Raw genomic sequence first — 144,179 nt, forward strand, 5'->3', positions numbered from 1 at the left:
ATCTCTCATGTCTAGTATATGTTCCCTCTCTTTTGTCCAACTATTTATGTTCTACATTAGATTTTAGGTTTATTAAAATCTTTCATGTGGAACCGTGTCAGAAGCTTTAAAAATCCAATTAAATATACCATCAGGAGTTTGCTTTATTTGCAAATATATTCAAAGTCAAGGTTTAGCAAGCAGGATCTTCTCCTTGCAAATCCATGTTGGCATTTTTTAAATTAAACTATTAATGTATCCAGCTTACATATGTCTCCACCTAATTCCTTAAAATGGCTTCCATTATATCAATTATTAATGTTAGGCTAATTGCCTGGATCAGATTTGTTCCCCACTTTTTAAATGTAAGTACTATATCTACTTTCTTTCAATCCATTGGAACTCTACCAGTACCAAATGATTCTTCCACGATTTTTGAAGTATATGAAAATGTTCCTCCATGGTCTCCTTCAGTATGCTAGGAGGTGTGTTATTTGGTCCAGGGATTTAGTAGTCGTTTATTGCAGAGTTAATAGGATCCTGCTCCGCATATTCTGCATCACTGAACAAACTGATTTTGCAAGAATACTGAATTTTGACACATCAGTAAGTCATAGTCATGAATATTCATTTTGTTGCTGCTAGAATTTGAAATATTATTGGTGTATAATATCTCACATAAGCTTTTGATTTAAAACATGTCCGCAACAATAATCAAGAAATAGATAGGACAAGAAAATTAGATTTGTAAAGTATAATATTTATGAAAAAATATATAGTTTTTTAAAATATGACCAACAATCCGCACATTAGTTTGGTATGACCTGACCACCAAGTAATTCCAAAATTGGATTTAAAATAATCACAGCCTAAAAATAAGAAGTGTCAGTCAGTTCCATCATTCTTTCTGTGCAATCATGACAGTTGTCTGTTAAAACATCATAATCTTCACCGCATGCATGAATAAATTCAAGCATTTTTCTTTTATATGCTGGTCTTTCTTCCTCCACCTACAACAGAAAATAAAAATAAAAGGTTACCAAAAATTTGATTGAAGTTTTCATGATGTTTCATGATATCGAATTTCAGGCACACTTATTTTTAGGTGCGCGGTGAGGGAGGTCTAGCATATAATCTCTGAATGGTAAGGCACATGGTGTCCCTGCTTTTAAGCCTCATTCCTCATTTCCATGGAGCTGGCATGCTGTGCAGAGCTTCTGAAGGCTGAACCACTGCTAGCATTGTAGCAGCTCTTATGTAAGCAAGAAAGGGTTTCTGATAGGGCCTGGAAGTGATGTTGGCTGGAGAGGTGGGGAACTGCAGAATGGTGCAATAGCAGGGTGGCCCATATTCATTTAGTATGGGGTCAGCAGGAGCTGCTCCTTCCAGCTCCACATTTGTATAAGGGCCTTTCTGCCAGTTAGAGAAACATTGCAAGTTAAACCAATGATAGGAGAAGCCCTGGAAAATTTGAAAATCGAAAATGGGTCCTGCCAAGATATACAAGATTCCAAATTGGCTAAGTTATTCTGGTCTTTACATGTTCTTGACATGCAGTCCTGCCACCAGTGCAGCGACCTCATCCAATATGGCAGGAGGTGCGCTTCTGGCTGGAAGTCAATGGCTTGTGCACTTCCAGCATGCTATATTAGGAAATAACTAACCAGTTAGTGCCCAAAAAAACAGGTGCTGTGTGACTCAATTTTTAGCCCGTGGGCCTGAATTTTACTCTTGGGGGGCACGTGGGAACGGCGGGCCCACAACTGGTTGGGAAATGGGCCCTCGCCTGTTTGTTCAGTGATTAGCCCCCGACCGCAATTTAAGCTGGCTGGATAATTAAGGCTCGCCCAGCGTGAAACTCGTTTTCCCTATGGTCGGGAGGGGCCGGGCGGGGGCCTGTTGGCCACCAGGCCCAATGGCGACCTGGCAGGCAGTTTAAAAATGGCACAGGCAGCTCCTTGAAGGCTGCCAGGGAGGAACGTATCTTCTGCATGCTGAAGACCGAAGCTATATGCTCAAGTACGGCTTGAGATGCCAGGTGGTAGGGCAAGTCGGGTGACCCTCAGCCAGATGGAAGGAGGAGGCCACCGCACCTGACAAAAAGAGCTTGGGAGGAGGTGACAGCCCAGGTCAGCAGCCACGATGTGTGGCATATCTGGGTCCGTTGCCGCAAGAGGTTTAACGACCTGCTGAGCTCGGGAAGGGTAAGTACCGCGTTGGCATGGATCAGTGTGGAGAAGTGTTAAGGTTTGGCCAACTCCCGTTGAGCTCAGGGATGTTAAGAGTCTGAGCGCCAAATGTCAATGATGCCGGAGCTAACCAAGGGGGTGAACCTTGGCTGCTTGGACTGAGTGCCTTGCCACTCGAGAGCCACAACTCGGATGTGCCCTGCAAGGTGTTCCTCAGGTGGGGTTGGCCAGGCTGCAACAGCACTACAGGTAGAGAGTGGACTAATCAATGCTCCTTTGTCTTTTCAGGGGAAGATGAGACATAACAATATTGAGAGGTTGCAGGCAGGCAGAGGCCCCCGCAAACCTTTTAATATTGACCAGATCTGAGCGAGACACCTTGGAGCTAGAGAGGTGGCACCCACTCCAGTCAGCTGGTCACGGAGAGGCTGGGGTGTCAGATGAAGGTAAGAGTGCAGTGCACTGAGGATGGAGTTTCGGATGGTGCAAACATTCTTATGTAATCTCTTAATTGATGGGAGCCTCAAAACTGGATTCTCCATTGATCATTGAAAGACGAGGGCATCATGATGCAGATCTCTATTGTCTCACTGGAGTGCCTGGCATGCATAGTGAAAGGGTGATGATTTAAACTAATGACATGTTGTTGTTCTCCCTTAGATTCGCCAGCATGCACTCAATCGCAGGACCCCGAAGATCCACTCCTGATGCCAGTGGGCCACCAGGCTTCAGCTGCACCTGTGTCACACCCGCTCTCTGAACTAGGCACCAATGCAGATACCAGCACCCCAGTGGACGTTAGATCTTCAGCTAGAATGTCAGTGCACAGCGGTGAGGGCACTTCACACTTGCCTGAGGTGCAGGCAGAGGCAGAGAGTGCCCAGGGCGACGGCAGTTGGATGACTGCTGGAGACTAGGACGATGCTCAGTTGAAGGCAGATGATGAGCCTCTGGAACCGTCCATTAGGCAGCACATGCTGGATGTTCAGCAGGATGTGTGGGAGGATCTGGCAGAGATCCATGAGGGTATGCATGCTGAGGTCTCTGTTGTGAAGGAGTCCCTGCAGAGCATGAGCACTGCGTTGACCGTCATGGCCGAGTGCACTGCCTCCTCCATTGAGAGAATGGTGACTCTCATGGAGAGGCAGCTCCAGGGACAGAATCAGGGGTTCCTGGGGTTGCACTCGGACCTGCGAGCTCTCACACAGGCAATGATCTCAGGTGGTCAATGCCAGTGTGGGAGATGGATGAGGCACCCAGTATCACAGCTAGGTGTCAGTCCATCAATGGTGAGCAGGGAAGTCCAGAGTGATGACCTGCCTGTCGTCTCTGTGGGCTCCTCTTAGGGTGCTCTGGATGACGGCAGCAGCTCCTCCACCCCTCTGCCAGTGACTGTGACTGAGGCCGCGGCGAATGGGGAGATGCCAGCCGTGGCACTGGCCGCTCCCTCCCTGGCGGGGCCAGCACAGGCTCCACTGGTCAGAGGACGACCGCCAAAGCCATCAAGGCTAACAAGACAGCAGAGACAACAGGCTGCCTCCAATACCGGTGTCAGGGAGGCGGGGGCACCACGACGTAGCACTAGCAAACCTAAGCTTAAGGCACCATGAGCACAAGAGGGACAAGGCATGGGTGACCCTTCTGTTCTCTCATATTTTGTTTATGCCTACTGGTCTAGGAACGAAGGCCAGGGAAGGTTGTGTTAATTTGTTTGGATTTTTTTGTCGTAATGACCTGAGTATCTTTCACCTTCTTATTTTTTTGGTGCAGGGTACGCCAGTATGTAACGCTGGACATTAGTGGCTCTAAACTTTATTGCATAGGCACTCAGTGGACTTTGGGCGCAAATGAAAGGGACATTTCAGACATCCGGGATGGAGGTGGCAGCCCTGGCATGTGGTGGAAGTAGATCCTTGGCAGCCTAGCTGAACGAGCGTTGGATCAAGGTCCCTGGTGTCCCTGCCTCCCTGAAGGGTACAGAGATCTGCCTCCACACCCTCAGCATTTTCCTCACCATGTTCCTCTTCTGACACACTGCTGGACTCATCCTCTGTGGCCTGTGGAGCTGCATCAAGATCCTCTTCCTCCAGTGGGTCTCCCGTTGCCAGTGCCAGATTGTGGAGAGTGCAGCAAGCAACCACTATCAGTGACACCCGCTCTAGAGGGTATTGTAGTGCTCCTCCTGAACAGTCCAGGCATCAGAAGCGCATCTTCAGAAGACCTATGGTCCTCTCTCTCACAGCCCTTGTAGAGGCATGACTCCTATTATAATGCAGCTTTGCCTCTGTTCTTAGATGGCAGAGAGGCATCATAAGCTACCTCTTCAACGGATAGCCCTTGTCACCCAGCAGCCAACCATCCAGTCAGGCTGGAGCACTGAAGAGCTTCGGCAACTGGGAGTGTCTCAGGATATAAGCGTCATGGGAGCTGCCAGGGTGCCTTGCACAGAATTGCAGAATCTGGGTCTTCTGGTCACACACTATCTGCATGTTCATCGAGTTAAATCCCTTCCTGTTGACGAAAGCACTCAGCTGACCTGCTGGCGCCTTGATGGCCACATGGGTGCAATCAATTGCACCCTGGATGCAGGGAACCCAGCAATTGCTGCAAACCCTCCAGCCTACTCAGCCTGTCTGGCCTTATCCGGAAATGAATAAATGTCATTACCCATCTGAACAGAGCTTCTGTCACCAGCTTGACACAACTCTGAACAGCTGATTGGGAGACTGCACACAGATCCCCCACTGAGCCCTGGAAAGAGCCGGAGGCAGAGAAGTTGAGGGCCACTGTGACAAGCAAAAACAAGGAACAAAGAAAAGTACAGCACAGGAACAGGCCCTTCGGCCCTCCAAGCCTGCGCCGATCATATTGCCTGTCAAACTAAAACATTTTGCACTTCCGGGGTCCACATCCTTCTATTCCCATCCTATTCATGTATTTGTCAAGCTGCCTCTTAAACACCACTATTGTACCTGCTTCCACCACTTCATTCAGAGCCGTTGGCATGGGGTGTCCACCCACACTGTTGGAGATGATCTCAGGCACAATCATCTGACAAATAGAGGTCACGGCCTCCTTGGAGAGGCGGAGTCTCCTGTGGCATTGCACCTTGGACATACTGAGGTAGCTGCGTTGCTGCCTGTAAACCCTGGCAGCAGCATAGTGGTGTCTTCTGCGGCCTTTCCACCTTGGACTTCCTGCTGACCCTGTGCCCCTTGTACCTCTGCTTCTCCTCCCACAGGTCGCTCCTTTGGAAGCTGCATTGGGACACCTGGCCCCCTCTCTCTTCTGCCCTTCTGTCCCGCCTCAGAGCAGGTGCCACCAGCGGAGACCACAATCCCCATTACCAGGGTAACAGGAGGCTGTCTGATACCTGAAAGGGTCCACATGATCAAAATCCTCCAGGGGTCCTGGAGACACTGAGTCCTGAAGTGAAGCCTGGAAACGCTAAGAATGAAGCTCAGAACGGAGATGAAGCTGTCACATTCAACTAAGCAACCAGCAGCAAACTATCTCCTAAACTCCTCACTAATCACACTGGCAATATTGCTGACCTTTTTTATCCTGCCCTTGGATGAGGTTTTGCAAAACGTGGGCTGCCTGCCTGTCCACGTGACGACGTGAAAACCGTACGGGCAACGTAAAATCATTAAATTGGGCTTTTAATGGCCTTAAGTGGCTTTTTAAGTTATGGTGGGCCCGGCTCCAACACCCGCGTGTGCCAGCCGACCTGAAGATTGTGCACGTGCGGGATGACGACAGGTTGCTCGCTGATGTCTTCTTGCGCTATATTATACCTGACTGGGTCGGGCGTGCATCCACCCGCAAGGCATAAAATTCTGCCCATGGTGTTTAGTATCTTATAAGAGATCAAGAAGAGGGATCATTCATACCTTCCAGGCATTTGCCAAGTGTTTGGCATCCTCAACAACGGTCTTAGATTTCCCAATCCTGGCAAGTATTTCCACTCCCTTGTGAATAAGACATTTTTGTCCACCTGCTACTGTGACCCTAAAAACAGAAACAACTTTAGTTTGCTATATATAAAAGATAATGGCATTTTTACATTAAAGAAAATCTGTGAATGTTAAGGTTATTCTGATCATTAACACGAGTGGCATTTAACAGCTCACTTCAGTTTCTTGTTCATCTGTTAGAATCAGATTTTCAAGATAACTGATCCTAGCGGAGCAGCGAAGGGATTACTACTATTGAATCATAAGTCCTATCTTAGGGAAGGAATAATCAGTCGGCATTCTCCCTGTGGTCACTCTCTAGTTAAATCAGGTAAGTCCGGATTCAGATGTGCCTGTGATTTCAAACCCTTTGGTTAAATATTCTGTCAATTCATGTCAAGCCCGCAACCCCCTTTTTTTTTATCCTTAAGTACTTGTTGTTCTTCCCATTAAAATTGTAATTGTTGAAGAACATAGAAAGTTCTTAATTTTAAGAGACACAGTTCAAGTCATTTAACCTTGGTTTTGTATCAACTTTGCAGTACAGATAGACAGACAAATATTAAATAAAGTATCACTAACAGGACATGCTGTTATGTCTTCTCATGCTATTAATGGAGTTTCAACATACAGCCAATTGTGCATTTGAGCTGTGACCAAAATTATTTCTTCAGCAAGACAGGGAAACACCTATGCAAAGATTTCATTTATATGTATCATTTGCCAGGCAGTAAGGCATTTCAGACAAGTACTCAATTGTTAGTGGACACACAGTGCTCAAGGTCTGAAAGCCCTATATTTTTGGAAATAGCACCTGACGTTGACCTCCAATAGACTGTGAGTTGACATAACTTTCATTTTCTGCCTCAGTGAGAGGAAACTGACCTGTGTAAATAAATGAGACAGGGTACAGTGGTGACAGTAAGTGGCATGGAATGGGAACCAAAGCCAAAGTGCAAATTCCACCATAACACAGCTTGCCTACCAGGAGTGCAAATTGGGAAATCATGAGGAACATGCATCTGATTTCCCAATATGTGCTCCTGGTATAGGAGGCTTCATCCACATTCATGAAACCATCCATTATGCTTCATTTTGGTATTAGCTCTCTGGAATTCTTCTAAGGTTGGGAAAACACATTTCTTATCACCTTTGTGTTTGACAATATTTAGAAAACATGGTGAATCTGTTCAGAACCCTTGGACAAATTATTCTCAGCTAATTAAAGGGCACTGGAGTTTAAAAGCTCAGTGGCGGTTGATGGGATGGGTGCTTCATCTCTAGTATAGCCTACAGTCAATATAAGAGTTTCACCCAACAGTGTCGAACAAGCACTCTGTAAAGAGCTCAATTGTTCTATCATTGAGTTACCTTCAGCTTAGCTGGTGTGCTAATTCATTTCTGGTCTGCTAAACCATTTGGACCATTAGCCTTGAAGGTGAGAAGACTGTTAAAAAGCTTGTGGGATCTGTGGCTGAACAATTTAGTTTGCGTAGCACCTGTATTCTTAGTGGGACAAGTGCCATTTTTGTCATAAAATGACATGCGGCGCACACACACACACACACACACGCACACACACACACACACACACACAAAATATGGAGAGTTGGGAGATTGTGATGTCAGTCAACAATAACACTGATTTGACAGCAGTGCTGCCATTTTAGAGCTCAGCACTCAAGATAATCTCGACACATAAAAACACAAACAAAACAAAAAAAAAAACACGTGTTCAACAGCAGGAAGGCCACCTTCAACTCCCACAAACAGTGCTATTTAGAGTGATCATAACTACTTTCAGGTTGGCTGCTGATTGATTTCTATTGCTTGTTGCTGAGTTTGTAGAAGCGTTTGGTGGTTTGTAATGTTACTTAAAGTTGCTACATCTACAGGAAGTGGAGTGGACTGTGCTACAGGGCTTGGTTCCGACTGCACAGATATTGCATGGACCAGCTGCTCCCAGACATTGGTGCAATAGCTTCTATTATCTTTGGCCTGCAGCATGGCAGGGTGAATGAGGAAAAGTGAATGAGAAAAAGGACAAGCTGCTTGAAGAGAGAGGAGGAGGGGGAGAAGACCTCATAGTAGGTGTTCATAAGCACTCAGGGTCTCCAGAGGACAATTCTCCTACCTCAACCTCAATGAAGAAAAGTGTCTCACATGTCTCCGCTTCAGTAAGGGTGGGCTCACTGAAATCTGTCAGTTGTTGCAAACAGACTTGCAGCTTCAGATAAGGGCGAGGATGGCATTGTCAGTGGCTGTGAAGGTAACCGTAAGCATGAACTTGTATGTGTCTGGCTCCTTCCAGGCTGGAACAGATAATGGGCGGTATTTAAAGAGGCGACAGGGGTCACCAGCTGGAGAGGCAGCGAGAGCCCTGCATCATCTGCTTTAGGAAAGGCCGCCATATTAAATGCCACTCAGGCACTCAACTGGGCAGCATTGGGCCTTTCCCCAGGATCAATTCTGGTGGTGGAAGTCTGCCCACTGAGAGCTACCGGCCAACCAGACGGCTGCAGTTCTATTGAATGGCAGCGCCATTAGGAAGGCGGTCACCTCTGCCGGTAGGACACCCACCTGAGGCCTAGCATTGTCGCTGGATCCCAGGCCACAGGTGGGAGGGGGTGTAATGGGGTGGGGGGGGAATGGGATTGTCAGCAAGAGAGGATGAGTGGCTCTCAATGGTCCTCCCCATTCCTGATGTTGGGTCCCTCGACCAGGCATTGATCCCGCCCCCCCCTCGCCGCCCCCCAGCTGCAAACAACACCGCACAAGTTTGCTTGTCATGCTCTGGTGTGGAGAGCTGCCCACCCGCTGCTGGGCTAATATGATGGGCCTTCCCAAATACAGGTTGTTGTTATTGTCATTTAATCAGTGCACTGACCTCCAGTCTTACACTGGGTCCCTTATGGTCCAGAGAAGCAGCAGTGTAGGGAGATCCATGTAAGAGGTCTGGTAAGGGGTATACAAAAGCTTTTAACAAGAAGGAGTAGGATCTCCCAAATGTAGACAAAATCCAATATACCGGCTCATGATCTCTTTCTAAACTGAATCTCATTGGAAGTCCAAAAGGACAAGTGACGTGGTTTAACCCTATACATTATGATTTTGTTTTGGCACAGCCAATGGTAAATGCTGAGCTGCTCAAATCCCAAAGGGAAACTTGAAACAACTGCCAAAACTGTTTTGCATTTTGTATAAATTTTGAGATGCATGCCTTGAATTCAGTAGTCTTATAGGTTTCTTACAAAAATAAATTTAACCTTTATTAAAAGAAGAAATTATTTTAAATACATACATAGATCTACAAATTACTACTATGATTAACTATCCCGTAGTTAATCTAACTCCCAGATACACTTTTGTTAAGGCAACAGTAACACACATAAATTTTAAAAGACCCAGGCAAAGAAAACGATACTCTGAACAATCCAATTCAAGGTGAGAACTTCAGTTCTTTGTAGACAGCAGCTTGAGGCTTAATGCTGATGGCTTTTCATACCTGTTTAGATCTTAGAATGCCTGTTCTTATACATAACCTTCACTCCTTTTTACATATTTTCCCCTTTGAATGCAAATTCCCATTGTTTCATTATCTTTGGATTTTACCACTCTGATAATAAAAATCTCTTATAGTACTAATATTACCAGTACTGTTTGGGAAAAGTAAACACACTGTTTCTGAACTTCACCTGGCTAGGTGACACATTTCATCACTCCTTTGAAACAATCTAGTCTGGTTTATTTAAAACTACAAATGTTCCCTTCATACCTATGTCTACCAACTTAACATTTCAAACCTGACTTATCTTCTAATACATCAAAACCTTCAGAACAGCTGCCTTTAATTCAATTAAGTCACACACACACTCACACACATACACACACACAAACACACACACACACACACACACACTATTGCTCTACTTTACAATAAATTCCAATAATGTTAGGGGCAGAAATTTTTGTTTGGTGGGCGCATGCCCAACCCCCTCAGATGTGAAATGACGCATGTTGACGTCAGCCGAGCATGCTGACATCAACATGTAGTCGCGTCATGGTTCAGTCGGCAGGCGGATATCAGCTCTGGTGTGTGCCCAACGACAATTAAAAGGCCTGTTAAGGCCATTAAGTAATCAATTAAATAAAAATTTTCCCTGCCCTTCCAACCTAACAGTAGGTGGGCAGGCGAAAAGGCCAAGTGACCTTTGCACTTTTTTGGATACCTCATCCATGGGCGGGTTGAAGTTTCCAAAAGCAAATAAAAATAAAATAAAAGGTTTGCTATTGAATTAATAACATGTCCCTGCTCATGTGACAGAGTCACATGTGGGGACATGTTTTATTAGCTTTTTATTTTCTTTATTATTTTTTGTTATATCTCTTCATTTTCCTTAGGCAGCTCCGTACCTCAGGGAGATTATGCAGCGCTCACTTGCACGCATGCGTGAAGTTCATGCTTGGCCCGCTCGCCCTCCTCCCCCTATCCCCTCCACACAGACAGCGCTCAGTGCTGCCATTCGCGTTTCACGCTGGGCAGGCCTTAATTGACCCGCCAGAGTGAAATCGCGGTGCGGTGCCAATTGCTGGCGGCTTCCTGACCTCCCCCATCCGCCCCACTGACCTGCCCGCCAAGGGCAAAATTCTTCCCTATGAGAATTATTACATCTTCCTGACAGATTCCGTTTACAATTAGTGAATAATAATTATAAATATTTAGTTTACCTTACTCCTGAATGTTTCAAAGGTCCCATCATTATCCAAGGAAGATACTTCAAAGGCCGCACAACCTTTTCTGCTTTTACCACATATTGATTGTACATCATGCTGCATTGAGGTACTGATTGGTAGTAACTGGGGAGATGATGATCTGTACAATTACAATTAATTATTGGAACAAATTAATTGTCTTCTTTGTCCATAAAGTGGCAGAAACAACTAATCATGGAGCAAGTAAGCAACAGAATTACTAGCTCTGGAAAGCTTTATTCATTCGAATCATGTTTTACCAGATTGCACTGCATGGTTTAAATTAAATCTTAATTAATGAAGAGTCAGAAATGTAATCTCCTTTACAAAGCACAGTGAGTTTACAATATAATGATTGCTTGCAAGCTTGTAAAATTTTAGGAATATCTTTAACATAATGGGTTGGATTTTGCCGTTTCCAACGGGATGAGGGGGGTGCGGAATGGGAAGCGTATGGCCCACTCTCCCCTGCCCCCATCATTTCAGCATAGTGATTCAAGCATCAACTGGCCAATTCATGGCCACCCAGCATGGAGGCCAGCCATTTCGCACTGGGAAGGGGGCTCTGCCCAATCGAACATGCAAAGCAGGACATTTGGCAGTATTGGGATTAGGTCATGAACTGGAAGTCGGTCACAGCCACCCACTTAAAGGCACACTGGCTTTGGGCTGGTGGCAGCTTCACGAAAAATCAACATTTGATGTCAGCACTCTGAAAACACCATCCATAGTGGACACTGAAACAGTGGAGCAGCAGCAGGTTTTTCATTCTGTGGACTATTGTGCCAGCAGTATCACATTCAAGATGCTTGCCAGGAAGGAAATAACATCTGACCACACCTGTTTTAACTCTGTCTCTCCACAGAGGCTGAAAAACCACCTACTTCCAGTACTTTCTGCTTTCAATCCTCATCACCTCTTGCAGCAGCTAGGCCAAATGGTGGGGCTCAGACCATTGATAGCCCCATAGATTGAAGATGACTTCCTGCTCATCCTCAGATCCATCCTAAGACTCATTGTCAGAGGATGCAGCTCGCTCCATTAGATCCAGGGCCTCCTCTCTCTGGAGCATCAGGTTGTGTAAGGCATATCAAACCACAATGATCAGTGAGAAATGAGCTGGAGAATATTATGGAAAGCCACATGCATGGTCCAAGCATCAAAACCGCATTTTGAGCAGACCAGCGGTAGATGCGTGGCTCTCATTTATCACATCTCAGCTTATGTTTGTGGATTTCTCCATGGGGTCATGAGCCATCTCTTCAGTGGGTGTCCTTTGTCTCCAAGAAGCCAACCCTCCAATAGCTCTGGTGGAAAATCCATGGCAGCTGGGATGTAAAGGTCATGACTACTCCTAGGACAGTGGGCACACACCTGCATCATCCTTTGGCGATGGTCCCCCACAAGTTGGACATTGATGGAATGCAAACCTTAATGATTGACAAATATCCCCGACTGACCTAATGGAGCTTTGATGGCCACATGTGATGTCATCACATCACACCTTTAATTTTGAAGGATCCAGAAATACAGGGGAAACCTCTGGCTCTTTCGGCCTGACTAACATCATTGGTGATGAAGGAAATGAAGTCATTTGCTCGCTTAAACCTTGCAGCTATAGCTATCTTTATACAATGGTGAAGCTTGAGGTATGCCCCAAAGGTCTCTGGCTGGTTCGTGGAATGACCCTAACACATAAAACTCAAGGCCAGAAACATCTTGAGAGTAACAGGCATAGGGTGGCCGCCAATGCAATTTGAACTGATCTCCCCAGCCAGCAATTCACAAAGGGAGGTCACTGTCTCCCAGGAGAGATGCAGTCTGCAAAGACACTGGCTCTCTGAGAGCTGAGGATAATTCATCCTTTGCCTGTAGACTCTCAACACAGGATATTGTCTTCTACCATGGACTGGCTGTTGTTGTTGTCTGTTTTGTTTTGGCCCTTGCATAGCAGCAGGTCCCTCACCAGCTTGGGCAGCATGGTGCACCTGTCTCTGGACAGCTGGCCTGCTCTGTCACTTTTCCACATTTTCTCCTCAGTGGAAGAGCCTCCTCCAGAGTGCACAATCCCCATGGAGACAGCGATCTCTGGTGCCTCTGATGGGGTCCTCACTCTCCGGGATGGCCCTGTCTCCAGGCTCCCTTGCCTCTCAGTCTCTCCTTATTTGCAATGCCAGCCTATAAAAACTGAAGAAGTCTACTAACAGCCAAACACTGCCCACCTTCAGCAGCAGACTCTGCTGCTACAAGCAGCCATGGTCCCACTTGCAGACCTTGTCATCGGCCCTTGTGCCATCTCCTCATAACTGACGGAAATCACTCCCAATGTTTTACCCATGCGACTATCGAAAAATGGAGGGGGCAATGTAAAATTGCAGTCAAGTGCCTCTTTAACAAGGTCAATAGTTTTTGCTAACTGTTTTTTTTTCAAAATGGCGGATGTGTTTCCAATTTTGGTGCCTGCTCGCCTTCCGTATTATGGGAAATTGGCTGGATGATGACAGGTTGCCAACCCAATGTCATCACATCATATCTAACGTAAGCGCGGGAGCCCGATTTTTGGCCATAAAATCCAGCCCAATATGACCTTTGGGGCAAATTTCCAGAAAATCTTTAATTGCAGCCAGATTAACAAAATTAAGTTAGGACAGAAACTTGACTTCGTCGTCAAATTAAATTTGATCATTCACTGCAAACGATACAAACTTTATGATGGCCAAAATTCTGGTAAGGTGGCACAGCAGAAAAGGTACGGATCTCTTTTGATTTTTGGAAATTACCTCATGTCTGCTCTTTTGAGATTGCTTCTTCAGACAATTGATATTTATATTTACAGATTCATCACTAGTTATTTGCATAAGAAAAGACACTTTTCTGCGGACCGTTGTGCACCTGATTCATGCACCCTGTCAGGAGGACCAACGGACTGCCTTTGGTGTGCCTCCTATCATTTGCCCTAGTGACCTACCAGATGTTGTACCCACTGTTAGAGTAACTCTCAGGGTCAGAGGAGCCACAAGCATTCCCATCACATAAGAATGCAGTTGTCTAGCTAATTAATATAGAAGCATTGCCATTTACTTCAAGGCCCTCTAGATTCTTTTAAATGTTCTATTTCAGCTAACCAGTTCAATTGCTGATTCAGGTTTATTATTTTACCTAACTCAGTAAATTAATTTTTACTTGCCTAGCTCATGTGAAGTTTGTACCAAATGAACTTTGCTGAGCGAGCCAGCTGTTGACATCAGAATATTTCAGTCAGTGTTGGATTGATAACTAATGCAGCCAAAGCAAAGCCTAAGGTTGCAATGCACTGAAAAGATCACTTGAAATGGTCATGCTGCCTAGGTATAAACAGGCTAAAAACTTCTGATTATTTCAGTTAAGTGCACATCTGCTTCAATACTCACTATTTACTTCCCTGTTACCACGCCGGTGTTTACGGATACTCCGTGTAGTGACACCGTCAGAACAAAACATGACCAGGAACACGAGGAACATGGAGCTGCAAAAACCTGGTAAGAAACAAAATGACGTAAAAGGTAAAGATGAAAATTTTAAGAATTTACTGTTATCAATTCCTAATGACCATCAAGAATTGTCTGTTTAAAAATGAAAGTGTAACGTGCCCTGGTTATTTGTAATATGTAACAATATAATTATTTGGACATAAACATTCATTATTGAGGATATATGAAGCAATTTAACAAAACAATCTGCTATGGATGGTACTTGTGCAAATATTTCCACTTAATCTGTTGATTGCTGTTGTATGAAAAATACTCTCCTTCATGTATAGAATTTCCATCCTCCATTCATATGATTTGTTTTATTGAAAATGCATGTTACATTTTTCCATTTATATAATGGCTGTGCACTCTTTGGCAGTGTGATACCTCCAGTATCTCTGGGCTAGGTTTAAGGATATTAGCATGCCAAATAATTTATGGCAATCCCACAATAAACTCCACACTTACTGTGTGTGGCATAATTTATCTCCTGTGTTAATTCTGGATTAAAAGTCTTGGAGGCAGAGAAAATGCGGCTTTGTGAGCAGATTTGAGTGACAACAAAATAAATCATTTACCCTAATTATAAGTTCATGACAGTGCCAATTAAAACTTCACTATGAAAGAATCCCTCTATAATTGAACCAATCTAAATTATTTTCAAAAACATTGATGGAGAAATATTAACAACTGAATATTAAGAGCAAATTGTTTGAAACACAATTGTTTCAATCATCAATAAAGACATCTCTGATCACTTTCTCATATGACTTTCCTTTCACATTCCCCTTTATATCACTAGCCCTACCCCTTCTCTGACCCTGGAAAAAAATCTATCCTCCAATTCACTTATAGCTGCACTTGCAAAATCCCAACCATCTATCCTTTAGTCCTCCATTCACCAAAACATTTCTACAGGTATTGATTCGCTCAACCGTACCCTTAGTTTCAGCTTTGAAGCCATTGTCCACACTAAAGCCATTACTCCCTCTCATCCTGGCCATTCTCCTGGTACGGCCTTTATCTCTGCTATCTTAAGTCCAAAGGATGCAGACTTGACCAGATATGGCAGATAACTGGTTTAACTACTCATCTCTAGATGCGGCTGAAGAACTATAAGATCCTGCTCTCACTTCCTAAAACTGCTCTATGTTCCAGAATCTTCCTGGAAGGCAAAGATAACCATTGGCTTTTTTTCTGCACTGCCAAATGATCTTTTTCCCTGTCTCCTCCATCATTATCTCCAACAATAAGTGTAAGGAGCTAATGAACTTCTTTGTCATTAAGATTGAGACCATCCAATCAACTGCCTCTGTTACTTTCCTTCAACTAGTCCACTGAGCCAAACATCCTCTGTAGTTCTTCCCTGCCCCAGCCCTGAACTTTCATATTTCTCTAATTTCTCTCGTAATTTGCCTCATGACCTTTCCGTACTCAGCTTGTCCAGGAGACCCACTTCTTGCTCTCTTGGCCTTCTACTTATGAAAGTGCTGATCACTCAACTTCCCTTCTTGGTCCCCATGTTATCTAATATTATTAATGGTTTCCTCCCTTCAGGTGCTGTCAATCTCTCCTTTAAACATACCACCAGAAACCCTCGCCTCAAAAAATCAACACTTGACCTCACCACCCTTGCAAACTACCATCCCATTACCAACATCCCATTCCTCTCCAAGCTCTTGAATGTGTTATTGCCTCCAAAATCCACGCCCATCTTTAGAATCTTAGAAAGTTGACGGTACAGAAAGAGGCCACTTGGCCCATTGTGTCTGCGCTGATTTGAAGATTCCAGAGATCCTTGTTTGAATCCCTCCAATTGGGTTTCCACCCCTGCCCACAGCATCAAAATGGCTCTTAGCTAAGTTGCAAATGACATCCTCTGTGATTGTGGCAAAGGCAAATTTACTCTCCTCATCCTACTTGACCTATTTGCAGCTTTTGGTATGGTTGACAACACCATCCTCCTCCAATGCCTCTCCACTGTTTTCCAGCTGCATGGGACTGCACTTGCCATTCTTCTCTATCCAATCATATCCAGACTATCACTTGTAATGGATTCTCTTCCCACTCTGGCATCTTTACCTCTGGTGGACTCCAAGGATTTAATCTTGATCCAGCACCCATTTTTCACTGACATATTTCCCCTTGGCAACATCATCTAAAAACACATCAATTTCCTCTTTTATGAAGATGACATCCAGCTCTAACTAACCACCACCTCTCTTGAGTCTTCCAGTGTCCCTGAATTATTAGATTGCTTGTCCAACATCCAGTACTGGATGAAGAGACATTTTCTCCCATTAAATATTGGTAGGACCAAAGTCATTGGGTGTAACTTTCCACTCCTGCCTGCAGTGAGTTTCGTGGAAAATTTGGAGAAAGGCCAAAAATCAATTTCCGCTGGTGGGGAGTTTGGAATTTCCCACCACCCATTTCATGGCGGGCTGGGTATCCCGCTGATCAGTGTCGGAAATGCCATTTGCATGCATTAGCATCTCATGAATGCTCATTAAATATGTTACTCGCCGGAATCATGTTCCACCTTCCAATCTTGTGTCTCACCAGTGGGAATTCAGACTGGTCTGAAACACATTTGAAAATGAGTGGCGTGCATTTGTCTGCCCTCTCTTTACTCATAGCTTTGAGGTGAGTGCAACATTCAAAGCCGACCTGCAACAGCACTGCTCCATTTTTTAGTGGTGGCTGTGGAATGCCACACTGTTAGAGTTGTAGGGTTGGCCTGCTCATGGTGGGTGCCTCTGTACTCCAGGAGGACACCACTGTGCAGTGGCTCTCAGACAGGACTGCACCCTCAAACAGAGTCAGTCATTGCGACAGGGGTGGGGGCAGGGAGGGGGTGGGGGAGGATACCGGAGAGGCAAGTGTTGGAAGGGGGGTGGGAGAGGGAATGATGGCAGGCAGAGGGGAGACCAAGGATGGGGAAGCTGGAGCTTGACATGGAAGACCAGAATGCTGACACCCAAGGGAGTGGATGGGAGTCAAACTGTATGAATGTGAGGGGATGTACGCAGACTCCGGAACAGGAAGCAGGGGTGTGTGTTAGCGTGGCACGAGGGATGGGTTGCACAGTGATTCATGAAGGATGGGGGCGGTTTGGGGCATGGGGGGAAAGGGAGACTGTGTTGTGATCAGTCATGAGGGAATGGGGGAGTCCACTGAAAGACAGTCAAATTTCCTGATCTGGGCCAACAAGTCAGAGTAGAGATTAAAGGTAGTCCTGAGGCTTTGCGGACCATGCTACAGGGCTATACATGGCTCACAAATTGCATTCTTGCTCCAGGGAGGGGCAAGGCTTGTGTGCTCAATTAGAATAATGCTTGGCTTAGTTTGCGGGGCATGTTCATAGTCAGTGGCGATGGGCTTGTCTGGCTCAGTACTGGGCTACAGATGGGATGGTCATGGTTAGGGGAGGTATCTGCAGCCTGTAAATGGGGAAGGGGTAATAGAGTGGGTTGGGGGTACTTGAAACTTTCCTGGGTGGGATCTTCTCTGTAGGTGACCATGCACACAGCCTCAAGATGGGGAGGGGTGAGGTCCACGTGAGGCATCATCATCCATCAACATTGATGGATTCAGGGAGAAGGGCTGGAACATTCACTACAATGACAATGGGATCCAGGGTTACTGGGGGAGGCTGGAAAACAATCGGTGGGAGATCTACCTGTACTTCGTGAGGTTCCCAGGAAGATTGGAGGGATCCAAACACTGACAGGGGGAGGGTCAAAGCTGGTCTCAAAATAAAAATGGTGAACCACCATCTTGAATCCATGAAGCAATCATGCAGTTTGAAATCAAAACTGGAAAATAATCTGCATGGGAGGGGTTAGAGACAGTGTGGGAGTCCGTGGCTGGACTAAGGGGTCCTTTCAGGGGGCACCTTCAAACTTCTTAGCAGTCACTGCATTGAAATGGAGTCAGAACTGACTCATTAGGTAACAGCAGAGCGGGTGAATTCGATCCCAACCCGCCATGTGATTCTGAGAGCTATTCACCTATGCATAATTAATTAGCTTCCGAGTGTGAAATCGGGCACAAATTGTCTCCACTCCGACCAGCGGGATACATGCCTTTAGTTTCAAAAATGGAAAATTCCACCCATTGCCTTTAGTCGCCGCTACAAACTCCATTCCCTATCCACTGACTCCATCCCCCTCCCTGCAACTGCCTGAGGTTTAACCAGTCTGTTCACTGCCTTGCTGTCATATTTGACCCTGAGATGTGTTTTCGACCACCTATTCATGCCATAACTAAAATCATCTAATTCCACCTCTGTAACATCACTTGACTCCACACCTGACAATGCTTATCTGCTGCAGGGACCTTCAACCTGCCTGTTAGCTCTAGACCTAACACACACTCCTGGCTGGCGTCCCACATTCTACCTTCCATAAACTCAAGGTCATTCAAAACTTTGCTTTTCGTGTCCTTACTTACAGCGAGTTCCGTTCACTATCATCTCTGTGTCCGCTGCCCTACCTTGGTACCCAGTCAAGCAATGTCTCTGTTTTAAAATTCTTATCAAATGCCTCAATGGCCTTGCCCCTCCCTATCCTTGTAATCGTCTCCAGCCCTACAACCCTCCAAGATAGCCACACTTAACTAAGCCTGTTGATTATCCACAATTTTGGTGGTCGCATTTGACGGCCTTGCCTTCAGGTGCCTATTCCTAAGCTCTAGAATTTCATCAATAAATCTCTCCATCTATCTTCCTTCCTTTCTGCCTTTAAGACGCTCCTTAAAACTTACCTCTTTGACCAAGCTTTTGGTCATCTACTCCAACATTGTCTTATGTTTCAGATTTTCTTTATAATGCTCCTGTGAAGCACCTTGGAATGGTTCATGACTTTAATACATTGTTGTTATTATTGATGAGAGTACAGGCTGATTTGATCATAAGTCGTACACCAAAAATTCTCTACACTCACACAGAATGACACTTTCAAGAATGACCTTCTATAAGAAAGTAAATTCACTTCCTGTAGCTTTGATATTCACATTCAAGTAATCACCATACATACGCAATGTAAGTTTACTTGTATTCTATATCTTAAGTATGGTCTTAAGTGACATTTCAGTATGATACAACATTCATATGAGTGAGATCTCAAAATTTATGTTACGAGTTTGAGTGTTATAGTGTAGTTTCTTCTATTCCTAAAAACGCTAAGATGTTCAAGTATAGATTATTTGAAGAAAAACCCAAAAAACCTCAGAAATGCAAGAATTTGTCCATTTCTCAGTTTAGAAAAGAAAACAAAGAGCTAAAATATCATTGTATTGCTCTGTGAATCAACATTCACATCAGTCCACTCCTGGTTGGAGCCCCCTCAGTTGCCTTAGTCCTATTGTGATAACCTTTGACCCAGAAGCATACATAGAAACATAGAAATTAGGAGCAGGAGTAGGCCAATCGGCCCTTCGAGGCTGCTCCGCCATTCATTATGATTATGGCTGATTATCCAACTCAATAGCCTGTTCCCACTTTCTCCCCATACCCTTTGATCCCTTTCGCCCCAAGAGCTATATTTGACTCCGTCTTGAAAACATACAATGTTTTGGCCTCAACTACTTTCTGTGGTAACGAATTCCACAGGCTCACCACTCTCTGTGTGAAGAAATTTCTTCTCATTTCAGTCCTAAACGGTCTACCCCGTAACCTCAGACTGTGACCCCTGGTTCTGGACTCCCCCACCATCGGGAACATCTTTCCTGCATCTACCCTGTCTAGTTCTGTTAGAATTTTATAGGTTTCTATGAGATACCCTCTCATTCTTCTGAACTCCAGCAAATATAATCCTATCTGACTCAATTTCTCCTCATTTGTCAGTCCTGCCATCCCAAGAATCAGTCGGGTAAACCTTCACTGCACTCCCTCAATAGCAAGTACATCCTTCCTCAGATAAGGAGACCAAAACTGCACACAATATTCCAGGTGTGGTCTCACCAAGGCCCTGTATAATTGCAGCAAGACATCCCTGCTCCTGTACGTAAATCGTCTGGCTATGAAGGCCAACATACTATTTGCCTTCTTTACCGCCTATACAGTAAGGAAAATTTGTAATTTCTTTAAAATGTCAATGGAATCTGTAATTAGTTTTAAGAATGTGTGAGTTTGTATCAATTCTAAAGGGATCAATTGTAACTTGTTTAAACAATGAGAAATACTAATCTGTGACCAGGCGACCCTTGACTTAGGGGAGAATTTTCTTGCTGTCAGGCAAGCCGGTCGGGACCGGGCACGGGCAAGTGGGCGTGGAGCCAATCGCCACCCATGATCGGCTGCATGCCGTCATTTTATGTGGGTGGGCCAATTAAGGCCCACCCTGCATGGTGCGCACCCAGTAGTGCGTAAAATGACGCACGGTGACGTAAGGCGTGTGTCTCGACGTTGCTGCATGTCATTCAGATCTTCCGTTCGCCGGATGTGTGTCCACCGATCTGTCAAATTAATAAACAAGTTAAACTCATTCTCAAAACTGCTCATCCAACCTTAAGGTTGGCGGGCAGGCGAAGAGCCCAGGCGGCCTTCATATTTTTCATGAAACCTCATCCACGGGCAGGATGAGGTTTCATGAAGGTTTTATTAAATTAATAAATAAATTTTGCTCCTTTCACAAACATATCCCAGCTCATGTGACATTGTCACATGAGGGGACATGTGTAAATGATTTTTAACTTTCTTCATTAAAAATTCTCAATATGAACTTAATCTCCCTGAGGCATGGAGTTGCCTCAGGGAGACTTCTGCCCTCTTTCGCAGAAGTCCACCCCCGCACGCTGACATAGAAATTCTCCCTCTAGAAGCAGTGCAAACAAGAAGGATGTTGGGAAGGAAGCCGTGTGACTGAACACAAAGCACAGCTGCAGACAAAAGAAAGCTGTGGCAGAAACGAGAACAGAGAAGGCACAGTTACAAGGAGCTGTGTGTAATACACTTAAACGTGACAGAAGGCCGAAGAAAGGGTTAGAGCAGGGCCTGTGAATTAGACAAGTTTACTGCTTCAGTTTTGCCAGAGCCAACCAGACCATTTAACAGAGTTTATTAAAGAGGTTAGATAAAGGAATCTCGAGGGAAACTGTGCCATCTAGACTGTAGTGAACCTAGGAGATTCTGCAGGAGTATGCTGTTCCAGTAACAACTGTCTCCCAGGACCTCAGATAGAATGTGGCTGCAGTGAATGTGACTCAAGGGCCAAATCGATTGAGTGGGAAAGTGAGAGATCCTACATACCAGAGGCTGACTTAGAGAACTTTAGAACTTCAAGTGGTGCCACATGTCTATGGGAAGTGATGCAGCGCTTGTGGTCATGTAAGATGTATCTTTGTTATATTGACTATTTAAAGTGAAATTTACCTTTTTATTTGAAGTGTCATTTGACTGTTAATTCATACTTAAATTGTGTTGATTCTGATTTGTGTTAAAGTTCTTATAAAATTACAAAAATTGAAATTGTTGGTAATTTCCTCATTTCAGGGTCATTTGGTAAATTTGGTTATTTTGGTTTATGGTTCTCCCAAGGAGACCGTAACACACCGTTCTTTGCAACTTCCTTCCTAAAACACTCTGCTTCTGTACTCCTCTCTCTACCTTTAAAAGCCTCTATAAAATTCATCTCTTCAGTCTAGTTATTGGCTACCCTTCCTAATTTCTTCAAATTTTCTTTATGCTGCTAACTTAAGATATGACTCAGCCATTGGAAATTCTTTACATTATCGTCATTGTTGCCAGCTGTCCCTCGATTCGAGGATGACGTCTACTCCGGGTTGTGAGTTTCTGCCAAGAGTCTTCATGTGACTGAACAGGCTGATTCTCGACCCACAGATCTTTTGGCAGATGGGGCAGGACATTCCATTAGGTAGTGGGATCTGGAGTGCAGAATTTGCTTCCTTTTCTTTCCTTCTCTGCCATCACTCAGCCTCAACATTAAGACATTGGGCAGAATTTTGCTGCCCGTGATAGGGGCCCAACCACAATTTCATGCTGGCGGGCCAATTACGGTCCGCCCAACGAGAAACGTGGCTCATCACTGGCCAGGAGGGGCCGAGTGGGGGTGGCGGCCTGTTTAAAAACGGCCCAGGCAGCCCCTGGAAGGCTACCAAGTAAGGGCATCGGTCTGCTGCTGCAAGGATGGAGTTCAGTGTGTCAACAAACACCAGGTGGAAGGGTAGGTCGGGGATGAGAGGGGGCATCCAGCCCTCCATTTTTCCAACGAGTGCCTCGCTGCCCTGCTGGAGGTGGCTGCCAGAAGGGATGCCCTTATCCTCAGAGATGGCAGGAGGAGGCCACCGCACCTCACCAAGAAGGCATGGGAGGAGGTGGCAGCCCAGGTGAGCAGCCATGGAGTGGTGCGGTGCACGTGGGTGCAGTGCTGGAAGCGCTTCAATGACCTGCTGCCTGGATGGCTCAATGTATTCAATTGCTTTGGGCTGGCCGTCCCCCTGTGGAGCTCAGGGGTGTTAGAGTGTGAGTGCCAACTGTCAATCATTCTGGAGATAGCCAAGGGGGTGAGTGCTGGCTGCTTTGACTGAGTGCCTTGTGCCTTGAGGGCCAGAACCCGGATCTGCCCTATGAGGTGCTTCTCAGCTGGGGTTGGCCAGGCTGCAATGGTGCTGCAGGTATAGACCGGGCTAATCAATGCTCCTCTGTCCTTTCAGGAGAAGACATCCCATAACAATATTGAGAGGTCACTCACCATGTTCCCCCATTTTGTCACTTCCTCATCCTCTCCCACTGTGAGCAAGAGGCCTTGGAGCTCAAGAGGCGCCATGCACCTCGGTCAAGCGGCCGTGGTGAAGCTGGGGTGTCAGTGCACTGAGGTGAGAATTTCAGCTAATGCAACCATTCTAGAGTAGTCTCTTCACTGATGTGAGCCTCGAACCTGGAATCCCCATTGATCATTGAAAGACGAGGGCACCATGCTGCAGATTTCCATTGTCTCACCAGGGTGCCTGGCATGCACATTGATAGTGTGATGACTTTAACTAATGACATGTCCTTCTTCTCCCTTTTAGGTTTGCCAGTAGGCGTGCGCTCTCCAGACCCTGAAGGGCCACGCCTGACCCCGGAGGACCGGCAATCTCCCCAAGCACCTGCACCATACCTGCTCTCTGAACCAGGCACCAGCGCAGATATCAGCACTTCGGTGGGCATAAGTTCAGCTGCCAGTATCTTGGTGCACATTGATGAGGGCACCTCACACTTGCTTGAGGAGCAGGCAGAGACAGAGAGGGCCCAGGGCACCGGCAGTTGGAGGACTGCTGGGGATCAGGACGATGCTCAGCTGAAGGCTAATGATGAGCCCTGGAGTCATCCATTAGGCAGCAACTGCTGGATATCCAGCAGGGTGTGCAGGAGGATCTGGCGGAGATCCAAAAGGGTATGCATGCCATGGTCTCTGTTTTGGAGGAGTCCCTGTGGAGCATGGGCACTGCGTTGGCCCTCATGGCCGAGCGCAATGCCTCCTCCATGGACAGAGTGGTGGCTCTCATGGAGAGGCTCTTCCAGGAGCTGAATCAGGGGCTCCTGGGGCTGTGCTCGGACCTGCAAGACCTCACACAGGCACTGACCTCAACTGGTCAGTGTCCGTGTGTGAGATGGATGGGGCACCTAGTATCCCAGCTGGATGCCCATCCATCAATGGTGAGCAGGGAGGTTCAGAGTGACCTCATGTTGGAGCACGAGCTGCCTGTCGTCTCTGCAGGCTCCTCTCCAGGCGCTCTGGATGATGGTAGCAGCTCCTCCACCTCTCTGCCAGTGACCGAGGCATCTGATGAGGCTGCGGCGACTGAGGGCACTGGCCGCTCCCTCCCAAATGGGGCCAGCATTGGCTTCACTGGCCAGAGGATGACTGGCAATGTCAACAAAGCCAACAGGACAGCAGAGCCAGTAGGCTGTCTCCAATGCCGGTGCCAGTGAGGGGGGAGAACCTAGACATAGCACCCATAAATGTAAGCTTAAAGCACCTTAAGCACAAGAGGGACTGGTCACTGGTGATCTTTTGTTCCCCCATTTTATCTTTTTTTTTAATAGCGTGACTATCAACACTGGGTTTTTTTCTGTTCAAGACTATGTGAGTTCCAACATAAAATTACATTTGTTTTCATGTTATTGGCCTAAGTATGCTTCATTTATTTTGTAGGTGCAGGGTAGGCCGGTATATAACGCCGAATGTGGGTGTTTCGAAACTTTATTGCAGAGGCACTGAGTGTATCTTGGGGACCAAGGAAAGGGTCATTTCTGTGATCCACGATGGAGGCGGCAGCCTTGGCCTGAGGTGGTAGTTCTTATTTGGCAGCCCAGCTGAGGTAGCATTGGATCAAGGCATCCCTGGTGTCCCAGCCTCCCTGGAGGTTACCGAAGTCTGGCTCCACACCCTCGGCGTTCTCCTCACCAAGCTTCTCTTCTGGCTCACTATTGAATGAATCCTCTGTGGCCAGTGCAGCTGCGTCAAAATCTTCTTCCTCCAGTGGGACCCCCTTGCCAGTACCAGATTTTGGAGAGCGCAGCATGCAATCACTATCAGTGACAGCCACTCTGGGAGGATATTGTAGTGTTCCCCCTGAACAGTCCAGGCATCGAAAGAGCATCTTGAGAAGACCTATAGTTTTCTCTGCCATCTCCCTTGTGGATCCATGGCTCCTGTTGTACCGCTGCTCCGTTTCTGTTCACGGGTGGTGGAGAGGCGTCATGAGCCACCTTTTCGTGGGATAGCCCTTGTCACCCAGAAGCCATCCATCTAGTCAGGCTGGAGCATTGGAGAGCCTCGACATCAGGGAGTGTCTGAGGATGTAGGCACCATGGGCGCTGCCAGGATGCCTTGCACAGACTTGAAGAATCAGCAGCCTGTGATCACACACTATCTGCACATTCATGAAGTGGAAGCCCTTCCTGTTGACAAAGGCACTGGACTCATCTGCTGGTGCCTTGATGACCACATGTGTGCAGTCTATTGCACCCTGGACGCGGGAGAAGCCAGCAATTGCCGCAAAGCCTCTGGCTCACTGTGCCTGGCTGGCCTCGTCCGCATGAAAATGAAGGAAAGTTAATACCTGCCTGAACAGAGCTTCTGTCACCAGCTTGACACAACTGTGGACAGCTGGTTGGGAGACTCCACACAGATCCCTCACTGACCCCTGGAAAGAGCTGGAGGCATAGAAGTTGAGGGCCACTGTGACATTCAGAGTCACTGGCATGGTGTACCCACCCACACAGTCGGAGCTGATCTGAGGCATGATCATCTGACAAATGGAGGTCACTGTCTCCCTTGAGAGGCGGAGCCTCCTTCGGCATTGCACCTCAGACATATTGAGGTAGCTGCATCGCCACCTGTAAACCCTAGCAGCAAGATAGTGGCATCTTCTGCAGCCCCTTCTGCCTTGGACTTCCTGCTGGCCCTGTGCCTGCACCTTTCCTCCCAGGTCCTTCCCCTGGAAGCTGGATTGGGACTTCTGGCCTCCTCTCCCTTCTGCCCATCTTTTCCTCCTGTGAGGAGGTGCCTCCAGCAGAGACCACAGTTCCCATTACCAGGATAACAAAAGGCTGTCTGATACTTGGAAGGGTCCACACGGTCTGAATCCTCAGGGGGCCTGGAAGACACCAATGAGTCCAGAAATGAAGCCTGGAAATGCTAAGAATGACGCCCCGATCAGAGAGTAAGCTGCCAGGTACCAATAAGACACCAGCAGCAAGTTATCTCCTAACTCCTCACTACTCACATTGACAATGGTGCTGACCCTTCTTATCCTGCCCATGGATGAGGTTTTGCAAATTGTGGCCTGCCTGCCTGCCCGTTTTGCCCATGCGATGAGCGAAAACTCGCACGAGCAATGTTAAATCGTCACCAGTTGGGTTGTCAAAGGGCTTAACTGGCCTGTTAATTAATGGCGGGCATGGCTCCGACACCCACACGTTCCTGCCAAGCAAAATATCACGTGAGTCCACGATGAAATTGGGATGCTCGCTTGACGTCATCACGCGTCATTTTATGCTTGAGCTGGTCAGCCCGTCCGCTCAGCGAAAAATTCTGCCTGTTGTGACTCAAAGCATGATGCAGCTTGATGGATAAGCTGTCACCATTTTGAATGATTGGTAGCAAGCTCCTCCCGCTCATTAGTGTCAATGCTGCCAGGCTTCAGTGTCTTTGAAGAGTTTTTGTTGTCCTTCTCAGGAACGCTGGCCATTTGAGAGTTCAGAAAACAGACCTGGCAGGGAGACGGTTTTCAGCCAACCTCAGTTGATTTTGCAGCAGTTTTTGCCTGAATTCTTGTGGAGCTGGCTTCAAGAAGGAAATGCTATATAAAAGCAAGTTGTTAAAATTGTTAACTGAGCATTAATTTCAATTGTGTTTTTGGGACTGTGCTGGGTATTAATTGACGGTCAAATTTTTACATACAACAGTCACTGCATTTCAATGAAATTCATGCATTTAGAATCATTTTGAGATGTTTCTGTGATACATTGCAAACTGATTGTTACCTTTTTGTGTGCTTTACTACTGATTATTTCAATCTCCTATTTTAAATCACACTCATCAGCAATGTTCCCTGTAAAATTTAATTGTGTGCAGCCAGTTTTTTTTAATATGTCGTACCTTTGAATTGTTTTGCACAGCTGCACAGTATTTAACTTGGATCAAGACCTGCACAGTACCTTCTGTGCTGTGGGGAGCATTGCTCATGAGCAAATCCTGATTTCCATGTCAGCAATAATATTTGTCCTTGCCTTGAGATCTTGGTAAACTTTGGAAATGTGTGCAAGAGGTGAACAGATAAACCAGTTTGGTCATTGCTTTTAGCAATATGACTTGTCCTATGTCTCCACAGGCTCTCTCACCAGTCTTTGAAAGTAGTATAGGATCACATCAGACCTTGTTTTAAATTAAAAATATCAATTAAATGAATTTCCCAGGAAAATTGAACAAGCAGATAAGTAACAGTCGTCATTATATATTTGTAGTTGACCTATTTCCACTTATTCTGTCAAGTAAACAAAATAATAAGACCATCTAGGGTAAAGAAGATGAGGTAAGCATTTAAATAATATGCAGTATTCATTTTCCTAATTTATTTTGTAATGATGGAAGCCTAATTATTCTAAGCTGTTTCTTGGCGATTCAAGTTAATTTTAGGCTTTCAGGAACTTCAATTTGATTGGTTCCTTAGAGCTACAGAGTTTTACAGTTCATGAAAGGATCATTTGACCCACCATGTCTGTGCTAACTGTTTGCCAGAGCATTTCAAAATCCATCTCACTGCCCTGCTTTCTTCCCATAGCTTTGCATTCTTTTATTTGAATATTCATCCATTATTTTCCCTTAACAGATACAATGCATCATTCACTCCTTGTCACGTAGTATTCCATGCCTCAACAGCCTGCTATATAAAGAAATATCTCTCTTCATGCTATTATTCGGGCTTTGAAATTGTTTAAGTCATCATTACTGACTCCTCAGCCAATAGAAATAGTCTTTCATTATTCACTTAAATCATAACTGTTCATAATTTTAAAATTCGCTAAAAAAATCTCCTTTGTGCCTTCTCTGCTCCAATGGGAATAGTTCCAGTACTTCAAGTCTTTCCTCATTACTGTAGTTTCCCATCTCTGCCGTCTTTGTTGTAGATTCTTCATGGCTTTAATGTACCTTCTGTAACTGGGTCCCTAAAAGTGTATGCAATGCTCCAGCTGTGGCCTATGTATTCTTTGTACAGATTTATTATTATATCTTTACTGTTGTTCTCTATGCACATATTGATAAAATGAAGAAGCTGTTGACCTGTTACATGGCTTTACCTACACTCATGCTTTTGGCAAATTTTATATTTGAATCTTTCGGTTTCTTATTCATTCATGTCTTTTTATTGTGTGTTTACGCCCATTCCCTTCTTTTATTTCCTCTCATCATATATTACCTCATATTTAGTCACGTAAATTGCATTTTCCACTTGTCTGCCTATTCCACTAACCTAACTACCTGAAGTCTTCACTGTCCCCTATTTTTATGTCATCAGCCAACTTTGAATTTATGCTCCTTTGTGTGCAAATCTAAATCATCGAAGTATCTTAAGAACAAAAGCATTCAACAGCTTTTTTTCTAATTGAGCAAAACCAATTAATTCTTACTCTTTGTTTCCTGCCTATAAACGATGTTTCTATCCATAGGACTGCATTTCATCCAATATTAGACACTGGGATTTTTCTAACATATCTCTTGAGAGACACCTTTTCAAACTTCTGAAAATCAATAAACACTACACAAACTGAATCACTCATATCTCTCCAATCAGTTATCTCTTCTAAAGTTTTATTAAATTTGTCAAGCCAATCTAGTTAGAAAATCCATGCTGACTGTCCTTAATTAGCACATATGTTTTTCAAATGGGCCACTAATTCATCCCCAATTATGGCCTCGATATTTGCAAGGAGGGAGTATGGGGGGAGGGGAGAATAAAGTACAAATTTCCTGGAGTTTACATTTTTTCACCAGGTTCCTGCCTGACAGGCTGCCTGCAAAATGCCCCAGCCAAGCTGCAGTGAGTAGGTACGGAAGGAGGGAGAAATCAAGGGGCAAGTATGATCGTTTTTGGGGGCAGATTATGGTTAGAGGGAATAATGGTTGGGGAGGAAGACATGGTAGAGGGGGCAGATTGTGGTCATGAAGATCATAGTGAGGACAGAGGGGTTTTGGTTGGCAGGGCGCAGATCATGGGCAGAGAAAGAGATCTTGGTTTGACAGGAGATTGTAGTTGGAAGGGATTGTTGTCAGCAGGGATCAGATCACGGTGGGGAGATTGTGGCTAGTGGGTACAGATCGTGATCAGGGGATCATGATCAGTAGGGAGGGATTGTGGGGGGGGTAGCTTGTGGCTAGCAGAGAAATGAAGAGTTGCGCGGCAGCTTGTGTGAGCACTGGCCAGGGTGGAGGGGTGGAGGGGCGGGGGGTGGGGTGATGAAGATTGCAGGAAAGATCAGGAGTATAGAAGTAGGTAAACTTGTTAGACTTGATAGATAGGAACACTGCTGCTCATTCTAGTCCACAGGCAGTGCAGTAAATTCACTGACCTTATGAATATAACCCTTCTTGCCTTCTTTTGTCTGTAGGGTTGCCCTAAAACTCTTGCCAAAATGGGTTATATATAAAAAGCATGTAAATTTGGAGGAGGGTTTACCAATTGATGCCCTTCCTGAGTGATTGGTCACCCAATAAAACCAGAAGTGGGTGGATTGGGATTAGGTTTGGAAGTTTTCAAATTATAACTACCCAAACCTCTGGGGTTGAAGTCACCCACTAAAAGTTTGCCTGTAATTGACATTTGGTTAACTGCATAGAGATAACTGCTTTCATTCCTCTCTCCTTCATTGATCAATGGTGTTACAAAGGCCACTCTGATGGCATAATTTTCATTACGTCTGCAATCTCCTTCCTGGATTCTTCCAACAGCTTTGTGCACATGCAATTAAACAAAATCTGTGATATTAAACAAAATTGGTCTTTTTACATCCCAGAGGGTTGTATGAGGAAAGATTGAGCAGAAAAGGCCTATATTTTCCAGGGTGATGGTGGGTTTCGGGCTTTTAACATTTTAAAATCTCCGTTTTGGGGCATTAACATTAGGAAAATAAATGGTAAATTAGCTTTTGTTACAAAGGAATTGGAATATAAGAGTAAATAATTCTTATAACTGTATAGGGGATTAGTGAGGCTACATACAGTTTGGAGAACTATAAACAATATAGCAACAAGCTCACAAATATTATCAGAGTTTTGAAAAAACTATTTTTCAAATAAATTAGAAAATTCCCAAGATAACATGTTTGAATCACAGTGAATTCTGAACGATCTACTGAGAGTCAAAATCGGTTCAATTACAACAAAAATACATATATATAGTTTTTGACAAGCCTAAGGAAATTGCTAATGGTTTTATTAGCTATTTCATAAATATTGGATGTGAACAAGCTTCCAAAATGCCATAGAGTACGAAATATTTTAAGGAGTTCCTCGCTGATTCTTGTACTGATTCATTCTTTTATAACTCCCACTGTCTGAGGTGAAATACTGAAAGTTGTTAATTCGCTCAGGACAAGAATTTCTGCTGGTCATGATGAAATAAGCAATGATCTATTGAAAGAGATTATCTTAAATATTGTCGACCCCCTTACTCATATCTGCTACCTCTCATTGCCACCTAGCAATTTTCATCATAAATGAAAACTTCAAAAGTGATGCCAATTCGTAGAAAAAGACATGTCCTTACTCAGTAACTATCGCCCGATTTCCATAACACCGAGCTCTTCAAAAGGGCGGGATTTTCCGCCCCCGCGCCCCACGCCGGTCCGGGGATGGTCCAGTCCTGCCGGAAGTCAATGGACTTCTGGCTGGGCCGCCGAATCGTAGACTGTTTCTTTTCCTTATGTCACAATCTGTCGAACTCAAGTCAGCATAGTTTCAGACAGCATTATTCCACTGACGTCACATTTGCTGACAGGTTTTGACAGAAGGTCGAACTCCTTAGCACAGAAAGAACAGGTAGTAAGGGTTTTCATGGATCTCAGTAAAGCCTTTGATACTCTGGATCATTCTATTCTACTTTCTAAGTTACGATATTATGGGGTTAGAAGAATTGTTCTTTCATGGTCCGCTTCTATTTCTTATATACATTAATGACCTAGTAAATGCTTCTTCTGTCCACCGCTATGTTCTCATCACTGATGATACCGGCGCATTATATGCACATTGCAGTAGAGAGTAACTTTTCTTCAGTTCAAAATGTGAACTGCCAACATTACCCAAATGTTTTTCCAGCATCATTGTCCCTAAATTTAGAAAAGAGAAATTTTATTCACTTGAAATCTAAAAGGTCACCACTGAATGATTTTCAAATTAGAATTAAGATGGATGAAGTACATATTGAGGGATAAAAGAGTCCAACATTCCTAGCTCTTGTCATTGAGGAGTTTTTAAATTGGAATTAAATAGCAAAAGTGTCAAAATGTTTCTTTGTTGCGTAGGAATATTGTGTAAATGGAGATATCATTTGGCGGTTCAAAGATTAATTACTTAGAAACATAGAAAATAGGAGCAGGAGTAGGTCATTTGGCCCTTCGAACCTGCTGCGCCATTCAATATGATCATGGTTGATCCTCTATCTTGACGCCATATTCCCACTCTCTCCCCATACCCCTCGATGCCTTTAGAGTCCAGAAATCTATTTCCTTCTTAAATATATTCAGTGACTTGGCCTCCACAGCCTTCTGTGGTAGAGAATTCGACAGGTTCACCACCCTCTGAGCGCAGTAGTTCCTCCTCATCTTAGTCCTAAATGGCCTATCCTGTATCCTGAGATTGAGTCCCCTTACTTTAGGCCCCTCAGCCAGATGAAACATCATCCCTGCATCCAGTCTGTCCATCCCTTTCAGAATTTTATACGTTTCAATGAGATCCTCTCTCATTCTTCTAAATTCCAGTGAATACAGGCCTAATCAGCCCAATTTCTCCACGTACGACAATCCTGCCATCTCAGGAATCAGTCTGGTGAACCTTCGCTGCACTCCCTCTATGGCATGTATATCCTTTCTTAGGTAAGGAGACCAAAACTGCACACACTATTCCTGGTGTGGTCTCACCAAGGCCCTGAACAACTGCAGTAAGGCATCCTTGATCCTGTACTCAAGTCCTCTCGCAATGAAGGCCAACATACCATTGGCCAACATACCATTGCCTCCTTAACTGCTTCCTGTACCTGCATGCTTGCTTTCAGTGATTGGTGTACAAGGACACCCAGGTACAACAATATTTCCCAATCTATCACCAATTAAATAATATAAAAGCAAAATACTGCAATTGCTGGAAATCTGAAATAAAAACAGAAAATGCTGGAAAAACTCAGCAGGTCCGACAGCATCTGTGGAGAGAGAAACAGAATTAATGTTTCAAGTCTAAATGACCCTTCTTCAGAGCGAAAAGATTTAATATAAAAAAAAACTCTTCCCTTCTGTTTTTCCTACCAAAGTGGATAATTTCACATTTCTCCACATCATACTGCATCTGCCATGTATTTGCCCACTCACTCAACCTGTCTAAATCACCTTGAAGCCTCTTAAAACCCTCCTCACCACTTACATCGTTTTACGTCATTAGAAAACTTGGAAATATTACATTTGGTTCCCTCATCCAAATCATTGAAATTTTTTTTTTAATTCATTCACAAGATGTTGGCTTCACTGGCTGAGCCATCCCTAGTTGCCCTTGAAAAGGTGGTGGTGAGCTGCCTTCCTGAACCACTGCAGTCCATGTGGTGTGAGTACACCCGCAGTGCTGTTAGGGAGGGAGTTCCAGGATTTTGACCCAGTGACAGTGAAGGAACAACAATAAATTTCCCAAGTCGGATGTGAGTGACTTGGAGGGGAACTTCCAGGTGGTGGTGTTCCCATCTTGTCCTTCTAGGTGGTAGTGGTCGTAGGTTTGGAAGGTGCTGTTGAAGGAGCCTTGGTGAATTCCTGCAGTGCATCTTGTAAGTGGTACTCCCTGCTGCTACTGTGCGTCGGTGGCGGAGGGAGTGAATCTTTGTGGATGTGCCAATCAAATGGGCTGCTTTGTCCTGGACAGTGTCAAGCTTTTTCAGTGTTGTGGGAGCTGCACTCATCCAGGCAAGTGGGGAGTATTCCATCACACTCTTGACTTGTGCCTTGTAGAAGGTGGACAGGCTTTTGGGTAGTCAGGAGGTGAGTTACTTGTTGCAGGATTCCTAGTCTCTGACCTGCTCTTGTAGCCACAGTATTTATATGGCTAGTCCAGTTCAGTTTCTGATCAATGGTAACTCCCACGATGTTGATAGTGGGGGACTCAGTGATGGTAATGCCATTGAATGTCAAGGGGTGATGGTTAGATTCTGTCCTGTTGGAGATGGTCATTGCCTGGCACTTGTGTGGCGCGAATGTTACTTGCCACTTGTCAGGCCAAACCTGGATATTGTCCAGGTCTTGCTGTGAATAACTAGGGCCCAAGCTGGAGCCCAAGCACTGATCCTTGTGATACCCTGATAGTCATCGCCTGCAGCTCCAAAAAAGACTCATTTATTCCTACTCTCTGTTTCCTGTCTGCTAACCAATTCTTCATCCTTGCCAATATATTACCCCCAATCCCATCCAAAAGTTTTCTGAAAATCCAAATACACCACATCCATTAGTTCTCCCTTATCTATTCTGCTAGTTACATCCTCAGAAACACCAGTAGGTTTGTCAAACATGATTTCCCTTTCATGATCCATGTTGACTTTGTTTAATCTCGTTGATATTTTCTGAGTGTCCTGCTATCACATCCTAGCATTTTCCCCACTACTGTTGTTAGGCTCACCAATCTGTAATTTGCTGTTTTCTCCCTTCTTTTTTTAAATAGTGAGGTTATATTTGCTACCCTCCAATCTGCCGGGACTGTTCCAGAATTGACAGAATTTTGGAAGCTGACAACCAACGTATCCACTATTTCCATGGCCACCTCCTTTAGTACCCTGGGATGTAGATTATCAGGCTCCGGGGATTTATCAACTTTCAATGCTATTAATTTCTCCAGCACTATTTTTTTAGTAGTACTTATTTCCTTCAATTCTTCCTTCTAGACAGAAGGTTCCCTAGTATTTCTAGGAAGTTATTTGTGTCTTCCTCTGTGAAGACAGAGGTAAAGTAGTTTTTAATTGCTCTTCCATTTCGTTGTTCTCTATTATAAATTCCTCTATTTTAGACTGTAAGGGACCTATATTTATCTTCATTAATCTTTTTCTTTTTACATATTTATAGAAGCTTTTACAGTCATTTTTATGTTCCATACAAGTTTAATCTCATACTTTATTTTTCCCCTTTTAATCAATTTCTTGGTCCCCCTTTGTTGAATTCTAACTATTCCCAATCCTCAGGCTTGTTACTTTTTCTAGCAACTTTATATGACTCCTCTTTGGATCTACTACTATCCTTAATTTCTTTTGTTAACTATAGTTGGGCCACTTTTCCTGTTGTGTTTTTGCAGCAGAAAGGAATGTATAACTGTTACAGTACATACATTCGTTCCTTAAATGTTAGCCATTGCCTATCCATCGTAATGCTTTTTAAGGAAGTTCCCCAATCTATCTCAGCCAACTCATACCTCATACCTTCGTAATTTCCTTTGTTTAGATTTAGGACCCTTTGTTTCAGATCGGACTACTTCACTTTCTATCCTAATGGAGGATTCTATCAAGTTATGGTCATTAAAGGAGCCCGCACAACAAGATTATTAATTAACCTCTTCTCATTGCACAATACCAAATCTAGGATAGCCTGTTCCCTAGTCAGCTCCTCAACATGCTGGTCTTAAAAAAACCATCTCGTACACACCAGGAATTAATCTGCCACAGTATTATTGCTAATTTGGTTCACCCAGTCTATAAGTAGATTAAAGTCATCCATGATTACTGTAGCACCCTTGTTACATGCGCCTCTAGTTTCCTGCTTAATGCCGTCCCCTACCTTATCACTACTATTTGGAGGCCTATAGACAACTCTCACTTAGGTTTTCTGCCCCTTGTTTCTTCTTAGCTCCACCCAGTCTGATTCTACATCTAGATTTTCTGAGCCAATATTTTCTTTCACTATCACACTGATTTCATCCTTAACTAACAATACCATTCCACCTCTTTTTCCTTTTGCTTGTCCTTCCTAAGTATACTTGGATATTCAGTTCCCAGCCTTGTCACCCTGCAGCCATGACTCCATAATTGCAATCATATTGTGCCCGTTTACATCCATCTGCATTGTTAATTTGTCTACCTTATTGCGAATGCTCTATGCATTCAGATACAGGGCCTTTAGACTTGTCTTTTTAAAATTTTTACACATCATTTCTGCACTGTGGCCCTGTTTACTGCTAGCCCTTGTTTCCTCTGTCTTCTACTTTTGCTTTCTACTTCTCTGTCTTCCATTCCTATCTTTGTTTCCCTCTCTTGTGTCTCCCCACTCAGGTTCCCATCCCCCTGCCACTCTAGTTGAAACCCTCCCCCACAGTACTAGCAAATGCTCATGTGACGATATTGGTCCCAGTCCTGCTAGGGAACAACTTGTCCAACTTGTACAGGTCCCATCTTCCCCAGAATCGGTCCCAAAGTCTCAGGAATCTAAATCCCTCCCTCTTACACCATCTCTCCAGCCATGTATTCATCTGGTCTATTCTTCTATTCCTGATCTCGCTAGTCCATGGCACTGGGATTAATCCTGAGATTACTACCTTTGAGGTTCTGCTTTTTAATTTATTTCCTAACTCCCTATATTCTGCTTTCAGACCCTCATCCCTCTTTTTACTTAGAGCATTGGAACCAATATGGACCATGACCTCTGGCTGTTCACCCTCCCCCTTCAGAATGTTCTGCAGCCATTCAGTGACATCCTTGACCCTGGCACCAGGGAGGCAACATATCATCCTGCTGTCATGTCTGCGGCCACAGAAACGCCTATCTGTTCCCCTTACTATAGAATCCCCTACCACGATTTCTCTACCACTCTTCTTTCTCCTCTGCTGTGTAGCTGAACCACTCGTAGTGCCGAGCCACTCGTGGTGCCACAGACCTGGTTCATGCTGCATTCCCCTGAGAAACCATTTACCCCAGGAGTATCCAAAACGGAAAATCTCTTAGACAGGGAAATGGTCCCAGGGGACTCCTGCACTACCTGCCTAGTGCTTTTATTCAGTCTGGCAGTCACCCATTCCCTTTCTACCTGTGCACTCTTTACCTGTGGTGTGACCACCTCACTCTACGTGCTATCCACAAAGATCGCATCCTTGCGGATTTTCCACAGTGACTCTAACTGCAGCTCCAGCTCCGAAACATGGATTTTGAGTAGCTGCAGCTGGAGGCACTTCCTGCATGCGTGGTCGCCCTGGGCACTGGATGCGTCCCTGACTTCCCACATCACGCAGGAGGAGCATTCCACTTGGCCAAGCTGCCCTGCCATGACATACCCTTAAATTACTCCCTTTACTTTTACTTCCTCTAGTTTAGAGAATATTAAGGACAGAAGGAATACTCGCTAGGTCCTACTTACAACAGCTGCTCTTCTTAGTGAGGAAAGGTAGAAACTGAAATGGCCCCTCCTTCCCTCTTCAGCGAACTCCCTCTCTCACTAAACTCCAAATGAAGCACTCTAATGCAGCCCGAAGCAGCACTCCAGTGCAGACAAATGCAATACTGTAGATGGTTTGCTTTTATACTGTCTAAATCTAGCTTCTGAAAACCTGTTTAAGCCAGTTAACTAATTAACTAGCTGCAACTGTAAACAGAACCTGTATTTTGGGTTGCAACCATAGTTGTCTTTAGAGCCTTGTTGAATGCCCACTTATAGATGGTACACACTACTGCTACTGTGCGTCGGTGGTGGAGGGAGTGAATGTTTGTGGATGTGGTGCCAATCAAGTGGACTGCTTTGTCCTGAATGGTGTCCAGCTTCTCCAGTGTTGTGGGAGCTGCACTCATCCAGGCAAGAGTGGAGTATTCCATCACACTCCTTACTTGTGCCTTGGAGATGGTGGACAGGCTTTGGGGAGTCAGGAGATGAGTTACTCATCACACAATTCCTACCCTCTGACCTGCTCTTGTAGCCGCAATATATATATGGCTGGCCTAGTTCAGTTTCTGGTCAATGGTAACCCCAGGATGTTGGTAGTGGGGGATTCAGTGATGGTAATGCCATTGAACATCAAGGGATGATGGCTGGATTCTCTCTTGTTGGAGATGGTCATTGCCTGACACTTGTGTGGTGCGAATGTTACTTGCCATTTGTCAGCCCAAGCCTGGATATTGTCAGGTCTTTCTGCATTTGGACATGGACTCCTTCAGTATGTGAGGAGTCACGAATGATGCTGAACATTGTGCAATCATCAGTGAACATCCCCACTTCTGACTTTATGATGGAAGGAAGGTCATTGATGAAGCAGCTGAAGATGGCTGTGCTGAGGACATTACCCTGAGGATCCCTTGCAGTGATGTCCTGGAGCTGAGGTGACTGACCTCCAACAACCACAACCATCCTGATTTATGTTAGGTATGACTCCAGCCAGTGGAGAGTTTCCCCCCGATTCCCATTGACTTCAATTTTGCTAGGGCTCCTTGATGCCATGCTTGGTCAAATGCTGCCTTGATGTCAAGGGTAGTGACTCTTACCTCACCTCAGGAGCTCAGCTCTTTTTTCCATGTTCGAACTAAGGCTGTACTGGAACAGCTTGGCTAGGGGTGCGGCAAGTTCTGGAGCACAAGCCTTCAGTGCTATTGCCAGAATGTTGTCAGAGCCCATAGCCTTTGCAGTATCCAGTGCCTTCAGCCATTTCTTGATATCACGTGGAGTGAATCAAATTGACATCTGTGATGTGGGATGGATCATCCACTCGGCACTTCTGGCTGAAGATTGTGGCAAATGCTTCAGCCTTATCTTTTGCACTGCTGTGCTGGGCTCCTCCATCATTGAGGATGGGGATATTTTCTTAACCACCTCCTCCAATGGGTAGTTTAACTGTCCACCATCATTCATGATTGGATGTGGCAGGAATGCAGAGCTTAGATCTGATCCGTTGGTTGTGGGATAGCTTAGCTCTGTCTATCACTTGCTGCTTATTCTGTCTGGCGTGCAAGTAGTCCTGTGTTATAGCTTCACTAGATTGACACCTCATTTACAAGTGTGCCTGGTGCTGCTCCTGGCATGCCCTCCTGCACTCTTCATTGAACCAGGGTTGATTCCCTGTCTTGATTCTAATGGTAGAGTGGGATATATGCTTGGCCATGAGGTTACAGATTTTGTTCGAGTACAATTCTGCTGCGGCTGATGGCCCACAGCATCTCATGGATGCCCAGTCTTGAGTTGGTAGATCTGTTCTAAATCTATCCCATTTAGTACGTTGGTAATGCCACCCAACACGATGGAGGGTATCCTCAATGTGAAGGTGGGACTTCGTCTCCACAAAAACTGTGTGGTGGTCACTCCTACTGATACTATCATGGACAGATGCATCTGCAGCAGGCAGTTGGGGAGGATGAGGTCAAGTATGTTTTTCCCTCTTGTTGGTTTCCACACCATCTGCCGCAGACCCAGTCTAGCAGCTATGTCATTTAGGACTCGGCCTAGCTCGGTCAGTAATGGTGCTACCAAGCCACTCTTGGTGATGGAAATTGATGTCCCCAACCCAGAGTACATTCTGCACCCTTGCCTCCCTCAGTACTTCCTGCAAGTGATGTTCAATGTGGAGTATCACTGATACATCAGCTGAGGGAGGGTGGTAAGTCGTAATCAGCAGGAGCTTTCCTTGCCCATGTTTGACCTGATGCCATGAGACTTCATGGGGTCCAGAGTCGATGTTGAGGACTCCCAGGGCAACTCCCTCCTAACTGTATACCACTGTGCCGCCACCTCTGCTAGGCCTGTCCTGCCGGTGAGACAGGACATAACCAGGGATGGTGATGGTGGAGTCTGGGACATTATCCGTAAGATATGATTTTGTGAGGATGACTATGTCAGGCTGTTGCTTGACTAGTCTGTGACACAGCTCTCCCAATTTTGGCACTAACCCTCAGATGTTAGTAAGGGGGACTTTGCAGGGTCGACAGGGCTGCAGTGCCTAGGTCGATGCCAGGTGGTCTGTCTGGTTTCATTCCTTTTTGGTGACTTTGTAACGGTTTTTTACAACTGAGTGGTTTGCCAGGCCATTTCAGAGGGCATTTAAGAGTCAACCACATTGCTGTGGGTCTAGAGTCACATGTAGGCCAGGCCAGGTGAGAATGACAGATTTCCTTCTCTAAAGGGCATTAGTGACCAGATGGGTTTTTACAACAATTGACAATTGTTTCATGGCCATCATTGGGCTTTTAATTCCAGATTTTTTTTTTATTGAATTCAAATTCCACCATCTGTATTATCCCGGGTCTCTGGATCACTCGTCCAGCGACAATACCACTACAACATCATGTACCCCTGTGCATAACATAACCCTGTTTTAAAACTGGAGTAACACTCACCTTCTATGAAACCAAAGACCAACTTTTAGTTAGTTGCTAAATTAAAGAAAGATTAGACTTTAAATAGAAATTAACCCTTAGAAGTCCCTCTTAGAACTCCAACTGAAGCTCTCTAATGTAGCCCAAAGCAGCACTCCAGTTCAGAATGTATATAATTCCATCCCCTTGCTGCAAATAGTCTACTGTGGGCATACAAAAGATCAAAAACCCATCCTGTCCTTCTTTTGCAGAAGGAAGCTATATGAATTTGTGCATGCACAGGCTATTTTGACAATACTGACCCTTCTTAGTTTTTCCTGACCTTCCTCCTTTCACTGGCTTAAAAACTCTTACATTTCTATCTTTCTTCAGTTTTGATGAAAGGTCATTGACCTGAAATGCTAACCCTGTTTCCCTGCACAGATGCTGCCTGATTTGCTGAGCATTTCCAGCATGTTGTTTTTTAGTTCAGATTTCTTGCCTCCGTAGTATTTTGCTTCTGTATCACTGGCCCATTGTTTATTTGCTGTAAGTTAAGACTTTGAAAATTGAAGATAAATCTTTTTTACAAAATACCCTCCTCAGTTCCATTTCATTCCAATCAATTGCCATCTTTGTTCATTAAATGTTCCAACTGAATTCTGCCATTACCAAAAATTCACCTAATGTTCAATCCAAAAACTGATTTAGTGCATAAGTCAAAAAGACAACCAGGAGAAATTGGGTAGACTAGGTCTATCTTCCCTGGACTTTAGAAGAATGAGAGGTGGTCTCCAAAAAATTCATAAAGGGTTTGATAGGGTAGATGCTGGAAAGACGTTTCCCCTATCTGGGGAATCTCAGATTAGGGAAAACAATCTCAAAGTAAGAAGTCGACTGCTTCGCACTGGGATGAGGAGAAATTTCTTCACTCAGATAGTTGTGAATCTTTAGAATTCCCGACCCAGAGGGCTGTATATGCTTGGTTGTTGAACATGTTTAAGACAGAGATGGATAGATTTTTGGATAAGGGGATGAAGGGATATAGGAATAGGTCAGGAAAATGAGGTGGAGGCAGAAGTTCGGCCATGACTTGGTTAAATGGTACAACAGGCTCGAGGGACTATAAGGCCTATTCCTGCTCTTACTTTTTATGCCTTCATAGGAGAGAGTTACTGGAACTTTCTGGGTTTTGACTATCTCTCCCCATGGGTTTAAAAATGAGCTGTCAGTCATACGAACTTTACTAATTATACGGGGGTGGGGCGGGGAGGTAAACCTTATCTTCAAGCAATGCTGTGCAGACTACGTCAATTCTGCAGGGGCAGCAAGTACCTCGAGCTACTAACTGCACAGCCTACATAACGTTGTTCATTGATATCATTAAAAAAAGCCATGCAGACCATGCCTGTAGCAGCCTGTGGTGGTCTGCCCCCTGCTGCTGGTGAATCGATGTAAGTCAAACAACCATTTCTTCCTATGTCCCCTAAACACCACTAGCTGCTAGGACTAAATTCTGATAGAGTGGGATCCACCATTTCTTTATAAGTTAATTCCCCTGTATCAATCAATCACATGTCAAATCGAAATGTGCATGCCTACTGCATGGTCTGTTCATTACAACAAATATGATTGGCCAGAATGTTTGGAATTGGAGAGTTATTTGCTCTGAGCTGAAAGAGGCAAAAAATTGGTTAAAAAAATTCATTTGCACCTTTCATGACCTCAGGATGTTGCAAATTACTTAACAGACAATGAAGTAGTGTCAAGTGTAGTCACTGCTGTAGAGCAGGAAACACAGCCAATAACCATACAGCTGGTTTCCCCAAACAGCATATGAGAATGACAGAGTTAAGGTTTCAAGGTCGTATGACTCTTCTTCAGAGCTAAAGAGAAGTAGAAATGTGGTGAAATATATGCTGTTTAAGCGGGGTGGAACAGGTGAAGCTGGATAGAAGGCCAGTGATAGGGGAGGCAAAGGAGAGATTGCAAAAGGTGTCATAAACAAAAGGTCGAAGGGTTGTTAATAGCGGTGGTACAGGCTAAAGGAGGTGTTAATGGTGACATTAAGAGTGGAAAGCTGAATATGATAATGGCCGGACCTGGGTAAGCACTCTGGAAAGTGACAGATGGCCCTAGTGGGGGTAGGGTGAGGGGAAGGGACAGTGGTGAGAAAAAAGATTGAAAATAGGCTAAAAGCTGGGGACAAAACAATGAATAAAAATGGAAATAAATTTTTAAAAATAATAATAATGAAATAAAGGATGGAGGAGAGAGTTCATGGTCTGAAGTTGTTGAACTCAATGTTAAATCGTGGAAATGGTGGAGGATGACCTTTGAATGTGGAGGCTGGTGGGGTGAAAAGTGAGGACAAGGGGGACCCTATCGTGGTTCTGGGAGGGAGAGGAAGGCATGAGGGCAGAGGCGCGGGAGATGGGTCGGACATGGTTGAGGGCCCTGTCAACCACTGTGGGTGGGAAACCTCGGTTAAAGAAGAAGGAACGCATGTCAAAAAAACTGTTTTGGAAAGTGGCATCATTGGAACAGATGCGATGGAAGCAAAGGACCTGTTCAAGGAAGAAGCAGAGAGCCCTCAGACCATCCTGGTGGGGGATGGAGGTGTCGAGGGATTGGATGTCCAATCCTTGAACGGAGACCCGAACAACCCTTTGGCCTTTTGTTTATGACATCCTTTACGATCTCTCTTTTGCCTCAACCTATCACTGGCCTCCTACCCAGCTTCACCTGTTCCACCCCCCTTAAATAGTATATATTTCACCACATTTCTACTTCTCTTTAGCTCTGAAGTCGTTAACATACTCTGCCACCTACTCTGTTTTTCTCTCCACAGATGCTGTCAGACCTGCTGAATTTTTTCAGCATTTTCTGTTTTTGTTTCAGATTTCCAGCATCCGCAGTATTTGGCCTTTAGCGTATGAGAATGACAAGATAATTTGTTCTTTCAATGATCTTGGTTGAGAGATAACTATTGATCAGGAACGTCTGGAAGCTCTGCCATGCTTTTCTTCAAAATAATGCCATTGGCTCATTTTACATCCAACTGAGAAGGCAAATGGAATGTCTCATTTGAAAGACACCATCCCTGACAGTGCAGCACTCCCTCACTGCCACACTGGAGTGTCAACCTAGATTTTTTGCTCAAGTGTCTTCACCCTGCTGGTTCAGTGGTGAGAGCTCTACCAACTGAGCCATAGCTGATACCTTACTTGGAAAATAGGCTGGAATTTTTCAGAGCTGGCAGGGGTCCCACTGCAGGGCAGGGGCCAAAAGCTGTGGGTAAACCCAAGACCCCTGAAGAGTTGCCAGCCCAATCAGAGGGCCAGCAGCTCAGCAGCATCTGCAGCGCCACCTGGAGCTCTGGCCATTGCTGAGGCATGCAGGAGGCCTGGGGCCTACAGCAGTTGTGGGAAGAATAACCTTTAAATGATCACAGGCCTGAGTGTTGGAGGGGAAATTTCTTCAGGGAAAACCACTGGAGTTGGCTTCCCTGACAGTCTCCCTGCTTTGTTTCATAAAACCTTCACTCTGGCCAGCCACCAGGAGACTGCCCCGATTTAGTTGGTGACCTCTTCATGCGATGGGGGAACCAATCTGCTGTCGGCGAGCTGTCAACAGCAACCTAAAATGGTCCCTAATGGAGTCTTTAAGAATGGAAATTGACTGCTTTTCTCCTTGGGCTGGGCATCTGTCTGTTTCCAGTCTCACCTGCATTAAAATCCGATCCGATGATCTGATGCAACTCCCTGTGATTTTATCACCACCTCCCACCCATCCTCCTGTGGGCCAGTAAAACTCAGCCCATAGACTGACAACCACGGTGCCAATGACAGGATTACACTGGGAAGTGTTCCAGGTGGCAGATGGCAACACTGGATTCATTACCAGTTTTTAATAGCATGAGGTATGAATTAAATTGAATGTTCTGTCCCGACTAAGGTGGGGTTAGAACTGTAGTAAATTACCTTCCAGAGACAGGACAAAAGCCCAATTATGGGGGGATGCTGAGAGCATTCTCACCAACACCCAAAATCCACATCACAACAGCATGTATTTTAGGAATAAAGAATAGCTTTAAAAACATAGGTCTTGGTTTAATTTCTTTACAGCTAGAGCAGACAGTCTGTAAATGATTATGTTGTAACATTGCTCCTCTCTCTTTTTCAGACGCACAGGGCTCCAACTGCAACTGCAGGAACCCTCTGGAGAAACACCAAAAGACCTATGAAGTATGTACCATGATTGCTAATCTGCATTCAGAATCCTGTGTAATTTAGCGAGTTTCTCCTTGTAAGTAGGCAATTTCTCAGAAAATCATTAGGCTGTGAAACTGAATATTGGAGGTTTTCCTAATGGGAGACACAAGCTTGAATATCTCCCAACAGTTTGCAATGAAGCCAATTTAGTGAAGAGAGAAAACACAACCACAGCAATTCACACATGTAATCATCCAAAAAAACTTCAAAACAAGTAGGTACAGAATTCATTTTAAAATAAACCCGCAGAGACCAAGGGCATACAATTTTCTTCCAGATTCGTGTTTACTTCGGATGAAGGTTCATCTATGCAGTAATTAGTCTCCATAAGGCTGGAATATTGTTTCTGTCTGTCAAAATGAACACTATAATTAACAGCAAAGCTTAGTTATGTTTTAATGTAACTCACCTAGGTCTTTTTAATAATCGATGTTTTGAATAAAAGGAATCGTTTCTGCTCTCCGATGCCTCAACTTCACCTCTGCATGTTCCCGGCAAAGCCTCTGATGTTTGTTGCCTTCCATGTGAACCTTCTCCATTTTGGTTGGTCATAGGCCAGGGACTCCCATGAGTTAGCAGGAATTTTTGACCTTTTAAGGACATCCTTAAAACATTTCTGCTGTCCTCCTGGGAATCTCCTGCCACAACTGAAATCCAAACAGAACATGCGCTTTGGGGGTCTGGTGTCAGGCATATGAAAGACATTTCCCATCGAGCGGAGTTGATTTTGAGTGATTTGTGCCTCGATGTTAGGCATGTGGGCTTAGGGGAAGATGCTGCCGTTGAATTGCTTTTCTTGTCACTGGATTTGGAGGATCTTGCAAAAGCATTGCCGGTGGTACTTCTCCAGTGCTTTGAGGTGACTGCTGTTGATTGTTCAATTCTCCAAAGCATACGGAACACCTGGATCACTTCAGCCCAGTAAACCATGACCTTAGTCTTGGATTTGAGATCTTGGTGCTCAAAAACTCTTTTCCTCAGTTGATTGAAGGCTGAGCTGGCACTTTGGAGGCGATGATGAATCCCCCACGATCAACATCCTGGGTGGGGGAGGGGGTTCCATTGACCAGAAACTGAATTGGACTAGCCAAACAAATACTGTGGCCACAAAAGCAAGTACTGTGGCAAGTAACTCACCTCCTGACTCCCCAAAGGCTGTCCACCAGTTACAAGGCACAAGGCAGGAATGTGATGGAATACTCTTCATTTGCCTGGATGAGTGCAGCTCAAACAACTAGACACCATCCAGGACAAAGCAGCCCATTTGATTGTCATCCCTTCCACAAACATCCACTCCCTCCACCGCCGACCCACAGTGCAGTAATGTGTATCATCTACAAGATGCACTGCAGGAATTCATCAAGCCTCCTTCGACAGCTCTTTCCAAACTTACAACCGCTATCATCAAGGAGTACAAGATCAGCAGATACATGGGAACACCACCACCTGTAAGTTCCCCTCCAAGCTGCTCACCATTCTGACTTGGAAATATATTGCCATTCCCTCACTGTCGCTGGGTCAAATCCAGGAAATCCCTCCCTAACAGTGCTATGGGTGTACCTATACCACATGGACTGCAGCAGTTCAAGAAGGCAGCTCACCCACCAACTTCTCAAGGGCAATTAGGGATGGGCAATAAATGTTGGCCTAGCCAGCAATGCCCACATCCCATAAATGAATTTTTAAAAGAATGTTGTCAAATTTGTCTGCCTTCATTGAGAGGAGGCTCCCAAGCTACAGAAAATAGTCTGTATTTTCCAGGATCTCGTCATTGATCTGAATCAACGGCGGGAGGTGTTGTGCTGTGGGAGCTGGTTTGAAGAGGACCTTAGTTTTCCATGTGTTTAGTGAAAGGCCCATTTTCTCATATTCTTCAGAAAAAGAGTCAACAATAACCTGGAGCTCAGTTTCTGAGTGAGCGAATGCATGGCATCATCAGCACATTAGAGCCCAGTGATGAGATTGGAGTGGTTTTAGTTTTGGATTGAAGGTGATGTAGGTTGAACAGTTTCCTGTCTGCACTGTAGATTATCTCTACACCTGTGGGTAATTTGCTGGAGGTGAGGTGCACCATTGCAGCAAAGAAGATGGAGAACAGAGGGGGTGCAATGACTTCTTCGATGAGATAACATGCGTGGTAGTTCAGTTGGTGAGCATCATGGCTTGCATATCATCGTGGAGCATGCTGTGAATTGTGACAAATTTCTGAGGGCAGTCACAGTTAAGAAGGATGCTCCATTAGCCTTCAGCTGACAGAGTCAAAGAATTTTGTACGGTTGAGAAAGGCCATGGACCGCTAGCGGTTGGTGCTGTTCCTTACATTTTTGTTGAATTTGCTGCACAGTGAATGTCATGCCTATGGGGCTTCTCGATGGGAAAAAAAAACACATTGCTTTCCGGAAAGAGCTCTTCGGCCAATGGGAGGAGGCAGTGAGAATGTTCCTTGCACTGATCTTTCCTGAGGCAGTCAGCAGGAAGAATCCTCTCCAGTTACCGCAATCAGACTTGTCTCCCTTCTTGAATCTAGGTGCGATCACAATCATGATCATCGACATTACAGCCCGAAGTGACAGATGAAATGCAGGTGAAGGCCAACTGAAGGAGCAAGCCAGCGGATATACCTTTTTCTGGAAAGGCCTTCCTGAAGAGAAATGACGCCCCCATGTGGTAGGTATATCAGTGACTCCCACTGTGGGATAAGCAAGTGCCTTATGACTGCCTGGCTCACCCGAATGAGGAATTGGCATGCCACTGTTATCAGCACATTCACTCCTACATTTGAGGCAACATATGAAACCAGGGAGGGATTCTACACTGACTTTGAGCAATCCCTAACCTGAGTCCCAGCAGGCAACAAACTGATCCTCCTCAGAGATTTCAATGTCAGAGTTGGGAAGGACCTGAATCTCTGGAAGGGTATTTGAGGCAATGCCAAAGTAGGGAAAGCAAACTCCAACTGAGTCTTCCTCCTGACGAAATGTCTAAAACATGGCTTTGTCATAATCAACACCAGCAAGCCAAGCACAAGACCTCATGGCAACACCCATGGCCCAAACACTGGCACTTATTTGGCAACGTCATTGTTTGAGCAAGGGACTGCAGAGATGCCCACATCATCGTCAACATGACAGGCATCAATGATTGTTGGAGATTAGGAAATGGGGTAGACTGATTCATAACATATTAAACACACTAATTGCTTCTTTACAGTAAAAACAGAAAATGCCGCAAAACACAACAGAATAGTGAGCAGGAGTAAAGAGAAAAGACAGGCTAATGTTTTGTGATGTATTTCTGCTAAATAATGTCAGGTAAAGCGGTTCAGATACCTTCTACTTTGCAATTCCATGCTAAGTATTAACCTTTTTGTTTCTCCTCAGAGATGCCAATAGAACTGCCATATACTTCCAGCCATTTTCTGTTTTGAGTCATATTAGCTGCTGGACCATTGACTTAGAAAGAAGACTGAGCACTGGAGTGAGCAACAGCACTGACCCATCAGTGATTGCCTACTTCCCTAATTTTTCACCTCTCTCTGCACGATCCCGATCAAGCTCAGTACTGACAGAATGCAACTATTTCATCTTTCTTTCTACCACCAGCAGAACAGTGTGCAAAAGAAAATAACCCTGGATGGAATCACTCCGTATCACCCTGTTCATAAAAATTCTGAATGCTCCTGGGTATAATTTGGGAAATATAGTATTTGATGATATGGGTTCCGGGTGGAGAATTTCCTGGAATGGCCCAATTGGCAGGTCTCTTATCCTGTTTTGGGCAGTGATTTTGCCAATGAAAACATACTCCATAATTACCTGCAATGATAACTTGAACAGGTGTATTAAAAACTCAGGACGGATGCCATAAATAGTTCCTTGCACCTTGGAGAAGCCGGCAAACCTGGAGAAATTAATGGTCCTGAATTTCTGCTCCAGAGAGGCCTGTCATATTTAGTTAAGTATCATGCCCTGTGAAAGAGGGTATCTGTCATCTCTCGAATGCAGGTTCTCACAGCTCTCTGGATAATGCTGCTGAGGTCTCCAGTGGTTGACTAGGAATACCCAGGTATGTAGAAATTGAGACTCTTGGCCACCTGCATATTGAGTGATTTGGCATGACAGGAAGTAAGCCCTTCAGGTCTTCCTGCAGCATTTCACAGAAGTGACCAATTGCTTCTTTGGTAAATGACAAATGTTGGTATGACATCTGTTCCTTGTAATCTCTGGGGGTACTTGACATGCTGCACCTCCTGCTTCTGCTTCTCCTCCTCATTCATGATAATGCAGAATATGGGGATATCCCGAGGGAAATCACAGCAATACTTGGATCTTCTGAATGTTCAGAGAGGGGTGGGTTTCCTAAAATACTTGTTGTTTTCAGACACACTCAGGGCTCTGGTTGACAGAACTGGCAGAACTGAATTTTTCAATAACAGATAAAAAATAAATCCTAAGAGATCAATTCCAGACTGCGAAGCTCCAAAACTTTAATGGTACTCCCAGGCCACAGGTGATGTGAGAGCCATAAATCACATTGGTATTAGCTGACCAAGGGCACACTATGCCATGACTTTTCAGTCTAAGTGGATGTGGAAAGAAAACTAGTGGAAATCCAGGAATTTTTTCATTTCATTGTCATATCTTAGAGTTTGATATAGACAGTAAATTGGTGACCACGTTTCCTTCAAAACGGCAGTGCCTTCATTTCAAAAGTATTTAATTGGCTGCAAATTACTTTGGGATGTCCTGAGTTCATGAACGATGCTGTTGCATAAGTGTAAATTATTTTTTTCTTTTAACTTTCTTGGTTCTTTTACCAAGTTAATGCACCCAGTATCTCCATTTTAGCTTCCTTCAACATTTGTGTCTCTGTTCACTCAAGGTCTAATGCCAATCTCACCACATCACTTGGATGAGGTGACTCATTTACTGAATCTCTTAGTCTCTATACACACTTCAACATTTCTTCCTGTCTGCCCACCTTCATATATTTTTGTACCTCACCTTCTAAAGCTATAGCTTTCTTTAAGCTCACCTCACTCAGGCGTTCTCCTTTGAGGGGTGGGGATTTTGATGGAGACACTAGGGCAGCATCCAGGGGAGAGGCAGACATTGTGTGAGTGACGGTGGGTGTGGTGGTCACCCGATGTGGAAACGGGGCCCTTGATAGAGGTGGGCCCCTTTTTCTGCCCCAAAGGCTGAGCATGGTAATCTGCCTTCCCTCCCACCTCTGACATCCTCTTGCCAGCTTCAAAGGTTGAAGCTGGGTGGGATGTTGCCCATTAATTGGCCCTTAAGATGTAGTTTGCATGGATTTTAGCAAGGTTTTTGACAGGGTACACAGCAGACTGGACAGAAAATTAAAAGCTCATGGGATCCAAGGGAAAATGGCCAGTAAAATTGGCTCAGTGGCATGAAGGGTAATGGTGGACGGGTATCTTATGATTAAAAGTCAGCTTCCAGTGATGTGTTGCAGCGATTATTATTGGGTCCCTGGTGGTCTATGGTATATATCAATGATTTAGACTTGATGTTTAAGAAGTTTTCAGATGGTATATAAATCGACCGTATGGTTGGTGATGAAGAGGAAAGTAGAAATCAAAAAGATATCAGCGGGCTGGTTAGGTGAGTGGAATAGTGGCTAATGGAATTCAGTCTGGAAAAGTGTGAGGCGATTTAGGGAGGCCAGATAAGGTGAGGGAATGCACAATAAATGGTAGGATAATGAAAAGAGTAGAGGAACAGAGAACATTGGAATGTATGCCCTCAGATCCCTGAAGGTAGCAAGATAGGCAGATAAGGTGGTTAAAAATGCATACAGAGTACTTCTTGTTTTTTGGCCAAGCCATAGGGTGGAATTTTCCGTTCTGGAGACTAAGTGCGGTGGTGATTCCTGCTGGGTGGCGGGGAGGATTTTCGCACCAGATCTTCTGATTTTCAGCTCATTAATTATGCATGAGCGAGGGGCAGGTCGAATCTCATGGCAGAGCAGGCAGGGATTTGTCCATGCCACCATTACCTCATGGAGTCGAAGGTCCTGGCAGCATATTTAAAAGGCACCCGCACACACATTCACTCACTGCAGGCTAGGAGTGGGCTGAAGGTCTAAATTAGCATGGTGCTCAAAAGAAATAGACCCTCTGCTCCACGGTTCAGCAAGGCCTCCATGGAGAAACTCCTCCAGGCCATCCAGGAAAGGGGGGAGGTCCTCTTTCCGAGGGATGGGAGTAGGCAGTTGCCAGAGAGATCAGCACCTCTGGGCCTCCGAAAAGAACCACGCTGCAGTGCTGAAAAAAATGAATGATCTGATCCTTTCCGCCAGGGTAAGTGAACCTCCTCCTCACTCCAAATTAATACTCTCATAAGGGCATCAGACAATCCAAGGGTTAGAGTCCACAGGGATATTACATATGACCAGCATATGGGTCATCAGCGCTGATCATCTGTCAGTCACTTTAAGATCCTTATTTCATGCAAGATCCTGCACAAACGGCATCTTCATTCCTTACAGGGGAGGGGTCAGCACACACAGGCCTTCATGCTTCTGAATTGCTCTTTCATCTGTACTGCTCATAGTCATTCCATCTGTCCTTATGCAGGAAAAGATTTCCCACAACAAAAGGGAGAGACCAAAGTCCAGAAGTGGGACCCGGGATTTGAGGGCGCTTTCCTAGTATGGGGAACAGGCCGCAGAGGTTGCTGGAGAGGATGGAGATCGCGTGATCAGCCTCCCCCAGCAAGTCAGTGAGGGCCCATCCAGTATACATTGGCCACACGCAGACAATGACTATTAGTGACCTATAGGGTAGAAGTCTTCCGAGTCAATCATTAATTATCTATTTTGTATATTCCAGCCATCAGCAAGAAAAGGCAAAGGACGTCAGTCAGATGAATTAGCCCCAGCCCCCAGGCCACCTCAGATGGGGAAGCAGAACAGCCATCTGATAAAGACCCGTCACTGCGTTCACCTGCACTCTCCACAAGCACAGGTACGCACACTCATTGGGACGTACTTCTAGAGTTGCCTTGGGTAATCTGGTAAGCACCTCACAGACATTGTCCACAGCAGGTGGAGAGTTACAGCTGAGATCTCTGACATTCAGAGGACTGCTGGAGACAGGCCCCTGCAGAGTCTGAGTCTGATGAAAAGCCTTTGGACTTGGCCGTGAGAGACATGTTGGAGATGCAGTTGTCAGAGGCTGTCTGCAGACTGGACTGAAGGATGGAGGTGTCCATCCATGTTCTGTCTACTGTCCTGGCTCTGGCATGCGAGCGCATTGAAGTCTCCATGGGAAAGGTAGTGGCAGCCTCGGAGACCCAGGTCAAGCATTTCTGCCAGATCTGTGCTTGGATCTGTACACTATCGCTCTAGTCATGGGTGTGTTCCAGCAGTGGCAAGGTGAGAGAGGGGTGAGACATCTTGAGCTCCCTCCAGGCACCCCTTCTCCTCAAGAAGTCAGGGAGGAGCCATTGGGCACCACAGGGAAGAGGAGTGCCAGCCAGGCACCCTGGGGGCATCCACCCAAGTGACTCCAATGGTGTCCTGCCTCACCAGATCCCCTGTGACCCAATCAACTCCAGAAGGTTAGGCCGAGGAGGGTGCACCTGCCTGGAGCAGGAGACCATTAGCAGGCCGGGGCCCTCCAGGCCTTGGTTCTCCAGAGGACACCTGCCAAGTTATCTCAGGGTGTGGCAGTCAGCAGGCTCCGCTCTGCTACAGATGTTGGGGCTGCAACCATAGTGGTATAGTAAGGAAAATTAAGGAGTTGTGAATGCACAATAATGGAATGGGTGTTCAAGTACTGGATATACTTTTCACTTTTGTAAATATATTTTGCTTTTATCCCTCTCCAAGCCTCTGTTGTTGAATGATTCATCGATGTGATGCAATGAACCACGTTCATTCAAGAGCGCCAAATACCACCCTTCACAATTAACTCCCATCTCGTCCTCAGTTCCACAAAGTCTCACTCAATCTCATATCAGTCAATCACCTTTGGTTCCACATCAGCGACATGAGCAAAGGCACTTCCTATATGAAAATGATGGTTGGATAATATACATGTAACCTTTGTGTCTGAGGTTCATATTAACTGACCTCATTGTTCATGGAAAGTTAGTGATTATCCTGTTGCTGCTGTGCTGAAGTTTGTTCTTGTGGATGTTATAAGCATTTATTGTGACTCATGTTGGAGTCTTTTCACCCAAGTGTACTTTGCAATGGCCTTTATTTTATGACTGTAAGGTTTTGGTAGAAGTATTATTTATCATCAAGTACCATAGCCTTTCATGCCTTCCTTCAGCGTTATTTTGTATCTGCTTTTAAGGCTGAACATTATTCCTTTATTAGTTCCCACTGTCTGCATGCATGACACTGAACAATGGAAGTTGGTTCCACTCAGTGACATTTGAAAGGTCTGCTAGATGGGAATGAGAATGTGATGTCAGAGGTGTGTGCTCACCGTGAAGAAGCTATCCCATTACCTGTGAGGTGTTACTTTACTCCTGAACAGCTACCTAGTGTTGCTTGATGGAATCCCTCTGTGAAGTCACAGAATGCCTGCCGATTTGGAATTCATTACATGACTTTGCAATCAGTGTCTTAGGGTTCATAGTAAGGGTTGACCTTTGTGAGATGGACCGTGTGGAGGACTCTAATGGTATGAAAGCGATGTTCTGACACATATCCTGAGCGCCCATCAGTATCTATGAAGGTGCTAAGTTATCATTGAACATTGTGTCAAAACTGACCGGGCCATGTCTCTCCCAGATACCAAGGCAATAAACTTGGCAGGCTTCCAATGAATCAGGGTAATGAATGTTTGTGAGTAATCACAAGGTGATCTTGCTGAACCACTCTGTGTAAGTACAATGCTAACATAACTCACAGGTTTGCATCCAAGCAGTCATGTGACAGACCAATGCATCTTAATGGCATCCTGGGCACAGTATCAAGATGTGGCCTCTGCGTTAACCATGCATGAGAGCTGGCATTTGGAGGGATGGTACTGTCCAGATGTAGCTCCATCTTCAGAGGGTCAAGCAATAATCATTCTCCTCTTGGAGCCGCCTTGCTAAGTTGCTGTCACACTGACATGGTGCATCTATGTATGCAATAGCATCTCTGCCCCTTGCAGGCTGCCAAGGCTACTGAATTTTTCATGCCATGGTTGAAAGGATTGCACTATGTGTAGTTGCTTAAGAATGAGCGCTCTTGGAGTGTTTATCACATTATACAGCAGCCACATGCTGCACAGACTAATGAGCCTTCCAAGGATGACCCCATCGTTAGGGTTGAAGTGACTTATGCTTCCTCTGTAACCATTTGATGACCTTTTGTGAGATGTTGAAGATGACAATGAAGGTCTTGTTGTCTCCCCTGCATTGAAGCCTGAAGAGAACTGCACTTGTATCAGCTTGTCTTCACCTTATTCCTCCTAGAATCTTATAGCTACAAGGTTGTCACGGGTACATCTTCCACATCATGCTCATGCAATGGCATCCTCATGTAGTTCGTCTGAATCCTCGCCCTGTTCAAATTTACCCTCTTTAATGTCCTCCTTGTCTAAGGAGACATTTACCTCCTCTATGTCTCCCTGTGGCAAAACATCCCTGCTTTGCAGTGCTAGATTGTGCAGGGCGCAGCATACAACAATGATGCAAGGCACCCTCTGTGGTGAGTATTGGAGAGCCCCGTCTGATTGGTCCAAACAGCTGAAATGTATCCTTAGGAGGCCAACAGTCTGCTCTATTAAGGACCTTGTGGTGGAATGTGCAGCAATGTATCCCTCCTCAGATTCACTATGTGGGTGACAACAGACATCACTAGTCACCTTTTTTGGGGATATCTCTTATCACTGAGGAGTCAACTCTTCAAATGCCACAGGCTGAGCCAAGATCTGTGGCACCTGCAAGTGACTCAGGATGTAAGAATCATGAGAGTTCCCTGGGCACCTAGCACAAACATGCATGATCTGCTTTCTGTGATCACAGATTACCTGGACATTAGAAAGTTTCTATTAATGAATCTCACAGGCTGCTGCCAGGGAGCGCTCAAGCCCACAGATACAAGGAAGAGTGGAAAGTGCAGGCTGCAGGCAATGGTGCCTTGTTGCTAGCTCTAATTTGAATGAGGAGAAGACGGGCACATCACCGATTGGCACAGCTCAGGGAAGACCATTGCTCTGAGGACCAAGAGCCAGCAGACCCCAAGAAGGATTGGATGCTGATGAGGAGGGGCCAAGTCCATGAAGATGTTTGGTGCGACCAAGAAGACGCAACTCATACATGGAGATGAGCAAAAGACAGTCCCGCAAATGCCTTCACTTGTCTAGGGCTGTCATAAGTCACATTTGCCACATTCTCCATGAGGATCTCACGTCACCTGGGCTGGGAGGGCATCCAATGCTAGTTGCTCTTAAGGTTATCGTCACACCAACTTTATTGCCAGCAGATCTTTCCAGGGCTCCAATGGGGACCTCTGCAGAATCTCACATTTGGCAACACATAAGTGCATAAGGGAGGTGACCGATGCCCTTTTCAATAAAGCTCATCATTAGGTCCAGTTCAGCATGGATGAAGCAAACCAGGCTGCCAGAGCTGTGGGATTTGTTGTGATCTCAGGCTTTCCACAAGTGCAGGGTGCAATCAACTGGCATGCGTGAAACAGAGCACTCCCGGCTCAGAGAATGCCCCCCCCCCACCCCACCCCCCCTATCCCCCCAATTCTACCCTTGGTAGCTTGGAAGTGCTGTAACCTACAGGGCTACGGACAAGGGGATGGAACTAGGATTAGGCTGGCTCACTGTTTCTCGTGACACAGACATGATGGACCAAATTCCCTTCCTTTTGTGCCATGAATTTTCTTTGTTTTCCATTTTTAAATAAGTGGTAAACCCTGTGAGACTACCCAAAAGATTATGGTTTCTAAAACATACAAGCAGGTTTATCCAAGTACAAGCATCCATGCTCACTGAATATTAACAAAGATATACCAAGCACTGCCCAACATTGCAAAAGGAAAGGAGCTCTCAGAAGAGAAAGCGGTTAGAAAACTGGAGTGGCCACCATGGACAAAGACACAGATTGCAGGCCACACAGTGATTTTAATTGTAGGGGATTAACAACTGAATAAACAGCATTCAGCATTGAGTTATACATAAAAATTTGTCTAACAGCCTCCATGACTTCGACAAAGCAACAACACAGGTGGATTGTGTTAAACTCTATGATGTACCTTGACTTTAATATGCTTTTGATAAATTTTCATATGAAAGATTAGTGCTTTAATTGGGCTGTGGGTATTCAGGGAAACCATGTGAATGAATAAAAAACTGGCTAAACGATGAGAAACAATGGGGTCAATTTAACGATTTTTAGTCGTTTGGTAGTACAGAACTTGAGTATTGCTGAAAAAAAGAGACTTGTCGAAGATTTTCATCTTGCATTCTTCAGGACACTTCACAAGAATATCAATATAAGGGGAAGACAACAATTTATACTGTATGTGAAGAGAGTGCTGATTGGTTGGTTAGTGGACTCTGGTAGAGGTGTTGCCATGGAAAATGTACCAGTGATGGTGACTGACAGTTAACTGCCAAGCATTGTTTGAAGTTTAAACCAGATATCTTGACCCTGATTAGTCAAGGCATTCCCTGAGGAATGAGTCAGTGAAAGGCTGTACCTTATTTTGTTTAGCTGAAACAGGCACAATGTGTACATGCTCTTTCTGTCTGCAAAGAACAGGGTCCTGTGTATTAATATACGTAGATTCCAGTACATGCAAATGCACCACATTGCAAGCCCAACTGACAATCTTAAATTGGTTGTCAGCGTAATTCTTAGCACATTGAGGATTAATTAGCAATTGTTGTCCAATCGCAGAATCACATCTAATGTTGAGTTTTGCAAGCATGGGCTGATTGGGTAAGGTCTGTACCTTGCCCGTTGCAAACTGTGGTGGGACACACTGTTTGATGTGATCTGCCAGTCTTTGGGATGAATGGCCTACATGCCTAGTGTCAGACTGAAATACATATACCATATTACTCATTTGTGTGATGGGCAGAACATATTTTTGGCTTAACAGCAGCATCCTGTTAGTGGTGAATACCACTCGTGTTGCTACTGAATAGTAGCAGCTTGAAACAGCTAGCTTCACCTGTTGCTCAAATTTTTGAGATACCTTGCCCTTTCAGGATAGTCTGAGGGAAACTGGGCACTTTTCGTTGCCAAATGTGGTGGCCTTAGGCCCATTTGTGAGTTTATGTAATACACAGTACGAAATGATCAGATTAGGGTAACAATTATCCTGCAGGATGCCTTTGATGCACCCTATTTCAGTATCAATCTTGCAAATAGCTTGGGCGCTATTTATAAGATTGCCGATAAGACCATCTTATAGTATGTGGAATTGTAAGGATCCCAATGCATAGCAGATTTCTCAACCAAGGAAAGGGAGTTCATTTGACTGTTCCATTTCAAAGGTGAATTTGAGCGCAGGATGGAGCTCATTAAGACACGCAAGGAAATTGTTACACGCAGCTGCAGATTTAAATATAGCAAATGCATCATTCACATATCAGAAATATGTGAGGGAAAGGAAGTTGGGTGTCATTCCATCGAAGACATGTTTCTCGTGGAACCCAACAAAGATGTTGGCAAAAGCTGGGCTTAGAGCAGATCCCATGATAACACCATCTATTTGGGCATACATGGTGTCATTAAAACTGAACTCTGTGTGAGTTGTCGAGTTCATAAATTCAATGAATACTGATTTACGCAATGGTGGTGGGTCCAGCTCGCCATGATAAAGTGCTGCAGTGCAAATATCTATGGCTTCCTTAAGTGGAACATTGGTGAATAGGCTAGTCGTGTCAAGTGAGCATATGGACACAGCATTGCTATCAATATACAAGCCCTGTATATCCTTCACAAATGTGAAGGAATCCTTCACTGTGTATGTGGCAAACTTGGTCAAAACTGGTGGTAACAATTCCCCCAAATATTTGGCCAATTCATTTTGTGCAGAACCGGTCATAGATAAGGTAGGGCGTAGAGGGACATCAGTTTTGTGTGTCTTGCGCAGCCCATACAAACACGGATGTAACGAACTGTGAGGATGAACCCTGTCATATATATCACATGGTAGATCATCGCCCTTGCACAAGTCCAGCAAGTGTTTTTTTAGCTTAATTTCAAGTCCAGTCATGTTGAGTGGCAGATCCAATGGATATGAATTTGGATCTGTCATTAAGAATGGGATGCATTTTGTAGATATAGTCATGCTTGTTAAGGACGACTATTTCCGTCCCTTTGTCGGGTTTACTAATGTGTACGTCCAGGTTGGTCTTAAGGCCTCGCAACACTGTAAGCATTTGCGTTGCATGTGGAAGTCAGATGGGTTGTTCTGAATCCCACAATATGCATGCGCTAGATCAGCTAGGCATACTTTCAAGGAATCAGCATCTTCAGTGGATGCTGGTTTGTGGTGGGATAGTTGGGAGTAGAGGATTTCGAACTCAGCAAATACCTCTTCCTGTTTGATTTGGGATGAAGGCACACCAAAATTGTGCAAGAACAAACTCCTCGCTTTTTGAGAGTACATGGTCAGAGAGACTTGTTACGTGTTTAGTGACATCATTAATTGTGTGTGCCAAACCACTTCTGCTTAAGTGAGATTATGGTGTGAAAATGATTCAAACAGATACTGTTTAAGGTGCGGTCATCTATTGAAGCAATACAGCGGCATAAACAGATCAAATTGAAGAATGAAAAAAATTTGCACAGCTCAGGCCAAGAGCCACATGGGGCATGGAGTAAATTAATAACCCCATTACCAAACTGTTCAATCTCATCTCGCATAAACACTCGCTCGATCGTGGGACTGTGTCTCAATTTAGCATTATTGATACGTTTGGAAGTGAAACTGGCACAACCTTGGGTTTAATACATGCTTAGAGAAATTCAAGATAGCTTACCTGTTCTTAATTTACCTGTAAGTTGAACTATGGTGTTGATATCCCGAATTTGGTCTTTGTTATACCTCTGTCTCAGGTATTCAAATAGTAATTTGGTAGTACAGAACTTGAGTATTGCTAAAAAAAGAGACATATCAAAGCTTTTCGTCTTTCACTCTTCAGGACACTTTGAAAGAATATCAATCTAAAGGGAAACAGCAATTTATAATATATGTGATGTGCGCACTCTCTTCACTTACAGTATAAATTGTTGTCTTCCCCTTATATTGATATTCTTGTGAAGTGTTCTGAAGAGTACAAGACAAAAAGCTTTGATATGTCTCTTTTTTCAGCAATGCTTAACTATTTTTGCCTACTTTGCATGCATCAGCCAATTCCGTGGGTGATGGAACCAAAGAAACCCACCAATGAAAGTGTTGAATTATTTTTGTAAGCCTCAGAAGAGCAGGTAGATCATGACCCCACACCACCATCCCCTGCCCCACCACCACGCCACTCCTTACCTTGACGGCAGCCTTCCCAGCTCAACTTTGAGGCCTCAATGCTGTGATCTACATCAGAACCTTGTTGGTACCTCACAGCTCATCCAGCAGATTTAAATGAGACTGGAGCCTCAAAATTGCAAGAGCCTTTTTACTTCCAGAATGTGTGCCTAACCAGCATACCCCAAAACTACAAAAGTCAAAATAGAATACTCATTAGAGAAGTCATGTCAGAGAGAGGAGTGTACTGAATAGGGTAAATCAGGGCTTTGTATTGGGACCACTGCTTTTTCTAATTCACATAAATGAACTGAACCCAGAAACTCAGTGCAAAAAGGTCAAATTTACACATAGTACCAAACTAGGAGGGACAGCAGAATTAAAAGAAGCAGCTCACAAATTATGGAATGGGCTGGACAAGAGGAGGTAAAACTTCCACCTTCATTTCAGGCTGTTAGCCTAGAGTGGAAGGATCTTGAGGTGATCTTAGAGAGGTATATCTTGATCCCTATGGATATTAAAAATATTAACCCCCAAGATTACTTAAAGGTAAACTGTGAGAGTAGAACCGGGGAGTACAAATTCAAACTAGTGAAATATAAGTTTACAACTGGTAGGGAACTTCAATTCTGATTTTAATTGTTGAAGATTAAAAATAAGTAAATATATTTTTATCTTTTCCTTTCTGTCTCTTTTCATTCCATTTTTCTTTACTTCACATTCTGTACATGATTTGATATTGAAATAAAATTTAAACCATTATTTCCTGTTTTAGCCCCTGTGTCCCTCTGTAAAGATTCTTCAGTCTGATTGGCCGGCAGCTCTCGAGTCCCAGCAGCGCCAGAAACAGCAGCAGACAGGACTGGGACTGCAAGCAGACCCCAGGGTCTAAGTCTTGGGAGTCCAGAACCAGGTTAAGTGATGAGATAGGGTGGTGAGGGGGGATGGGCAGAGGGGGCTGGGGCTGGGTGTGTTGGCAGAGAGGCCAAGGAGAAAGGGGGCACCTGCAGGGGCCATATCTTTTGATGGAGGTGCCCCTCCCCTCACCACACCCGAGGCTTGAGCAAGGTCACTTTTCAGGCATTCCCCCTGCTCCTGAACACCTCCTGCCAGCCTGAAAATTGAGACTTAGCTGGAAACGGCCCTTAAGTGGTCATCAATTGGCCATTGGTGTGTGGGCCAGCCTAGGGTTCACCCGTCCCACCATGAAATTGCAGAGAGATTGAGGTGGGTGAGAACCTAGTGGGAAGGCCATCTGATGAATTTTACAACAACCCCCCACCGACAAACACGCCAGCGGCGGAACATAAAATTCTGCCCATAAATTTAGTTACTTCTCGTCGCAAGCAATGTATTCAAAATATGAAGTTCTATTTTCTCTTTTTAAATACTGATGGACCTGGTGTATATTTCCAGCATTTTCTATTTTTGTCACAAATTGAACAGTACAGAATGTTGCAAACACGGTTCTGTTGAAAGAGTCTGCACCACAGACCGTCATTTGATTGTCTGGGCAATAATGAGGTTAATGAAAAGTTAAAGGGGTGTGTAGACAGTCCAGGAATGTGGGAGGGGCATGTATGTGGGTGGCCATTAAGCATCCCTATCATAATTTTGTCAGTGGCTGCACCCATGTCAGTATTCATCTCCTGGCACACTTACTTCACCCGAGCTGGCTAGTGTCAATCTGTGGTTACTTCAGATTCCCTGCCGGAATAAAAGTATGATGTTCTTTTTGACACATTCTTTTTGAAGCACCTGTTTATTCCCACATCAAATATGGCTGAAGGCTAATGATTATTCCTTCTTATTGTTTCAAGAGATCGAACATGACTAGGGTTTAATTTTCATTACCCTTACCTGGCATTAACAACCTTAAAATGGGGTTGGTAGTCTTACTGCCCTGTTAGTAATGTTGATGTCACCAGCTAAATTTGGAAGGAGCCTACATAGGAAAATAGGAATTGTGAGATGAAAAAAAAGACCAAGGCCCATTTAGTTTGCCTTCTCCCTTGTCGATAGTCGGATGATACAATGACAATGGAGTTCTTGATTAATTATGGAAATCAATAATTTTCAATTAGTCCATAAGAGACTCAGAAATGATGCAAGGAAAACCCCAGTGTTGATGAACTTTGGGAATCATAGACGCAGGTTCACATTTAGCTCCCAAGCAAGCAACACCTACCAACACTCACTGCATTCTATGTCTCAAATTACCTGTACTGGTTTGCAAAACTGTTTTCTGTAATGTATCTGATTTGCATTGTGTACTCCTGGCTTTTCAAAGCACCCACTCCTTTAAATATGGAAATCTGAATCTTACGATAAAACCCTGATTGCCATTTTAGGTTGGAACTGATTACAACTTGTGCCGTGTATACTCTGACCTGTTTCATAGGTGATGGGACTGAAGAGGCCAGCCAGAGGTAAGTGTTGAATTATTTTTGTGGGACTATCAAATGTGGGAGCGTTCCATCCAGGGCTGGGAATTCCCGTGCCCGCAGCTGTCGGGTGTGTTCAGTGGCGTGAGTGGACAGTCTGGCGCAATCAGTTTCACGATGGCGTGAAACCAGTTTGCGATCGTTCGCTCAGCCCGCAGATAGCAGGCCACGTTTCCCGCCATCGGATGTCAGGAACCTCATTATAATACCTCTGCATATCATTATTCGGCCAGCCCACCAGAATCATCCCCCACTGCTGGATCGTCCACCCACGTCAGTGGGAAAACAGGCCCATGTGTTTCACAAGTGCATATATAAGGCGTGCACTTGGCGGGCTGCACTTCACTCGGGGCTTTAGGTTTGTTTGCCTATCTTGCTTCAGTCAGCACTCGCAGTCATCAGTGCCAGGCTTCACAGACAGCACCACATCACTTTAGGGGAGCTCTCAGGTAGGTCTCTACCTACCAGATCAGCCATATGTGGGGGCTTTTCAATGGCTGCAGGGAAAGGTCTTGCTTGGGAAATGGGGAGAAGTGACCTCAGGCTAGGGAAGAGGCTGCAGGATGAGAGCTGTACTGGGGAAGGAGGGTATCCCAGGGTGAGTGTGGGGGACACATATTGATCTGTGCAAGTGGCCTCAAGATAGTGAGAGTTGAGAGAGGCTTCCAGGGGAGAAGAGGCCAGATGGACATGTGAGGGCATGTGTGTGAGAATGAGGATGTCCCATGAGCTGGCAGTGAGTGAGATGCCAGTGAATGTGTGATGGGCATGTGAGTGTGTGAGTTTCGAGTGATGAGTTGGTTGCCATACCTTGGCTGCACGGATGGATCATTCATCCTCCAACTGCATTGGATGGCCAACCTCTTCATGCAGCATTGGCACTGATCACCACTGCCATCGCCTATCAAGCCAGAGTGGTATTGTTGTTACCCTTCCTGCGGCTAGAGCGGGTGTTGATGCCATCACAGCGGACCACCGCGGTGTCCAAAAGGCGCTTCAGGTTGGCGCCTTCTTACCTTTCGGGACCATGGGAAAACTTTTCCCTGCATTGGGGAGGTTATGCGGGGCTGGGCAGGGGTGGGCACGAACCCGATTGGGGCCACGCTGCCATTTTATGTTGGCAGACCAACAATTAAGGCCCGCCTAGCGTGATGCTTGACCGGAACTGCTGAGCGCTCCCAGTGTGGGTGGGGGGATTCCCTCAGTCGTTTCCTGCGCTCTTACACGCATGTGCATGCAAGAGCGCAGAAATCTCCCTGAGGCACCCTGTAAATTTAAATGAAGGAGAAAAAAACTTTTAAAACATGTCCCTTCATGTGACACTGCCACGTGAACTGGGACATGTCAAAGAATAAAGTATAAATTTTTATTAGATTTTAAAACACTTCATGAAACCTCATCCCGCCCGTGGATGAGGCTTCATGAAAAATGTGAAGGCCGCCTGGGCTCTTTGCCTGTCTGCCAACCTTAAGGTTGGATGGGCAGCTCGTTTAATTGAGTTAATTATGTTTTAAATGGCCTTAATAGGCCTTTGACAGTTCGGCGGGCGCGCAGACAATTTGGCTGCGTGCCCGCCAAACTGAAAATCTAAATGACGTGTGGTGATGTCAGGATGTCCACCTGACGTCACCTCGCATCATTTTGCGCGTCGGCGAGTGGGGCCCACCACCGCTCGCCGACCGGAGAATTCAGGCTAATGTCTTTTTTGGCTGCAGTCCTGGGCTGGAAGCACTGAATCCAGCTTACTTTAAATGTAGTGCCTGACGTGATAAAGCGGTGCGGTGATGCGTGGCAGGCAAATCAGAGCTCGCCCACCATCGAAACAGCGTGTTTCCCAGGAATTTATAATTAATGTGTTGGGCTTGGACGATACAACGTGAAAAGCCACCATTGCAGCCAACGGGTAAAGCATCAATTTTTCCGCCCGCTACCACACTTAGTGCAAATCTGGGATGATTCCACCCCAAGGGAGGAATAAGTGCAGGAGCGGGTGTGTGCAGGCGCGCCTCCAATTGGTGCCCCCAATCTGGGGTGCGCCGCCATTTTACGTGGGCAGGCCAGTTAAGACCTGCCGAGCGTGACATCCGCCAGGAAGCGCTATGCGCTCCCTGTGCGGGCAGGGGGTGGATTCCCTAAGCCAGTAGTGCGCTTTTTCGTGCATGCGTGCGAAAGAGCGCCCTCATCTCCCTGAGGCTAAGTGCTGCCTCAGGGAGATCAGCACCAAATTCAAAAATGGTCAATGCAAAAAAATAAAATTTCCCTGACATGTCCTGTCATGTGACACTGTCACATGAGATGGGATATGTCCATCACTTTTATTCAAACTTTTATTAAATTTTTAAAAACCTACATGAAACCTCATCCCGCCCCTGGATGAGGTTTCATGCTTTAACTGAAGCCCGCCAGGGCTCCCAGCCTGCCCACCAACCTTAAGGTTGGACGGGCAGGTCCATCACCTAGTTGAATTAGTTTTTAAATGGTCTCAATTGGCCGTTGACAGGTCGGCGGGCGCACATCTGATTCGGCTGTGCCCCTGCCGACCTGAAAATTGAAATGACACGGGATGACATTGGGAGATCCACCTGACGTCATCCCACGTCATTTTACGCGTTGGTGAGTGGGTCCCGCCCCCTGCTTGCCAACCTTAATATCCTGGCCCAGGTTTACCAGACTAATGCCCGGAATGGGCAGGTTGTCTTATGAGAAAAGGTTGTTCAGGCTAGGTTTGTATCCGCTGGAGTTTAGAAGAGTAAGGGGAGACCTGATTGAAACATCTAAGATCCTGAGGGGTCTTGACAGGATGGATGTGGAGAGGATGTTTCCTCTTGTGGGAGAATCTAGAACTAAGGATCACTGTTTAAAAATAAGAGGTTGCCCATTTAAGACAGAGATGAGGAGGATTATTTTTTCTCAGAGGGCCATGAGTCTTTGGAACTCTCTTTCTCAAATGGCAGTGGAAGCAGGATCTTTCAAAATTTTTAAGGCAGTGGTAGATAGATTCTTTATAAGAAAGGGGGTGTAAGGTTATTGGGGGAGTCGGCGGGAATGTGGATGTGAGGTTAAAATCAGATCAGCCATGATCTTATTGAATGGGGGAGCAGGCTTGAAGGACTGAATGACCTACTCCTGCTCCTAACTTGTACATTCGTATGGTCATAATACAGGTCACTGCTGCCCAGAATGATTACACCCAACGATTGTGACTCCCTCCCTGCAGCGCACCTTGTGGGTGGCTTAAGCTAACTTAAGTTTTACTAGGATGCCTGAAGCTCACCTGCCAAATTTAAAATAAGCTGAGGCCTCAAAATTACAACGGCCGCTTTGCTGGTGGAGCAGGAGGCTGACCGCCGCAATCTGATTTTCACTTACTGAAAAGTCAAATCCACCCCAGTAATGTTCCATCTCATTAAAAGGATTGCTAAGCTTGCACAACCCACTTCCGTTACCCGCTCCTCTCTGGCACTGTTTGTCCTTCTTACATTTGTAGGTGTACTTTTAAGGGCCAATTTTATGAATTTTCACCCCTCCAGCATGAAACTTGATGTGCTGGGAGCATACAACAGAAATGGTGGCAGGGAAGGCACTGCTCAGATCTTGTATTGTCCACCCACCTACTGCATACCTGTGTATTCATCAACCAGCACATGAGACTGTGCACAGGAGCTTGACATTTATCTTTTCCTATTACTTCTTTAAGTCAAGTTTTTTATGTGCTATGAACATCAAGCTACTTTTTCCATGATTTCTTACTCTTATTTTGACGTCTCTCTCTCTAGCTTTATAAATGAAGTGATGAAGGTGAAGGATGAAGTCTCATATTCAGGACATAGCCAAGGCTTAAATAAATAAAAAGAGATGAAGTAAATCAGGAACTAGTGATGCTTAATTTAAGTTTTTAGTAGGAAAATAAGACTGAGGGTAAGATTTGCAGTCCTGGAAAAATGTGTTATGTTCAGAGACAGTGCTTTAAGTTTGAATTTCAAAGCAGTGGTTGGGGGTGTGGGGAGGATGTCAGGAGCAGGAAAAGCGTTGGGCATTAAACAGTAAAAAATTCAGAGGAGGATGTAGTCATATTTATAAATAAGGAACAATAAGAAAAGGAGTTGCAATGCAGAGAGAGAGGTTGGATTCTTTCAGGGACAAAGAAGAATTGCTCATGGGCTGAACAACCTTTCTCTTGTATCATTCTTCAGGATTATGAGAGGGGTCAGAAGAACCCCCCAAACATTGGAGCACTATTCTAATCTCATTCAAGCTCGGGATTTAAATGATATTAAGAGTTGATGAGGAGGAAAAGTACAAAAGAGAAAATCAAGTTTTTTGCAGCAACTTTGGTAATGGAGGGGATTTGTGTGCTGGTTTGTGTTCTGAATTGATAAAGATGCCAAGGATGTTAAATGAAGAAGGGAGAATGGAATCATCAGGTGGTAAATATTGAATCCCATGGGTTCTGAATAAACCTGTTCTTCTGAGCAGATGAGAGGATCACCTGCCAAAACTATCAAGCTTCTTTAAATATGCAAATTGGACTTCAATTATATCACCAATGTTCAACTGAAGTTTTAACAAGAGGCCTGCATGGTGTCAGAAGAGGCCGACAAAGGTAAGTCATTTTATGCCTGAATTTTACCCTTGGTGGGCAGGCATGATCGGCCGGCCCGAGAGCGGCCAGGGAATGGACCCCCAACTGCGATCGGCCCCCACTGCGATTTCACACTGGCTGGCCAATTAACAGCCAGCGTGAAACATGCACTGAAAAGCTCAGCGCTGCCAGGGTGGGATGGGAAGAGGGCTGGCGATGACATCACCATAGGCGCGGGTGAGCGCTGCGAGAGAGCTCCCTGAAGGCAGACAGCTGCCTCAGGGAGCTACAGACCTTCAAATGATTAAATAAAGGTTTAAAAATCTGCAAAAAAATGTCCATGCATCACAATCAAGCACTTGAAAATATACCTCATAAAAATGCTGTCTGCAGGTATTTATTATTTTATTTCATGACGGAGATTTCATCCCGCGCTTGGAAGAGGTTTGATGAAAAATGTAAAGGCTGCCTGGCTGATTTGCCCATCCGCCAACCTTAAGGTTGGACGGACCATGAAAAATCAGAGTCAAGTGCGCTGTTAATGGGCTCAATTGCCCTCTTAATTGTCGGCGGGCGCGCTCCCGACTTCCGCATGTGCCCACTGAGTGAAATATCACTCGGGTGTGTGATGACATCGGGACACATGCCCAACATCAACTCGCACAATTTTACGCCTGATTGGGTCGGGTGCACGCCTGCCCATGGGATGTAAAATTCTGCCCTTAGTTTCTTTCTCTTTGTGGGATGAGGAGGAACAGGAGTGCTCCTCCGGGCTTCACAAGGAATGTTTTGGCTTTTCCTGCACCATTACCCCTCCATGCCCAACCTTTAATCGTGATGCCACCTTGAAGCCCGTTCTCAAAACAACATGCCAAGAACTCTACCCTGCTGCTTCACTTGTGTTCCCATCTGCTGATTAGCTGCTTCTCCCCAATGACAGGCAAAGCCATGAAGATGATGCCCATAGGTTAAAATACCCAGGAGTTAAATTTCTCTGCACCTCATACTGCTGAGTTAATTTCCTGCCTGGCTTGACTCCTGTCCTGAGTTCAAATTGTGATTATGGAAACCAAGAAAACCCACAGGGCTGCTCATTAGGTGTAAGTGCCATGGAGCACACATCATTGGCCTTCCTGACCCTACTGAAGTATTTGAGGGTAGGGGAAGAGTGCCTAATTTAAATGCCACTGGCAACCTGGGCAACCATATACTGGGCTCATCTGTAAGTTCAGGTCAGAAAAGCCAAAGTCAAGAAAGTTTTAGGTGTGGAAAGTCTTTCCTCTCAGCTCCACTCCCCGCTTGGGCATTCCTTGGGACATGTTTGAAGCACTCAGAGTTATTGCTTGTTCCAGGCCTCATTGGCTAATAACTCATGGCAGAGAGCTGTTAGCAGATCCTGACAGAAGTTCAGCCTCAATCAAATTTACTGAGCCCAATTTCTAACAGGGTTCCACGATTGAACCCAGAATATTTTACCTTTTGAAATACTGGCCAGAATCTTTGGGTCAGCGTGCGTACACTCGCCGATGTGTAAAATGACGCGTGGTGACGTTGGGCGTGCATCCCGGCGTCACTGCGTGTCATTCAGGTCTTCAGTTCGGTGGGCGCGCACCGGAGTCGGCTGTGCGCCTGCTGAACTATCAAAGGCCAATTAAGGCCATTTAAATATCAATTAAAATAATTAACAGAATTGCTCATCCAACTTTAAGGCTGGCAGGCAGGTGAAGCGCCCAGGCGGCCTTAACACTTACCATGAAATCTCATCCATTTTTAAGCTTAAAAAAAAATTTTAATAAAATTCATAGACATGTCCCAGCTCATTTTCTTTCTTAAAATTTAAAAAAATCAAACTCATTTCCCTGAAGCAGCTCTGAGCCTCAGGGAGATTTCTGCGCTGTTTCACAGAAAGAGGAAATTGGCCCGCCCAGGTAAAATAGCGCAGCCAATTGTGGGCGGCGATCGGCTGCAGGCCCCCCGCCCCATGCCCACTCCCGCCCAGCACCCCCGACAGGGAGAAAATTCTCCCTACATGTTGTTCATTATAGTCACAGCCTTCTCTCCAATTCATAGCTTATACTCTATGGCCAGAAATTTCCCCCCGTCGGGGGATTGTTCGGGCGCAGGCGCGGGCGCGAACCCGATCGGCATCCCCGATTGGGGCTGTGCCGCCCAGTGTGATGCTCACCCGGAAGCGCTGAGCGTTCCCTGTGTGGGCGGGGGGGGGGGGTGATTCGCTGAGAGGTTCCCTGTGCTCTTTCACGCATGCGCGCGAAAGTGCGCAGAGATCTCCCTAAGGCACGGAGGTGCCTCTGGGAGGTTTGTTTCAGTGCTAAATTTTTAAATAAAGGTTTTTAATTCCTTTAAAACATGTCCCCTCATATGACACTATCACATGAGCTGGGACATGTCAAAGAATAAAAGTATAATTAGATTTTAAAACACTTCCTGAAACCTCATCCCACCTTTGCGACCGCCTGGGATCTTTGCCTTAATGTTGGATGGGCAGCTTATTGAATTGAATTAATTAGGTTTTAAATGGCTTTAATAGGCATTTGACATTTCGGCTACACGCCCGCCAAACTGAAAATCTAAATGAGGCATGGTGACATCAAGACGCACACCCGACGTCACCACGCTTCAATTTACGTGTTGGCGAGTGGGCCCCACCCCCGCTCACCAATGGGAAAATTCTTCCCTATGGAGCATAATTCAGATGTAGGTAGATTTCTTCCACATTTTCAGTTTAAATATTCTGGAGTTTTGTCTTAAAAGGTGAGTGCATGTATATATCAACTTAGCACATTGTCCAAATGAATTACTCTGAAATGCTGACTGTTACTGTCAGCAAATGCAGCAGCCATGTTGTACAAATGTAAGGTTCCACAACAGTGATGAGATGAACAGCCCTTTAATCTTTTGTGGTGATCACGGTTAAGGGAGGAATGTATGACCCTGGGGGGAACGCCCTGCTTTTCTTCACTAAAATCCATGGGGATCCGCAACATCCAGAGGTGGGGTCTTGTTTAATATTTCATCCAAACAATGATGCATCTAACAATATAGCACTCCCTGGACTTAAGTATCAGCTTCCGTTCATGGGGATGTCCAAATGTGAAACTTAAAAAACAGCCTTCTGACTCACAGCCAAATATGCGCTCAACTAATGAAGCAAATAGTTCTTTTGCATTGGTATGAATTTTCTCTGTGCTTTGGGATGTTTTCTACATTAAAGGCTTATGTAAATGCAAGTTGTTGTTATGATTACCTTTCCTATCACAATGCACCTTAAATCTGTGACACCCAGAGGCCTGCTCCTCTATACAGATCAGCATGCACAAAATTTATTTTTATCCTTCAGTGTAGTAATTACTTGAACACAAAACTTGCCTTTATTCCAAAAAGGACAGGTTGCCAGTCAAGCTTTTACTATTTAGGGCTGCATATATAGGAGGTAAGGGTCTGGAATCTCCTTAAGGATGTCATAGAGTTTCCACCACACTTCTGATATAGTTACAACAGTGGTGTGGCCACCGCTCCAAGCAAACTCCCACCTACAGTTACAACTGTCAACAACCTGATTTGAGTGTTAGGTTGTGGGAACTCAGGTTATGAGATACTGTTTGAAGAACTGCAGCAGTAAATTCGCCATAATATGTTCATTATCTATGTTTCTTATTTTTTTGTTTTTTGCCTATGTCCTTTTTATCCCTTCCCCTTATCCTTTCTATCCTAGTTTGTAACAAGAGCAGGATCAGCCAGCCAGCTGGCTTCTTCAGTGCTGCTGCTGTCATGTTGGCTGACCAGCCAACTCTTGCTTGATCGGAATGGGAAATGGGCAGGTGATTTTCACATTTTGTTTGAAATGACAGATATCAGATAACTTAAAAAGAATTGGAAAGCTGGATATATGTATAATGCGCAACTGATCCAATCCAACATAGATTGTTTTATATTATTACCACAAATTAAAATGACCACCTTTTCATCTCCCAACGTGCCTGGCAAAACTTTGTGGGGGCACGTTATGATAAATGTCAATCAAGCTTAATATTCAAACTTATATTGTTGAGCATTGTAATGTTATGTTAATCAGATGACAACATTCTATTCATTTTATGTATAAATTATGATCTACTTGAAACAATGGCAAAATAAATACCTAAGAATTTTCCATTTAATCTTCACAATCGGATTGACCATTTGGGCACAGAACATTTGCAAGCTTGGCAGAGATTTAACTGCTTGTATAAAACAAACGTAACCACATTAGACACCTACAACATTGCTGCAACACCTTTCAGCCAGTGTTCCTCTGTACACTTGTGTACAATTCTATAGGCCTAGACTGTTTTAATTGATACTTTCTGCATAATTAGCTTTAACTTTGCCTTTACATGAATGAACTTCAAGTACTAATCTTGAAACTTCTAAGCAACATGGTAATCTATCTCACTTTTAGGTACTCTTAGCAAAAATAAAAAAAACAATCTATTTTGATCCAGTGTTACATTATGGATTGCATCTCGTAGCCTTGAGAAACACACATATACTGCATTATTGCTGCAAAAGATGTAACAATAGGCTTTGAACAGCTGATTGAACATTTGAACATTTCCTTATTTTCAATGTCTGTTAATCACTGTAGAGAAGGGAAATGTAAATCATCGTTTTACCTGAGAAGGAATTCATGTTGTTGTTATCACAAATCCTGAATCACTGATCTCTTGTTCTGTGATACCGAGCTCCCAGTTCTATGTACCTAGTATATTCAACATTTTATAGAGCAATGCTTCTTATACCACAGGTCCTGGGTGGAGTTAAGCTAATTTTCATTTAGCAGGAGAAGCATATAATAAACAATCTACCAGGAAGTATTAGAGAAGACTGTCAGCAGAATCGTTTTGAGTAAATAATGCTTTTGAATCATTTGTGTTACACCAAAAAAGCTATGTTATAAATATGATGGAAAGTAATTACCAATAAAAATGAAATAGGGAAAGTAAAACAAAGCAACAAATAAATCTATCAATAATATTTTTGAGTGCAGATTCTAAAAGGCTGTTGAGATTACCAAGAAAATTAACTGTTCCATTAACTGATAATTGAAATCCAGTGTATGCACAAAACTCTTGAAACAATATTCTTTGGTTAGTGAATAAGCTGAATGGGTTTCTTTTGAGTTAGAAAATATAAGAAACAAGATAGTATAGGAAGGTGTGATTGATTAATTTCTATGAGAAAGCTAAGCCAATGATTTACAACAGATAATATTTTATTTAACTCACCACTGAAACAGTGGACCTTGGTAACAAAAGCAAAATACTGCGCATGCTGTAAATCTAGAACAAAAACAAAATTACTTGGAAAAACTCAGCAGGTCTGACAGCATCTGCGGAGAGGGATACAGTTGACATTTCGAGTCCGTATGACCCTTCATCAGGTGCTGTCAGACCTGCTGAGTTTTTCCAGGTATTTTTGTTTTTGTTGTGACCTTTGTGACATGCTAATGCTTGTGTGTGTGACCTCATGAACATTAGCACAAATCACATTCTCCTGAATCTTATTCCTTTTCTATCATTCAAATCTTCCTGCTGTTGCTACACTAACAGCTACAAGCAGCATCAACAATATGTCAATATCACCATCTCACATGCAGCAGTATTGGCACTGTGCCTTCAGCTATCTAGAACCCATGTTCCGGAATTCCCTCCCTAAACTCCTCAGCCATCTGCTCCCCCCTGTTGCCCTTTAAGATCTTCCTAAAAACCCATGACTTTGATAAAGTGTGGGTCACCCTTCCTAGCCTGTGTTTCTTTCATTTGGCTTTCCTCAATGAAGTGCTATATAAATGTAAGTTGTTGCAATATCTTTGGTGTTATGGCTATGAGGCTTGGCAAGACACCAGTGTTCACTTCTAATGTCTTGTGCGACACTTTTAAATTCATTTCAAATACATTCATATATGTCAAAAGATAAAAACATACAGAATTTATTCAAGCAAATAATAAACTAATAACTCCTGGACTTTTTTTCATCCAAAGAGGATGGGGAAAATGTCTTCAATGAACATCAGTAATGGTTATTAATTTAGCCAACAATGCTTTTACTACGAAAATAGCATTATTGGTTTTGCTTGTGTGTCTAAAAACTATTCATATTGAGATCAGGAACTATATTCGTCAATTTGCAATACTGTAAGATGATTCTTTTAGCTAACATTATTAGGGGTTATAAATAAATAATAGGCATTCATAAATCCAACTCGGAGTTCAGAAGAAACTTTGTTACCCAGAGAACGGTTAGAATGAGGAACCCGCTACCACAAGGAGGGGGTGAGGCATATAGATATTTAAGGGGAAACTATAAAAATGAGAAGGAGAAAGGAATGGAAGGCTTTTTTTTTATTCGTTCATGAAATGTGGCTATCACTGGCTAGGCCAGCATTTATTGCCCATCCCTGATTGCCCTTGAGAAGGTGATGGTGAGCTGCCTTCTTGAATCGCTGCAGTCCATGCCTTGTAGGAATGTTGTAATATGTTGATGGGGTTAGATGAAGGAGGGTGTTAGGAGGCTCTTTGGCAGGATGAACATCAGCAAGGACCTCTTGGGCTGAATGGTCTGTTTCTATGCTGTAAATGCTATGTAATTATAAAATGGGCAAAAATAATGCAACTTCTGGCACAGGGATATCCCCTGTAAAGTAAGTACAGGATCATACAGGCAGTGATCTGGAACCAGTGGGGAGAAACTTTGTTCTTGTTCAGCTGTAATAGTCTTCCGTGACATAAATTTGGACAGGATGACGTTGGTACTCAAACAAGTCATGACTAATTAATTGCTGCACTAACCAAGGGAGGCTAAAACTAGCTGCCACTGCCAAAATTGAGAGAGCTGTCTCACAGACTAGTCAAGCAGAAACCTGACATAGTCATACTCACTGAATCATATGTTAGATTCAGGAGAGAGTGGCCCTGGGAGCCGCCAACATTTGGCGGAAGATTCCCAGCCCCTCTGAGATTGAGCTGAGAGCAAAAGTTGAAAGTTTGGTGTCAGTTTGGCTCTTGACACTTTCCCGACTCTGTGCACTTCTGCTCTAAACGGCAGTGTTTTTTTTTATTCATTCATGAGATGTGGGCTTCGCTGGTTGGGCCAGCATTTATTGCCCATCCCTTGTAGCCCTTGAGAAGGTAGTGGCGAGCTGCCTTCATGAACTGCTGCAGGAAGGGAGTTCCAGGATCTTGACCCAGCAAAGGAACAGCAATATATTTCCAAGTCAGGATGGTGAGTGACTTGGATCGGAACTTCCAGGTGGTGGTGTTCCCATCTATCTGCTGCCCTTGTCCTTCAAGATGGTAGTGGTCATGGGTATGAAAGGTGCTGTCAAAGGAGCCTTGGTGAATTCCTGGAGTGCATCTTGTAGATGGTACACACTGTTGCTACTGTGCATCGGTGGTGAAGGGAGTGAATGTTTGTGGATGTGGTACCAATCAAGTGGGCTGCTCCGTCCTGGACAGTGGCAAGTTTCTTGAGTGTTGTGGGAGCTGCTTTCATCCAGGCAAGTGGGGAGTATTCCATCACACTCCTGACTCGTGCCTTGTAGATGGTGGACAGGCTTTGGGGAGTCAGAAGATGGGTTACATGTCACATGATTCCGAGCCTCTGACCTATCCTTGTAGCCACAGTATTTATATGGCTATTCAGTTCAGTTTCTGATCAATGGTAACCCCCAGGATGTTGATGGTGGGGGATTCAGTGATGGTAATGCCATTGAACATCAAGGGGCAATGGTTGGATTCTCTCTAAGCATCTAAACGGCAGGCTCAATTAATTACCCACTTAAGGCCACTGTGCAGATGCTGCCAGGACTTTCTCTTCATCAGACAGCAACCCCCCCCCCCACTCCCCTGAGTCAAGAGATTGTCAGCAACTGGGGAGTGACTTTCTGGTGGCAGGCCAATGGGACAGCTGTACCTCATCTCACTGACCCCATTATTGAGCTGCATTAACAAAAGACCTGCAGCCTGGGCCATGACTATTCCTGCGAAGTGGTGTCTGCTCTACATCAATGGCCCTAAAAGCTGTGGGCCTTCCTTGTTTTAAATCTTCATCAAGTTTCCAAAAGTGTCTCCATCTTGTGGTACCCTCACACTCCCCTAATGATACAGCAGTGCCCACCTCTCTTGGTGGTGTTTGGAGGTCAATCATCTCAGCCACACAACATCACTGCTGGAGTTCCCCAGGGTAGTGTCCTATAGGCCCAACCATCTTCAGCTGCTTTATCAATGACCTTCCTGCCATCATAAGGTCAGAGGTGGAGATATTTGCTCATGGCTGCATGGTGTTCAGTACCATCTGCAACTCCTCAGATGTTCAAGTAGCCATGCCTGCATGCAGGAAGACCTGGACAACATTCAGGCCTGGGCTGATAAGTAGCAAGTAAAATTGGTGCCACACAAGTTCCAGGTAATGCCATCTTCAACAAGAGAGAATCCAACCTACCCTTGACATTCAATGGTATTACCATTGCTGAGTAACCGCCGCCACCCCGCCACCCCCCCCCCCCCCCCACCACCCCCCCACCCCCCAACCTCCACCACCACCAAAACTAAACATCCTGGGAATCACCATTTACCAGAAACCTTACTGGACTAACTATATAAATATTGTGGCAACAAGAGGAGTCAGAGACTGGGAATTCTGTGCTGAGTGACTCACCTCCTGACTCTCCAAATTTTGTCCAGCATCTACAAAGCTTAAGTCAGGAGTGTGGTGAGACACTCTCAACTAGCTTGGATGATTGCAGCTGCAACAACACTCAAGAAACTTGACAATATCTGGGCCAAAGTAGCCCCATCGACCACCTAAAACATTCACTCCCTCCACCACCGGGGCACAGTGGCAGCAGGATATACAACCTACACAATGCACTTCAGCAATTCAGCCTCCTTCGACAACATTTTCCAAACCAGCCACCACTAGAGAGGGAGAAACTTAAAATAATCACCATCACCAGTGGAAAGGTGCTGGGAAAACCATTAGACATAAAGTCTGACAAGTCGTCAGCACCAGATGGCCTGCATCCGATGTTCTTGAAAGAAGTGGCCACAGAGATAGTAGATACATTGGTTATAATCTTCCAAAATTCCTTAGATTCTAGAAGGGTCCCCACAGATTAGAAAATAGAAAATGTAACACTTTTATTCAAGAGAGGAGGAAGAAAGAAGGAAGCTACAGGCTAGTTAGCCTAATAGCTGTCTTAGGAAAATTGGTGAATCCATTATTAAGAAGATCATAGCGGGATACTTAAAAAATCAAAATAAAATCAGGCAGAATCAGCTTGTTTTTTTGGAAAGGAAATCACGTTTATTTAATTTGTTAGAGTTTTTTGAGGAAGTAACAAACAAGGTGGATAAAGGGGAACCTGTAGCAGTGCTGTACTTGGATTTTCAAAAGGCATTTGATATGGTGCCACATCGAAGGTTACTACACAAGATATTAGCACATGGGGCAGAATTTTCTGGCTGACGGGCGGGTGGCGGAGCCCACACGTCTGCGCTTAAAATGTCGCGCGAGTGTCCTGACATCAGCACGGGGCATTGTGATATTTCGGTCAGCGGGCACAGACAGCAGCGGGACGCGCGCCCGCCATTAATTAAAGGCCTCGTTAAGGCTCTTAACTTGCCAATTGTCGAGGATTTTAAGGGGTCCGTGCAAACTTCGGGTCAGCGCATGGGCCCCAAGAGGCAGGCGGGTAGGAGATTTTTAAATAAAACTCATGCACTGCTGGGATATGTGGACTCAGAGGGGTTGCTCATGTTTTCCATGAAGTTTTAATTGCAGAAAGTGTTTTAAAGTTGCCTTTTTGATTGTTAGCAGTTCACATCGATTTCCAAGAGTTTTTTGTATACTTTGAAACCAGTCTGCAGACAGTAATCTTTCTCGGGCCTGCAGCTTTCTGGAGGCCTCATTTAGCCTGGATATGGGTTCTGACATCTCCACTGGAGGCAGCTCCTCTGAGGAGGAAGGGAGGGATAGAATAAGAAGGAGGCCAGGAGTGGACAATCAGCCTCCAGGGGAGCCACCTTTGGGAGGCCAGGCGCAGGCACAAGGGGCGCAGCGCCAAGAAGTTGTCCAAGCTGCAAGGGGCCGTAGAAGATGCCATTATCCTGCTGCCAGGGTATACAAGTGGCGAAGCAGCTACCTCAATATGACAGGTGCAGTACCGAAGGAGGCTCCAACACTCAAGGGAGTCAGTCAACTATATCTGTCAGATGATTGGCCCTGAGATTTCTCCTAACTGTGTGGGTGGACACTCCATGCCAGCAGCTCTGAAGCTCACAGTTGCCCTCAACTTCTATGCCTCTGGTTCCTTCCAGGGCTTGGTGGGTGATCTTTGCAGTGTCTCCCAATCAGCTATCCACACTTGTGTCAAGCAGATTACAGATGCTCTGTTCAGACATGCATTGACCTTCGTCCACTTCCACTGCGACCAGGCAAGTCACACACAGTGACTTTGCGGCTTTGCGGCCATTGATGGCTTCCCCCGTGTCCTGGGTGCATTCGACTGTACACATGTGGCCATCAAGCTGCCAGCAGGTGAGCCTGGTGTCTTCATCAACAGGAAGGGCTTCCACTCCATGAAGGTGCAGATAGTGTGTGACCACAGGATGCTGATTCTACAAGTCTGTGCAAGGTACCCAGGCAGCTCCCCCGACACCTACATCCTCAGAAACTCCCAGATGTCAGGGCTCTTCAGTGCTCCGGCTTGGCTGGATGGATGGCTGCTGTGTGACAAGGGCTATCCCCTGTGAAGGTGGCTGATGACGCCTCTCCGCCATCCAAGAACAGAAGCTGAGCAGCGATACAATAGGAACCAGGGAACCACATGGGCTCTGGTGGAGAGAGCCATCGGTCTTCTCAAGATGCACTTCCGTTGCCTGGACGCTTAGGGGGCGCACTCCAGTACCCCCCAGATCGTGTCTCCGTGATAGTGGTAGCATGCTGCGCTCTATACAATCTTGTGCTGGAAAAGGGGGTTGTAGTTGATGATGAAGACCTTGACGCAGTGGATGAGGCTGCACATGATGAATCCAGCAGTGGCTCAGAGGATGAGGAAGCACAGGCCGATGATGAGGGGTAGTATGCCGACCCGCTACTACACCAAGGAGGCAGGGACACCCGGGACAATTAATCCAACGAACCTTCAGCTAGCTCCACACACATCGATCAGCAGGACCAGCATTGCCTGGCGCTTCCACACGTGGCACTTGGGTGCTACATCTTCCACCTTATCAGCTGCAACTAAGGGCTTAGTACAGAAACATCAATCTCCACTCAAATACTCATGATATGTCTGTGAAAAAGACAAATACAGGTCAAAGGAAACACCCTAAGCCATGGTCAGAAAAGTGGACTTTATTATGTCCAACCTATAACAGAAACATCTCTATTGCAAACATAAGTATATTTTTCCCTATTCTAAGGCCAACACAAAATCACCAGTGACATACCCGTTGAGTGCCTAATGTGCCTCATGCTTTCATTTGCGGGTGCTACGTCTAGGTGCTGCCCCATCGCTTGGAGTGGCTTGTGAGACAGCCTGCTGACTCTGCTGTCCTGTTGGCATCGATGACCTTGGCGGGTGTCCCCAAAGTCTATGATGGTCCCGCCTGGGAGAGAGTGGCCAGTTCCAGAACAGGCACCTCCCCAGTTGTCGCAGTCTCGTGGAAGCAACGTTGACTGGCAGATAGGGGGAGGAGCTGCTGCCCTCATTCAGAGCGCCCTGAGAGGAGCTTGCAGCGACGGCAGGCAGATGCTGCACCAACGTGAGGTCACATTGGACCTCCCTGCTCGCCGACGCTTGGTGCCCACAACATCTCCCACATTGGGAATAACCACCCGTGGCCAGTACCACTGTGACGGCTTGCAGGTCAGAGCATAACCCAATCAGAAGATTCACCATCCAATCAAACCCGCTCTACATGAGAGTCGCCAGTCTCTCAGTGGAGGAAGCCTGAAGGCTCTGCCCTGAGATTCATGCCTTCACGTGCATTCTGCTTGGACTCCTCCATCGCAGAGACCAATTGAAGCATACCCTCATGCAACCATGCCAGATGCAAACGCGATTCCTGCTGCTTGTCCTACAGTTGCTGCATTGGTGACAACTCCAGAGACAGGTCATCAGTGCCAGACTCAGCATGTCCCTGGTCCCCTGCAGCCCTCCGGCTGCTGGCGCCATTGGCACTCTCTGTCCCTACCATCTCTTCCAGCGATTGTGAAGTGCCCTCTCCACTGTGACCCGGGACACTAGCCGACGGTAAATTTCCCACCGAGGTGTTTGTAATCTGCACTGGTGCCTGGCTGGCTGAAATAATGTGCCACAAGTTACACGTCTTGGACCTCATGTGTGGAGGGGGGGCTGCAATATCTTTGGGCGCAGCCATGTGGTGGTGATGCTGAAATTAACAACAAGGACAGTGCATCAGTTAGCGTTCAGTCAGTTAAACCGTTCATCCCTTTCCCCCCCAGCTTCAAGTCGCTTGCCCTCCAAGACCCTAAGGAGACGAACATTGGTGGGGTGGAAAAGAATCAAGAGGAGGCCCAAACATTAGACGCGCATACAGACAGGCTGGTCACATGGCCTTAGGAATGCCACACGGCATGTTATGTGCCATTGGAGTGGGGAGAGTGCAGAGGTACCTGACCTGGATGCATGCTGGTCTGGAGAGTTGAGGGGCTGAGGAAACATCGTAAACACTTGCGACATTTTCCATGGAGCACAGGAGATTGCAGGTCACATTATTGACCTTCATTCCGTTAGGAGGGGCATAGACCGGGTGGGCAGAAGGCAACATTTCCCCTTGACACAGGGATGAGTAATGTGGTGGCATTTATTTAAGTTGAGTGCCATGAGGTTCACAGCTAAGGTGCTGAGGACCTTTTGGACACAGTAATGTGGGCGCACTGGCTGAAAGGGTGCAGGAGGTCCCAAACCCCTAAGATGCAATAAGTCTTTGGCTGTGCAGCAGCGATGCCATGACATGTTAGACAATGGAGATAGTGGTTACAAATGGGATAAGATGACTTTGGAAGGTGGTGGAGACCGGATTCCTCAAGGGGACGAGGGACCTTTGTGTATGACCCACACGTCAGAATGTCTCAGTCTGTGAATGAGCAGTGTTGTGGCATTAACGATTGCAGCAACCATCAGTGGTTTGGATGGTGGGCAGACAGAGTGGATGGGACTGTGGACCTCAAGTACCTGGCCACCTCCACCTGCCGCCCTGGCCACCTGCCTCCTCCCCAGCTCCATGACCTGCTCCTCAATGGTTGTGAAGCGCTGGAGCAGGGCGTGCCCACCTCTAGTCCTCTGGCACTCCCGCTGATTGTGTTCAGTTTTTTTCCTGCAGAATAAAGAAGAGGGTTTATTGGGGCTGGTCACTCATGTACTCTGCACGCACATGCCACACCCCAACCACAGTGGCCCATCTGAGGCCTCCAGCGGCTCCTGTCCACACTACTGGTGATCAGTCCCCAGAAGATAGTACGGCTGGTCCCAACCCCCTCCCCCAGTGGACATCTTGGACACATTTGGCGTCCATCACTTTGAATAACACACAGGTCTTAGCGCCCATGGCAAGGAGGTGCAACTAGTTGCGGCGCCGAGGCCAGCAGGTGGCTCTTGGCCACGATGCCTTGAGGCTCCCCTACCACCATCTCATCACCATCAATCAGACATGGGTTGGAGTTCTGAGTATGTGCCTAGCTGCCTCCTCTGCAGGTTGCCCCAGACTACTCAAATGTGACAAACACCAGCATATGCTGCGGGGAGAACCCATCTTCTCCTCAACCATTAAGGCTGATGTAAGCATGGTCACTATCTGTTTGCCCACCCAGCATGTGCCAAATGCCCAAAGCAGTAACGACAGCAAGACATTGAGAGGGGGGGCACAAAGGCTAAGGCTACCTTCTGGGTCAAATGGCAAAGTCGACATGGTACTTACCCTTCCAGAGCGCAACAAATCATTGCATCTCTTGAGGCACCGAGTGCCTGTGCGCCGCATATCATCATGGGCGCTTATACCGTCACCAACCTCCTCCCACACCTGCCTGGTGACATGGGGGGCCCTCCTCCTCCCATCATCCGGATACATTTTATCCCAACGGCTGGTCACTTCGTGGAGGAGGACAGCAAGGCATGCATCGGAAAAGTGAGGGGCACACTGGCCCCCTGCTGGCCTCTCCTGCAGCCTGTCCCCTTCCTCCTGCTCATGCTCCAATCCTGTGACAGCTGCCTCTCTCTCTCCCCGAGTGGCCATGGTGCACTGCCTCAAGCAGGCTGCCTGGTCATACTTTATACAGACTGCTGGTTCCCCATTGCAACTGGCGGTCTGAGCACGCCTACCTCCGCGACTATGTTCCCATTCTCCACAAGAGTCGCTATTCCGCTGGGTGGGCCTTAATTGGCCCGCCCGTGGAAAATAGCAGCGCGGCCCATTTCAGCGGCAGCAATCGGCTGCCCGCCTACCGCCAAGTCGGTCGGGCCTACCCGCCCGTCAAGGGCAAAATTCTGCCCATGGTGTGGGGGATAACATATGAGCATGGATAAAGTTAGCTAACAGGAAGCAGAAAGTAGGACTAAGCAAGTCTCTTTTGGGTTGGCAAGCTGTAACTAGTGGAGTGCAACAGGGATCAGTGCTGGGGCTGCAAATGCTTACAATTCATATCAGTGACGTGATGAATGTTTTGGTAGCTAAATTTGCTGATGACACCAAGATAGGTAGGAAAGTAAGTTGTCAAGAGGAGATAGGGAGTCTGCAAAGGGGTATAGACAGGTTAAGAGAGTGGACAAAAATTTGGCAGATGGAGTATAATGTGGGAAATTAGGCACTTGTCCATTTTGGCAGGAAGAATAGAAAAACAATATTATTTAAATGGAGAGAAATTGCAGAACTCGGAGGTACAGAGGGACTTAGGTGTCCTTGTACATGAATCACAAAAAGTTTGTATGCAGGTATGGCAATTGATTAGGAAGACAAATATAACATTCGTGTTTAATGCAGAGGGAACAGAATATAAAAGTAGGGACGTTTTACTACCGCTGTACAGGGCATGATGAGGCCACACTTGGAGGACTGTGTACAGTTTTGGTCTCTTATTTGAAAAAGGATATAATTGCATTAGAAGCAATTAGAGAACGTTCAATCAACTCATTCCTGGGATGAAGGACTTCTCTTATGAAGAAAGGTTGAGCAGGTTGGGCCTATACTGATTGGACTTTAGAAGAATAGAGGTGATGTTATTGAAAAAAATAAGACCTGAGGGGACTTGATAGGGTGGATACTGGACGGATGTTTCTTCTTGTGGGTGAGACTAAAATTAGGGGACACAGGGCAGAATCACCCCAGATTTGCACTAAGTATGGTAGTAGGCAGGAAAATTGATGTTTTACTCGACGGCTGCACTGGAGACTTCTGACGTCGTATCATCCCAAACCCGCCTCATTAATTATGCATTCCCGGGAAACACCATTTCGATGGTGGGCGCACTCTCATTTGCCCGTTACGCCATCACCTCGCCGCTTCATCACACCAGTACCACATTTAATGTGCAGCCGCATGCACACCTGTCAGTGCTTCCAGCCCAGGACTGCTGCACAGAAGGCAGGATGGCATATGAACATACAAAGAAGGAGCAGGAGTAGGCCATTCAGCCCCTTGTGCCTGCCCTGCCATTCAATAAGATCATGACTGATCTGATAGTAACCTGAAATTTGCATCCCGCCTACCCCTGAAAACCTACCACTCCCTTGCTTACCAAGAATCTATCCACCTCTGCCTTAAAAATATTCAAAGAATCTGCTTCCACCACCTTTTCAGGAAGAAAGTTCCAAAGACTCAGGACCCTCTGAGAGAAAAAAAAAACCTCATCTCCGTTTTAAATAGGTGATCCTTTATTTTTAAATAGTAACCTATAGTTCTAGATCCTCCCACAAGAGGAAACATCCTCTCCACATCCAACCTGTCAAGACTGCTCAAGATCTTATAGGTTTCAATCAGATCACCTCTGACTCTTCCAAACTCCAGCGGATACAAGCTTAACCTGTCCAAACTTTCCTCATAAGACAACCCAGCCATTCCAGGTATTATTCTGGTAAACCCTTTCTGAATTGTTTCCAATGCATTTACATCCTTCCTTAAGTAAGGCGACCAATACTGTACACAGCACTCCTGATGTGGTCTCACTAGTGCCCTGTACAACTGAAGCATAACCTCCCTACTTTTGTATTCAATTCCTCTCGCAATAAATGATAATATCCTATTAGATTTCCTTATTACTTGCTGTTCCTTAGCCTTTTGCAATTCATGCACTAAGACACCTAGATCCCTCTGCGCCTAAACGTTCTGCAATCTCTCACCATTTAGATAATATGCTTCTCTTTTATTCTTCCTGCCTTTGCCCTGAAAGGCAAAAAGACTGCAGCCCCCCAGCTTAGTGACACGTCCCTCGAGCACCTTTTGGATGCAGTGGAGGCTCGCCCTGATGTCCTCTACTCCCGCTCTGGCCACAGGATGGGCAGCAGCATCACCAATCCAACATGGGAGGAGGTGGCAGTGGTGGTCAGCACCAATGCCCTGCAAAAGAGGAGCCACTGAGTGCAACAACAGGATGAATGGTCTCATCCGTTCTGCCAGGGTAAGTCACTCTTCTCATCACTCTCAACTCACACACTCACAAACCCATCACATATCCACAAGGATCTCACACCTCAAGGGACAACGCCACTAACTCTCACATACACCCTCACATCTCCATCAGGCTCATATCCTTTGGAGTTCACATCCTGATCCTGTCCATGACTCCGCTCACCACACAAACATTCCATGCAGTGCCATGTGTCCTGCTCAAACTCTTTTCACCTGTTTTCATGCAGGGGAAGCCTGCTCAGATCAGCAGAGGTCCCAGACCCGGGGGGCGGGGGGTGGAGTGACCCAAAAAAGGCCCCTCACTCACTCTGATGAGTGTGCCTTTGTACTGACTGGTGAGGACATGGACCATGTCTACAGTAATGGTGAAGTTGGCGATGGACACCCAAGTGAGGTCCTGCACCACATCATCTCCCTCTCAATGCACATGTGAGTGCTCTCTCTCCTGCTTTTGACTCTGCTGCCATGCATTAATTATCTCTACCTTGGTTCACAGGGATCTCCACCAAGTGATTGATGCCCTCAGCCAGCCATCAGCTCCATCCATGTCCTCACCTCCAGCCAAGAGGACACCTCCTCCATTGAAGAACTGGAAATAAGCAGCCTGGAAAACCCGTCACAGTGCTTACCCACAGCCTCCACTGGTGCAGAGACACATGCTTTGGTGGGACATAGACCTAGAGCAGACCCAGGTTCACAATCTGGTAGTCACTGCATGGAAATGATTCCGTAGCAGGAGGAGGCAGGTTTGGCCGAGCTCCCCAGCACTCAGAGGGCTGCTGGAGAAGAGGCATCTGTGAGGTCCACGTCAGGTGATGAGCCTCTGGATTTGGCCTTCCAACTCATTGTGGAGAGTCAGCAGAAGGCGGTGTAACTCCACGCAGAGCTGTTGGAAGCCCTCAACAGAGTGGCACATGAGCTGGAGGAGTGTGTCCACCTGCGCTTTGATGAAGTGGGCATATGGAGGTCTCCATGGGAAGGATGGCTGATGCTATGGAGACCCTGATCCAGCAGGATGTGGAGATGTGTGCAGACCTGCACTCTATTGTGGTAGCCATGAGTGAGTTCCTGTAGTGACAACGCAAGAGGGAAACACGGCACCTCGACATCCATCCAGGTGCTCCTTTCCCTCAAGGAGTCAGGTCGAGGCCCCTGGAAAACTGAAGGGAGGAGAAGCAGCAGCTGCACATCCCGGATCATCCAATCAGGAATCTCAGATGCTGTCCTCTCCCTCCAAGTCCCTATTGCCTGTGAGCCCCTCAACCTCATCCTCTGTCACCGCAGGGGTAGCAGCCGGCCTATGAGTGATTCTGGAAGGAGAAGTGTGTATGTGGCAGGGCCTTTCAGAGCCTCGTGCAAGCACTCTCCCACTCACGCGGATCGTCCCCATACCTCACCTCAATGTCTGAGCGTTTTTAATGCTGCCTGCTGGGGTTCGCTTTCAGTTGTCCATCTGAACTGATCTGCATCTCCACTCACTCACTGATCACACTCCCACTCAGCACCTGATCTCGCCCACCATGACTGTTGGTTCACTTTCAATTTAGACAGCATGGTCTTGATTTGGTTTGTTCTGCGCTCCCCCATCTTTTCTCCTCCCCCAGTCACCCATTTCCTTTCCCCCATCACTGTTGACCCACCTGGCATCACCTTCCACCTGCCCTCCATGACCCACTAGCCACAGTCTTTTTTGGGTGATGTCCAGGTGCACATTCCCTTCCTTCTCAAAAATCCCCAGCCTCCCTTGGAACCCCTCCCCACCCCCGACTTCATCCCTCAGTCCTTTCGCCTCACCCCAGACATCCCCTCCCCCCCACTTAGTCTTTATCCACTCCTGGCTCCTTCCTCCAGGCTTCCTTCAGCCTTACTTCTTCCTTCAACCTTACTTTTTCTTCCACCCTTACGCCCTCTCCTGTCCGCACTCTTTCCTTCCCTCAGAATCCTTCTGCTCCTCATACTCCTTCCTTCCCTCAGACTCCCTCTCCTCTCCACACTCCTTCCTCTCCCTGGACTCCTTCCACTCTCCGCACTCCTATCTCCCCTTGGACTCGGTCTGCTCCCCGCACTCCTGTCTCTCCCTGGACTCTCTCCACTCTCCGGACTCCTGTCTCCTCCTGGACTCCCTCCCCTCTCTGCACTCCTGTCTCCCGCTAGGCTTCCTCCCCTCTCTGCACTCCTGTTTCTAGCTGGGCTTCCTCCCCTCTCTGCACTCCTGTTTCTAGCTGGGTTTCCTCCCCTCTCTGCATTCCTGTCTCCCCCTGGGCTTCCTCCCCTCTCTGCATTCCTGTCTCCCTCTGGGCTTCCTCCCCTCTCTGCATTCCTGTCTCCCTCTGGGCTTCCTCCCCTCTCTGCACTCCTGTCACCCCCTGGGCTTCCTCCCCTCTCTGCACTCCTGTCTCCCCCTGGGCTTCCGCCCCTCTCTGCACTCCTGTCCCCCCCTGGGCTTCCTCCCCTCTCTGCAATCCTTCCCTTACACCTTCCACCCCCTTACACTTAACTCCCCAGCTGCCGTCTTCTCCCCCCATTACCCCCTGCTCCCCCATACTCCCTCCCCCCCAACCTGCCCCTGACACCTTCAATTCCCCCCCCCAACTTCATTCCCCTGACACCTTCTTCACCCCCTCCCAACCTCACCCCCCCAGCGCCTTTGTTCCCCCCCTCCCCATCTCACCCGCCCCCTGTCCCCTGGACACCTCTTCCTCTCCCAGTTGACCCTAGACCTTCCTTTCCCACCCCCCGATACATCCTCCTCTCCCGAACACAGCTGGACCTTCCTCTCCACCCCCTTGACCATCATCCATTGTGAGCAGACCCTCAACGGTGACTTTCCAACTTCTGTGAGCTGCTTCGCAATGGAGACATGTCCATAAGAACCCACCCAGCATGTCATGGATGTTCCTCCAGTATGCCATTGCTGTCGGGCTCCAGCATCTTCTGTTCCTCAGATGTCCACGATGTGAGCAAGGCTCTGGCGGTAAGTCCTGACTTCTGCACTTTACACTTGTCAAGACGTGCACGTGTGTTTTCCCGTCAATGTGGGAGGATAATCCAATGTGGCGGGAAGATGATTCCGGCAGGCTGGCCTTATAATGTCATGCAGATGTATTACAATGAAATTCCATCGATGGGCTGAGTGGACGATCACAAACTGATTTCACAAACTGGTTTCATGACATTGTGAAACCAATTCCTGGCCTTCTCAACATACTGTCCGCTCACCACCAAACACGCACAGAAAATTCCACCCACAGTTTAAGACTACCACGCCTCCCTTTTAAGATGGAAATGAGAAACAAAAAAATTCCCTCAGAGGGCCGTTAGTCTGTGGAATCTCTTCCTCAGAAAACAGCCGAGACAAGGTCTTTGAATTTATTCAAGGTGGAGTTAGATAGATCAGGGAGTCAAGGATTATAGGAGGCAGACAGGAAAGTTGCCTTAAGACCAAAGCCAGATCAGCCATGATCTTATTGAATGGAAGGCTCAAAGGGCCGAATGGCCCCAACATGCTCCTAAGTCTTACGTTCCTATTTTCCTTCCACCTAGATAGATGACGACCAGGCACATGAAAACACCATCACCTGCAAGTTCCCCTCCAAGTCACTCACCATCCTGACTTGGAAATATATCACTGTTCCTTCACTGCCACTGGGTCAAAATCCTGGAACTCCCTCCCTAACAGCACTGTGGGTGTACCTACAGTACATGGACTGCAGGGGTTCAATAAGGCAGCTCACCATCTCCTTCACAAGGGCAATTTGCAATAAAAACCAGCTTTGCTAGTGACGCTCATAATCCATGAACGGTTACATATAAAAAATGTTGCAGATCAGTATATGCTATTCTCATGGCATAATTCTTTGTTTCAGTTTATTTTCATAAACATCTGTGAAAGCTATCACCCAGTTTATGATTAGATGTGTCATGATTCAGCTCTATTCTAATTGTATACTTGATGAACTTGTAAATGTAGTCACATCAATTCCAGTCAGTCTCCATGGGATCTGGGTAGAGTAAAAATATATTTTCAAACTGTCATTTTTACGTTGCATTATCTTAATTTAAAAAATTACAGCTCAGTTCGTAAGACTATTTTGGACAGTTTAAATGTTAATGTGTGTTTTGCAGTTGTTAACATGCATTTTGCAGTTGAGGGAATCCAGAAAAAGAGGGCATAACCTCAAAATTAGAGTTTGACCATTTAGGAGTGAAATCAAGAAGTATTTTTTCATGCAAAGTGTAGTGGAAATCTAGAACTCTTTCACTTAAAAGGCGGTGGATGCTGGGTCAATTGAAATTTTCAAGGCTGACCGTTTTTGTTGGGTAAGATTACCAAGGAATGTAGAACAAGGCAGGTTAATGGATTTGAGGTATAGCTCAGCCATGATCTAATTGGTAGAATAGCCTCAAGGAGCTGAGGGGGTCTATTCCTCTTCCTATAAAGTAGCCCCACTTATAGCACTCTTGTTTCTCCCATGACCATCTTAAATTCTTGGGCTCTGCCCATTTTATGCTGATCAATATCCTATTCTGTAGATAGGATTCAAGGCCTTGTTAAGGCCTACTGGTTGGAGTGTCCACTGGGCAAAGGTATGAATGAACAGTTGTTGCACCTCTTGTGCTTGTCTAAGAAGGTGCTAGAGGAAGGACAAAAGATGATGGGCATGGAGAAGAGGTGAACATAGAGGACAGGGGAAGATGATTTTGATGGTGGGATCATATTGAAGGTAATGGAAATAGCAGAGGGTGACCAGATGAATGTAAGGCTGGTGGGATGGAATGTGAGGCCAAAGCGAGTCTTATTACCATTTTGAGGAGGGGCAAAAAGTGGGAGCTGAAGTACAGGAAAAGGGACAATTCCAATCGAGGATGCTGCCTGCCATAGCTTAATACAATTCTGAGCTTAGCTAAAAGGGGGACTATTCAGAATCACTAGCATGGAAGGTGGCATCATCAGAGCACATGAGCCAGATAAATTGGGAGAAAGGAATGGAGTCCTCAAAAGAAATGGGGTAGAAAGAAGTAAAATACATGGATTGGCTTGTAATAGGTGTCTGTCAAAAACTCATCCCGAGCTCTGGGGGAGGAGAGAGGGAAAGAGAAAAGGAAGGGAAGAGTCAGAGATGGACCAAGTATAGTTAAGGGATAAATGGAAATTTGAAGCATGGCTAAGGAAATTATTAAAATCAGAACAAGAACAGGACACATAAATTGGAAAAAGCAGTCGGAAGCGAGCCTCAGAAAGACAAGAACAAAGCATTTGTTCAACATATCCAGCAGAAAAACAGATATAGCAAGGATCAATGCAGACTTCCAATGGTGACACTCTTCGGATGGGCCAAAAGGTAAGTTCCAGCCTGTTCTGGGAATAGCCATGCAACTTTGAAAGGGACAGTGGTTCCAACTACCCATATATTGCCAGTAACATAAAGTGAGCAAGGCCAAGGTGGAGCTGTACATTGGCCTCCCAGAACATCAACAGATCGTAGGAGGACATCGTGCCTACTTGGATGAGGTGTTCTGGTCCTCACAATGGCAGTCAAGGAGCCCTGGGGATTCAGGCTGCGTAGTAGACTGGGAGCCTGAACATTAATGGATAGGTGGCTTTTTTTTTCTGAAGATGGCAAAACTGAGAAAGGGGGCAGCTGGAGCCTGAATGTAAATCTTTTCAGGGGAAATCAAGGCTGCATCACGGGCAAGCGATGCTTGAGATGCATTTGTAGTGACACTGACGTTTAAATCAGGTGACTTCCACTGAGCTCACTTACTCCAGCCAGGGGATCACTGCCCCAAGAAATGGCTGGACCAATATGTTCAACAGTAAAACATTGGGCAGAATTTTGCCGTCGGTGAGCAGGGGGCGGGCCCCGCTCACCGATGCGTAAAATGACACAGGATGACGTCAGGTAGAACCCCCAACATCATCCCGGTCCATTTAAATTTTCAGGAAGGCGGGCCCGCAGCAAAATCAGCTGTGCGCCCACCGACCTGTCAATGGCCAATGGAGGCCATTGACAGGTAAATTAGAGTACTTAGTGTCCTGCCCGTCCAACCTTAAGGCTAGCGGGCAGGCCAGGAGCCCTGGCGGCAAACAGATAAAACATGAAACCTCATCCACAGGCGGGAAGAAGTTTCATGCAGGGTTTTAAAATTTTTCATAAAGTTATTATGTTAATTATGAACATGTCCCATCTCACGTACATTGTCACATGAAGGGGACATGTTCGGGAATTTATTTTTTCTATTAATATTTTTTAAAGTGTCAACGATCTCCCTGAGGCAGCACTTAGCCTCAGGGAGATGTGCGCTCTTTCGTGCGCATGCGTGAAAGAGCGCACTCTCGCACTCTCGCTTTTGGGGAATCCCCCCACCACCTGCACAGGAATTGCATAGCACTTCCCGCCAGACGTCATGTAAGGCCCGCCCATGTAAAATAGCGGCGGGGCCCGTTCCTCTGGGGGGGATCGTCGGGAGATTGGGTCAGGCCCACCCGCCCAATAGGCAGAAAATTCTGCCCAATGAGTTAACAAAAGTACTGCTTAACCAATGCAGGTTATTTAACATAACCTGAGTCAGAATCTTCCATTCGGTGTGCAGGGTCAGACCCCCGCACGCCGACAAATTAAATGACGCATGGTGATGTCGGGCGTGCATCCCAACGTCACTGTGCGTCATTCCGATCTTCAGTTCGGCGGGCCTGCACCTGAGATGGCTGTGTGCCCGCTGAACTGTCAAAGGCCTGTTAAGGCCATTAATTACCCTGATTTTCTGGGCTGCCCATCCAACATTAAGGTTGGAGGGCAGGCGAAGAGCCCAGGCAGCCTTCGCATTTCTCATGAAACCTCATCCACGGGCAGGATGAGGTTTCACGAAAGGTTTATAAATTAAAATAAACATTTTTATTAAAATACATAAACATGTCCCAGCTCATGTGACACTGTAACATGAGGTGCTATGCCAGAGTAATTTTTTTCTTTCTTTTTTGCAAAGTTTTATTCTTAAATCAATCTCCCTGAAGCTGCTCCGTGCCTCAAGGAGATGCGCGTGAAAGAGCGCAGGCCCCGATTCTCCCTCTTCCCCCCGCCCGCTTATGTAAAATGGCGGCACGCAGCTGCTCGCAGGCAGCTATTGGCTCCGCGCCCGCCCACACCCACTCCTGAACCACCCGCCCGACAAGGAGAAAATTCTCCCCCTGGTTTCTAAATAGGGGAGATGGTGGCATAGTGGCAATGTAACTGGACTGGTAATCCAGAGACCCAGGGTAATGACCTGGGTGACCTGGGTTCAAATCCCACCATGGCAGATGGTGAAATTTGAATTTAATAAAAATCTGGAATTAGAAGTCTGATGACCATGAAACCATTGCCGATTGTTGTAAAAACCCATCTGGTTCACTAATGTCCTTTAGAGAAGGAAATCTGCTGTCCTTACCTGGTTTGGCCTACATGTGACTCCAGACCCACAGCAATGTGGTTGACTCTTAAAATGCCCTCTGAGCAGAGGTAATTAGGGATGGGGAATAAATGTTGGCCTAGCCAGCAATGCCTAAATCCCATGAGTGAATAAAAAAAGTTATGTAAGTTTGACCTTTTATTAGATTTACTAAAGCTTTCAGGAAGCATCACTAGATGATTTTCTACCAGATGATACTCGGACTGAGGGGCCGTCTCAGCCACAGAAGAATTGGAAGCTGACTCCAAAAATGCCACTGAAAGGTCTTTGAGATAAATATCCCAGAATGTTATGGAGGAGGAATTTCAATTTCATATCCATTATGATGAATAAGCTGACTAGAGAGTCAATCTGCTCCATCAACTGTGCTCAGCTAATTGCATATTTTGCAAGCCAAAATGTTTATGCCAATCCTTTGCACTTAGTGGAACTTTTGAGGCCACTCCCTATCCACTGCCTGCTAGACTATTACAGCACAGAAAACTGCCAGACATCATTTTCGTTTGGAAAAGTTTGCGTTGTTTTTATAATGAATGGTGCTCCATTTCCTATAAAGAGAACATTCAGATTAAATCTCATTGATGCTGACTGGTCTACTGCGTAGTTTTAGTACATTTTTAAACTTTGGATTTCAAGCATTACAATTTTTCTTTCTATTTTATATGTGTCAGTTCCTGCCTTTGTTGCTCTGCTTTCTGTCATGAAATAAGCCCCAGTCAATTTACAACCCTATTCTGGAGAAATGGATATATTCTAACACAGGCTAAAATAAAACTCTTCATTATTTTCAGCACTGTAGCTCCATCTGGAATGTGGCTGAAGAGAATCAAAATAAGTGGCATCGAGATGTTTGCCAAGATAGTTCAACGTTCAAAGGCCCCCTGATGGAAATTGTAATAATTCCACTTTAATGTCTTCCTCTTAGATTAGTTTTGTTATTGTTTGAGGGGGATCTTCTAGAGGGCGTGGAAATAAACAAAAAACAGTTAGTTAATACCACACCAACATAAGTTGCTAAGGGTGAAGTTAGATGAGACCTGTGGACTTCATCCCAGAAATCGGCAAAGTCCGATATCGGGTGGAAAAGTGGCTTTTGACTCCCGACGGCAATGACGGCTTTTTCTGCTGCATTGTGTGGCACTTTGTTTCAAAATGCAGAGACATGGATTTCACGTCTGATTGCAGGCAGGACGGCACCTGATTCACCTGCCCCGCCACCACCTCGGACCTTCCGTAATCTGGGCACCATAAAGGGCAAACATGCACTGAGCTAACACTCTCTAAGGGATCAAAAGCTGCTAGGAAGTCATAGCTGCCAAAGGGAGGAAACGTGCTGCCCCCAAATTTAGCAACATCTCCCTCGAGCACCCACTGGAAGCAGTGGAGACCCACTGTGAAGTCCTCTAACCCCGCTCTGGCTGAAGACCAGCAAGCAAGGTGCCTAATCCAGCGGAGGCAGTGGCAGTGATGGTCAGCGCCAACCCCCTGCAAAAGAGGACAGCCAGCCAGTGTCAAAAGGGTAAATCACTCTTCTCATTACTCTCAACTCACTCACTCACAAACCCATCACACATCCACAAGGATCTCACTCACTATCAGATCAAAGGACATTCACTCTCCTACACTTCATCTGCCCTGTGGATCATGTCCTCATCTCGTCCATGATACCGCTCAACACCCTAACATGCCAGGCATCCTTTGCATCTGGCCTGGCAGAATTCCTGTTTACACTCACTCCATCTGTATTCATGCAGGACAGGCTGGCACACAACAAAACGGAGAGACCACAGACTGGTGGAGAAATGTCCGATATCAAGGTCATCACAGACTTTGAGAATAGTGCCATCCAGCTGGCCAGCGAGGATCTGGACCGGTCCTGTGCTGACAGTGAAGTCGGTGGTGCTCAACCAAGTGAGGATCCAGCAATGTAACATCCATCAGACAACCATGCTATGAGTGAGTTCTCCTGTTCCGCAGTCCCTTGCCATGCACTAATTATCGCTCCTTGCATCTGCAGGCACTTCTTGGAAGCAGCCGAAGGATTCCACAAGCTAGGTCCTTGTCTCCAGCTCCGAAGAAACCCCTGAAGAGAAATCTGATGACTTTCTAATTGAAGACCCATCACAGTGCTCACCCATGCCCTCCACCAGCGCAGAGACACACATCTTGATGGGACCTAGTTCTGGAGTAGCCTCAAGTCACAATCTGGTTAGCATATCGCACTGTCTGATCCACAGCAGACAGGGCATGGACTTTGCAGGTTGCCAGCATTCGGAGGACTGCTGGAGGCCAGAAATCTGCTGAGCCTGAGTCAGATGAGGAGCCTCTGGACTCAGTCATAACTCAGTTGTAGGAGCTGCAAAGGCAAGCTCGGGAACGTCAGGAAGGGATCTCCACTGCACTCCTCAGATTGCAAGACAAAATGGAGGAGTCAGCCCGCCTTCATTTGGAGGTGATAGCGCTGACATGCCAACACATCAAGGTCAACACTGGTAGTATGGCGGCTACCATGGAGACCTTGGGCCAGGACATTGCTCCTGCAGGAGCTGCACTCCATCGCTGAGGCATTTGCAGGCATCCATCAGTGCCAATGCAAGAGGGGGGTGGGGCATCTCAAGCTCACTGCAGCTGCCCCTTTTTCTCAAGGGGTCAGCCAGGGGCCCTTGGGCACCCATGGGGAGGAGGATCAGCAGGTGCACACCCCGGAGCCAACCACCCAGGTGACTTGGGAGTGTCCAGCCCATTTGAATCCACTCTTCCTGTGGCCTCAGCAACTTCAGCTCCACAGGCCAAGGAGGGTGCCACTGCCACACAGCAGGACCCCGAAAGCAGCCGGGTCCCTCCAGATCTTGACCCTCCAGAGGATGCCCGCCAAGGTCATCACAGACAATTGGGCATAGCAGTCAGCAGGCTGCCTCCACCTCCGCTATGGATGCTGGGTGAGCACCAAGACATAGCAGCCGTTAGAAAGGTCAAGAAGATTTATTTGCACAATGTGGGCTCAGGTGTTAATCACTTATACTTAATGTTGACCATTGTAAGTACACTCCCAAGAATGTCTCCTCATCCATGGCTCCTTGTTAAGGTTTAGCAGTGTTCATGTCAATCAGATGTGAAACCTTATTTCCTGCACAAAACAAAGTCTATTGTCACAGTCCAGGGTCTCTTCTCTGTGCAGAGTGTAACCTTTTGAGCACAGTAATTGGCCAGCTTCAAAGCCACTGTCCAGATTAGTGATGTGTGCACCTCCATGTGGCTTGTGTTTGCTGCAAGAATCTCCCACCCAAGGATCACAGGGTTCGGTAATGTTCTCTGTCTGCCCTCAGGACCTTTGAGGTGGGGCTGCCACCCAATCTTGACACCATTCCTGACAGGTATGGTGCTAAAGGCAACAAGTGATGAAGCCTGTCATCAGATCAAGTTGTCTTCAAGTCCTTGCGACCGCCCTCTTTCAGCAGCATCTCGATGATATGAGCCTTTTCAAAGAGTGTATGTGCACTGCCCTCAGCCAGACAGGTGTTAGACATTCCCAGTTGTAATATGATGATCTCAGGAGTGTCCTCACTGCATCTCATCACCATCCTCCTAAAACCTTGGGGCAATGAAGGCCTCACATTCCACATGCCTCGTCTGGCCAGTGCAATGGCCTTATCACCTGTAATCTCGCCTTCCAGGACCTCATCACCCTAATCCCCTTCGACTTCCTCCTCATAGGAGGAGACATGCAGCTCTTGCATCTCCTCATCATCTAGATTCTCCTCTCTTTGCATCGCCAAGTTGTGTAGCATGCAGCAAGCCACTATGATGCACAACACCCCCTGGGGAGTGTACTACAGTGCTCCGCCAGATCTGGCCAGGCACTGGAGCCTCTTTTTCAGGATGCCAATAGTGTGCTCAACCAACCTCCAGGTTCCAGCATGAGCCTCATTGTACCTTCTCTCACCAGGAGCCTGAGGCTGCCGCATAGGCATCATCAGCCACATCCTTGCCCCCGAGGAGCCAGCCCTGCATCCTGTGTGGTCCCTGGAAGATGTCAGGGATCTGAGATCTGCTGAGGATGAACAAATTGTGGAGGTTTCCGGGGTATCCTGTTTTTATGGTTGCAGGCCAGCTGAACATTAAGAGAGTGGAAGCCTTTGCGGTCCATGTACTGCACTGCTCATTGCCACGGATATTTAAGAGACACTTGGATGCAGTCGATGACACTCTGCACCTGTGGGAATCTGGAAATCTGAGAAAATCCCAGTGCTCTTGCTTCCTGACTTGCCTGATCCTTGTCGAAGTTAAGAAAGGTTTTGCCTTGGCAAAAAGGGCACCCATGACCTCATGGATACGTTTGTGGGTGGAGGCCTGCAAGGCCCTACATAGACCCCCAGTGGAAGGAGCCACTGACATAGAAATTGAGTGTGGCAGTAACTTTAACTGCCAATGGCAGTAGATGCCTCTGAGTCCCCGTGATGCCAAATCCTACAGAGAGTAGCATACGTGCGTGACGAATTCCCTTGATGTGCACAGGAATTGGCGACACTGGTTCTTACTCATCTGCAGGCAGCACATGCGCTTTAGACCTTGGGTCTCGTGAGGTGCCTATGAACAACAGCTCTGTGAGGCTCATCCTCTGTGTGCAGAGAAAGCTGTGTTGATCCTTAAGGCAGAATCGTCCGTGCCCACAGGCGTCAGGTGTGCTCGGTGGCGTGAGCGGACAATATGGCGATAAGGCCAAGAATCGGTTTCACGACGGCATGAAACAAGTTTGCAATTGTCCACTGGGCAGGCTGTGTTTCCTGCCATTGGACATCGGGAACCCTATTGAATACATCCACATATCATTATAAGGCTAGCCCACCAGGCTCATCCCTCACCCCCTGCTGAATCGTGGGCCCACAATCAGACCAACATGTTTGACAACAGCACATAAGTGACATGCACCTTGGCGGGCTGCACTTCGCTCAGAACTTCAAGGTTTGTTTGCCTATCTTGCTTCAAGCAGCACTCAGTCATCAGCTCCAGGCTTCTCAGACAGCACCACAGCATTTTTAGGGGGGGCTCACAACAGGGCTCTACCTACCGGACCAGCCATAAGGCGGGGCTGGCTTTGTATGGCTGCAGGGCTAGGGTCCTGGTTGGGGAAGGTAGACAAGTGGCCTCATTCTAGGGAAGAGGCTACAGGGTGAGGGCTGTCATGAGGAACGGGGGTATGTGTGGACGTACAACTTGATCTGTGCGAGTGACCTCAAGATGGTAAGGACTGAGGAAGCAGTCTCCAGAGCAGATGAGGCCAGGTGGAGATGTAAGGGTGCATGTGAAAGAGTGAGTGGGGATATCCCTTGAGCTGCCAGTGAGTGAGATGCTAGTGGATGTGTGATGGGCTTGAGTGTATGAGTTTAGAGTGATGAGACGGTTGCTTTACCCTGTCGGCGGGGATGAGATCATTCATCCTCTTTCTGCATTGGATGGCTAACTTCTTCTGTGCTGCATTGGCAGTGATCACCAGTGCCATTGCCTACCAAGCTGGAGTGGTAATGTTGCTGCCCATCCCTGTGGCCAGAGTAGGGGTAGAGGACATCACAGCGGGCCTCCACAACATCCACAAGGCGCTCGAGGGACGCATCACTAAACCTGGGGGCTGCAGTCTTCTTGCCTTTTGGGGCCATGTCTTATTTGCAGCAGTCCTGGGCTGGAAGCACTGAGAGGTCTACACGCGGCTTTACTTTAAACGTGGAGCCTTGCGTGATGAAGTGGTGAGGTAACAGCGTGTTGGCCATGGAAACAGCGTGTTTCCTGGGAATGCATAATTAATGCAGTGGGTTTGGGATGGTACTGCGTGAGAAGCCGCCATTGTGCCCGGTGGGTAAAACATCATTTTACACACCTGCTCCCACACCTAGTGCAAATCTGGGACGATTCCGCCCTTGGACTTCAGGGTTTTGCTCCTTTCTTTGGTGAGCCAGGTGCCTCCATTGCATTCTTCTCCTTCTTCTCTCCTACCTATAAGCAAGGAGGCAGACAGCGAGATCACCAGCCTTCAAGTTCCTCATGGTCTTCTCTTTGCAGTATCAATGAGAGAGCCGCAAGGGTCAACAATTGTCTACTAGGGACCACTCTTGGTCAAGTTATCACCTGCAGCTGCCTCTCAAGGCCCATTAACACACGCTGGAGAGTCCAGGCCACCACAAGGGTGCCCAGTGTTTAGTGCGCATGATAGCTCACCATGTGCACACCCAGCACTGATGCACACTACATGACCGAGTGGCGGCAGCTCCAGCCACTCCACTGCATCCTGATCTCTCATCTCAGGCACAGGCATTTTCCTAACCTGGACGCCAAGAATTTGCGGTTTGCTTGTACCATGGGAGTGACTTTTCATTGTCAACAGAAACATAATGCAAGGCACTAGGAGTGCACCCCTCCATCAGTGCTTGATGGCCACCTTTCCCAACAGGATCCTCAGGCTTGCCCTGTCGCTCAATGGTTCTGCAGCACCATAGCACTTATTTTGTGTTTGAAATGTGCACACATGGGGTTAACAGTGGAGGAGCAATCATTGGCACTGTGAGGAATTAGTGCCGCTTGAATGGGCACAATTGACTAGCCTCACTCCAAGCAAGTCGATTGAGCTAAAGCTAAATGCTCTCAACTGCAGTGGAGTGCTCACCTTTGACATATTTTTGCCATTAGCCAGCTGTTTGCTTACCCCCACCCCTGGGATGTGTTTGTGCTCAAACTTCAGTCAGTGCTGCCTTAATCCCCCTTTGCAGTGTTGCCCTTGCCCTGAGGTTGCCTCTCCCCCTTCCCCCTTTGCAGTGTCTCCCTTGCCCTGAGGTTGCCTCTCCCCCTTCCCTCTTTGCAGTGTCCCCCTTGCCCCGAGGTTGCCTCTCCCCCTTCCCCCTTTGCAGTGTCACCCTTGCCCTGAGGTTGCCTCTCCCCCTTCCCCCTTTGCAGTGTCGCCCTTGCCCTGAGGTTGCCTCTCCCCCTTCCCCCTTTGCAGTGTCACCCTTGCCCCGAGGTTGCCTCTCCCCCTTCCCCCTTTGCAGTGTCACCCTTGCCCCGAGGTTGCCTCTCCCCCTTCCCTCTTTGCAGTGTCGCCCTTGCCCTGAGCTTGCCTCTCCCCCTTCCCCCTTTGCAGTGTTGCCCTTGCCCTGAGGTTGCCTCTCCCCCTTCTCCTTTTGCAGTGTTGCCCTTGCCCTGAGGTTGCCTCTCCCCCTTCCCCATTTGCACTGTTGCCCTTGCCCCAACACCACAAGCCAGCCATGAAGAGGCTGCTGGGGAGACTTGCTTGTGCTCCCCCTGAATCCATGGAGCTGCTGGGCTCATCACGAGTTCTGCAGAAAGTTGTGTGCACTCAACTCTGAGTTCCCCTCGAAGCTGAGGTCACCAGGTTCACGCCCTTTAAAGGCAGTTGTAAATCACGCTGTCATAAAATCATGCCTTCGGGATTTAATTTTGGCTTGGGGTGATGATTCCGGCTTGTGGCCACAATGATTAGATGCATATTTATTATAATTAAGTTCTCGACATTTGACAGTGGGAAATGTGGCCTGCCATCAATGGGGGAGGGGACAATTGCATCCTGGATTTACACCAACAGGAAACGCAAATAGGATCTTCTCGTGAGATCCTCCGATCTCGCCACCAAACACGCCTGCTGCGAATCGGGGTGGAAGATCCCGGCCACGATTCTGCTCAATGCCCAAGATGAATTTATGACCCAACGTATCCAAACACTGAGTAGCAATCAACATAGCAAATACAATGCTGAACTCTATAGTCAAAACAGCAATATACATACTTTGGAGGATGCCGCACTTAAACTGCTTAAACCACTTAAGCCCTGTGCCCAGTTCTGTCCACAATGGCTTAAGGAGATATTCAAACCCTGGAATGAGTTTGTAGAAGAGCTGATTGATCTTACCATGAGGAGAAATTAGAGAAATTTGTACTTTTAAGTCTTGAAGAAAAGTGATTGAGAGATTCTGATAGACATATATAGATAGCAAATGGTATAGAAAAGGTAAACACTAGTTTTAATCAAGCTCTGGCAGTAGGACAAGGATTACGGGTAAAAACTAATGAATTGTAACTTGAGAACATTATCAAAAAAATTTGGAACAGTAATCAACATGGAATGCACTTCCAAGGAGTGGAGGTAAAAAACATGAAATCATTTTCGAAACTATTGAATTTTGCAATGGAGAGATGAACTCCAATGGGTCTAATAGCTTTCCTCATCAACATAGAACACAAAAGCTAACAGACAGAAGTAATTATCAATAGTACTTTCCACTCTGCAATAACACAGCTATTATCATTAAATTATTTGTCACAGGTCTTACTCTGACTCACTGTTACACCATCTGCAATTAAACATGATTTTTATAATTGCTTTTCATGTTCCTTCATATTTGTTTCAGAATTTTGCAAGCCAAAACAAATATCCATAAACAAATATAATTTTAATGGAGCATTTGCAGTTTACCCCAACCTATCTCTATATTGATGTCATCTATTTTTTTGTTTGTAATATATTAAGGGTTGGTGTTTCTTCTGAAATTGGTTCCACTGTCTTTGATTTGTCAGACTGTTTATCCACCACCCAGTACTGCATGAGCATAAATTTCTTCCAATTAAATATTAGGAAGACAAAAACCATTGTCTTTTGTCTCTGCTACAAGTACCATTCCTTAACCATTGACTCCATCTGGTTCTCTGTCTGAGACTGAACCAGGCTGTTCCCAACATTGCTGTTATATTTGACACCAAGAACACCCTCTATAAACTTGAAGCTGTTTAACACTCATCTATTTGCCTGCATCCTAACTTGCATCAAGACTCCCTCGCTCATCATCAGCCCTGTTTGGTCAGTGCCTCAATTTTAAAATTCTCATTCTTGTTTTCAAATCCTCCCATGGCCTAGCCCCTCTCTATATCTGTGTAAGCTCCTCCAGCCGTATAACCCTCGAAGATATCAGCGCCCCTTCAATTCTGACTTCTGCAGTGTACCGATTTTAATTGCACCACCATTGATGATCGTACTTTTAGCTGCCAAAGCTCTAAGCTCTGGAATTCCCTCCCTAAACTATTCTTTCTATCTACCTCTCTTTCCTTCTTTAAGACACTCCTTAAAACCTACTTCTGACAAAATTTTGATCATCTACCCTGTTATCTCCTCATGAGACTCAGTGTCAAATTTTGTTTGATAACAGTATTCATGTGGCTAGATGATCCATCCTGGCTTCTCCTGGAGGTCCCCAGCATCACAGATGCCAGTCTGTGGCCAATTTGATTAATTCCATGTGATATCAAGAAATAGCTGAAGGCACTAGAAACTGCAAAGACTATGGGCCCTGACAATATTCCACAATAGCACTGAAGACTTGTACTCCAGAACTTGCCGTGGCCCTAGCCAAACTTTTTCAGTACAGCTACAATACTGGCATCTACCCAGCAATATGGAAAATTGCCCAGGTTTGAGCGCTGTACACAAAAAGCAGGACAAATGCAACCAGGCCAATTACTGCCCCGTCAGTCTACTCCCTATCATCAGTAAAGTGATGATAGGGGTCATCAACAGTGCTATCAAGTGGCACTTGCATAGTAATAACTTGCTCACTGATGCTCAGTTTGGAATCCACCAGAGCCACTCAGCTCCTGACCTCGTTACAGCCTTGGTTCAAGCATGGACAAAAGAGCTGAACCCCAGAAGTGAGATGATATTAACTTACCTTTGACATCAAGGCAGCATTTGGCCAAGTTTGGCATCAGGGAGCCTGAGCAAAACTTGAGTCAATGGGAATCAGTTGGAAAACTCTCTGCTGGTTGGAGTCATACCTAGCACAGAGGAAGATGGTGCTGGTTCTTGGAGGTCAATCATCTCAGCTCCAGGACATCACTGCAGGAGTTCCTCAGGGTAATGTCCTAAGCTCAACCATCTTCAGCTGCTTCATCAATGACCTTCCTTCCACTATAAGGTCAGAAGTGGGGATGTTTGCTGATGATTGCACGATGTTCATCTCCATTAGCAACTTCTCAGATACAGAAGCAGTCCACATCCAAATGATGCAAGACCTGGATAATATTCAGGCTTGGGCTGACAAGTGGCAAGTAACATTCGTGCCACACAAGTGCCAGACAATGACCATCTCCGACAAGAGAGAATCTATCACTCCTTGACATTCAATGGCACTAGCATCACTGAATCCACCGCTATCAACATCCTGGGGATTACCATTGACCAAAAACTGAACTGGATGAGCCATATAAATACTATTGCTACAAGAGCAGGTCAAAGGCTAGGGATCCTGCAATGAGTAACACACATCCTGACTCCCCAAAGCCTGTCCATCATTTACAAGGCATAAGTCAGGATGGTGATGGAATACTCTACACTTGACTGGATGAGTGCAGCTCCAACACCCAAGAAACTTGACACTGTCCAAGACAAAGCCACTTACTCGACTGGCACCCCACCCGCCATCTTCAACAGTCACTCACTCCACCATTGACTGACAGTGGCAGCTGTGTGTTATCTATAAGATGCACTGCAGGAACTCACCAAGCCTCCTTAGACAGCACCTTCCAAATCCACGACCACTACCATCCAGAAAGACAAGGGCAGCAAACAGATAGATGGGAACACCACCACCTGGAAATTCCCCTCCAAGTCACTCACCATCCTGACTTGGAAATATATCGCCATTCCTTCACTGTCATTGGGTCAAAATCCTGAAACTCCCTCCCCTAATAGCACTGTGGGTGTACCTACACCACATGAACTGCAGCGGTTCATGAAGGCAGCTCACCACCACCTTCTCAAAGGCAACTAGGGACAGGCAATAAATGCTCCCCTAGCCAGCAATCTCACATCCCAGGAACGAATAATAAAATGCTCCTGTTAACTCACACAGAAACAGAAAATGCTGTAAAAACTCAGCAGGTCTAACAGCATCTGTGAAGAGAGAAACAGAGTTAACATTTCGAGTCCTTATGATTCTTCTTCACAGCTAATGAGAAATAAAAATGTGATGAAATTTATACTTTATAATTGATGTTTAATGGGGTGGGGCAGGTGAAACTGGATGGAAGGCCAGTGATTGACAAAGATGTCATGACCAAAAGGACAAAGTGGCTGTTAACAGTAGTGGTAAGGGCTAAAGAGGATGCTGATAGTGGCATTAAGGTAAAAAAACACACCATCGACACACCATCCTGCTCTCATGCCCACATGTCCATCCTTGGCCTGCTGCAACGTTCCAATGAAGCTCAACGCAAACTGGAGGAACAGCACCTCATCTTCCGAATAGGCACTTTACAGCCTTCCGGACTGAATATTGAATTCAACAACTTTAGATCATAAACTTTCTCCTCTAGCCTCAGCTCTTTTTATCCTTTTTTTCAAAATTCATTTTTATTCTTTATCCACTTATTTTTACTTTTATTTATTTTCATTTTTAATAATTTATTCATTGTTTTATCTCCACCTTTTATCATATTTTTGATCTTTTTTCCCCGTTTCCACCATCCCTCCCCCCCACCCCCCAACAAGGGCCACCTGTCATTTGTTCATGTTATTTTTTTCAGAGTGCTTACCTTTGTCCTGCAGTTATCACATTCTTTTCTCCTATCTTAATATCACTATCAGTACCTCCTTTAGCCCTTTTTTTTCTATATAATTTGTTAATATAAATGACTCAGTTATCAGGGATCTAAATTTCTGCTGGATTTTCCTGATGTCTGCCATTAACTGAGCTGGGAGATCAGGGGAACCCTTGGAAAATAGGTGTAAATGGCTAAAAATGGTAACCTATGCCTTTTCTCCAGGACAGTGCCAAACTTCTGTTGGAGAGCCCTCACAGAAATTCCAGAAACACGGTTTTATATGAAACAAAATTCCTTTGGACTTTTAGCCTTGCTAAATTATTTTTTTCAAGTGTAATTTATGAAATTGTTTATGGCTTACAGGACGGCTGCCCTTTTACAGAGAAAGCTAACGGTAAGTCCTGCTGCTTCTGACCCACTTTGTAAGAGATGTAAAAATTGATGACCAAGTTTTCTTGTTCAGAAATTATGTGTTTAGTGTTTGAGAGAGGCAAGGGCAAAAGCGGACCTCAGTTTACCTATGTTAAAAATTGCAACTGGGATATGTATTTATCTAGCGAAACTAGTACTGATCTATTCTCCAGGAACACCAGTCTGGCTTTGATAAGAGTACGTATATAGTCTTGTGTAATGTTTTGTCACCATTCCCCTGCCTCTGGCCTCTTACCTGCCCTTGATCTTTTCGTTGAGAACTGTCAGCGTGACATTAGCTGTCTCAATTTCTCTGCTTCTCTCACCCACTCTGAACTTGCTGAACAGGTCCAACCCTGACTTTGTTATCAAACCTGCCAACAAAGATGATGCTGTTGTCGTCTGGCATACTGACCTCTAGCTCACTGAGCCTGAGTACCAACTCTCAGGCACTCTCTCCTACCTCCCCTGGACCATGACCCCACCACCAAATATCAAGCCACTGTTTCCAGGACTGTCACTGATTTCATCTCCTCTGGAGACCTTCCCTCCACAGCTTCCAATCTCATAGTCTCCCAAACTCGGACAGTCCACTTCTACCTCCTCCCCAAAATCCAAAAACAGGACTGTCCCGGTAGACCAATTGTGTCAGCCTGTTCCTGCCTCACGGAACTCACTTCTTCCTATTTTGACTCCTTTCTCTCTCCCCTTGTCCAGTCTCTTCCCACTTACATCAGCGATTCCTTTCATGCCCTATATCATATCAACAATTTCCAGTTCTATGGCCCTAACCTCCTCCTCTCCACCATGGATGTTCAGCCTCTCTACACCTCCATCCCCCACCAGGATGGTCTGAGGACTCTCTGCTTCTTCCTTGAACAGAGGCCCAAACAATTCCCATCCACCATCACTCTCCTCCGTCTGCCGGAACTTGTTCTCACATTGAACAATTTCTAGTTTAACTTGCCTCACTTCCTCCAAATAAAAGGTGTGGCTATGGGTATCCACATGGGCCCCAGATATGCCTGTCTCTTTATGGGGGATGTGGAACATTCCTTGTCCCAGTCCTACTCGGGCCCCCTCCCACAACTCTTTTTGCAGTGCATCGATGACTGTTCTGGTACTGCTTCATGCTCTCATCTGGACCTGGAAAAACTTATCAATTTTGCTTCCAATTTTCACCCATCACTTTCACTTGGTCCATCTTGAACACTTCCCTTCCCTCCCTTGACCTCTCTGTCTCAATTTCTGGTGATAGACTGTCCACCAATATTCATTACAAACCTACCGACTCCCACAGCTACCTCGACTACAGCTCCTCACACTGTGCTTCTTGTAAGGACTCCATCCCATTCTCTCAGTTCCTTCACCTCCATCGCATCTGTTCCAGTGATGCCACTTTCCAAAACAGTGCTTCTGACATGTCTTCCTTTTTCCTTAACCGAGGTGGTTGACAGGGCCCTCAGCTGTGTCCAACCCGTCTCCCACGCCTCTGCCCTCATACCTTCTTCTCCCTCCCAGAACCGTGAGTCTTGTCCTCACTTTTCACCCCACTGACATCCACATACAAAGGATCATCCTTTGCCATTTCTGACAACTCCAGCATGATGCCAACACCAAACACATCTTCCCTTCACCTCCCCGGCGGCATTCCATTGGAACCGTTCCCTCCCTGGTCCACTACTCCATCACCCCCAACACCTCAACCCTTTTCCACGGCATCTTCCTGTGCAATCGCAGAAGGTGCGACACCTGCTCCTTTACTTCCCCACCTCCTCACCGTCCAAGGACCCAAACACTCCTTTCAAGTGAAGCAGCATTTCACTTGCACTTCCCTCAATTTGTTCTACTGCATTCGCTGCTCCCAATGCGGTCTCCTCAACATTGGAGATACCAAATGCAGACTTGGCGACTGCTTTGCGGAACACCTTCAGTCTGTGTGCAAGCATGACCCAGACCTTCCTGTCGCTTGCCATTTCTACACACTACCCTGCTCTCATGCCCACGTGTCCGTCCTTGGCCTGCTGCAATGTTCCAGTGAAGCCCAGTGCAAACTGGAGGAATTAGCACCTCATCTACCAATTAGGCACTTTACAGACTTCCAGACATAACATTGAGTTCAACAACTTCAGACCATGAACTCTCTTCTCCATCCACACCCCTTTTTGATCCCCTTTTCTCAATATACATTTTTATTTTTCAACTTTTATTTAAATATTTATTTTCCCACCATGTTTTTAAAAATTCATTTCCATTTTCATTCATTGTTTTATCCCCCACCTTTTAGCCTATTTTTGATCGTTTTTCTACCACCGTTCCCTCCCCCACCCCACCCCCACCAGGGCCATCTGTCACTTGCTCATTCTGCTTTCTACTCTTAATGCTACCATTAGCACCTCCTTTAGCCAGGACCACCACCATGCACATCCCTTTGACCTTTTGCTTATGACATCTTTTGCAATCTCTCCTTTGCCTCTACCTATCTCTGGTCTTCTTTCCAGCTTCATCTGTTCCACCCTACCTCCCCCCTTAAACAGTATATATTTCATCACATTTGTACTTCTCTTTAGTTGTGAAGAAGGGTCATACGGACACGAAATGTTAACTCTGGGCAGAATTTTGCCCTTGGTGGGCGTGCGGGCCCCACTGGCTCGGCTGTGGACTGACAGCCAGCTCCCGCTGCCGAAACGGGGCCCGCCGCCATTTTGAGCGCATGGGCCAATTAAGGCCCACGCAGCAGCCTTCCCGACAGGAAGCGCTATGGTTCTTGTGTGGGGTGGGGAGAGGGAATCCCCAGCTGTCAAAGTGCACTCTGAGCACACTGCTCCCTGAGACTAAGTGCTGTCTCAGGGAGATTAGTGACAGTGCACAAAGGTTAAAAAATAGAAAAATAAAAATTTATTAACATGTCCCCCTAATGTGACAATGTTACACGAGATGGGGCATGTTAACAAAAACGACATAAACCTTATTACACAAACAGAATTACCTGGAAAAACTCAGCAGGTCTGGCAGCATCGGCGGAGAAGAAAAGAGTTGACGTTTCGGGTCCTCATGACCCTTCCACAGAACTGATAAACTTTATTACGCTTTTTAGAAACAGACATGGAACCTCATCCCGCCAGTGGATGAGGTTTCATGTATTATCAGAAGCCCGCTGGGGCTCCTGGCCTGCCTTAGGGTTGGATGGGTAGGTCTTTAATGATCTTAATTACCCTGTCAGTGGCCTTAATTGGCCATTGATAGGTTGGCGGGCAGGCAGCTGATTTTGCTCTCCGCCCGCCTTCCTGAAAATTTAAAGGGACTGGGACCCCGCCCCCAAATGGCCGACGGGAAAATTTTGTCTTTCTTGTCACAGATGCTGTCAGACCTGCTGAGTTTTTCCAGCAATTTTGTGTTTGTTGAATGGTAGTAAGTTGCTCTTACATATCCTCTCCACTCACTCTTCACCTTCATTGTGAAAGGTGCCATGAAATGGAAACTGCAGATGGAACTCTTGATTTCCTTCTCTCATAGCCTTACCCTCCCATTTCACTTTTGTACCTTCAGACGGTCAAGAGCTTCTGGCTGTTCACCCATTGCAGCCACAGGAGGAGGTGAGCACTGAGGGAGATGCACCGTCATTTGATCTAACACCCGCAGCCACCAGCTCAGATAATGGATACCTTAGAGATAATTTTCGAGTCAGGATCTGAACATGCTGTCACCGAGCATTAGTGGCTGCAGTCAAAACAAGGGGATAGGACAGCTTGTGTGTGAACTCCATTGAGGGCAAGGTCATACACCAGTTCTGTTGTAGGGGCCTCAGTTGAGGAACTTGTTAGTGTGGACTACAGAATAACGTTGATGAACGTGCCCAGCAAGATGCTTGGTGCGTTGGTTGACCTGTCAGACAGCCTCCAGTCAGTGGCTAGGAGCAAGGAGGAGTTGGATTCACTGTGTCACAGGGCATCCCACAGAGTTTTGAATCCATTCTTTCCACCTTGGAAGTGGTGGGCACCTGCATGGCAGCACTTCCAGAGCAACCCATGGTGGAGCATCTGATAGTCACTGTCTTAGCTTCCGCTGCAGCACTGGCAGGGCCCTCCTGATATCTTACATAGGGATCATGAGATCCCTGGGTGCTGACAGGCAGGAACACAGCTGGCATTGTTGATGCTGATTTTGAAGCTCAAAGGGGCTCGCAGGTTGTCACAGCAATTCAACAATCTGTACTCCAGGAGAGGACGAGCATTGCTGAGGTGCCCATCCATTAGAGTGGAGTAGCTACATTGAGCATGATGCATCTGTCCACTCTCCAGATGACAGCGTTCATGGTCCCATCATTGCACCCCCACCAGTGCCCTTGCTGTTGCCTAGGTTACTGCCATTCAAATTGAGGTGGTGCAGTCCAAAGCCAGGTTCTCAAGGATGTCCTGCAAGGCCAACCGCAGTCTTCACTGGTAAAAAAAGAGCAGCCTTCCCCCAGCCATGCTGCAGCATTAGGACAGGTAAGCACCCATAAGAGCAAACCAAAAGGTGATTAGTTATTTTGTTCAGTATGATTGATGTTTGCTGAATAAAGTTGCTGTATGAATATTTTTGCTGTTGACCTTCATTGAGTGATGTAGACTGTAGTAATTATTGTTTTGGGAAATGTAGGACTGTAGCTTTAAGTGTAATCCTGTATTGTAAGATCACATGATCTGTGTAAACCAATGTGTTAGCAGCATGGGGAAACTCTACAAAAGAGTACTTTAGTTATGGAGTTTGATGCACACGTGTAGTTGCTGCTGCTGTCTTGTAAATATAGTAAAATGTTTCCACTAAGAGAAGTTGCCTAAAGATAAACCCTTTAACACAGACGGAGGAGAGTTTTTGACAGAGAGTCTAAAATGGATATATTGTAAGCGAATGGCGAGTCCAGTTTGGAGGTGGGATAGCTCTTTTAACAGAACTAAAACCTCACTGTGCAGTCCCTCTTGTTCTGTCCAATTGCATATGGTCTCCCCTTCCTTCCCCTCTCTCCGAAGTGCTTCCTGGATCCAAGGAGGCGGTGGCTGGAGCCTCATTATTGCAAGGTTATGGAGTATGTAGCACAGTACCACAAACATGGAAACGCTCTCGGGCATTTACTACAGAGATCCCCTGAGTATTCTAAGCAGAAAAATCACTGCTTTAGGAGACCAGTGGCTCATGGATACATGTGGCTCTGTGGATCTTACTAGAGACCCTCGAATCTCACATGGAGAAATGGTGGAAGAGGTTTTTGAGCTGTGTGCGGAGGTTGTAGCCCTTATTGCTGAGAAGCCATTCTGTTGTCTGTCCTGGAGATCAGAAGATGTTAACTGCTGACTGTCGCAGGATAAAAGCAGTGTGGTTGTTGCAAGGACATATGCCAAGATGAATTTATTAGTGTGGCCCCACATCAAGGAACATTGACAACAGTGGTAATTCTTGTAGTATCACTCCCCATTTAAGTGTGAACCAGCAGGTCACATGTATGCAGCGGATTGCACCCGACACTATCATTAATCTGAAGAACCCACATATCCTTTCATTCTAGATACCACTATCACCATTACTGGGTATGTCCTGTCCCTCCTGTGATGTGGTGGCACAGTTGTGTGCAGTTGGGAGGGAGTTGCCCTGTGAGTCCTCAACATTCACCCTGGACCCCATGAAGTCTCATGGCATCAAATCAAACAAGGGCAAGGAAACATTCTGCTGGTTACTACCTACTGCCCAGCCCCTCAGAATCTGTACCCTCCATGTTGAACACCACTTAGAGGAAGCAATGAGTGTGGCAAGGACACAAAATTACTCTGGGTGGGAGACTTCATCATCCATCATCTAAAGTGACTCGGTAACACCAATACTGACCAAGCTGGCCAAGTTCTAAAGGACCTTGCTGATAGACTGGGTCCATGGCAGGTGGTGAGGGGACCAACAAGAGGGAAAAGTCTGTTTGACCTCATCTTCACCCATCTATCTGCTGCAGATGCATCTGTCCATGACAGTATCAGTAGGGCTAACCAAAGCACACTCCTTGTGGAGACGAAGTCCTGTCTTGACATTGAAGATACACTCCATCGTATTGTGTGGCGTACTAAATGGGATAGATTTCAAACAGATCTAGTAACTCAAAATTGGACACCCATGAGGCACTGTGGGCCACCAGCAGCAGCAAGGTTGAATATAATCATAATATATAAACTGATGGCCTGGCATATCCCCTACTCTACCATTATTATCAAGCTGGGGATCAACCCTGGGTTCAATGAACACTACAGGAGCAGCACATGGCATATCTAAATGGGGACATAAGTGACACTAATGAACTACCTGCTACTGTCAGGTAGTTAGCCAGTGTCAACCAGACTCCACCTCTGGCAAGAGTGCTTGGAGGCAGGATTGTGTCAGGGAGCCATCTTTGAACCTGTTGTGATATGATGTGCGTATACTTTTAGGATGTGTATCTTAAACTACTGTCAATCAAAATCACATTGAAAGGATGTGATAGACTCATAGAGGTCTATAGAAGGAGGTAATTTGGCTTATCATGTCCGGACCGGTCAACAGAGATCTGACTATACTAATCCCATTTTCCAGGGCTTGGCCTATAACCCTGGAGGCTTTGGCAATGCAAGTAAATACTACTTAAATGTTACGAGAGTTTCTGACTCAACCACCCTTTCAGGCAGTGAGTTCCAGACTCCCACCACCCTCTGAGTGAAAAAGTGTGTCCTCAACTCTCCTCTTAGCCTTCTATCTCTCACCTTAAATCTATGTTCCCGGTTATTGACCCCTCTATTAATGGAAAAACTGCCTTCCTATCCACCCTGTCTATGCCCCTCATAATCTTACACACCTATATCAGGTCCCCTCTCGACTTTCATTTCTCCAAGGGCAATAACCCCAGCTTATCCAATCTTTCTTCATAACTCAGATGCTCCAGCCCAGGCAGCATCCTGGTAAAACTCTGTTGCATCCTCTCCAGTGCAATCACAGCCTTCCTATAATGTGATGAACAGAACTGCATGCAGTACTCCAGTTGTGGCTTAACCAGCGTTTTATACAGTTCCAGCATAACTTCTCTGCTCTTGTATTCTATGCCTAAGCAAATAAAGGCAAGTATCCCTTGAGCCTTCTTAACAACCTTATCTACCTGCCCTGCTACCTTCAGGGATCTATGGATATGCACAGCAAAGTCCTTCTGATCTTTAGTACTTTCCAGGGTCCTACCATTCATAGTGTAATCCCTTGCCTTGTTAGCCCACCCCAAGTGCATTGCCTCACACTTTTCCAGGTTGAATTCCATTTACCACTGCTCTGCCCACCTGACCAGTCCATTGATAGCCTCCTGCAGTTTACGGCTATCCTCCTCACTATTTACCACAATTTTTGTGTCATCCATGAACTTCTTAATCTTACCCCCTACATTTAAGTCCAAATCATTTATGTACTCCACAAATAGCAAGGGCCCCAGCACCAAGCCTTGCAGAGCCCCACTGGAAACAGACTTCTAGTCACAGAAACATCCTTTTACCATCACCCTCTGCTTCCTGCCTCTCAGCCAATTTTGGATCCAACGTGCCACTTTGCCTTGGATCCCATGGGCTCTTACTTTCTTGACCAGTCTGCCATGAGGGACTTTTTTAAAAGCCTTGCTAAAGTCCATGTAGACTACATCAAATGCATTACCCTCATCAATACTCCTGGTTTCCACCTCAAAAAATTCGATCAAATTTGTCAAACACAACCTTCCCTTAACAAATCGATGCTGACTATCCCTGATTAATCTGTGTCTCTCCAAATGCTGATATACTTTGTCCCTCAGAATTCTTTCTGGTAACTTCCCTACCACCAAGGTTAGACTGACTGGCCTGTAATTTTCTGGTCTATCCCTTCCTCCCTTTTTTAATAATGAGACAACATTAGCAGTCCTGTAGTCCTCTGGCACTTCACTTGTGGTCAGAGGATTTGAAAATTATTGCCAGGACCTCTGATATCACTTCCCTTACCTCCCTCAACAGCCTGGAATACATCTCATCCAGGCCTGCGGATTTATCAACTTTTAAGGCCGCTAAACCTGCTAGTACCTCCTCTCTCTCTATGTTAATTTCCTCTAATATTTCACAGTCCTCCACCCGGATGTCTATATCTGCGTTGTCCTTTTCCATTGTGAAGACCGATGCAAAGTATTCATTGAGGACAATACCCATGTCTTCTGGGTCCATACACAGGTTACCTCTATGGTCCCTAATTGGCCCTACTCTTTCCCTAGTTGTTCTCTTGCTCTTTATATAATTTAAAAACCCCTTTGAGTTTTCCTTTGTTCTACCCACCAATGCTTTCTCATGCACTCTCTTAGCTTTCCTAATTTCCTTTTTAAGTTCCCCTCTGCACTTTTTATACCCCTCTAAGGACTCTGCCGTATTGAGCCCTAGGTATCTGCCATAAGCTTCTCTTTCTTTCTTTATTCTAACCTTTATGTCCCTTAACATCCAGGGTTCTCCAGACTTGGTCCCCCCACTTTGTCTTTACGGGAAAATATTTGCCCTGTACTCTTGCTATTTCCTCCTTGAATGCCTCCCAATGCTCTGACACAGTTTTATCTGCAGGTAGCTGCTCCCAGTCCACTTGGGCCAAATCGCATCTCACTTTAGTAAAATTAGCCTTTTCCCCAGTTTAGAACTTTTATTTCCTGCCCAACCTTATTCTTTTCCATAACTATCCTAAATCTAACTGAGTAATGGTCACTATCTCCAAAGTGCTCCCCTATTGATACTCCTTCCATCTGCAGGGCTCATTTCCGAATATTAGGTCCAGAACTGCCCCCTCCTTTGTTGGGCTTTCTATGTACTGGCTATAAAAGTTCTCCTAGATGCAACTTAAGAATTTTGCTCCCTCACCTTGCACACTAAAACTATCCTAGTTAATATTTGGGTAGTTAAAATCTCCTACTATTACTGCCTTATTATTCTTGCATTTCACTGAAATTTGATTACATATTTGATCCTCCATCTCTCCCTGGTTTGGTGGCCTGTAATACACGCTCAACAGCAATTTTTGTGTTTTTCTGTTTTTTACTTCTAACTATATGGCTTCATTTGGTGATCCTTCCAAGATATCATCCCTCCTCACTGCTATAATTGATTCCTTGATCAACATTGCAACCTCCCCTCCTCTTCTATTCCCCTCTCTATCTCATCTGAATATCATAAAACCAGGAATGTTGAGCTGCCAATCCTGCCTTTCTTTTAGCCAAGTCTCCAGTCATAGCTATGATATCATTCCCCCAAGTGCCTATCTCTGTCTTCAGCTTGTCTGTCTTATTCCTCAGGCTCTTTGCATTAAAATATATTCCATTTAGCCTTGTCTGCTCCCCTCACTAACGAATCCCCTACCACTATTGCCCTTCCATGCTTTTTCCTCCTGCCCTGAGCAACTGGACCACCCACTGTGCCATCGCACAAAAACAGAAAATACTGGAAAAACTCGGCAGATTCAGCAGCGTCTAAGGAGAGAGAAACAGAATTAATGTTTTGAGGCCATATAACCCTTCTTCAGTCATATGGACTCGAAACGTTAACTCTGTTTCTCTCTTCACAGTGCCATGGCCTTTGCTCTTGTTGGCCTCCACAGAGGTTTGTGAGCAAGTGTGCTTGGGGGATTGCCCCACTACCTGTCTGGTCCCTTTCTCCTGTCTGGCAGTCACCCATTCCCTCTCTGCTTGCACTTCCTTAAGCTGCGGGGTGACCACATCCTGAAACGTGCTATCCATGAACCTCTCAACCACGAGTTGCTCCAGTCAGAGGCACCTCCTGCACCCATGGTCATCCAGGCTGCCAGGGGCGTCTAGGATTTCCCACATAGCGCAGGATGTGCAAATCAAGGGATTGAGCTCCACAGGCATATCTTAATTAACTAGAATATGGACCCTTGCTTTTATTTTACCCTTACTCCTACTTGAGTACAAGATAGGTGCTCTTGATGGGCTAGATCCTTTAGGTGCTGCTGCCTGCCTGTCCAAAGGCCCTTCTCTCGCACTCTCCTCTAGGTGCTGCTGCCTGCCTGTCCAAAGGTCCTCCTCTCGCACTCTCCTCTAGGTGCTGCTGACTGCCTGTCCAAAGGTCCTTCTCTCGCACTCTCCTCTAGGTGCTGCTGCCTGCCTGTCCAAAGGTCCTTCTCTCGCACTCTCCTCTAGGTGCTGCTGACTGCCTGTCCCAGGGTATTAGTTTTAGTCCCATAACTTTTAGGCAGTCTCTGAGCATCAGTGATAGAAGTCAGATGTGCTATACTTAGTCTTCTAGTAAATCTATCTATGTATAATCCTATCTTCAAATAAAGAATCCACATTGTTGTTTCACCTATCCTGGTGTATGATTGTTATGTTTACGTCAGGTTAATCCTTCAAACAAGAACCAGGCCAAATACAATAAGTTGAGAAGGAATTGAAGAGGAAAATAAGACTGAAAAAAAAGAGATGGGAACAGAATGGCAGTTAAGATTAAAGGGAACCCAAAAATCTTCTACTGGCATGTAAAGAGTAAGCAGATAGTTGGAGCCCATTAGGCACGATGGTGATAAAAGCACAGAGGTTCAGAGCAACCCTCAAATACTTAATTAGTATTTTGTGTCAGTTTAACAAGGAAGAGGATGCATTGTTTATTGACCTGGCTACTAGATTTAAAATTTCTTTAACAACAACAGCAGCGTATATTTATATCACACCTTTAACATAATAAAACGCCACAAGGTGCTTCACATGAATATCATAAAACAAAATGTCACATTGAATCACTCAGGGAGACATTAGGTCAGACCACCAAAACTTGGTCAATGATCTGGTTTTAATGAGTGTCTTAAAGAAGAAAAGTGAAGTAGAAAGTTGGAGAAGCGTAGGGAGGGAATTCCAGAGCTTAGTGCCAAGGCAACTGGAGGTGCAGCCATCAATGGTGGAGCAATTAAAATTAGGAATATTCAAGAGATCAGCACAAGAGGAGCGCAGATATCTCAGAGGGTTGTGGGGTTGGAAAAATTGCAGAGGTAGGGAGGGGTGAGGACATACAGGGATTTGAAAACAAGGATGAGGATTTTGAAGTCAAGATTTTGTTTGGCTTGGAGCCAATGTTGGTCACCGGGACAGGGGTCAATGGTGAGCAGGACTTGGTGGCGAGATAAGACATGGGCGCAGAGTTTTGGATGACACCAAATTGTTTATTGTATGGTAATTGAGCATTTAATGGTAATCAGGTGATGGGAATACTGGAGATTCAACTGCACTCCTATACATAGGAGCAGACAAACTGTGCTGGTTGGATTTGGAGATGCATTTCTCTAATTAAAAGCTTATAAAGTTTCCAACAGTGAACTCCAGTCCTATCGTTCACCACCTGACTTTCTGCAATAGAACATCAGCACTGCCACTACAAGCTACACGAGGCAATTTTTTGCCCATTGTCTTTTCCGAGGGAAATGATATATTTGATGTGGAAATTTGCATGAGTATAAAACAGTAGCAACAAGGGTCAATCTGAGTGACCAACGTCCCATCCCAAAAGCATGCTTGAAAATCATCTGAACTAATACTGGGACTAAAACTTAGACAACAGCCCAAGAACCATCTTTTTAAAATGGCTAAGCCTCAAGGAATCTCTAACCCATACAGTTTAATCACTTTAAATGATAAGTCCCAGAATGTTTAATTGAGGCGAAAGTTTAATAAAGTGTTAGCTCCTTTCCTTCTTCAATGACAAATTTTTGTTAGAATTGTCATTTTTAATTACTGGAACTAGTTCTTTATAGGTCAATACTCTTCAGTTAGCTCTTCATAATACTGCCTTTGACAAATATGTTTTGTTAAAATCTGCCTGGAGATCACTTGTTTTTTCAATATGCTGATAGCTTTATTTTACTAGTTCTAAGAGTTGTAAAACTTTGTAAATGTGTTGGGTTGTGACTGTCGGGTATAAAAACTCACTCACAAAATTATTTTTCAAACATGTTAGCATCAACTGTAGCAATCAAAAATACTCAGTTCCCAGTCAAAGTATAGGTCAGTACTCTTCAGTTAGCTCTTCATAATATTGCATAATCTGCCTTTGACAAATATATTTTGTTAAAATCTGCCTGGAGGTCACTTATTTTTTCAACATGCTTCATTTTACTAGTTCTAAGAGTTGTAAAACTTTTACCAAGCGCTAAGGCCTCTGTTAAGTTTAAATTTAATGTTATTCTTCCATACAATATCCCCAGAAATTACAAATAACTGGAAAGAAATATATATAAAATAAAACTCACCCACCATGCTAAACACAATTAGATCTCTAACATCCATTCTTTACAAACAGATCCAGGGCTGTATATAACTTGCAAATCCTTTGCAAAGCTGTGGTTTAGAAATTTGGTTGGTGCCAGCCTACCAGAACCTATTGAGCTTAGAGAATGATCCCTGCACCAGAACAGGGAGACCCGAGGCTCACCCAATATTGAGCATTGGGCCTTATTCACATGAGACAGACAAGCTGCAGATGCCAGGTAGCTCACAGGTGAAGCTTAGAGTAGGCATAACTCAGACAGTTGGTACTCAATATGGTTCCAGGTCCAGGTTATCCATCTGACTCTCAAGTAAACTAGTTGAACTTGAGCCACAAAGCAGGCAGGACCAAGCATGGACAAACGGAGGCATTTCAGGAGCAAAAGCAAGAAATTCCAACAGATTAAGAAGAGGACAGAGATTCAGGCTGGATTTTTGTCAAGTTCTTTGAGAACCCAACATTAGGCTCAAATCCATGCCGGGAGCTTGGAAGTGGCTGTGCCAGAATGTCAGTTGCAACCTTTCCAGAGAGGTCCAATTAATGTGTCGGCTCCAGAAGCCCCATTTAATTAATGAGGAATGCAGACCCAGGTAACTGGCAGGCCCAATAGGAGGTCCTGTAGCAATGTCCAGGTGGCAGGACTACTGGTAGAGGTAGGCACTTCCAATGCTGGTAGGAGAATGCAAAGAAGCCTCAAGGTGGAGGTACCCACTCAATAATTACAGAAGTATAAAATATAAGTTTGGTCGTGGCTGCTGGGCCATCAGTGTAGGGGGGGGATCTTGACCACAAGAAGACCTGTGCAACTGTAGCTGTGGCCATTTGTAGCTGTGGCCATCTGTTACCCACAGCTCAAGCAGGAAAGGGCCTAGGGGAGGCTAGGATTTAAAGGAGGCCTAACTTCTGGCCTGCCACTGAAAGGCCAACTCCAGATAACGGCCGAGCTTCAGCCATATTGGGAAGCCCCATCTGCTGTCAGGCAGATCCTGACGTTGTCACCAATTTGACTCCAAGTGGAGACTTAAGTGACCTTAAGTAACTACCTGCTATTTTTGAGCCAGTAGCCACTGTTGGCCAACCCCATCTCCTGCAAGGTTGCTTGCAGCCAGGATGATATGGGGAAGTGTCTCCAAACCTGTCTCCATGGGACTGGAAAAGTTCAGCCCAACATGTCTGTGCAAAGGGAAAACATCTGGGCAAAAAATATTAAACCCAAATTCATAGCACTGATACGCCTTTTATGATTTGACCTTTATGCAGAGAATTTCATTCTAGTGAGACAGCAGATGCCCCTTCAACAACTGCGCTATGAACTTTCTTGCCACTGTGTTAACTCATCAGACCCTGTGATAATTACATTGTGGAAGCCTGTATCATGCTACCTTGAATCATTTGTTTAAGCCTATCAGCTTTTCAAGCTAATGACATGGTCCCAAGCCCCTACCAGTGGGATTGCATTAAGAAGAAGCAAGATATACTGTTTTATCGCTTCTAGAGCCAATTACTCAGTTGAGTACCCGGTGGTCTGCCATCAACCATCTTCCATAAAATTCAGCTTATCCAAATCTCGATCAGTTAACTTTTGCCTTTGTATGATATTATAATATGAATGTCAGTGAATTGGTAGTCTAGTTCACATCTTTCCTGAAGTCAATGGGAATACAAATAAGGAGAGCAGGTTGTTGATTATCTACCAACCATTTTAAACTATTGTACAAATTCAATATCAACATCTACTCCTGCTACTTGTATCAGATCTCATGCCAAGTCCCGCTCATCTGTCACTCCTGTCCTTGCTGACCTACTTTGATCCCTGATTTCCACTTAAAATTGAAAATTATCATCCTCTGTTTAAATCCCTTTATGACTTTGTTTCTCCTTATCACTGTAACCTGATACAGCTGTACAACAGATTCAAACAATCTGTTAATCCAGTTTCTTATGTACCCCGGAGCCCACTCAACATTAGTCTTCATACCTTCAGCCTCCCAGGTCCTTAACTTCTTCCACTTTGTCTAGTCCTTTAAAATTTCCTTAAAACACATCTCTAGCAAATTTTGGTTACTTTTTAAGCCTCTTTTTATTTAGCTCAATGTCCATTAGGTTTGTTTTCTGCCTCTAATGAAGTACCTTAAGATGTTAAGATCCCTAACAAGCTGTTATTACCAAGGAATTGTAAGTGGCATAAGGCATACACCAATTGTCAGGAGCAGGAAGCATCATGGTAGCAAGCGGTTGGCACAGAGATGGTTCTCCACCTTTTGATCAATGATGGTTTGCAGGCATCAGATTGAGTTAGCAGAAATTCATTCCAAAATAAGGAATGCTGTTGCTGGAAGAAAAAGAGAATGGTGCAGCAAGCCATGTGATTTTGGGCCATCATTGCCAGTCTTTGCTAAATAATATATTTTAATACGCGAATGTCAATAACATGTTAAAGAATCCTTTGAGAATTCAGTCATTTTTTTTCTTCAAATAATTATTTTTATTACCATTGTAAAGAACACATTAATTTCAAATGTCATTCATATGCTTTGATAAAGGCAATAAATAATTTGTATTATATATAAATTAAGATTTTTATTATTTAGCTTATTTAGAGTGGAGATCATACTTTTCCTCATGACATGACAAACCAATCTGGATCGGCAAGCCTGTACAGTATGAAAGTGGTTTTAGCCAAGAGAGTATGGATAGTGGCACCGATATCTCAGGTTTTGCACCTGTTCGATATCTAACAGCACATTCAGGAGTCAGGTGGGTGAATTGCAATAAGTTTCAGTTTTTCATTTGGTCAAAGTTAGCAGTCCTCTAAAGCTACACCATATAAGGAAACTCTCCAATGTGTTTTAGATATGCAAAATAAAGACTTTAAACTAATGTGGTGATATCCTAAAATTCAAAGATACTATACTGAATGTCAGCTGACATCTGTCAATGATTATCCAAGGTTTTAGGTTTTTGAGGTTACTTTATTAGAACCTCATTAATATATTTTCCATAGTAAACATAACCCTAAGTATACAACCTTTGTGACTGTCGGCACTCTTATCAAATCAGTGAAAGAAGTGGCTATCAAGTGTAGCTACTGTTTATTTCAAGTAAATAGCTGTTCTGCTTTAAAAGTCCATCGAGAAAATTTCAAAGGCAAACCAAATAGCCTAAACGTAGATGATTATTTCATAACATTTTCCTCTAAATACATATTTTCTCATGTCTAAGTCAGAAGGTTGTAAATCACACTTCAGAAACGTGAGCACAAAATCTAAGATGACAGTACTGAGGGAGTGATGCACTGTCTGACATACCATCTTTCAAATGAAATGTTTAACCATAGTCCCACCTGCCCACTCAAATGGACATAAAAGATCCTATGGCACTATTTTGAACAAGAGCAGGGAAGTTGTCCCTGGTGTCTTGGCCAATATTTATCCCTCAATCAACATCACTAAAACAGATTATCTGGTCATTATCACATTGATGTTTGTGGGACCTTGCTATGTGCAAATTGACTGCTGCATTTCCTACATTACAACAGTGACTACATTCAAAAGTACTTAATTGGCTGTAAAGCCCTTTTGGGTATCCACTAACTGCTCTGTGTGAGATTGACTGCACAGTGTCAAATTGTGCTGGATTGAGTGGTTCAGCGATGCATGGCTTCACCCCTAAGAATTTAGGTTAAATGTCCCTTATAGATAGCAGAGAAAGAAAACTTTTAACTTCCATTCCTCCTCATATCTCCCATGGCCCCTCCATGCTCCCCATGCCCACTCTTTACTTAATATTCTTTTGTAGGATTTGGGCATCACTATTTAGGCCAGCATTTATCACCCAAATCTAACTAGCCTTGAGAGGTGGTGATGTGCTGCCTTCTTGAACTGCTGCAGTTCATGTGATGTAGGTACACCCACCAGTGCTGTTAGGAAAGGCGTTCCAGGATTTTGACCCAGTGGCAGTGAAAGAATGGCAATATAGTTCCAAGTCAGTGGTGTGTGGCTCAGAGAATTTGCAAGTGGTGGTGTCCCCATGCATCTGCTGTCCTTGTCTTTCAAGCTGGTAGAGTAATGAGTTTGGAACTTGCTATTGGTGAGTGCATCTTGTAGATGGTAGACACTGATGCCACTGTGTGTCATTGGTGAAAGGAGTGGATATTGAAGGCGGGGGATGGGGTGCCAATCAAGCAGGCTGCTTTGTCCTGGATGGTGTCAAGTTTCTTCAGCGTTGTTGCAGCTGTACTCATCCAGGCAAGTGGACGATATTTCATTACATTCCTGAATTGTACCGTACTCACCCAGTATTCACTAGGTACAGAACTCATAAGCCAAATAATAATACTGGTAAGAGTTTAATTTTTTTTTTAAAAAGCCATTCATCATTTCCTTTGGAGGAAAAAAAAACCCCTCTTACCCTCTCATAAAACTGTCAAATAAGCATAGACAGTGAAAGTCCCATTGAAGCAATCTTTAATCCTATTTAAATACACATGCAAGCACTGAAAAACTACTCCAAAGAAAGGTAAAGTTATTAAAATTTAAGAAAATAATCAATCAAACAAAGCTGGCAGTCCTCTTTGTAACTGTGTCAACAGTCTCTCATAGGGCTGAATGCATTAGTCAATATTGGAGCTCAGCCAACCATCCATATCAAGCCATCTGGTAACTGTATCAACAGAGGCAGGCTGAACAGATGGCCAACCATCTATTTTGCCAAATGGCCCTGGCAACTGTCTGAGGCTGAATCATATTGTTTACAACCTTGATATCATATCTGACCCTGAGATAAGCTTCTGACAATATATTGGCTCCATCATAAAGCTCCACCTATGTAACATTAACCCACTCTGCAACTGCCTTACCTCATCTGCTGCTAAAACCCTCATTCATGCCTTTTTTACCTCTAATTGACTTGGCCATTATAACACTCTCTCGTCTGTTCTCCCATATTCTTTAAACCTGAGATCATCTAAAACTCTGCTGCCCGTATCCTAACTCACACTTGTTCCCACATGACCCCTGTGCTCATTGACCTACAATGGTCCTGGTCTGGCAATGCCTAAATTTTAAAATTCTTACCTTTGTTTCCTAAACCCACTATGGCATCTTCCCTCCTGTATCCTCTCTGATTCCTCCTCCAACTCTGCAACATTCCAAGATCTCTGTGCACCTCCAATTTGGGCCTCTTGCACAATTCCAATTCCATCATTGGTGGCTGTGCCTTCAGTTGCCTATGCCCTTAGCTCTGGAATTCCCTCCCTATACCTTTCTGTCTATCTTCCCCCTTTAAGATGCTCTTTAGGACCTACCTACCAAGCTTTTGGTCACCTGTTATGTTGCATCCATAGTCATTTTATGCTTGAATGTCCCCAATTTTTTACATTGGTTGAAAATTCCATTCACGCAAAGCAGTTCCCACACATAAAATTGACCAAGTCTCTAGAGTGAAATGATAAGTTTCTGACAATTACGCCTATTTGGGGGTGTTATTTACATTGCACCCGAACCCTGAGTGCATAAACATCCATGGTCACTTCAATTCATCAATAATGATCTACACCTGTAGTGATCAGCAGTCATGTGAAGCCTGGCTCAGGTCTTTTGCTCATGCTGATGGTACAGTTACATTTAATTACTTTATAGTTAGTTTAAATGAGTTCAAATTAATTTAACTGATGTGCCCTTGGTACAAGATCCATGACCTGTAGTCACTTGAAACCAATGGTTGGCTGATCATTGAAACCACAGTATTATCTGACCTTTGAGCTCAGATGAATTGAACTGCCTACTTGTGTGTATATGTTATTGTCAGTAATTTTTTTCTGAAGACAATATACCTTTTTTTGTAAGTCTGAACAAAAACCATCTTAATTAAACCATCTTCCTTTGTGCTAGGTATGACTCCAACCAGTGTACAGATTTCCCCTTTCCCTTCCCATTCAATTTTACTAGGGCAGCTTAATGCAAAAATGCTGCTTTTTGATATATAGGCCAGTTGCTGTCATCTCGCCTCTAGAATTCAGCTCTTTTGTCCATGGGCTCAATTTTACACTGAGCACAGGCTCTCAACATCCCAGCGTAAATTTTGGGAAAGAGCCCTCCTCTGCTTAGCTGACCTGCCCCACTTTAATTTTTTGGTAATGGCCCTTTAATTAGTATTAGGCAGGGCTTCTGTCCATCTCCAGGAGTACTTCCCACCTCATAGAGCTACCAGCCAATCAAAGGTGAGCAGCTGTGCCCTAGAGCCAGGCCAAACAGGAGCAGTGGCCACTGCTGGTGATGCAGGTCGACCTAGGAGGAGGCACTCATTAATGAAAATGGAATCTTGCTGGGGTCAGGCTGACAGACCCCAGCAAGGTGGGGTGGGGGGCATATTCGACAGGGTGAGGGAGGGGTCACGTGGATATTGGGAGGCAAAACTATGGAAGGGGGCATCCGACTAACACAGGGAACCCGGGAAGGAGGAATCTCCCCTTTCACTTAACAGCAGCCCTCAGTGTTAAACCTGTCAGGCCATACATTGGGTCCAGAACTCTCCTGTCATCCATTATATTGGAGTGATGGTGGAATGAGGCCCTTAATTGGGCATTAAATGCGGTTGCCAGACAGCTTCCTTGGTCTAGGACTTCTTTCTGGCACCATCCTGTCTTTCATGGCACACTGTTCCAATTCTGTATATATCTCTCATCTTGCTCCAGTGGACATGTCCTTTAACCTGCAGCCATTGTAATTCTAATCCACAGTCCAACAGAAAAATAAAAGTAAATGTTATTTACAACAGTCCAACAGAAATAAAGATATGTTCCTTACAATGTGTGCTTTCAACTCCAACTCTAACTCTACACTGATTGCTGAGATAGCCCGCGCTACTCTCCTATTGGTTCCTACAGCCATGTGATCTTCCTTAAGATGTATTATTTTTAAAGGTACATTACACATTAAATAAAACCATAATTGCTACAGTGCCTGTCCGCCAAACTGAAAATTCTGCGCAATGTTTCAGAATTACCACAGAAGATGGATGCCAATGGCTGATTCACAAAGGAGATCAATAGGGTCCGCCATCTCAGATTCCTGATGCCGCTTACATCTCAGGTTGGTGGAGAGTACAAACTACTTGTGAGAATCTTATTAAAGTCCAAATTAATTTCAGGGATAAGATGTTAACACTAGCCCTATTTTCATTGTGCAGTTGATGAGTGAGAGGCCAGTAACAAGACATACAGTGGGAGGCTTTGCTTGAACCAACGGTGAAAATTATGGGCTGCTGACTGAGAATTGCCATACTGCTGCAAATAGAATGATGGAGCAATTGACTGATTCTACTGATGTACCAAGATAGCTTGCTCTTTAAGAAATATTTGGTGATCTGAGTTAGAATATAGTCAGCCAAATCAAACTAATTTATAGATCCTCAGCTGATCTAAAACAAAAGATTAGAAAGATTTTTAAAAATCTGTTCATCCTTTATTATGTTATAATTTCCATTTAACATACAAACCTCATGGGATACTCTGGAGGAAACATTCCCAGAAATATTCAGAATATAATCCTATAAGGAGTGTTAATACATGACACAGTCTGAGCAGATTGCTCAACTATATGTTTAAAGAAATTCCACTTTTTGCATCGCAAAAATTGTAACATTGGCTTGAATTGTTCCATTCGCAAAGTATTAAAATGTTCTAATGATTACAAATTACAAAGTGGATATTTTGATTGAATATTTCACAAGGAGATTCATTCTGGAATCAGAAACTGAGCACCCTTTCGTCATTATTGACCATTTATAATACCTTGAAGAGTCTACTTTAAAAATATAAAAATGCTTTCAAGGTATATTTTATAAAGCTCTTGCACCTTTTGGCTCTATTTCTCTTTTGCTCCTCAGGCTGATCCATCTTATTAATGCTAACATTCTTCCACATAAAATTCTGATATTTTCTGCTGCAAACAATCTCTTTTCACTGGAATCCTGAGTAATCCTGATTTACATCTGACAATGCCAGTTTCACACTTCTATAGTTTAGTTGCTATTCTTATATATCATACCCAGTGAATAATGTCCAACTGAGTTCAAGTCTATGTTATTATATGTTCATTGAACAGAAGAGTTCACCTGGTGAGGTGGTCTTCAATCAACAAAGGAACTTGCACTTATATACCGCTTCATCACATAATCACAATATCCCAAATCACTGTACAACCAAGCAATTACTTCCAAATTGTTGGCAGCCAATGGCTGCACAGAAGATCTCACAAGTAACAACTGGGATCAATGGCCAGTTAATCTGTTATTTGATAATGATGGCCAAGGAATAAATATCAATGAAGACCCAGTAGTGCTCCCAGTTCATCTATGAACAGTGGCATGAGACCTTCTACAAGAAGCTGAGCAGCAAACATGCCTTGGTTTAACATCTCTTCCTAATAATGACACCTCTGACAATGCAACACTACTTCATCACCCCACTGAAGCTTAAACTATATTATGTCCCTAGTTTATCATGGGGCTTAAAAATCCACAATCATACATTTAGAAAGGAGTGTACTCTGGGTACAGATCTATCAGTTAAGATTTCAGAGTCACAGGGGCTGCCTCTCACTTAGCTGAATTCAAGCAGATTTCCACACCTCCAAATATGTCATAATAACAGGAACCTCTCTGGAAATATACCACTCATTTCACAGATAGTGGCTGACCCCAATTTTACATGAGCCTGAATGGTTCAAGGACATGCTGCTAATTTCTGTTGCCCTCAATCTGTATGCCTCAGGGTCCTTCTGGGTGACATCACAAATACTTCTCAGTTTGCTGTACATCACAGGCCCTGTACACAAGGAGAGAGGAATTCTATGGCCCAAATCTTTCAATGTCCAGAGCAGTGGAATCTGCACTTAAGACTGCAGAAGCCCCAGTGCACACATACATGAGCTGAAATTGTCCTGGAGATTTTAAACTTCTGATGGGCTGATTTCCAATGCCCGGGACCCTCCGTGAATATCTCAAACATTGAGCTTAGTGTCAGAGATTTGGGCCAGATACGTGGGCTTACTTGAATAATTACCCAGGAACTGTTTCGTTGGTTAATACCTGGTCCAACTCAGACATTAACCAGCATAACTCAACTGAGCACCACAACCGAAAATCTCCCAATCGGTCTCCTGATAATCTCCCTGACACGAATATCCCTGCCCCAATCCAACTCGACTGTCTCCCCAACTTGACTGCTCCCCTTGAACAGACTACTCACCCAACTAGACTATCCACCTGACCTGATAAGCCCCCTAATCCGACTAGACACCCGGCTTGACTACTCACCCCAACCCGACTACCCGCACCAACACCTGTCCACTTATTCACACACCCATTCACTCATCCACCCACTCACTCACCACTCAGTTACTGCAAGGTTTGACACGTTTAAAAACATATCTTAATATGGCAGCTAATGTTGTAAAAAAAGGGGTGTCCTTTCTTCCATCATCTCTCCTAGGCTCATTGGGCTTGCTCTGGAGAGGTTCAGCTGGCTCATTTTAGCTGAAGCAGGTTCAGAAGTCCCAACTGAAAATAGTACTGATAGGACACAGGAAACCTTGTGGGCAGTGGTGACGCATTGCCACTGACAGGGAAATCTGTACCATTGTCTTTGCTATAAGCAGAGAGAAGCAGGAAGAGCAGGCACATAGCTTTGCCAGAGTAGGGGGCTTTAAACTGTGCAGGGAAACATCAACTAGTGCACATGGTTCTGAGGGTGCCACATTTCAATGGGGAGATAAACAGAACCTGCAAAGGGTTCAAGTCCCAAATATGCAGTTGTTGTGTGGACATGCATAGAAATTTAGTTGGTGAATGCAAGCTACCCAGCAGTAATCATGATGCTTTTATCCTGTGCCAGTCAAGATTCTCATCATCTTTATCAAAAGGCATTTGATAAAGTACCATTTGAAAGGTTACTATACAGGATAAGGGCACATGGTGTAGGGGGTAACATATTAGCATTGGTAAAGGTTTGGTTGGCTAACAAGAAGCAAAGAGTAGGGATAAATGTGTCTTCTTCAGATTGGCAAGTTGTAACTAGTGGAATGTGACAGGGGTCAATGCTGGGTCTGCAACTATTTACAAGCTATATCAATGACCTGGATGAAGGGACCGAATGTATGGTAGCTAAATTTGCTGATGACACCAAGATAGGTAGGAAAGTAAGTTGTCAAGTGGAGGTAGAGAGTCTGAAAAGGGATATAGACAGGTTAACTGAGTGGGCAAAAATTTGGCAGATGGAGTATAATATGGGAAAATGTGAACTTGTTCACTTTGGCAGGAAGAATAGAAAAGCAATGTATTACTTAAATGGGGAAAGATTGCAGAACTCGGTGGTACATAGGGATCTGGATGTCCTGGTACATGAATCATATATGGTACAGCAAATGATTAGGAAGGCAAATGGAATGTTGGCGTCTATTGCAAGAAATCGAATATAAAAGTAGAGAAGTTTTACTGCAGCTGTACAGGGCCTTGATGAGACCACATCTGGAGAACTATGTGCAGTTTTGGCTCCCTTTTTTTTAGAAAAGATGTGCTTCAGAAGCAGTCCAGAGAAGGGTCACTGAACTCATTCCCGAGATGAAGGGGTTGCCTTATGAAGAAAGCTTGAACAGGTTAGACTATATCCATTTGAGTTTAGAAGAATGAGAGGTGATCTTATTGAAACATATCAGATCCTGAGAGGGCTTGATAGGGTGAATATCAGGAGGATGTTTCCTCTTCTGGGGGAGACTAAAATTAAGGGCTATAGTTTAAAAATAAGAGGACTTCCTTTTAAGACAGAGATGAAGAGAGTTTTTTTCCCCCCAAAAGATCAGTGGCGTGTGGAATTCTCTTCCCCATAAAGTAGTGGAGGCTGGGTCATTGAATTTATTCAAGGCAGAGTTAGACGGATTTTTGTTAGGCAAGGGAGTCAAGGGCTATGAGGGGCAGACAGGAAAGTAGAACTGAGACCACAACCAGATCAGCCATGATCTTATTGAATGGTGGAGCAGGCGTGAAGGGCCGAATGGCTGACCCCTGCTCCTATGTTGCTATGTTCACATAGCCACAACAAACCAGAAGATGGCTGCTCAGTGACAAGGGTTACCCACTTTACACATGACCTGTGATTATCCTCTGCCACCCGACCACATGTGGATAGTATTGCTACAATGAGAGCCATGTTGTGACCAGAAATATTCTGGAGCAGACTATCAGCATTCTCAAACAACTTACGCTGCCTGAACCTCTTGGGGGAACCCTCCAGGATTCATTGGAGCATGTGTCATGACTGTGGTGGTCTGCTGCATGTTTCACAACCTTGTCCTAATGAGGGCACTGCCCTTGCTACCTGGTCTTCACTGACTTTATCAGGAAGAAGAGGGAGGAGATAAGAAGAGGATGAAGAAGCGGAGGAGAATGATGATGGTGTTTCGGGATAACATGGCTTTGGGAGGCTGTCTGTGAGTTACTCATCAGGCTCTGGTTGCAATGAAAAAAATTCCCAGATCACTGTTGCTCCACAATCCTCTACCTCACTACCCCTCTGTCACGAACAACTGGCAACAATCCTGAAATAATGGACACAAAAAAACCAACCATTCCAAGTCAACTTTTCCAACAAAATTACCAATAATACATAAAGTACTCAAACATTCACACTTGGGCTTTTTCTTTGTGTCTACTTTGTGGGTGCCTTTGCTTGTCCTAGTGCTTCCATGCAGCACTACCTGCAGGCACACAAGAGATAGGAGGAGTGGGCTATACGGCCCTGCAAGCCTGCTGCAATATTCAATAACATCATGGCAGATCTTGAGATTCAACTCTATTGAGACACCAAAAATCTGTCTATCCCAACCTTAAATATAGTCAATAACAGAGAATTCACAACACTCTGAGTTAGAGGATTCCAAAGATTCACGAACCTTTGAGTGAAAAAATTTCTCCTCCTCTCAGTACTAAATGATCATACCCTTATTGTGAGACAGTGCCCCCTTATCTAGATTCTCGAGCCAATGGAAACAACCTCTGTGTCTATCCTGTCAAGCTCCTTCAGAATCTTGTATGTTTCATTGAGATCACTTTTCACTCTTCTAAACTCCAGAGAATATAGGCCAATTTACTCAACTTCTCATCATCAGACCAATTTGTGAAATAAAAACAGAAAATGCTGGAAATACTCAGAAGGTTATGGAAGCATCAGTGGAGAGAAACAGAGTTAATGGGCAGAATTTTCCCATCTTGCTCATGGCAGGTTTTATCCCGGACGGGAGCAGAGAATCTAGCGAAGGCAAAGAGTCAGAAACCCGCCAGCATAAAAGTAGTTTACAATTCTCCCAATGGCAGGTTAATGGCGGGTGGGGTATCCTGCTGCCTAGTAGTGTGAATGCCATTTGCAATCATTGCCGTTTCATGAATGCTCATTAAAACAGCTGCTTGCCAGAATCACGTGCCACCTTCCAATCTTGCGTCACGCCAACGGGAAATCACATTGGTTTGAATCTCGTTTGAAAAAGGGTGGCATGCACAGGTTGGACCTCACTTCACTCATGACTTCGGGATGAGTGCAACATAAATGGCCTACCTTCCGTAGCGCTGTGCCAGGCTCGTTGCATTGCCAGTTGAACGCCATACTGTTAGGGCTGTAGGGATGGTCTCCTCCTGGTCAAGGACATCACTGTGCATTGGTACTCGGGCAGGGCTCAGCTTTCACCAGTATTGTGACTGAGGGATGGGGGATGTCAGGAAGAGATATTAATGTATATAATGTTATTGGATTTTTTTTTAAATAAAGGTTTAGTCTGTGTGTGTTAATTCGATTAAAGCCAGCTAGTCTGGTGCTTTGGTGTATAATAGTTTTGAGGTGTAAACAGGGGTAGAGGGTACATTTGCATTTTGTTGAATAGAGCATTCAAGAGTGGGAGTGAAATCTTGCACCTAGCTAGAAAACACCAAGCAATGCTAATATTACTAATAAAATTGGTACTGTGAAAGGCGTTCAAAGGACCTGGTGATACAATGAAAATTTACATTCAAAGAGAAAGGCTGAGTATAACAGAAAATAATGTGTGTTTGCAGGTCAGAGGCAGGTAAGATCAAAGCCTGTAAGCCTACAACTGTCTGCAAAGGAACCAATTGAAAGGAACCTCATTTTAAATTAGTACAGTGAAAATGCTATGCCTGGTATCTGGTTAAGTCTATTGGTTATTGTTGCCTTAGTGGAGATTAATTTGAGAATTTGTTAAAAAGTTATGATAGTAGTAATTTGTAGCCATGTGTATGTGTTTAATACCTTGTTGTAAATTAATAAATGTTTCATTTAGTTGGATATAAAAACATCTGGAGGTTTGGTGGGTTCATTTCTGAATTCAGGGTGGAATTTTCCGAGCCCACTGGCGGCGGGCGTGATAGGTGGCATGCTCAGAAAATATGGCAGGACTCACTTCACTGCGGCGTGAAGTCAGGTCGCGAACTTCCGTTCAGCCCGCCAAACACGGGCCACATTTCCTGCCATTGGTCGGCGGGGAGCTAATTGTAATACATATAATTGAAAGGCCATCCCAGCAGGCTCTTGGAAGCCCACTGTATTGTCTGTCCGTGTCGGTGGGAAAGCATGCCTACGTGTTTCACAACAGCACACAGGCAATGTGCCTTCACTTTGGGGGAACTGAGATGAGTGAGCAGCAGCGTTCTCCACAGCTCGCCCATTGTTTTCAGGCCTCAGGGGTGCCGGGAGGCACGGGAAGCTGATGCCTGGCCCTGCAGGTGACTGCTGAGGGGTGAGGGGTGTCTGGATGCAATTGCTGGCCAACCTCGGAGGTGACTGCTGAGGAGGGGGAGGGTCAAGTGTTGCTCTGGCATTGCATCCCGCGCATAGCCAATCTAACTTGGGGGGGTTGGTTGGGGGGGGGGGGGGGGGGTGGGGGGAGGTGGGGTGCAGGGTAAGTGAGGGAAGTGGCCACGCATTATGGGTACCTGTATAAACTGACCATGCCTCTGCAACTAAGATCAGGCGCAGTCACTGTGATAAGATTGGGGTCAGGCTCCTAGCCTGACCGCCCATGCAAGCAACACGGAGGCACCAAAGGGCCACCAAGCTCTCCATACCTTAAGCCACCCCCCACACCCCTAGCACAGACTTCGAGACCGCCACCACCTTATTGGACCACAGAGCCAGCGCTGGCCATGTAGCAGTCTCTGATGGAGGCACTCACAGCTCCTTGCAAATTTAGCATCCTGGTTTGGACCAGTGTCCTCCATGTTACAGGTTGACAGGGCAGCCATGCAGCACACTCATCAGTGGCCATCTGAGGGGTGACCAGCACTTTCTGGGAAGCGTTAAGGGGTGGCCACACAGGGCCAGGAAAGGTGCTAAGTACAGCCATGATAACCACATCTCTCTCTCTCTTTCATGCTGCAGGAGGGCCACGTCAGGATTATGGATCCTGGTGACCTAGCTGTATGCCTGATGGCCTACAGAGGCCGTAGAAAATGGAGGAGAGAGCGACCGAGGCTCCTGGCTGCGCAAAGGCAGGAGCAGCAGCCTCATGAAGAAGGGGCAGCAGGGGCTCCCGCACACACTGCCCAGGAGCAACAGCGAGCCTTGGCTGGTTGGCGCCTAGCGACAGCCAGGGTCTATAGATAAGGTCTCTGCCATTCCTGCAGATGACTGAGAACCAGTATGGCCAACGACTGCACATGTCTAGGGACCTGGTGGCTCACATCTGCCACTTACTGCAGGGCTTGGCACCAGGGGCACATGGAGGGCATCCACTGCCAATGTCTGTGAAAGTGACGGCAGCACTCAATTTCTATGCCAGCAGCTCCTTTCAGGGCTCCACAGGTGACCTCTGTGGGATTTCACAATCTGTCATCCACAAAAGTATCCACGAGGTCACGGATGCCATCTTCTCCATGGCACACCGCTTTGTGCATTCCGCCCGGGACCGGGACAGCCAGGATGCAAGGGCCATTGGGTTCGCCCTGATCTCGGGATTCCCACAGGTGCAGGGTGCAATTGACTGTGCTCATGTGGCACTCAGGTCTCCATCGCTACACTCAGTGGACTTCATCAACCGCAAGGGCTTCCATTCATGGAACGTGCAGCTGGTTATTGACCACCAGAAATGCACCCTCCAGGTGTGCGCACGGTTTCCAGGCAATATGCACGATGCCTACATCCTGAGTTGCTTGCAGATCCTTGCAGTCTTTCAGGGTCCACAGAGGCTGGAGGGTTGGCTCCTTGGAGACAAGCTCGTTGATGACACCCATGCGGCGGCCTCAGACTGCAGCAGAGCGGCGCTATAATGAGGCTCATGCAGCAGTCACAACTTGGTGGAGCAGACCATCGGGATGCTGAAGATGCGGCGCCTGTGCTTGGACTGGTCTGGTGGAGCCCTGCAACACAGTCCACAGAGGGTGTCATACATCATCGTCGTCTGCTGCGCCCTTTATAACCTGGCGCTGCAACGGCTAGAGGAGATGGAGGACATTGAGGAGGATGCCAACTGGGATGAGGGTGAGGGGGTGACGATGATGGGGGTGAGGGTCTCCCACTGGCTAGATGAAGCATGCGCACTCGGGAGGCCCTCATAGTTGCCAGATTTGTGGAGGATGATGACGACATGCAGTGAGGTGTCCCTGTAGATCCTCACATCGCAGCTGTGAACGTTTGACTCCAGTCTGGCTTATCACAGCGTCAATACCCCCTGTGAGAATGCTCCTGTCGTGGAAATGCAATGGAGGCCCTAATAGTTACTTGATCGCAGGAGGATGATGAAAACATGCAGTGAGGATAGATCTTCACACAGCCTCTGAGAATGTCTGACTCCTGTCTGGCCAAGGGCAGCTCACTTGTGCTCCATGATCAGGGCCATCTCAGAGACGCAGCCATAAAACTTTAGACAGATCTGATGCTGTGTCCACCTTCAGCACCTCAGCCTTCAGGAGCTGGTGCATAGCATCAGTGGTCGCATATACTGGTTTGATGGGGTCCAGTCCCACCTTAAAGGAGCTGAGAGCACACAGAGAGAGTGAGAGGACTCTATGGCACCTGCCCACTACATTCTGGCAGCAATGACCAGCACCACTAAGGTGCAGGCATCCAGTAATGTTTCCAGGAAGTGTGAGGCTGGACCATCACTGAGGTCTGAAGGCTGCACAGAGCACAGGGAAGAGGCCCTGGACTGAGACACCTGCTTTTTAACTTGTGCAGAAAAGTTTCACATCTGAGTGGCAAGAACACTGCTCATCAGAACAAGGAGCCATAGGGAAGATGACAATCTTAGGAATTTATTGATAATAGTGAACAGTATGTACAAGTGATCAATACCCATGGCCAGGTTGTACAACTACTTTTACCTAACGTTCCTAACCCTGCCGCTACATCTTGGTGCTCCCCAGACATCTACAACAGAGGTGGAGGCAGCCTGCTGACTGTGACGCCCTGTCTGTGATGACTTAGGTGGGCATCCTATGGAGGGCTGAGACCTGGGGGGCCCCAGTCTGCTTTCGGGGTTCTGCTGTGTGCCTATGGCACCCTTCTCAGCCTGTGAAGCTTGATCTGCCGAGATCACAGGGAGAGGGGAGTCAGATGGGCCGATCATTCCCAGAGTCACCTGGATGGATGGCCCTGGAATGTGCACCTGCTGATCCTACTCCCTATGGGCACCCGTGGGCCCCTGGCTGACTCAGTGAGCGGAAGGGGTAGCTGGAGTGAGATCAAGCTGCCAAGCACCCCTCTCACATACACACAGTCAGGGGACATCAACGATGGAGTTAAGCCCGTGCAGCAGTGCAGGAATGACGTTCTGGACCAAGGTCTCCAAGGCACCCGCCATCCTGCCAGTGTTGACCTCGGTGCATTGCAATGCTGACGCTGTCACCTCAGCCTGAAGATGGACTGACTCCTCCATCGTGTCTTGCAATCTGAGGAGTGCAGCGGACATCCCTTTCTGATGTTCCCTAGCTTGCCTTTGCAGCTCCAGCAACTGTGACATGACCAAGTCCAGAGGCTCATCATCTCATTCGGACTCAACAACGTCCTGGCCTCCAGCAGTCCTCCGAGCGCTGGGGACCTAGGAAGTCCCTGCCTCTGCCTGCTGTAGATCAGACAGTGCCCACCAGATTGTGATACCGGGGCTACTCGAAAGCTCGGTCCCACCGAGGTGTGTGTCTCTGCACTGGTGCAGGGTGTGGGTGAGCGCTGTGACAGGACTTCAGGGAGGACGCCTTCAGAAGTTTCTTTGGAGCTTGATTGGAGGCCCTGGGTCATGGACTCCATCAGCTGCTTGGCAGATGTCCCTGCGAAAGCAACAGGAGATAATTAGTACGTGGCAGTGGCCATCACTCACAGCACGGTTGTCTGATGGATGTTGCACTGCTGGATCCTCACTTGGTAGAGCAGCGCCGACCTCACTGTCAGCACAGGACCGGTCCCGGTCATCGCCGGCCAGCTGGATGGCTGTGTTTTCGAATTCTGTCAGAACTTTGATTTCCAGCATCCCTCCACCTGTCTGTGACCTTTCCCTCCTGTTGTGAGCCAGTTTGTCCTGCATGGATAGAGATGGGGAGAGTGTCTCAGGATACCTGCCGGGCCAGATGATAAGTATGCCTGGCCTGTGTGGGTAGTGAGTGATCCCATGGATGGGATGAGGATAATAACGGTGTGTGTAAGAGTGAATGGTGATTTCCTTGCACCGGCAGTGAGTGAGGGCCCTGTGGATGTGTGATGGGTTTGTGAGTGTGTGAGTTGGGAGTGATGAAAAGAGTGACTTACCCTGGCGGAATGGAGAAGCTCATTCATCCTCTTGCAGCACTGGCTGGCTGTCCTCCTCTGCAGTGTATTCGCGCTGACCACCGCTGCTATCGCCTCCCAAGCCAGGTTGGTGACATTGCTGCCCATCCGGTGGCCAGAGGAGGGGTTAGAGCACATCCTGCTGGGCCTCTATGGCATCCAGCAATCACTCGAGGTACCCATCGTTGAATCAGGGGGTTGCAGTCTTTTTGCCTTTGCTGGCCATGTCTCCTGGGCAGTGGTGGTGAGCTGCTGGCGATGACTGTGTGAAAGAGCCGCTTTGCTGGCGGCTGCTTTTTAAAGATGGCGGCTGGCGTGATGCAACAGCGGGGTGATGGCGAGCGGTCAATGAGAGCCCGCTTGCCACGGAAATGGTGTGTTTCGCAGGAGTGAATATATAATGAGGTGGGCTCGGGAAGATACAGTGTGAAAACCCGCAATTTTCATCAGTAGGTAGGACTCCATTTTACCCGCCTGCTACTGTGATTCTGGGAAAATTCCACCTTCAGAGTTGCACCTGAAATGTACCAATTGAAAATGTAGGTTATGTTTAAAGTTTCCCTCTTGGATTTTAAATAACAGCCTTTACCAACTGCTGTGTCACAACAGGGTGTACAGGCGGTGTGCTCGCGGTGAGTACCACTGTTGTCCAGAAAGACACCACTGTGCAGCATTACTCATACAGGTCTGAATATACAGAAACAAGCATTTTAACCGGGGTGGGCTTGGTGGTGGGGTTGGGGGTCTGGGGGGAGGGCGGAAGAAGGGGAGCACACTGGGGGCAATTGCAAAGGAAGACTTTGCAAGGGGGAGGGTGAAGAGGAAACATGTGGTAGGCAATGGGGAAGGAAAGCTTTGCGATGGGTTGGGGGATGGGGGGAAAGGGGGAAATGATAGAAGGCAAAAGGTAGACCAAGGGATGGGAAGCTGGATCCTGACAAGGGTAGTTGAAGTGCTGACAAACACGGGGGTGAAAGGGATACCACATTTATGAATGGGAGGGGATGCACGCAGACTCTGGAATAGGAAAGGGGGAGCTTGTTAGTGTGGCACAAAGGGGATGGGTCGCATGGAGACTCATGTTGGGTAGGGAAGGGAGACAGTATACTCTTCAGTCATGAGGGCAATGCAGAACTCTGTGAAAGTCAAAATCACTGATCTGGAGCTTGCAGTCAGGAATCAAAAAGTGGAGACACTTCTGGGGCTATATGAAATACATTCAGAGAATAGAGACGTTCCTGGGTCTCCCATGGAAAGGAGTCAGACAGTAGAAGCAGTCCTGGGGTTCTGTGGACCTCAGTCAAAATTCAAAGATTGGAGACAATCATGGGGTGCAGTGGGCATACTACAGGAGTATTCATTAGGAGCATAGTGTACTCCAGCTCCAGGGAGAGGCAAGGGCTGTTTGCTTAATAGGAATAATGCACAGCTTGTTGTGCAGGGCTGTCTCACAGTCACTGTTCATTGATTTGTCTGTCTCCTCTGTAGTGGGTTGCAGATGGAATTGTGATGGTTATGGGAGGCATCTGCAGCCAGTATTTGTGAAACACATAATAAAGGGTGGCAGCTATGTGAAGCTTTCTTGGGTAGGGGGGGGTGGGGGGGGGGTGGGTGTTCACCTTGCAAGGTGACCATACATACAGCCTCTCAATGGGGAGGATAGATGTCCACATGGGGCATAGGCATGTCAATGGTGAAGCGTTCAGGATGGAGGGTAGGAATATTGACCACAACAACTATTGGATCCAGTATCACTGGGGGAGACTGCAGAATTGTGAGGTTCCAGGTAGATTCCTGGGAAAGAGAGGGAGAGAGGGAGTTTGTTTCGAAATACCAGTACAGAACCACCATCTTGCTCCATTGGAGTTATGGCGTAGTTATAAATTGAAAGTAGAAGCAATTCTGAATTTGAATGGTCTGAGGCAGTGTGGGAGGGGCGCACTGCTTGATTAAGAGGCCCTTTCTGAGGGTGTCCTCTAACTTGTTGGTGCTTCAAGAGTAAACTGGAGTCTGATTAGAGAGAAAGGAGGGAGACCTCCTTGAGAAGAAAGCTTTTGGAAGCCAATGCCTTTATCAGTGGGGTAACAGGGATACTCAGAAGTCAATGGCTTAAAATCACAGTTGCTGCATTTCAACATTAACACATAGGAATGTAAAATTTGGGAATGCATGCAATCGTTAAGGAGGTACAGGTGCAATTTATATGGCATCCCATTAATGGAGGCCAGTCACGTGCTCTCCAGAATTGACATTCATAACGGGCCAAAGGGCATCCAGTCATTAATCATGAGTAACTTATTGTTAATTAGTATGCCAGATCACATTTCATTCAAACCTTCTCTTCCCTTTGAGGGATTGAGATGTTACGCATCTGGGATGGCACCTTGGTCACCTCGATATGTGTGCTAGTGTGTCAGGAAGATATAACAATGTTATTGGAATTTATTGTAAAATAGTGGTATCTGTGTCCTTCTGTGTGTGTGTGAGACTTAATTGGATTAAAGGCAGTTGGCCTGAAGGCTTTGATGTATTAGAAGAGAAGCTAGGTTTGAAATGTTAAGTAGGTAAACATAGATGTAAAAGAACATTTGCATTTTTAAATAAACCAGACTAGTTTATTTTCAAAGGAGGGGTGAAATGTGTCATCTAGCCAGGTAAAGTTCAGAAACAGTGGCCAGAATTTTCCTGTCGGTGATTTGGGGGCGGGGCCTGCTCGCCGATGGGAAAATGACGTGGAATGACGTCGGGAGGAACCCCCGACATCATCCCAATCCCCTTAAATTTTTAGGAAGGCGGGCGGACAGCGAAATCAGCTGCCTGCCTGCCAACTTGTCAATGGCCAATTAAGGCCATTGACAGGCTAATTAAGATCATTAAAGACCTGTCCGTCCAACCTTAAGGCTGGCAGGTAGGCCAGGAGCCCCAGCGGGCTCCTGATAATACATGAAACCTCATCCACTGGCGGGATGAGGTTTCATTTTTAAAAAGTTTAATAAAGTTTATGTCGTTTTTATTAACATGTCCCATCTCGTGTGACATTGTCACATGAGGGGGACATGTTAATAATAGTTTTATTTTTCTATTTTTTAACTTTTGTGCACTGTTACTGATCTCCCTGAGACAGCACTTAGTCTGAGGGAAACGTGCACTCTTTCGTGTGCCTGCACAAAAGAGCGCACTTTGACAGCTGGGGATTCCCTCCCCCCCCTGCACAGGAAGCACTATGTGAGTGTCCACCCACCACTGAGCTGGTGGGGCCCGCACACCCACCAAGGGCAAAATTCTGCCCAGTGTGTTTATTTTTCCCAAAGATTACTGGTAAAATTGGTACTATGATAAATTTTTATGAACGGGGTGTAAAGTCCAAATACATAGTGAAACAATGGGAATTTGCATTCAAAGGGAAAAATATCTATAAAGGAGAGAAGGCTGTGTGTAAAGGCAGGTATTTTAAAATCTAATAAGTTAAAATCTAATAAGCCTTCAGCATCTATGCCTCAAGCTGCTGTCTAACAATGAACTGAAGTTAAGAAAACTCATTTTGAATTGGATTGTTCAGGGTTTCATGTGTGGGTCTTTTAAAATCTATATGTTTTACTGTTGCCTTAATTGAGGTGTAACTGGAAGTCAGATTAATTAGCGAATTTAGATGTTATTATTTGTAGACACATGTATGTGCTTGAAATCATTTCTCCTGTTAATAAATGTTTAATTTAGTTTTGTAAAAACCTATAAGGCTCGGTGGTCTTATTACTACTGACTTCAAAGCCCGCATCTCGAAACATACAAATTGCAAAAGCAGCTGCGGCAGTTGTCTCAAGTTTCCCTCTGGGATTTGAACAACTCAGCATTTACCATTGGCTGTGCCATAATATAGTGCCTTAAAAACAAGGCTGCATCAGCAACAATGCATGAAGGGCAGAAACCAATATAGACCATTACAGTTGCTATAGGTAACAAATTGTGAGCTTTACTATCTTGACCCATTAATTTTTAATGTCTTCAATCTTTCATTTCAGGAAGAAGGTAAAAGCAAAAATTGATTTGGAGCTCAATGTTGCCTTTTTGAGCATCCTAATGCAATGAAGGAGGTGAAGGAGAGAGAGGGAGCGCTGAGTGCAGCACCAGGAAGAAGCCCCGCCTGTGGTCCAGGGTCAAGGGGGAGGCCAGAGCAAGAACAAGATGGTCAGAGGAGACTCAGCCAACATAAGCAACTCACCAAATCTAGGGTATACTCTCCCATTTACAAATGAGTGAGAGACAATGCTGCGCACATGTGCGCTTGTACTGAGATCTGGTAGATCACATCTGCCACATTCTTCATGAAGAGCTGACGCCCCATGGAGTTGGAGGCTATCCCCTGCCAATTGCTTTTAATGTGACCACCATACTCAATGTTTTTGCCTGTGTGGGTCTTACCAGGAATGCACCGGGGACCTATGCAGCATCTCGCAGTCTGCAACAGATAGATGCATAGAGGCCACAGATGCCCTTTACAGCAAAGCACATTACTATGTGAAGTTTGCTCTGGGCGAAGATAGCCAAGCTGCGAGATTCACCTGATTCACTGCTATTTCACACTTCCCAAGAATGCAGGGTGCAATCGACTGTACCCATGTGGCTTTAGAGTCCCCTTGACAGCAGGCCCTAATCGTTATAAACCACAAAGGTTATCATTCCATCAATATTCAAATGGTGTGTGATCATCGGAAGCACATACTGCACATTTGTGCCAGGTACTCTGGGAGTTGCCATGACTCATACACCCTCAGTCACTCTAGGTCCCTGGTATTTTTGAAGGGCCTTAACATCTGCAGGGATGGCTGCTTGTGGATAAGGGATGCCTACTGAAATGCTGGCTGATGACATTGGTGCGTCACCTTCAGGGTCATTCAGAGGAGAGGTTCAACGCTGCTCACAACTCCACCAGTCCCTAATCTCACAGACCATTGGCAATCTGAAGATGCACTTCAGATGTTTGGATTGTTCAGGTGGCACACTATGGTATAGTCCCGACAGGGTATTACGCATCATCGCTGTGTGTTGCGCCATTCACAACCTGGCACTGCAAAGAGGTGATCCTTTGCCGGGGTTGAAATGGAGGAGGATGAGAGCTCTTTGGAGGGTGAGAGCTCTTCAGAGGATAAAGAACAGGAGGGTCAGGAACCTCTAGAGGGTGATGAGAGTCAGTTTGAAGGCGACAACACCTTAGAGGAAGCAAGACATGGGAGACATGCCCGTGCCACTTTAATCGCTGCCAGATTCCAGGAGGAGTAAAGTGATGGCAAGGGGAGTTGGCCACAGTTTCCCTGTCCTCAATGCCATTCCATTTCATCTCAAGGGATGTCCAACCAGTCACAACAAGAACTAGTCGAGCATTCACACTTGCACCTTCTAGCCTCATGATTTACCAGGCCATATCTCTTAGAAGGTCAGCAGTGCTCTCTGTATGCGCTCGATCTGGAAAGTGGTAGTCCACTCAACAATGAGAACAATGCGAAAATATACTTGAAGCAGGCGTCACCACAAAAATGAGAAACTGCAGTGGCTAGTGAAATGAGGACATGGTTGGGGATCTCCTCCCATCCATTTCTTGTCCTTTGGCATTACCACCAAGGAGACACAACTGTTGTGCATCCCTCAAAGCTGCTGAGCTGCCCTCACACAATGGTGTTTCACCAGGAAGAAGGGTTACAAGTGCATAAATCATACGCTTCTAAAAGATTTTAACACATCTCCCTGACATCACACAAGGGTGTAGAAACTATCTTCAACGAGGTTGACATCACATAAGTGTGAATCTCACAGAGGGACACTAGTGGGAGGATGGCTAAACCTCATGATAAGAGGATTCAAATGTAAATAATAATAATCATTACACCTTCAGTCAGCCAAGCTACTCACACAAACATCTAATGTATTTACAAAAGTGCAATATTTTTACAGTGGTAGCATGACAAAAATGCAAAAGTGATTTCAATATTTCTTAATTTTCCTAACCCTACCACTAGGCCTGAGTGCAGCCCCGACATCCGCAGAAGAGGCGGAGGCAGCCTGCTGACTGCTATGTCCTGATGTTTGTGATGACCTTGACAGACCTCCTCTGGTGGCCCAAGGCCTGGAGGGCCCTGGCTTGATAAGGATCTCCTGCTCAGGGCAGATGCACCCTGCTCGGCCTGAGAAGCTGGAGTGGATGGGGTCACAAGCTGAGGGGACCCGGAGCGGCTGGACACCCTTGGAGTGCCCTGAGAGGAGGCCCCTGGGATGTCCAGCTGACTCTCATCCTCCCTGTGGGTGCCCAAGGGCCCTGCCCTGACTCCTTGAGGAGATGGTGCACTTGGAGGGAGGTCAAAGTTCTTGTCCCCCTGTCACCTACATCTCAAGGGTGCCCTCCAGAGTGTGTAGTCATGGAGTCCAGGGCCAAATGTAAATCTGGCAAAATTTGCTGGACCAAGGTGTCAATGGCGGTTGCCAACCTTCCCATGGTGACCTCAAGGAGCTTGCATGTCAGCGCCACAACATCAGACAGAACACGGATAGACTCTTCCATCCATTCTCTCTAGTCTGCTGAGTGACTGCTAAATCTCTGCCTGATGTTCCACTGCCTGTTGTTGCATCTCCAACATTGAGTTGGCGGCTGCTCACAGAGGCTCACCACCTGACTCGGACTGAGCAGGTGGCTGATCTCCAGCAGCTCTCCAAGTGTTGGAGTCCTGGGCTGTTCCCTGCCTCCAATTGCTGCGGGGATTTTTCTGTGGGGTGTTCTCCAGTAGATGAGCCCAAGCCTAATGTAGAACAATGCTCCTCTGAGGTGTGTGTCTCTGCACTGGTGGAGGGTGCGGGTGAGCACAGTAAAGGTTCTCTCAGGGGTTCCTCTTCTGATGTGGTTTGGGGGCTCAGACTTATGTTTGGCTGCCTTGTGGACCTTGATCTGCTGGTGCCTGTGAGATAGAGAATGGAGTTTTGGTTGATGAGCAAGAGGATTATAAGACTGGATGCCAATCGCTGTGATTGTCAGGTAGTGATGAACTGATGGAGCTGTGATCCATACTAGGTTGCTGAGATAATCTGATCTCCCCTCCCCCGCAGGAGCGATCCCTGTTCTCCCCAGCGATCTTGGTTGCAGCCTCCTTGAATTCATTGAGGGCAATTATGTCAGCTGTGCCTCCCCCGTTTTTGATCTTTCCCGCCTGTTGTAGGCCCTGAATGAAGACAAAAGAAAGGCATATGTTGAAAAGGGATGGAGTATAGGCTTGGAAAGATGCGAGCCCTCCTTAGCAGATCTGAGGATGGAGAGTGCGCAGCATGATAGATGAGATAGTGGTGATGCGAAAGTTTCTGTGAAACAATCAGTGGTGATATGTGGCCCCCGTTAATGGTTGTGTGAGATCCCTGAAGCGAACAGCCCTTTGATTACATGGTGAGAGTTTACTAAGGAGGGAAAAATTAAAGTACGTGAGAAAGCTAGCTGGAAATATAAAGATGCATAGTAAGAGCTTCTATAGGTATTTAAATAAGAAAAGAGTTAACAAAGTGAGCATTGGTCCTATAGAAAGTGAGTCTGGGGAATTAATAATGGAAAGTGAGGAGATGGTAGGCGAACTGAACAGATATTTTGCATCGGTTTTTAATATAGAGGATACGAGCAACATCCCGGAAATAGCTGTAAATCATAAGACCATAAGGCGTTAAAACATAGGAGCGGAAATTAGGCCATTCAGCTCATTGAGTCTGCTCTGCCATTCAATCATGGCTGATAAGTTTCTCAACCCCATTCTCCCGCCTTCACCCGGTTACCTTTGATCCCCTTACCAATCAAGAAGCTATCTGTCTCGGTCTTAAATACACTCAATGACCTGGCCTCCACAGCCTTCTGTGGCAATGAATTCCATAGATTCACCACTCTCTGGCTAAAGAAGTTTCTCCTCATCTTTGTTCTAAAAGGTCTTTCCTTTACACTGAGGCTGTGCCCTCGGGTCCTAGTCTCTCCTACTAATGGAAACATCTTCCCCATGTCCACTCTATCCAGGCCTTTCAGTATTCTGTAAGTTTCAATCAGATCCCCCCTCATCCTTCTAAACTCCATCGAGTATAGACCCGGAGTCCTCAAACGTTCCTCATATGTTAAGCCTTTCATTCCTGGGATCATTCTCATGAACCTCCTCTGGACCCTCTCCAGGGCTAGCACATCCTTCCTGAGATACAGGGCCCAAAATTGCTCACAATATTCTAAGTGTGGTCTGACCAGAGCCTTATAAAGCCTCAGCAGCATACCCCTGCTTTTATATTCTAGTCCTCTCAAAATAAATGCCATCATTGCATTTGCCTTCCTAACTACCGACTCAACCTGCAAGTTAACCTTAAGAGAATCCTGGACTAGGAGTCCCAAGTCCCTTTGCACTCCAGATTTCTGAATTCTCTCCCCATTTAGAAAATAGTCTATGCCTCTATTCTTCCTACCAAAGTGCATGACCTCACACTTCCCCACGTTGTATTTCATCTGTCACTTCCTTGCCCATTCTCCTAACTTGTCTAAATCCTTCTGCAGCCTCCCCGCCCCCTCAATACTACCTGTCTCTCCACCTATCTTTGTATCATCTGCAAACTTAGCTAGAATACCCTCAGTTCCTTCATCTAGATCATTAATGTATAAAGTGAAAAGTTACAGTCCCAACACTGATCCCTGCAGAACTCCACTAGTTACCAGCCGCCTGAAAAGGACCCCCTTATCCCCACTCTCTGCCTCCTGCCAGACAGCCAATCTTCTATCCATGCTAGTACCTTGCCTCGAACACCCTGGGCTCTTATCTTACTGAGCAGCCTCCTGTGCAGCACCTTGTCAAAGGCCTTCTGGAAGTCCAAGTAGATAACATCCATTGGCTCTCTTTTGCCTAACCTACTTGTTACCTCCTCAAAGAATTCTAACATATTTGTCAGGCATGAACTCCCCTTGATGAAACCATGCTGACTTTGCCCTATTTTACTGTGCACTTCCAAGTATTCTGAAATCTCATCCTTAATAATGGACTCTAAAATCTTACCAACGACTGAGGTCAGGCTAATCGGCCTGTAATTTCCTGTCTTTTGCCTCACCCCCTTCTTAAACAGGGGGGTTACATTAGCGAGTTTCCAGTCCTCTGGGACCCTCCCTGACTCCAGTGATTCCTGAAAGATCACCTCTAACACCTCCACTATCTCTTCAGCTATCTCCTTCAGAACTCTGGGGTGTAATCCATCTGGTCCAGGTGATTTATCCACCTTCAGACCTTTCAGTTTTCTTAGTACCTTCTCCTTGGTAATGGCCACCATATCACCTCTGCCCCCTGACTCTCTTGAACTTTGGGGATGTTACTCGTGTCTTCTACTGTGAAGACTGACGCAAAGTACCTATTCAGTTCCTCCGCTATTTCTTTGTTCCCCACTACTATTTCTCCAGCGTCATTTTCCAGCCGCCCAATGTCCGCATTTGCCTCTCTCTTACCCTTTACATATCTAAAAAATCTCTTACAATCTTCTTTTATATTACTGGCTAGTTTACCCTCATATTTAATCTTCTCCCTCCTTATTTCTTTTTTAGTTGTCCTCTGTTGGTCTTTGTAGGCTTCCCAATTCCCTGGCTTCTCACTGCTCTTCACTGCATTGTATGCTTTCTCTTTAGCTTTTATGCTGTCCCTGACTACCCTTGTCAGCCATGGTTGCCTCGTCCTCCCTTTAGTATGCTTCTTCTTCCTAGGGATGAATTTTTGCTGTGTCTCCCAAATTACTCCCAGAAACTCCTGCCATTGCTGTTCCACTGTCTTTCCTGCTAGGCTCATCTCCCAGTCAATTCTGGCCAGCTCCTCCCTCATGCCCCTGTAGTTGCCTTTATTCAACTGTAATACCGTTACATCTGATTCCAGCTTTTTCCTCTCAAATTGCAGGGTAAATTCTATCATATTATGGTCACTTCCACCTTAAACTCCCTTATCAAATCTGCCTCATTATACATCACTAAATCTAGAATTGCCTGTTCCCTAGTGGGCTCCACCACAAGCTGCTCCAAAAAGCCATCTCGTAGACATTCCACAAATTCCTTTTCTTGGGATCCACTACCAACCTGATTCTCCCAGTCTACCTGCATATTGAAATCACCCATGATCACTGTAACTTTGCCTTTCTTACATGCCTTTTCTATCTCCTGGTGTATCTTGTGCCCCACATCCTGACTACTGTTCGGAGGCCTGTACATAACTCCCATTATGGTTTTTTTATCTTTGCGGTTCTTCAACTCTACCCACACAGATTCTACATCATCAGACCCTCCGTCGTTTCTTGTTATCAATTTAATTTCATTTCTTACTAACAAAGCAACCCCACCCTCTCTGCCAACCTGCCTATCTTTTCAATAGGATGTATATCCTTGGATATTTAGCTCCCAGTCCTGATCCCCTTGCAGCCATGTCTCCGTGAGGCCCACCACATCATACCTGCCAATTTTAATCTGTGCCTCAAGCTCATTTACCTTATTTCATATACTGCGTGCATTCAGTCCTGTATTTCCTGTCCCCTTCTCATTGTTGTCCCTTTATCTGATGTGCTTGAAGGTCGATTCCTAGCCCTTTCCAAACACTCTGTCCTATTTTGTGTTCTGGAGACTTTAATAGCCTCTCCTGGGCTCTCCTTTCTTTTCAGTTTTTTCACAACTTTCCATGAAGTTGAATCCACCCCCCACCCCCACCACATGCTAACCTGCTGCTTTGTTTCCCATTAGTCATACTTCTTGGAGTTTTACCCTTCCCTTCTCCCCCACTTTCTAGTTTAAAGTCTTGTTGACCACCCTATTTACCCTTTTCACTAGAACATTGGTCCCAGATCGGTTCAGGTGGAGACCGTCCCAACGGTACAGATCCCTCCTGTTCTAATACTGATGCCAGTGCCCCACAAAATGGAACCCCTCTTTCCCACACCACTCCTTTGTCCATGTGTTTACTTCCCTTATTCTCGTATCCCTATGCCAATTTGCTTGTGGCTCAGGCAGTAATCCGGAGATTATAACCCTTGAGGACCTGTTCTTTAATTTAGTTCCTAGTTCCTGATAATCCCCAAACAGGTCATCTTTCCTAGTCTTACCTATGTTATTTGTCCCGACATGGAACACAACAACTGGATCCTCCCCTTCCCTCTCCAATATCCTTTCCAGCTAGTCAGAGATGTCCCTCACCCTTGCACCGGGCAGGCAACATACCATGCGGGACTCTTGATCCTGCTTACAAAGGATGCTATCAATTCCCCTAATTATAGAATCCCCTACAAATACCACTTGTCTTTTTGCTCCCCCCTCTTGAGTGGCCTCCTGTGCCACGGTGCCATGGTCAGCTGGCTCATCCTCCCTATAGCCCTGTTCCTCATCCACACAGGGAGCAAGTACCTCGTACCTGTTGGACAAGGTCAAGTGCTGAGGCTCCTCTGTTCCTGAACACAGGATCCCTCTACCTGCCTCACTTGCAGTCACACCCTGCTGACCCTGACCACTGACCGAATTTGAGGTACTTAATCTACCGGGTGTGACCGCCTCCTGAAACAAAGCATCCAGGTAACTCTCTCCCTCCTGGATGTGCCGCAGCATCCAGAGCTCGGACTCCAGCTCATCAATTCTGAGCCAGAGTTCCTCCATCAACCAACACTTGCTGCAAATGTGGTCTCTGCGGCTCGCAATGGGACTTGCCAGCTCCCACATCATACAGCTACAGCATATGACCTGCCCAGACATCTCTACTTAGTTAATTAATTTATTAATTAGCTTTGCAGTGTTTTTTTTTCAAATTTGGTGCAGATTTCCTACCAACAAATCAGGTCACAGCTTTCTGGTGACGTCATTTTTTCAGTTTTGGCTTCAGTTACTCTGTACCCCAAGGTCACCGATCCGGTGCTCCTCCCTCTGGGTCCACTCCCTGGAGACAAGGCCACAAATTCCCGAGGCAAGCTAATCAGGAAATGGAAGGGAGGGGCAACCTCAGGAAAATTACAATCATCAGATAAGTTCAGCAAATTGTTGGAGCTGCGGGCTGACAAGTCCTGATGGACTTCATCCTAGGATCTTAAAAGATGTGACTAGTGAAATAGTTGATATGTTGGTTATAATTTTCCAAAATCCTCTAGATTCAGGGAAGGTTCCATAATGTTGGAAAATAGCAAATGTAACTCCTTTATTCAAAAAGGGAGGGAGACAGAAAGCAAGAAACTACATCTATCATAGGGAAAATGTTAGAATCTAGTATTAAAGATGTTATAGCAGGGCATTTAGAAATGTTTACGGCAATCAGGCAGAGTCAACATGGTTTTGTGAAAGGAAAATCATGTTTAACCAATTTATTGGAGTTCTTTGAAGGACTCACATGTGCTGTGGCTAAAGGAGAACTGGTGGACGCACTGTACTTAGATTTCCAGAAGGCATTTGATAAGGTACCGCATCAAAGGTTATTCCAGAAAATAAAAGCTCATGGAGTAGGGCATAATATATTGGCATGGATAGAAAATTGACTAGCTAATAGGAAACAGAGGGTAGCCATAAATGAGTCTTTTTCTAGCTGACAGGGTGTAACGAGTGGTGTTATGATGAAAGTATAACAATTTTCACATTATTTTTCTGGTTTATTGTGAAATAGGTTTATGGGTGTAAGTATAGTTGGGTCTGTGTGTGGTTTAATTACATTTGGAGTCAAGTAGACTGCAAGCTTTAAATCATCAGAAGAAGCTAGATGCTTGACCTGCT

The 144,179-nt window shown here is 45.7% G+C and overlaps 1 protein-coding gene across 1 annotated transcript; it reads right to left on the reverse strand.

The window, feature by feature from the left end:
* Positions 1 to 752: 752 nt before the first annotated feature.
* On the reverse strand, positions 753 to 69,920 carry LOC121278703. Its single transcript, XM_041189061.1, has 5 exons — positions 69,821 to 69,920; positions 14,287 to 14,391; positions 10,853 to 10,997; positions 6,062 to 6,179; positions 753 to 989 (listed from the first exon to the last, which is right to left on the reverse strand). The coding sequence occupies exons 1-5, from the start codon at positions 69,834 to 69,836 to the stop codon at positions 849 to 851; spliced, it is 525 nt and encodes a 174-aa protein (XP_041044995.1). The 5' UTR covers positions 69,837 to 69,920; the 3' UTR covers positions 753 to 848.
* Positions 69,921 to 144,179: the final 74,259 nt, after the last annotated feature.

This window comes from Carcharodon carcharias, chromosome 6, assembly GCF_017639515.1.
Source record: "Carcharodon carcharias isolate sCarCar2 chromosome 6, sCarCar2.pri, whole genome shotgun sequence".
NCBI lineage: Eukaryota > Metazoa > Chordata > Chondrichthyes > Lamniformes > Lamnidae > Carcharodon > Carcharodon carcharias.

What these genes read in the sequence shown, in the direction of transcription:
- LOC121278703 (XM_041189061.1), bottom strand. An exon ending in TTGAAACATTCAGGAGTAAG is followed by an intron (nt 6,180 to 10,852) that starts GTAAACTAAATA and finishes TTCTGTTTTTAG; the next exon opens with GGTCACAGTAGCAGGTGGAC. An exon ending in ACTTGGCAAATGCCTGGAAG is followed by an intron (nt 990 to 6,061) that starts GTATGAATGATC and finishes TTTCTGTTGTAG; the next exon opens with GTGGAGGAAGAAAGACCAGC.